At 31.5% G+C, this 144179-nt stretch overlaps 2 protein-coding genes and 2 long non-coding RNA genes across 8 annotated transcripts; 1 reads left to right on the forward strand and 3 right to left on the reverse strand.

Moving 5' to 3' along the window:
- Positions 1-6303: 6303 nt before the first annotated feature.
- Positions 6304-110551, reverse strand: LOC147801891 (uncharacterized). The gene is made up of 3 exons (XR_015430268.1): positions 110413-110551; positions 105703-105826; positions 6304-6444 (listed from the first exon to the last, which is right to left on the reverse strand). It is a non-coding gene; the product is annotated as an uncharacterized LOC147801891 (long non-coding RNA).
- LOC147801892 (uncharacterized) lies at positions 6338-7363 on the forward strand. Its single transcript, XR_015430269.1, has 2 exons — positions 6338-6475; positions 7240-7363. It is a non-coding gene; the product is annotated as an uncharacterized LOC147801892 (long non-coding RNA).
- LOC107453752 (ras-like GTP-binding protein RHO) lies at positions 26843-51413 on the reverse strand. 5 transcript variants are annotated; one of them, XM_016070684.5, is made up of 5 exons: positions 51381-51413; positions 44015-44170; positions 39072-39272; positions 31582-31764; positions 26843-29520 (listed from the first exon to the last, which is right to left on the reverse strand). In XM_016070684.5, exons 2-5 carry the CDS (start codon positions 44168-44170, stop codon positions 29482-29484), a joined length of 579 nt encoding a protein of 192 aa, XP_015926170.1. In that variant the 5' UTR covers positions 51381-51413; the 3' UTR covers positions 26843-29481. The 5 variants fall into 5 exon arrangements, with proteins under 5 accessions (XP_015926170.1, XP_071043590.1, XP_015926173.1 ...); XM_071187489.2 differs by having other exon boundaries at positions 39072-39268; positions 44011-44170; XM_016070687.4 differs by having other exon boundaries at positions 51216-51413.
- Positions 110552-139331: 28780 nt separating the features above from the next.
- On the reverse strand, positions 139332-143974 carry LOC122272227 (histone deacetylase 7-like). Its single transcript, XM_087154532.1, has 7 exons — positions 143837-143974; positions 142450-142500; positions 142278-142345; positions 141433-141590; positions 140774-140829; positions 139512-139599; positions 139332-139448 (listed from the first exon to the last, which is right to left on the reverse strand). Exons 1-7 carry the CDS (start codon positions 143917-143919, stop codon positions 139332-139334), a joined length of 621 nt encoding a protein of 206 aa, XP_087010658.1. The 5' UTR covers positions 143920-143974.
- Between the last annotated feature and the right edge of the window lie 205 nt (positions 143975-144179).

The following is a 144179-nucleotide window of genomic DNA, read 5'->3' on the forward strand; positions in this document are numbered from 1 at the left end:
TATTTCAACTAACGAGAATGAGGTAGTTACGAGGTATAAAAAAATATACCTTATTTCAACTAAAGAGAGTGAGGTATTTATTGAGGTATATGAAGTCATTTTATTTATACCTAAGCTTATTTTGAGGTTATTTAAAAATCACTTCATATCAACCAGACTGTTGAGGTAGTTTCCAAAGTATACCAGGTTGTTTTTCTTACACTTGTAACAAAAGAGGTATTTATGAGGTATAAAAAAATCAACCTTATTTCAACTAACGAGAGTGAGGTATTTATTGAGGTGTATGAAGTCATTTTATTTATACCTAAGCTTGTTTTAAGGTTGTTTAAAATACACTTCATATTAACTAGCTTAATTCCCAGAGTTCCGTGCGAGCCGGCAAATGGCGTGTGTGTTGACAATCGAAAGTGTATTCGAAATTCGGTAAGTGTGCTTGACATTTATTAATTTGGTTTTATCACTTTTAATCAAATATGCTTCGATTTTCAAACTTAAATTTTATTATTTTTGTTTTAAAGATGCCTCCTGATCTTAAATAGTTTAAGTTGGAGGTTGGAGGATATTCTTAGAAGCTATTAGTGTAGGCTTAGCAATAAGAGAGAACAATCGAAATATTTCTCGTCGCTATTTAGGGTAACGTTACTTGTGAATCGTTACAGCAGGTTATGCACAGTATATTTTATTGTTTGTAATTTATTCAAATATAACTATTCTTTTATTTTGCTTAAATGTATATGTTTCAACGTTGCAGTATGCAAGCTGATTAGTTGAGTAAAATGTTCATAATTTCTCTTATAAATAAATCATTGAAAATTGAAATATCTTTAAAATAGCAATTTTGCTTTGAAATTCTACTACAGTTCTATGCTTATCGTTTGCTCGGATATCTGTTGCAAAGTTTATATTGTTGTTTATGAGTCAAAATATGTATAATAACACTGCATTTTAAATCTGATTTTTTTTTTTAATCTGATTAACGTGCAATTTTTTTTCCTTACATATATGTATATATATATTTACAGAGCTTATCCACTGTTCCCTGATATTGCTGAGATGACCTAGGCTGTAAATAGCACATGTGCAGCAGCGATGAAGAAGTGACTAGCAAGTTACTGCTCAGCCTTCTCCTAGGAAATAGTTCTGAATGATGAAAAAAAATTTAGAGTCATTATTACTAATAGAAACGATAAGCAATTAACACTGAGTAAAAAGAACACGCTGCAAGTTTACATCTTTATTTTGATCTGGTATGTTGCCAACAAAAAAAATATACGAAAAATGAACTTAAGTAAACTATAAATGAAAAAGAGTAGCTTATAGCTTTCATGCTCGGGTATTGATTTCTATCACTCCTCCTTACCAGAGCATGAAAAACATACAAAAAAACTGCTAACTACCAAAAAAAAAACTTGGTTGACAAGGTGTAAGAAAAAAGGTAATACACCAAGATAGGTACACACAAAAAAAACATAATCAGTGGATGATACTTCTAACACAAACATACAAAAGTTAAGCTGGTGACATATCATTCTAAATGAGGAAATTTCATCATATTTAGAGATACAAATAGCTGCACTTCAAAGAGTTAAATAAAAGGGATAATATTCTATAAGAAAGGTTTAGTACAAAAGATTAAAAATGGCAGGCATTCTTGTTTTTAAAAAAACAGGTAAAAATGTACTAAAACACAAAAAAATACTGAAAGAACTTCGCTTCAAAACAATAAGCTAAAATAAACATATCACAAATGATAAAAATACATATTACAATTATTCCTTAAAACCTAAATAAGTTCTTAAATTTGTTAAAACTTTCTTAGCAACTTTCTTAGTTAAGATGTCTGCAACATTGTCCTTCGAAGGGATATGTGTAAATTCAATGGCTTTCTGTTCGACCAAATCACGAATAAAGTGATACCTGATGTCGATATGCTTACTGCGTTCCGATGTTGTCTGGTTCTTTGCGATAAACATGGCAGCTTGATTATCCACATTGATTCTTATTGGTGATGACACAAAGGTTTCCATACCCAGTTCCGACAACAAGCTTCTGACCCATAGCACTTCCTTAGTAACATGAGTCATTGCCAAATATTCTGCCTCGGCAGAAGACAAAGCAGTGCAGTTCTGTTTCTTGCTACACCAGGACACTGCAGCACCACCAAAAATGAGAACATAGCCACTAATCGACTTGCGATCAATACAGTCTGATCCCCAATCTGAATCAGAGAATATACCAATTTTTTTCCCTGTTTTGGTGAAGTTAAGTTGCAGATGTTTAGTTTGTTTAAGGTAACGAAAGATATGTTTTACACTTCGCCAGTGCAAGTCTGAATGCTTTTCGTTGAATTGACTCATGTAAGTTGCACTGAATGCTATATCAGGGCGGGTACCACAAGCAAGATACAGTAGGCTTCCTATTGCTTGTCTGTATGGTATATTGTCAGCTCCTTCCTTCATACTGCTCCATTCTGTATCACTCAATTTATGGTGTTTTACACTAGGGTCTAAAGGAGTTGCAGCTCCTTTAATTGAGCTAACTTCAAAGTTTTCCAAGATTTCCTCAATGTATGGTGATTGATCTAAGGTCAAAGACCCATCACTATTTCTTTCTATATGCATAGACAAAATTTCTTTAGCTTCACCAAGATCTCTTGCCTTGAATCTTTGTTTCACTTGGAGCTTGAAAGCACTTATATCTTCTGACATGCCCAAAATCAGCATGTCGTCAACATATATACCAAGATACAGCCTCTTGTTAGGGTGGTAATATATGCAAGGATCACTCTTGGAACGCAACAACCAATAACTTTTCAGGAATACATCAAAGCAGTTATTCCTTTCTCTCCCAGATTGCTTCAGGCCATACAAACGTCTTTGTAGATGACACACAAGGTGTTCTTTACCTTGTTCTTGGAATCCTGGGGGTTGCGTCAAATAGATATCTTCCTTCAAGGTACCATTAAGATAAGCGGCTGTGATATCCATCTGGTGGATACCCTTATGAAAATTTAAGGTATATTTAAGGTTGATTTGAGGTATTTTTGAGGTATTAAGGTTGTTTTGAGGTATATTTGAGGTATATTTAAGGTTGCAGAGAAAACAGAAATAAAAATTATACCTCGTAAAGGTTGTAATTAAGGTGTACGAGGTTGATTTATATATACTTCAGCTTGTTTTGAGGTTGTTTAAAATTCACTTCAAATCATCCAGACTGATAAGGTGATTTTTAAGGTATACCAGGTTTATTTTCTTACATTTGTAACAAAAGAGGTATTTTTGAGGTGTAAAATTTTTTACCTTATTTCAACTAAAAAGAGTGAGATATTTATTGAGGTATATGAAGTCATTTTATTTATACCTAAGCTTATTTTGAGGTTGTTTTAAATTCACTTCAAATCAACCAGACTGATAAGGTGATTTTTAAGGTATATCAAGTTGATTTTCCGATACTTGTAATAAAAGAGGTATTTTTGAGGTATAAAAAAATTGACCTTATTTCAACTAACGAGAGTGAGATATTTATTGAGGTACATGAAGTCCTTTTATTTATACCTAAGCTTATTTTGAGGTTGTTTAAAATTCACTTCATATCAACCAGACTCATGAGGCAGTTTTTAAGGTTCACCAGGTTGTTTTTTTTACACTTGTAACAAAAGAGGTATTTACGAGGTATAAAAAATATAATTTTTTTCAACTAAAGAGAGTGAGGTCTTTATTGAGATGTATGAAGTCATTTTATTTATACCTAAGGTTGTTTTAAGGTTGTTTAAAGTACACTTCATATCAACTAGCTCACTTCCCAGAGTTCCGTGCTAGCCGGCAAATGGCGTGTGTGTTTACAATCGAAAGTTTCTTTAAAATTCGGTAAGTGTGCTTGACATTTATTAATTTAGCTTTGTCACTTTTAATCAAATATGCCTCAATTTTCAAACTTAAATTTCATTATTTTTGTTTTAAAGACGCGTCCTGATCTTACATTATTTAAGTAGGAGGATATTCTTTGAGGCCATTGTTGTAGGCTTAGCAATAAGACAGATCAATCTAAATATTTCTCGTCGCTGTTTAGGGTAACGTAACTGGTGAATCGTTACAGCAGGTTACGCACAGTATATTTTATTGTTTGTAATTTATTCAAATATAACTATTCTTTTTGTTTTGCTTAAATGTATATGTTTTAACGTAGCAGTATGCAAGCTGATTGAGTAAAAGGTTCATAATTTCTCTTATAAATAAATCACTGAAAATTGAAAGTTAACAGTTTTTATATATTGCCGGTAATAAAACAAATAAACAATACTATTGTAAGGAACGAAATGCATATTTGTTGCCTTCAACAAAAATCTAACATACATATTTAACTAATAAAATAAACATATACAATAAAAATTGCAATCAGGGTAAATACATCACACAAAAATTTTAATATTTCTTCAAAAGTTGCATTTTCATAAAAATATATATTTACAAACATGAAGAAAAAAAACAATCCTGTTTTTCGAAGTAAATATTCATTTTTTTAAATTAATGTTTACTATTAACAGGTGATTCTAAGGTAGGAAACAAGTTTACCATATGAAATCAACAAATTTCATGAAAAAATATATGAGAATTCCTAATAAAATCTGAAATTTTTTTTAATAAAAATATATGTAATATGAGATAAGATTCAATCTAATTTTAGTGAACTAATTTTTTAACCCCCCTCACAAATTAATAAAGCAAACTTCAAAAATTTTCATAATCTGAAAAATATTTTGTTTTTAAACTCCAGAAATGATGAGAAATTGGAAATTCTAACATTATCGCAGAGAAAGAAAAGAATTTTTTTTATTTTTAAATGTGCAGAGTAAATAAAAATACAACGCTAATAAATAAAGAATTTTGAAAATTAAATTCTAATAACATTAAATTATGTAAGGATCACAGAAAACTATAATATCAATGAAAAAAAATCAGAACCGAATAATTTCGGTAATAATAAGTGATTGACATTAACAGCGATTACATTATATATAAGCGGGGATTACTGAACTTACATATACATTGCCTCTAGAGAGAAAAAAGTTATTCTAATTCTAGATTGTTCACCACATTAGCAAAATAAATTTTTCCAGTGTCATCGCACTGGATGGAAATACAAACAGAAGATATATTTGTCACAGGAATTAAGTTAAAGTTGCCAGAATTAGTTACTTGTGTAATATGGCTTAGTTCAACATTAAAATTAAGATTAAGAGAACGCATCTTTTCACCAGAAATCATTTCTTCAATAACACCATAATAATTCCAGCAACAGCATATTGAATTCTGACAAGTACAAGTTACTAAAATTTTTACGAAGAAATTAATGCAGCCTAGTTTAAGTTTACTTGCCCTTTTATACATAAGCTTGGTTTAGTTGAGTATCTTAAAAGTATTTGTATGTGTATCACCTATTAAATAATATCTGAAGTTAGTTAGCAAAAAGGCAACTATAGGTGAAGGAAAACTGGCATCCACTTAAAAAATTCTCATGCAAAATTCAAACTTTTTGTCCGTTTAGTCCACTAAGGCAACGCCCCGCTCTTCCGTGCCACAGGTCCTGGGTTCGATCCTTGGGCCGGGCAAGGTTGACTCAGCCTTTCATCCCTTCAGTGGGTCGATAAATGAGTACCAAGCATGCTTGGGAACTAAACACTGGGGGTTCCGCGTTCGGCTGACCACCTAACCGGAACATCTGCTCCTGCATCCCAGAGCCCAAGGTCAAGAAAACTGAAATGGGCACAGTAGACCTTGGCCCTCTATGGGCTGTCGCGTCACTGTGTTTAGTTTTATTTTAGTTTTTAGTCCGCTAAGGCAAAATCTTGAATATTATTCTAGATCAACATGATGCAGTTTAATATTTTGGAATGATTTTCAATTTATTTTTAATAAGACTCGTGAAGACTCGTAAAGAGACTAAAAGAACATGAAAACTTTTCGTATAAATAGTGTGCTCTAATAAAATAGTTTTTATCCTTAATCCACAAAGAATATTGTATAAAACAAATTTACTGAGACAGCTATTCCAAAAAAATAATTTTATTATTTCAATTAAATATTAAAATCATTTTGGTGAATCTATACTTAATCTGCTTATATTGTAGTTAAAAAAGTTTAAAAGTATTATTGACTCTGGATTTTTGTTGTCAACATTAGTAACTTATCAAAGTTATATAAATATATATTTCAATTTCCTTCAATTTCTTAAAAAAAAATCTCATCTGAAAATTTCCAAATGAAACTTGCTATGCAACTTTTATATAACTTGATTTTACTCAACTTGAACATGCAACTTTTACAGAGCTGCTCCGTAAATGGCATCCAGAATTTCAAGGTTTGAATAAGGCTGTCAATAATACGTGCTCTGCAGCTAGGAGGAAGTGGAGACTAGTAACTGGAGAGCCTTCCCCTGGGAGTAACTCTAAATATACACCAAAAAGAAAAAAAGACAAGTAAATTATTCTCCTTTGATTCAATGAAATCTTTTCACCTAAAAAATTACTGATAAAGTTTGCATGATCTTTGATTTTTGAAAACATTATTTTATAGCATTATCTTAAATTATTCTCTCAGGCAAGTAAACATATAAACTTAATGTTGCTTTTATTTTGATGGGGCATGAAAAACACAAAACATTGATGTTCTACATTCTTTTATTAAAAGATGATTGATTCTTGATCACATTAAATAAAAGGTTGAAAATGACCTTTTGTTTTTAAAAACCTTACGTGATAGACAATTATTTTCGGAATCAGCAGCATTGAGAATTGGTTTTAGTACAATTTCTTTTGCGAAATTGGACTAAAAATTTAAACAAGCAGGCCAGTGTAATTGAATTTATTCAAAATTTGCTGAGAAAAAAATTTAAATATCAACATAACAATTCATAATTAAAAATGGTCGGTTGAATTATTGGAAAATTAAGAATTTCAATAAGCGTGTTATTTCTACAGCAGTTTTTATATGCATCTTATAGAAAAATTAGCTTTTTTAAGTGATATGTTTAAACAGTCAAAATAAAGAATTGAAATATACTGGGAGGAGAGTTTTGCAGGTCATTATTATTATTCTTATTCATCTGCTGTTACTAAAGAAACCATTTATTTATTCAAAATTGAATAGAAATAATAATAAAAGGTGATTTATGCGGTGGTAAAGGTGATTGTCATTATCAATGTAAATATGACTCTCGCTAATTCAAATTTTTTATTTATAGGTTCCAATGCTCCAAATAACGTAAGCACAGCAAACTTGCAGAAGAAGCAGAGTAATTGTCAAGAATTTTGATTTCTTGAACGAAAAATTAATTTTTTTTTGTTAATAAAAGTTTTTATTTGTAAGCTGGCTAAATTATTTAAATTTGCTGTTATTTCGCTTTTACAAAAAATTAGCGCCTTTAACATCTGTTCTATATAAATGAGTTCCCACATTTTTCTGAAACAAATGTATCCTCTTTTCACGATAGTTTAATTGAAATTATTAAAATTACAGAAACATTTGAAATGTTCTTTTAAGGCTTATGAGTCAGCATACTTAACATTATTCAACTCTACATGTTAATTCAAGATTAATAAATTTTATGAACTATTTAATTGCAAATTAGCACAAGGTTCACAAACTATAAATTAAAGGCGTTAAGTGAAAATTCCTATTCTGAATTGTGTGAGGAAGAATACATTCCAATGGGTTATATTTCAAAATTAAAGGAAGATATATTCTTTGCATTGCATTTTACTTTTCTTCACACAATACATGGAAATCAGTCGAAAATTCCTTCGAAAGAAAGATTCATCCGTATTCCGCCTATGTGTTTAGAAAATAGTTTCTTAGCATCAGGATTAGCAGTGAAAATTAAGACAGACCGTAAAAAGTTAATAAGTAATTACCACCTAATGTGTAACATTAAAAACTCCATCAGAGTGATAAATACCTCTACAAGTGAAAAGATATATATTTTAGGTTTAAAATTGGCAGTCTAAGGAGAAACATTTTAATTATATTTAAATACCAGCATTAGCATAAAAAAATATAACCTGAAGGGAAAAATGGCATATTCTAGTTTGATTAAAAAAATTTCCTTTACAAGCATAAAAACCTATATTTGAGGTGAAAAATAATACACCTTACGTTAGTAAAAAATCACCTTTCCAACTATCAAAAATTACACCTGAGGTAGATTTGAAATAATCTGAAGAGTAAAATGACATGCCTCAGGTTGAAAAATATATACCTCTACAAGCATAAAATTAGATACCTGAGGTTGAAAAATAATTACCTGAGGTCGAACAACATACACCTGAGGTTGATTTATAATAACCTGAAGTGTAAAATGACACACCTTAGGTTGTTGAATAAATACTTCCACAAGTGTAAAAAAATATATTTCAAGCTGATAAGTAATAACCTAAGGTCGAACAAAATACACCTGAGGTTGATTTGAAATAACCTGAAGTGTAAAATGACACACCATACGTTGAAAAATATATATCTCTACAAGCATAAAATTAGATACCTGAGGTTGAAAAATAATTACCTGAAGTGGAACAAAATACACCTGAGGTTGATTTATAATAACCTGAAGTGTAAAATGACACACTTTAGGTTGTTGAATAAATACTTCCACAAGTGTAAATAAATATACTTCAAGCTGATAAGTAATAACCTAAGGTTGAAAATGAAACACTTTAAAGTAGTAAATATCTACCTCTCCCCAGATGTAAAATTAAACACCTCAAGTTGAAACATATATACCTCTGGAGGTATATATTAAGGTATATTTGAGGTTGGTTTTGAGGTATTCATTTGCACCCTTTTCAACCTCAACGACGTCTTTAAATAACAACCTCCTTTATACCTTTAACCCACTGACGGTTCTGCACGTAAAAAGTCGCATTTTAACATGCAGTCTTCTCTGCATAGCAAAACCGGTTTTCCCATAATAACTGATAGGGGAACAGTGTGTAGGGGAGAAACATTCTCCCAATTTTGCCCATTTCCTTAACCGCCAGTGGGTTAAAATATACCTTGTTTATACCTCATTTATACCTCGATTTTTTCATAAGGGTAGTCATATCACACTCCACAGCCATGGCCAACAGAATCCTTATGGATTTAATTTTAATCACAGGTGAGAAAGTCTCTGAGAAGTCTTTTCCAGGAACTTGTGTGAAACCTTTTGCAACCAGACGAGCCTTGAATTTTGTTCCTTCAGCATTTGATTTTTTCTTAAATACCCATTTACACCCAATGGGTTTCACATTTTCAGGTCTTGGGACCAGTTTCCAGGTTTCATTTTGACACAAATTGCTAATCTCTTCCTTCATGGCAGCTTTCCACAACTGCGCACAAGGAGACTCCATGGCTTCCTTCAGAGTATTTGGATCTTCTATGTTCTGAGTAGCAGGTAAACTATCACTGGTGACTTTGTACAGCACTGGATCACCATAATATGTCTTTGGTTTTCTTTGTCTGTTGCTTTTTCTGATCTCAGTTGTCTCAAGGGTACTTTCTTGTCCACTGACTACTGTGTTTGGATCAGCAAGTTCAGCTTCATTTGTTCTCTTACTACAACTATCATTAGGAATTGGAACTTCTTGCTCTTCACTGTTAAGATTAATGGTTATTCCAATTTCTTCTGTTGTTTGATTGACTGGTTGCCTCCTCCTGAATGGAAACATGGTTTCATCGAACTTCACATTTCTACTAAGAAAGAACTTGTTTTCTTCTATATTCCATAATTTGTAACCCTTTACACCTTCAGGGTATCCAATAAAAACACACTCCTGAGAACGCTTATCCAATTTACTTCTCAGTTGAGTTTTATCAAGCTTTGCAAATACTCTACACCCAAAAACCCTCAAGTGGTCAGTTTTAACCAGCTTCTTAGTCCATAGATTTTCTGGTATCTGTCCCTGCAAGGCTTTGGATGGACATTTGTTTCTTAAATAGCAGGCAGTGGTTATAGCGTCTGCCCACAAATCATTTGGAATGCCAGAGTCGATCAAGAGACATCTAGTCATGTCAAACAGGGTGTGATTCATTTTTTCTGCTATTCCATTTTGCTCCGGAGTTCGAGGAACAGTCAGCTGTCTCACAATTCCATTTTCAGTTAGAAAATCATCAAATGCTTGACTTAAATATTCTCCACCATTATCGCTTCGTAAGGTAGAAATCTTTAGTCCATGAAAATTTTCAACGCTGCTTTTATACTCAATGAATTTCTCATAAACTTGGTCTTTTGATTTCATTGGCTTGACGACAGTATATCTGGAAAAATCATCTATAAAGGTGACAAGGTACTTAGAACCTCCTCTGGAAGTAGGTGTAATTGGTCCAGACACATCACTATGTACCAACTGTAGTGGTCTAGAAGCTCTTTCAGATTCTTCTTTTGGAAAAGGAATTTTTTTTTCATTTTTCCCAAAACACAAGTAGAACAAATTTCACTCTCCATAGGTGCTTCTTCAGTTCTTATATGCTTTTCTTCAGATATACTACCATTCACTAGTTTCTTGACTGCATTAATATGCAAATGTCCTAGTCGTCTATGCATAAGCTCTTCATGTTTGGATATAAATGCTTTACCTGTTTGTTTTTCTTCAATTTTATAAAGTCTACCACATCTGTAAGCAGTGAGAATAGCTCTCTTTTGTTTAGGATCTTTGATAATGGCTTTTCCCCCTTCAAAAGAAACAGTCATCCCCATTTCTTCGATTCTGCCAACTGATAAGAGATTTCCTTCAAGCTAGGGAACATAAAGCACATTCGTCAAATGAATATTTTCCTTACCACACCTCATTGAGGGCTGCAAAAAAATATCACCTGACCCACAAACTTCCATTTTCTCAGCATTTGCGGTTTCAACCTTAGATCTTAATTGCAATAATTCCATGAATTTTTCTTTCTGTGAACACATGTGTTCAGTGGCACCACTGTCCAGAATCCAGATTGTTGAATCTTCAGCTTTAAAATTATTTGTTAATAAGGCAAAGTTCGTTTTTAAATCTATAGCAGTCTTGGCACTACTTTGATTTCTTTGTTGAGCTTCGTCACAATTTTTGGAGATGTGACCCCATTCTCCACAGCTAAAACACCTGACAGTTTTCTTCCAATTTGAAGCTGTTTCATTGTTTCTTTTCGTTGCCCATTTCTTCACAGTGTTTGTCTGCATCGGTCTTTTTTGAGTGTAGTTTTTTGTGTGAAGTGCACGTTTTTCCTGCTCTTCAGCAATGGGCACATTTCTATATATTCTTTTTTCTTCGACTAAGAGTCTAGACTTCACAATGGTTGTTGTCAAGTTATCTTCGTCCTTTTCTAAGTTCAGGATTAAGCTTTCATATGATTTTGGCAGGCCTATTAACATGACAAGGGCAACTTCTCTGTCGGTGAAAGCGTAACCACCACTCGACAATTTTCGGTGTATTTCAATCAATCTGGTCAAATATGATTGAATTGCTTCACCTGGCTTCAAGGAAATGTTGAAGAAATCCTTCATCAGCTGCAAAACATGCAGCAATCCAAATTTACTGTGCATATCTTTCAACACAACCCATGCGTCCCTCGCCTTGGCGCAGTCGCCGATATCATCCAAAAACGTGTCTTCTACTATCAAAAACATTAGGGTTAATGCCTCGTCATTCTTTTTTGTTTCACTTTCGGACATCTCTGTAAGGCCGTAGCCGGGTTCCACTGCCTCCCAGCATTTCTTCTGCACCATCAGTGCGCGAGCACGTATTGCCCATGCATGGTAATTCTCACCATTTAACTTCTTCAATTTGTAATCTTCCATGGTGACGATTTGTGCTATTCTTCTGCCTATCTTCTTACATCCGAATTTCTAATGTTTACTTACACAGAGCTTCGTGCTGATAACGTGATGAAAAAAAATTTAGAGTCATTATTACTAATAGAAATGATAAGCAATTAACACTGAGTAAAAAGAACACGCTGCAAGTTTACATCTTTATTTTGATCTGGTATGTTGCCAACAAAAAAAATATACGAAAAATGAACTTAAGTAAACTATAAATGAAAAAGAGTAGCTTATAGCTTTCATGCTCGGGTATTGATTTCTATCACTGAATTCATACCATAAAGAAAAAGAATCTCTCCTAATAAACTACAGCATTTATTCAATTGTTGATAACAATAGTTTGTTAGATATTTGATAATTGAAAACTAGTAACTGTACTAGCTCACTTTTATATGTTTGATCACACTGTTATTTTCACTACGTGTTATTTTTTCTCAATTTACCCAGGTTAATTATTTACTAAGCAGATTGTTATTACTTATTAAAATATTGAATAGAATTAAATTTAACCCGATTTCAAGTTTATATGACAATTTGTTTCAAGGTTATGAGCATTTTTATGCAGCTGTTTATAGTTCACTACTTCAAAAATTAGCGACTTTCGGAAATCTTAAATGTTTTAGAAATAAACCAGTATAGTTTCTTATGCAATTTTAATGCTGAGTTGAATAAAATCAATTGCAAATAAAGACTTTATTGTTAAAAGTAATATGCAATTTTTTGAATTTCATCTTATGGGATGTGTTTTTATATTTAAACAAACGTTTGTAACAACTAGCTATTAGTTTTATTCTGCTTGGTACTATAAATTATATAGGAGATATTGTACTCAACTTATTTTAAAAGTATTATTTCAAATCATTCTCTATTAGACATTTTCCTCACATAAAATTACTCACAACTTTAAAATAAATGCTCCTTATCAACTTGTAATTTGTTCTATTCGATTGAGTGTAAAAAAAGAATAAAAATTGGTACATAACTTTAAAATTTAATTTATTAGACGATTGTTGATTCTTGATTACATTTATTAAAAAATATATTAAAATAACTTTTTTTAAGAAACTCTTATGTGATTGACAATAACGGAAGTCCTTTTCAGAATCAGCGTCTAAAATTTATGAAAAGGCTATTAGTTTCATAAAGTCTGACAAAAAGTTTAAAAATATATAGACTAGGTTTATTGAGTTTAAAGATTTGTAAGAAAAGAAAGAAAGAAAATATAATTATCAAACTTGCAAGTACCATAGTGATACCAAATGTATAGAAAAATACAAAGTGTTAAAATTGCATATTAAGATTGGAATTATATCTTTGAATTTCTGTAAATGTTGTTAATGGTAGTACTGATTTCAGTGTACTTTATTTTGTGGCTGTGGTACCTGTCATGCTTTTTAGCTATGAAGATTGAATAGAAATGGCAGAAGAGTACTACTATTTATCTGAAAAAGAAAATTAACTTCATCAAGTTAATTTAAATCGTAAAAAAAAATAATTTCTAATATTTTAATAGTTTAAAACCTGCCACTATTATTGTAAATATGACTTACTTACTAATTCATTTTCTTTTTCTTTTAGGTTCCAATAATTACAAGTTTCAACAGGTAGACGGAAACAGTATTTAAAATAATTTTGTTGATTTGTAAAAGAATTAAATTTTAGTTTTAAATAAAAGTATTTGAATTTCAGCTTTCTAATTATTTAAACTTGTAGTTTTATAGCTTAAGAAATTCAAGCACATTAAACAACTATTTTCTAAAAATATGAGTTCCCATAAATAGTTTTTACTAATTGTAGAATTTGGATAAGTGTTATTTTAAGATGATTTAATTCAATCTATTAAAATTACAGAAGAATTATGCATTTAAAACCTTCTTTTATAACTTAACAAAAGAAGCAATTACTGCCGAAGGTTTAATATTTAAAACTTCAGATTGATAAATGAAGATCTCTACTAGTGAAAAAATGTAATGAAAGACATTATTCTTCATATAATATAGATAATATCTTTCTACATATATTATATTTTTTATATAGTGAGGTTAAAATTAATCAACTAGGTGAACACCTCACACTCGTAAGTACTGAAAAAACAGCCTTAGATTGAGCTACATAAGCCTGAAGTGTAAAATGTCGCATCTTTGGTTGATAAATTAATACTTCTAAAAATACAAAAATATATACTTCAGGTCACGAAATAATAACTTAAGGTGGAACATGGAACACATAACGTTAATAAAAAAATAACCTTTCCAAGTGTTGAAAATACACTTCAGGTTGATTTATAACAACCAGAAGTGTAAAACGACGCCCCACAGGTTGATAAATATATACCTCTACAAACATAAAATTATATACCTGAGGTTGAAAAATAATTACCTGAGGTAGAACAAAATACACTTGAGGTTGATTTATAACAACCAGAAGTGTTAAACGACGCACCACAGGTTGATAAATATATACCTTTACAAGCATAGAATTATATACCTGAGGTTGAAAAATAATTTCCTGAGGTAGAACAAAATACACTTGAGGTTGATTTATAACAACCTGAAGTGTAAAATGACACACCTTAGGTTGTTGAAGAAATACTTCCACAAGTGTAAAAAAATATACTTCAGGCTGATAAGTAATAACCTAAAGTTGAAAATAAAACACTTCAAAGTAGTAAATATCTACCTCTCCACAGATGTAAAATTAAACACCTCAGGTTGAAACATATATACCTCTGGAGGTACATTTAAGGTATATTTGAGGTTGATTTTGAGGTATTCATTTGCACCCTTTTCAACCTTAACGACGTATTTAAATAACAACCTCCTTTATACCTTTCAAATATACCTCGTTTATACCTCATTTATACCTCGATTTTTTCATAAGGGAAGCTAAGCGAAGATGGCTCTAGAGGGTTTAAAATTCGTCGAGAAATTTCTGTGCTACGATTTCCGATTGATTTTTACGGTCAAGCTTGAAGAAACACGCCATCCAATATTATTATTGGTGATCGAAATGGGTTAGGTGGCGTGGCATAGAGCAGCTGAACTCTTTACAAGGTCGGACTAACCATTATAATGCTTATAAGCATACTAAGCACGTGCGTAGGGCACCAGAGGTAAGGGGGCACCACAAAGCACCATTCAAAGAAAATCTTTCTACTAGAAATATTTTTTTACACATTTTAATTCGATTTTTTAGTTCTTACATGGTTTTGACTAATTTAATAATGTGTTATAATTATTTCAATCACTCGGACGCGAAAAAGAAAGTTGCGTATGAGGCCGTTCAAAAAGTACGTACACAAAAATGGAGAAATTTTAAACCCCTCCCCCCCTTCGTACATTACCGTACATTAGGTGTTACTCCCCCCCCCCTTAGAGTACGTACATTTTATTAGTCTACCCCCCTTTATTCATAAAAATTAAAATAATTATGTTTTAAATAAAATTAAATATTTACTTAAGGAGTGTGTAGGATGAAGTCAATTTAAATTTGGTGTATGTTTATAAAGTACGTACTTTGTATAATACCTCCCCCCCTCCCCATCGTACAAAACCGTACATAATAGCAAATCCCCTCCCCCCCCCCTTCGGGATGTACGTACTTTTTGAACGGCCCCTATTGACGGTATCCTATCACAAAATGACCACTGCTTTTTCCTAACAGAATACCTATATAGTCAGTGAATAGCTGAGACCTGCAATACAAAACTAGAGCTGGGAAGAAACTTCGTGTAAACAAAACAAATTGATTTTCTACACTGATGTGTCAAATCAAAGCATCCTTTTCATTTTTGAAACATCTTCGGGACCACTAAATAAAAAGATTGAAACTTTTATTGGCGATCGAAATGGACTGCAGGTGGCTTAGAGCAGAACTCTTTTCCTATGGCAACACTTCACATGCTTTCCCCATTAGCGTGTGGAAAGTCATAGAGGAAGGAAGTACGTTAGTTTCTCTCTTGATTTTCATATAGATTAAAATCTTTTAACTTGAAAAACTATATGGAACTAAAAACTACATTAAACATAGTTCTAAAGAAAAGTATCATGGAAATTTTAAAAAATATTTTTATTAAATAAAAAGGAAAAATATTAAGAAAGGGGAAAATATCGTAGTACATTCCTATACAACTGAAAAGAGGAGGAGAGGGGAGGGAGAAGGGCTAAAGGCATGAAACCGGTCTCTCCCCAGATGGCGTATTCGAGTGTTTAGCGATCGCGAATTACATTTTCCTTCTTTGTGGGAACTTCTGTTACAGAAAAGTGGGAGGGCGAATAAAACAAAGGTTCCTTGACTGGCATATTTTTTAAAACCAATTACATGATTAGGAGCTGCATCAATTTTCTCATTTTCAGCATACATTTGTTAATTGAACATTTAAAACTCAAACAGATTTTATAGTGCGACTCGGTCTTGAATATGAGTGTGTTTTGTTTTATTTCATATTCGAGGAGACTTAGCTTAATTTTAAAATATAGTCTTTTTTATCAGTTGATAATTCAACGAGACTATAAAAAGAATCCCTCAGAGATTCTTTGAAGACTTCACGATTGACGTAAAAAGTAACAATTTATTTTTATTAATTTAGTTTTAGCCTATTGAAAGATTATTGAAAATCTTGTAACAACAAAATGCGATTTTTTTTATCATGAGATAAATCACTTTAATTAATCGATTTTAAAAAGAATATTTCAAATGAAAATTACGTATACTTGTCAATGGAAAAATTTAATTAGATTCAAAATTAATGTAGAAAAAGTAGACGTATTTTATAATGTAATCTGAGTTCAATTTATTTTAGACCAAATGAATAATTTGTTTATAAGGGGAGTCAAATAGCCAAATTCGATTTACTGTGAGCAAAATAAAAAGTGAACGCTCAGAATAACTTTTAATCTAATCTAAGGATCTATTTTCGCATACTCAACTTTAATAGTTCAAAGTTTTAACCTTAAATATGAATCTTTCAAATTAATGCTGATGATATCAGACACGAAAAAATACTTTCTTAGAAAAAAATATTTTTTTAAGAAATTTTTTCGACAGTTTTGGTGTTCTCACCCTTGACACATGGGGGGAGGGTGACCGAAATCTAGAAAGTATGGTCCCAATAATTTATATAGGAGAGTGATTAAAAGTTTGGAACCCCTTATATTAATTTCACTTTTTGGTATTTTGACATTATCTCTGGAAATTGCTAAGCAAATCAAAAAGTTTTTTCACACAATTATGAAATTCCTTTTTTGTAAAATTTCCGTGATGTTTTTCTTTAGAACTATGTTTAATGCAGTTTTCAGTTCCATATAGTTTTCCAACTTAAAAGATTTTAATCTATATGAAAATCAAGAGAGAAGCTAGTGCACTTCCTCCCTCTATGACTCTCCACACGCTAATGGTGAAAGCATGCGAAGTGTTGCCATAGGTAGAGAGTTCTCCTCTACGCCACCTGCAGCCCATTTCGATCGCCAATAATTAATAACTATAAAAATTGTTTTTAAATGAAATTATATTTAGATTAACTAATTGTGTACAAAACTCTTTTGAAAATTTCTCGTGATTTAACGAGATGTGCAGAAAGAGAAATTAACATTAAAAGTATTTCGATTGCTAAACTATTTTGACCATATTTTCCAAATTGTGCCAGCTGACATCCATATTTTTAGTTTCAGAATCTGTGGAAATGAGATATATTATTTCGAAAAAAGTATGAGTCGGATTTTATTATTTATTATATCATTTAAACACCGCCTGCATTAATTAATTAACACATTTAAGATTTGACTTTTGAATCCATTAAGATTGAGTCCCAGTACGTGAAAATCCGATTATTTAATAAAAAATACTGGGGGTGTTCACTTTTTTATTTTGCGCACACCCTTTTCAGAAAAATTTTATAAATTTTCAAAATCTTTTTATTTTTTTCCTTCATGTAATAGTGCATGACTTTATAAATTTTTATAATTAAAAAAATATTGAATTTATTTGCCGTATTTTTTCCTTATTTTCATAATTAAGTTTTTAATTAAAATTCCTTAAAAAAATTCTGCATTATTTTTAAATTTAAAATATGCATTAAAACAATATTTTTAGTATAATTAAAACCAGTTTAGTATAAACTGAAAAAAAGGTTGCTCAAAGTCAGCTAGTTTAGCAAGCTGATAATTAGACCATATTTTAATAACTTTATTTGCTCATAAATTTTTAAATTACTTTAATAGTAATGCTTTCTGAAGTCCTATGTTTCGTTTAAATTAAAAGAATAGGACATTTAGTCCACCTTTGCAATACGGGAAAAATGGGACAGGTTTTTTCGAAAGAAGAAACATCAAAGATGACAACAACAAAAAGTTTAGTTAATTACCTCGTGGAACTGTTTGGAACTAATTTTCGAAAGTCATTCAAACATTGTAAAATGTCAAATGCTAAGATATAAACTATAAGTTTGTCAAGAGTATTAAATAATCCAACAAATTGAAACATTGTACTATAATTTAACACTAATTACTCTGACAAAAATGTAACAGTAAGGTAAAATTCCTATATATATTTCTGAAATAAAAATTTAAAAGTTACATTTAAAAAAAATTTTTAAACATGTTTTTCATTAAATTCTACTCTCGTTGGCCCAAAAAGTAAATTATAATGTTTGGAATGAATATGAATATTTAATTTGGGATATATTAAAACTGTCTACACATATTTTAGTTGAAAAATTAATTTCTTACTTTTGGCCAAAGATCATAGTCTTCTGGCCCACAGTGGAAAGCAGAGAAAGTGTATATGCATTATGGATGGTGTTTTCTACACTAGGGAACGCTGCAAGCTCGGGACTGCCTAAATTTCCGGGTTACTGTTTCAGTTGTATTTTAAAGCCATTTGGCATCATTGTGTTTTGAGATTCTTGCAAACAATGTATTGATTACTTATTACTTATGTTTACAATGCTAACAATACTTGTGTTTACAATACTAAAAGTGTTAACACTAACGTAAGATGGTGCACAGCTTGCAACACGAACAAACAGTAATAAACAAATGGAAAGAGGCCAAATCTAGACTGCCAAAAAAGCGAGTTATTCAAAATCTAGCAACCATGTCACCTTTTTTAATAATAAATAACAAAATAACTAAAACACATTTTCACTCCAAACTCCCCAGAATTACATAATAACATTAATATCTTATGAAAGACGGCAGATTTGAGCTCAGAAATTATCTAATTTATTTCTTTTATTGAAAACAAAATTATCCGCTTGAAAACATCGCCTATCAGAATAACATGTAGTAAGCAGCTGCAAACTTTTTAACCGGAACTAGAGTAGGTCCCGAGCTCGAGATTGTTTACATTTCTATTGAAAACACCATCCGTCAGTCTCAATAAGTGTGGTAACGTGAGTACGATGGGGTAGGAGTTAGGACAGTCTTCTTCATTCCCCCTATCAATCATCAGGGGTGTTGAATAACTTTTCGTATCGACGCAAACAAAAGACTCCCTCAAAATTTTCTGAGGAAAAGTGAACAGGAAGTTGATGGTAAAGTGCAAGTAAAAAGAACACATTTTCGCCTTTAATTTATTCTCATTTACAAAGAAAAAACTAGATTTAAAAAAAAAAAAAAATGGGATTATATTTCTTTTCAAGTCAGTATCATTTTCCGGACATTTAAGTTCGTTCCTATAAAGGGGCAATTGCACCCTCTGACCCCCTACTGGTGCCGCCCTTGTCCGAGATTGTAATTAACTGCTGGACCCTTATTCTGTCACACTATGCATAAAAACGGGGAGTTGTATTTTTATCTGCTGCAAGACAGGTGAATTTGAAACTCGAATTTCCTTTCTCTGCTCTAATTTGCAGCTGCTTAGTTTAGACATTTAAAAGAAAAAAACAGAAATATTGCAATTTGAATGATTTATCAAGTTTTTATTTTGTTTATTTTTCAAACTGACGCATTTCCAAACTTAATGCTTATCAAAAAAAATTACGATCACAATTCGACAAAACGAATATCACCATGTACCTTTTTCTCTATTTCAAATCGCCCTAAAAAAATTAACTACACATTTTGTGTAATTAAAGACACATTTTTTTATTTTGCCACTTATTTCAAATTAAAAGAGGGTAAAAACGTAATCCTCAGAGATATTACATTAGCTTCCTGAAGCAGGAGGAGCATTCACGTAGTGCGAATTCCAATTCCATTGTCTAATATGTCTGTCTTGCTTTTGACTTCAAACAGTGAGGAAGAATAGTTTGGATAAAACGAAAGCGTAGCAAAAAAGAGTGGTGGAAGGGGGGAAACTCATGACGCTATTCTTTATTTTATTCGCTAATTAGCTTAAAAAAGTCGCCGATTTTACGCAACTCATTGTAAATTAGTTTTTTATACTCATATTTCTACTAAAACAGCCGATTTAGTCGCCAATGGCAGCCCTGCTGTTTACTGCATGGGGAGTCTGCTGCCGGCAGGGATTGAACCCAGGACCTCTTGGACATAGGCCCAGTGTCCTCTGTCCTACCAACTAGGCTATCCCGGCCTATCCTCTACCAATGGTAACACATTCATAAGTTTACTATAATTTATGAATTTTAACAAGCTGTGAGCCTAAAACAAATTTAAGAAGATTAATATCAAGGGATGAGATTAGCCAAAGGGCAAAAAAGCTGAATTTCCACGATCGTAAATTTTACGCAAGCGCAACCCTTTAATAATAAATTCCAGACAGTTTAAAGTAATAAATAATGTGTTGACATACAATTGTGTACTTATCTATTATTATATAAATGATTACATTGCTACTTAACATTTAGTGAAAATAAAAATTACCAATTGAAAAAATAAAGCTGGAAATTATATTTTTCCTCAGTTCACATACGAGACAATTATTACTTGAAAAACAATCTGCTTTAGCAAATTAAAACTACTGAGAATATACATTAATATTTCATTTCTTTTAATAAATACTGTTTTGTGATTTATAGCAAATATATCAGTAATGCTACTTTTTAATTTATATTGGAGAAAAAAAACTTTAACAATGGACCAAATCATTATGTTCATATTATAGTCTAATCTAACTACAGCCCTTTGAAACATATCAATAAGAGTGAAGTAGAAATATATAGTAACTCCTTAACATACAAAAATTGCTATTTTAGTTTGAAAAATTACATGACAATCAGCAACTGTTTAGATAATTGTTTTTTATTTGATAAGAATTTTGCCTTTTATAGCATAAATAACAGCAATTATAAATAAAATTTTGATGATGAAAAAAAATTAAATTAAATCCCTTTTTAAGTGATTGCTTTTGTTTGCAATATCTTTGCAATATCTTTTGTTTGCAATATTGCTTTTGTTTGCTATATTTAGTCGTTAGTCCATCTTCAAAGATCTTGTGACAAATCCTATTCTTTCTTCTTTGCAAGCACAGAATGTAAGTTTCGAATATATTCCCTTCCAGTTTCTCTGATGTTGTAACACTTACATATACTAATAATCGTCGTTAGAAAAACAGTCACCTTTATAGTAAGAAATTAAAAAAAATAATTTACTTCTTACAGGAATCGCGATAGTTGATCTTAATATTGCGTGAATATGAATAACAATTATGGATTTTGAAATCACATAAATATGAAACTAGATATACGATTTTGAAAATGAGGAAATACAAACTGGGATATAGAATTTTTAAAACGCGTAAATACAAATCACGATTCATAATTTTTAGATCGCGTAAATACGAATCATGATGAGTAATTTTTAGATTGCATAAATAAGAATTATGATGCATAATTTTTAGAATGCGTGAATGCGAATCCCAATGCCTTATTTTAAAATCACGTATAAATACGAAAATCAATGTTTGATATTATAAACCGCATGAGCAAATCAAGACATTAATTTTAAACTTGCGTGAATACGAATCGCTGTATAAGTTTTTAAAAAGGCGTAAATACGAATCACAATATCGGATTTTTAAATCTCGTAAATAAGAATCGCAACGTACGATATTGGCGATCGAAATGGGCTGCAGGTGGCGTAGAGCAGAACTCTCTTCCTATGGCAACACTTCACATGCTTTCACCATTAGCGTGTGGAAAGTCATAGAGGAAGAAAGTACGTTAGTTTCTCTCTCGATTTTCATATAGATTAAAATCTTTTAATTTGGAAAACTATATGGAACTGAAGACTACATTAAACATAGTTCTAAGGAAAAGTATCACGAAAATTTTAAAAAATATTTTTATTAAATAAAAAGGAAAAATATTAAGAAAAGGGAAAATAGCGTAGTACATTCCTATACAACTGAAAAGAGGAGGAGAGGGAAGGGAGAAGGGCTGAAAGCATGAAACCGGTCTCTCCCCAGATGGCGTATTCGAGTGTTGCGATCACCAATTCAAATCGCGTGAATAAGAATCACAACACGCAAATATGAAAAGCTATGTTTGATATTAAAATCGTGTGAATAAGAATCGAGATATTAGCAGATTCCAGGCTTGGGACCTTTAAAAGGCTTGTCAGAAGCAGCGTCGTTTGAACTACAAAAATCGGATCTATCTGGAGGGCGGGTAAAAAATTCGGAAAATCTTATCTGCTGCGAGTAAAAGGGGAGAAAATAGCTATAACTAAAAATGAGAAAGGATTGCTAGCTATGTAGTTTGAATTTTCTGTTTCTCTTTGAAAATAGGTGAATTTTCTGAAAAAGCTGAATACTTATAAGAAAAAGTGAAATTTTTAGAAAAATCTGAATTTTTGATAAAAAAAAAACTGAAATTCAAAGGATAAAGTGAAAAAAGTGGAAATCCGCTAAAAAAGCGGAAAAATCTCATCCCTGAATATCACAGCATAAAGTGTAAGGTTAGCCAAGTTTTGAGTGTTATCTCTTATTTAGCAATATTTGAGTAAAATAGCACAGTTTGCCATTGTTTGGGTTGTATCATAGCAAACTTAGTCTTCCGAATTCATTTGTTTTTTTTTTTTCGTTAAAAGATAACATTAAGAGAATGCATTATATTGCAAACACTACAAGTATAATACTGGATGGTGCGTTTTTCAAGCCTGCTTCTGTTTTTTTTCAATACAAATAAATATTAGAAATATGGTTCTTGTGCCAAAATTGCAAGTAAATGTTTAGGGTTTAAGAGCATTTGTTGTAAGCACTTCTGTTTGCTTTCTTTTTGCAATATTAGAGTGAAAAATTTATTAAATCTATATTTGTATTTATGTTGATAAAAAAATGAGCAAATAAAGAAGTCGAGTAATTTCTCAGAAATTTGAAGAAATGCATCAGTGCAACAATATTTTAATGTCATAAAAGAATTTTTTTCTCAAAGTAAAATAAATAAAATTTAACATTACATATTATCAATTGTAAAAAAGAACTCTCAGCAAGTTTGAAATTAAGCATTAGTTGAATCAGGAAACTCAAACGACAAGCTGCGATTTAAAAAAAATGCTGTAGACTAAACTCTTATTGCATACATTGGAGAAATAAAATAACGGAGATTTTATTAGCCACACTTTTTATGCTACAAGTGAAGTTTTGATAAATCATGCATAATCATGAAAGACAAATTCAAAATTGGAAATAATACAGTTAAACCCCGCTATAGTGAACCTTCATGGGACCGAAATTTCGGTTCACTATAACTGGGAGTTCACTATATCCGTTACGCAGGCAATTTCACTAATAGTTCCCAAACTCCTCCCTTTTATTACATTATATTCATATAAATGACTGAAAAATATTATGTAGTAGCAAAAAATGTGTTATTTTTCATCACTCTTCGTCTTGCGTACAAAAAAAATTTGTAATCTTTAGCTGATGAGCAATTCTCAACATCAGATATGGAAACACTTCCCGACTTTCAGATAATTTTTCCTGAATTTCTGTTATTCCGCGTTTTGAACCTGTCTAACCTGCTATTCGAGCACATAAAAGTAGTTTCTATAGATGGTTTTAAAAATCGGTTTATGTATTTATTTTGAAGTAGAAATTTCAAAATTATTTGCAAAGAAAATGGGGGGGGGGGGGAAATAAGTCGAAGACAGAAAAAAGTTCATTATATCCAACTTCCACACTTTTTTGGTTCACTATATCCACTAAAAATAACATTATATGTGTATAGCAAGACACGGGACCGAGCATTTCGCTCACTATATCCGGGAGTTCACTATAGCGGGGTTTGACTGTATAAGCACTTAAATTTTGCGAAGTAAAAAATATGTATATAAATCTTAATTTAAAGATCTTTTTAAACCATTATTTATAATAACTTAAACTATAAAAGGGTGCGTAGCCAAATTATTCAACAAAAAATAAGCATCTTTTAAGCACTTAAAAAAATATCATAATTAGGCAGGGTAGGAAAGTTTTCGACAATTAACGGTTTTATCTTGTTTTAACCATGTCAAAAAAAAAAAAAAAACCTTTTGCCATTATTTTTGACAATTGTCAAAAATCATGAAATTATGAATCATGTAAAACGAATGGCGTTTTCCTACGCTATGGACTGACAATACGCAGAAACAGATTGCGGTTGAATTAATTGTGAAAACATTGAATATAACGAACTGTCTTTTTGCATAATTTAAAGCAAAAATAAACATAGTAAAGGAAAATCTCATTTTGAAAACGGGAAAATTAAGCACTTAAAAACACCCAATGAATAAAGCACCTATAAGAGCTTTTAAAAAACGAAAATAAGCACCTTTAAGCACTTTTTAAAAACGTTACGCACCCTGTATAAACACTCAACATACTGCAGTACTGCTAATAGCACCATCAGTTGAAGAATAAGAGAAGTATTTTTGCCCTCCGCGGATATTTTATCGCCTAATTTGTTTTTTTAAATTTTTTTTCCAACAAATATGGAGAAATTTAAGACAGGTCAACAGGAGATAGTTGTCTTCTTCTTCCTTATCCCCAAAATTAGCAGGGCTAAACTATGTCCATGAAATTCATCACCCGGAGGAAGTCGGCCACCATAAGTGTGTTATTAAGAATGTCCAGACCAAGACAGTCTAGGATATGTTGCGGGGAAGCCTGCATGTTGTGGCACCTGGGGCAGATTTTAATACTACCCTCAAAAGAAAGGGACTTAAGGTGGCCGCTGATAAGCCTGGTAAGTGCATCTCCTGGACTGGTGCTCTGGTACCAGTGATGTTTGGGGGGTACGAGCCAGGAAGCGAGGTCTTTTTTCTTTTTTGATGCCAGCTCCATGAAGGTGAGGGAATTTAGACTTATCAGATTTTCTTTCGTCCCCTCCTTAGCCAGAGTGTCGACGATGTCATTGCCCAGAACCCCAACGTGAGAAGGGATCCATTGGAGGTGGACTTCACGCAATCGTGAGAGGATTTTAATTTTTTGTAGGATTGAAGCACCTGTTTTGTCTCTCACCTTCCTCCAATGCGTTAAGTATTGTATGGAGCTGAGGCTGTCAGAGAGGATCCAGATGCTATTTTGATCCTGTAGTGTTAGAAGAGAATCCAGGGCAGTATCAATAGCAATGAGTTCACTTCTAAACACCGAGCAGAAATCAGGATTCCTTTTGGAGATGTTGAGGGAGTAATTACTTGATTTGATGTAGACACCACTGCCAGATGATGATGTGTCCGTCTTGCTTCCGTCTGTGTACACCAGTATTGATTGTTTGGGGATGGTATTAATAACCTCTAAAGCAAGTTGCTTAAGCAATTCCGGGTGTTCCAGCTTCTTGTTAACTTGTGATGAAAGGTGTTGATGGAAATAAACACCAGGTAGTCCTTCAGTTGGGTCAATAAATTGTTTATTAAGGCAATCCTCGACATTTCCAGCAAGTACGTTGTTAACTACGGCCTGGCTAAGTGGGCTGTTCTTCTTTAGTCTTTGGTTGCTGCTCCACCTTTGTAGATAATCTGCTGTTCTGTTTTGGTGTCCAAGGCTAGAGAGGGAGACTTGGCAGGTATGTCATTGCAACTACTTAATTGCACATAACTCTGTATTGTACTCCCTATCATTCAAGCAATATTGTTTGAGTACAAAAAAATATTGCAAATTGCAGCAACTAAATTATGGACAAAACCACACTCTTATAAAGAGTTGTGAAATTAACTGAATTGAAATGGTTTTTATGTCAAAAAAAATATGAGTACTTTTAAATATACTAAGTTAAAAATACTTAAATTTTTCAAATTACATCATGTGATAACACAATTAGTTCTTTTTTTTTAAATTTTAATGTATATGATTAAGACTACCTTAAAGGTGGAACAGGGATCAGTTCTTTGCAAAATATCAGATTGCATCATTTGCTTTTATTTTTAACAATTTCTCATTCTGAAATTATACTTTTATTCAATTCCTTCAAATTTTTGTTCTAAGCATTGGTTATGAGTAGACATTTTCGTTGAAAAAACATATACACTACTAAAACCTATAAGTCAAAGCATAAATAAAGTCAATAATGTGAATACCACGCATTTTATCACCACAATAAAGCACCACCAACACTTCACAAAAAGAATAAAATTTTCAAACAAGAAAAATATTATTAATTTATTGAAACCTTTGAAAGGAAACTTACAAAGGTAATATATGCGTACAGAAGACTTATTTCCACATGATCATGCAATATGCACTTCTAATTCTCAATTATGAAAAGCAACCCATTTTTTAAATATAAGGTTACACTTACGACCACCTGTGAAAAAAAAGGTTGTCCTGTCATTCTTTCTACATTAATAGAAAATTTAGGGTGTTTCATATTTATTGAGCAGTAACATGAAACAAAATAATGATTTGAATCATTTCCTCCAGCCTTAAGCTATTCATTGACTTATTGTCAATAAAAAACCGCTTTGTTTTTAAAGCGCAAAACTGTCTTGTTTTCAAAGTGATTTTCTAGGCATTTAATCAACAAAATTTTGATCACTATACTGAAATGAACAGTTCAATTCGACGTTCTAATGGAAGGGTTACAGTAATGAATCAATTTGTTAACAGTTCCTTAATTACAACACAAGCTATATTAGCAATAAAAGATGTTTATTTCATTAAAATTAGAACACAAGTCATTACAGATTTCTTTTTGAAAAGTTCATAACTTGAAATTTTTTAAAAGTAACTAAGGACATTCATTTGGAAACTAGTAACACTGAATTTCACTATTTTGGCACAAACTTAATAGACAGCACACATAATCCCTTGCAAGGTTTAGTTCCAAAATTGTATACACAATGCATTTAATTGTTATTAACAAAACATTCTGAATGTGATTTTATACATATTCCTTATAATAAAGTAATGAAGGAAGCACATAAATAAATTTTTAATCTAAATTTACTGATGACAACAATTTCATTGAGACAGATGGTGATTAAGGAAAAATAACTTTTCATAAATTAACAAAATAAAACTTTCAGTGGTAAAAAGAAAAACCCTTTTAACAGAGAACATATTTCAATGCACAATGAGAAATATAAATCAAAAATTATAGGTTGAATTAGAGTATGAATTGAATACTAAATTTTGGTTGGATGTTTTTTTTTTTAATAAAATTTTTTAACTATAGCCTAATGAAGAATTTCAGTCTGAAAATTAAAATACATTACAGAAATAGTGTGTACTGACTTTTTCTTTATTGTAAGTATTGAGTGGAATTTTCGCAACATGAAAAAATTTCCTTTGGAACATCAAACAGAAGTTTTATTAGCATTGAAGATATAAATAAAAGTGATTCTGTATTATACCACGCAAAAAACTAGAAAAAGTAATGCAGAAATTAAATATTGTCAAAATTTTTTTTGAAAGCAATGGGTAAAAATGCTTCAGCAAGTGACTAATCCTACTGGGCATTAAGGGCAAAGTTTGGTTAAATTTTTCACAGAAATAATCTAAAAACTCAAATATTTTTTCTGCTTTACTTCCTTTGCTGAAGTTTGTTTGTTAAAAGGGGGATTTCTTAAAACTTTCAGTCTGATTTTCAATTGCTTTCAAAGAGCTTGAAATAATTTCTTAAATTTAAATCTACCGAGTTAAAATGTGCATTAAAAGAAAAATAATAAAATTAATTCACATCATATGAGAAAAGATACAAAGTAGATCAATTTAATTTAGGACCAGAGAGAACATCTAAAATAAAGAAATGATACTCAACTTAAACATCTGTAAAAAGCTTCCTGACTTTACACAGGTGTGATAACTACTTTTGACCACATAAATTCGGAATTCAGATAAACTTGAAAACAGTAAAACTTCCAAGATATTTTCAGAGCGGTGATAAGTATAAAAAGAAATTATTTAAAAGTAGCTAAGCATAACTGTTATCAGTAGTAATAAGTATTAAAAAAAAAAAAAAAAAAAGAAACATTTAGAATACTTTCATATACTACTTTCTTATTCTACAGAGATTTCTAATTCAGATTATTTCTTTTATGAAGGAACATTTATATAAAGCATATTCAAAATGGTAATACAAGAAAAAAAATTAGACAAATTGTTAACAAAAATGTTTTTCAAAATAATTATTTGCATTGTATAATACAGCAGTAGTAATAGATTAATTTTCTTCATTGATTTTACAGTACACAAACTAAAAGAGTGAATTTCTTCATACATCTTTTAATCATAAAAATTTCAAAATGAAAAAAAAAAATAAAAACTTTTAGCATCATTTATTTACTTTAGATTTAGGAAAAAATATTACACACATGACTTATATTTTTAAGTTTGCTAAAAAAAGGTAGAAATATTTGAAAATTGGTCTAAGAACAGTAAATGAACAAATTCATTATTTCAATCACCCAAGTTGACAAGACAAATATTAAGATGAATTTCAAATATCATACTATAATACTTCAAAAATTGTTCGGTCGACACTTTTAAAAAGGACAAACCGTTGAAATTTTCTACAAAAGTATTGAATAATGTATCAAGCAAACTTTTTAAATACACCACATTTACACAAATGATCAGCAAAACAAATATTCAGTACTAACTTAAAAGCAAATATGCAACTTAATTAAAATTAAAACTGCAATTTTTTAAAACTAAGTTTCAATACTTCACCATCAGTATGTGCCAAAAATATGTTCAATAAGCAATAAATTTTGGCTTTAAAACAAATAACTGCATTTACTAAAAAAATCTTCATAAAGTTTGTAAAAATCATGTATTGAAAAAAGGGGCCTGCTTTACACAGTTTTTAAACATAAACATGGTTTAAAAATTAATCTGCACAAAACTAAATAATAAAACGAATAACTGAACAGTAAACTATGATGGCATGGTTTAGAAAAAAAATGAGAACAAAATCCTTTGGTAACAAGTCTTTGATACAGTACAACTCTCCCTCACAACAGCCACAGATCTTGTTCCATGAAAACACATAACAGGACCTCATTAGTTCACATTCAAGGAACAGCAACAAAAGAGGAATGGCCCCTAACTAGCTAATTTATCTTTCACATTAGTAAAACAGCTGCAGTGGAAGACTTCTGCTAGTTAATTATTTTCCCTCAAGCATGGAAAAATAATGAGAAATGACAAAAACAAATGAAGAAAGCCATAAACACAAGTTTTGATCACAAGTTCAGATTTTGCTTTAAACAGAAGAATATATGACTTCTCTCTTCTGATACTGAGGTCCTCTGCTACTGAAACTCATTCTTAGAATAAAATGCATTTAGCTTTCTTTTTCCTCTTGACCTGAAAAAAAACAGGAAATAATTTTTACACAAAATTGAACATTTAAAGAAAATTGGAGACACTAAATTGTAATCATTAAAAAAAAATAGTTTGGACATTTATTAAAAATTACAATTTATAATTAATATCTGGGCAACAGAATAACTAGACAATAGTTAAAAATTACAAAAAAAAAAAAGACAATAAACAACAATACTTTCTGAACAACCCAAGAGCGCATTAAAAATTTTGAAAAATATAGGAATCTCCAATATAAGACATTGGATGCAGAATATTTTGTAAAGAGTTTTAATAAGGGTAAGTATTTTCTTCAAAAAATCGTTACTACAGTACAGAACCCGTTATCCGGAAATCAGAAAACCAAAAAACCGGAACGAAATTCGATAAATTTTCCCGCCATTTAAAAAAAAAACATTTTTTTTTTCCTCATGAGATTTTTGGATTTTTCTTTCTTTTTTGAAAGATGTTCACCTTACCATCATTTTGGAAATAATCATTAGTGTATTACTTCATCGTTTTTTTTTCTTTTTAAGATTATTTCTAAAATTTTTTTTTTTTAGTTGGGTTTAACAATAAAAAAACGGTTTTTTGTAGCGATTCAGAAAACCGGAAAAATCAGTTATCCGGAATAGCAATGGTCCCGATCGTTCCGGATAATCGGTTCCCTACTGTACTAAAATTTTATAGCCAAATTTGTGGAGTTTTTTTTCTCAAGGGTTAATGTTTTCACTGATTTTGTCAGTTTTTTGTTACCCCACTTTACTTTATTAGAATTTTTGTTATGAATTGTTTCCTATTAACAGAAATAATTTAAATTGTATGAAAAGTAACTTTTGGAAAAAACAAAAACAAAAAAAAACAGAAGATTTTTGTTATTGATCTGAAGATTGTGAGATGAGTCCAAAATTAGGAAATCTTAAGCCAAAATCAGTTAAGTTGTTGGGTAAATCTCTCTAATATTAAAGACTGAAAGGAAAAGAGAAACATTGGGGGCAAACCAAACTTTAGGACAACATTTCTTAAAAAAAAAAAAAAAAGTCAGGACATTTTTAGAACTGTAGACATGCAATGGATTACTTTAAAGAAAGACAAACTAAAAGATGTATAATTTGCTCCATTTAAGTATAATAAAGGTATGTTTTAGCAAAAAAAATTAATTAAATATACTATTTTCAATTTCAGAATTACTTAATTGAAAAAAGTTTTAAGTTTCCAGTACATTTTTATTAATGGCGCACTGAACAACTAATTTAAGTTTGAGAAATAGAATTTTTTTTTATCTTGCCGCTGCATTAAAAAAAAAGCAAATAACTGGCATTAATTATTTAATATTTCAAATATTATACCATAACACATTACAATATTAAACTATAATACCAAAATTTACTTAAATTTGTAATCAAGTTGAAGACTTCTTAATAGTAGGATTTCAATAATCTTGAAATACAGTAAATATGCAGCTTAAGATTTGTGCAATAATAATAATAATCATCTACTGAATTTTCTCTCAATTCACCAATTAAAAATACGATATAATTACAGCATTGTTAATTGGAATTTATCATTTTAAAAATCAGATGAAAGATACTGACTTTGCGGTACCTCAAAATTAAAATCAGAGCATTTTACAAAATAAATCAGAACATTTTTTGGTGCAATACATACACACCAAATTATTTTTAAAAGGAAACAAAAGGCTAAAAAAATAATAATAATAATAATAAAATAAATACTAATCCACTGATTTGAAAATTTTGTATTGTACAGCTCCTCTAATTCTCCAAGACATAAAAAAAAAATAAAACATAGGCAGCAAATCAATGTTTTTAAAATAAAAAATTAAGTCAGGAATGAGTTTAAAAAACATTGCGATTTGGCAAAAGCGACCTGACCTTTCTTGACTTCCAACTCACATTTTCACAAAACTTAGATAACCATAATTAACAATAATGAGATAATGTTAAACAAGTGAGAACTTCACACATTTTGTTTTGAAAGACAGTGTAATTCCATCACTTACACATTTATTTATATGGAAGTGTTATTTAATAAAATATTTACCTGCAAAGCTGCTCGAGTTGCTGTTTCAAAGACATCTCGTACACCTTCCTTCGTCTTTGCTGAACACTCCAGGTAACCATAAGCATTTATTTTTTCTGCCATTGAGCGTCCTTCTTCAGGAGTCACCGGTTTTTGTTTCATTTTTGCTAATTCACATATTGTGTGCGAATCATTCCTCAAATCCTGAATAAAAGAGGTGGAAAAAATTTATACTCAACATTTCAAATGTTAATGCAGAGACATATGCTTTTATTACATTTGATAAACAATGACCATTGATTTGATGAGTTTGACAGTTACATTATAGACCTTACACAGAAAAACTGCTTAATGTAGGGGTGAACAACAGTTAGACTAGCAAAAGGCCTCAACGCCTATTTACACATGTTGATGGCAATTCCGATGGTTATTATACAAATATTAGTGTTCTAAGTACTAAATTTTTTATTATTAAACTTAATATATTTTCAGAAAATCAAATACTTTTTTAATTATTGGAATTCATTCAAAAATGAACAAACTGATATTTTTTTTAAAGAAAAGTTTCTTTTTTATCATGTCTAATTCTAGCAATAAAAGCTCAAAGAAGGAAAGTATGAAAAAATAGATAAATACATATTTTGAAGAAAATTTATAGGATTTAAACAAAATCATTATACCAAATACTTTTCAATATTTATTTGGTATTATACTTCAGATATTATTTTTACTTCTTGAATTATTAGAGATGTTATAAATTTTGAATAGAATTTTTTTTTCACATTTTCCTAAAAAAGTCACCCAAGCTACAAAAAATTTAAAACAAAATTACAAATAGTGAGCAGTTTAAAAATTCCTGTTTTCCTCCTTTTCTTGAATTTCTCATGGTGCAATAACACTGTATCAAAATATAGAAATTTTAAATACCATGTGGAAATGAACGGCACTAACTGCTGAAAAATTAATAGAAAATAGCTTGGATTTATGATGAAATGCGCAAAGAATAAATTACACCAAATGTTAAAGTGATTATTTAAAACTGCGAGTCGTAATATCATAGTTAAAATAACAGGATTGTGAAAAATCACGTGGAAAAAAATCGCAACAAAAAAATTAATAAATTGCTTATATTTACAATGAAATTAGCATGAATAAAGGTTGTCAATAAGTAATTATTTAAATGCATAATTTATAATTTGCGTGTCAATAAAAACTGAATTTTGAAAATCATGTGGAAAAGTATACAAATAACCGAAGTCTGATTCAATCTGAGTGTTTGAATTTGTATTTAATGAAATTAAATAATTATTCAAACCTGTGTTTGCGGAGTCAGTAGGGAAAAATAGACTCAGACTCCCTCATATATATGTAAACATATACAGTGAAATCTCCAGGAAAGACCACCTCTGCGTAGCGACCTCCTTTATTTACGACCACTTTCAGGAGGCAATGAATATTTTCCATAGACTTTGTGTTGAAGAAAACCTTTAGGAGAGACCAGCAAAACCTCTCCCAACGACTGGGCAAACCTCCGCACCAAATGTGGAAAAGGTAAAATAAGGAAACACGAAAAAATATCAAAATAAAAAATATTAACAAAACAAATAAGTAGATTCAAATGTATTCAAAATATCTGCAAGTGGCTCGTATTTAGAGAGGTTTTTTTGACAACCTCATGTTACACATTATGGACAGTCAGAGGTCACTAAAGACGATGCAATAAATTAATTTAGTTTTAAGAGTTAAATTAAAAAGTAATTTTAGAAAAAACTAAGCATCTGAAACAAACAAAGCTCCCCTTTTATAAAGTTAACTAATTTGCATGATATAAAATTACATGCAAATTTAAACAAAAAACATAATTGCTTATTTATTTAAAATAGTTCTATCATAATTGGTAAACTTGTTTTTATACATAATTATAGCAGTAGGGGACATTTTTATTAAAAGATCCGGTTTTTATGATGCCAAAATAAGTCGCATTTCTACACCAAGAGAATGACACTGAGTAAAATTAACATTGTTTCCAAAAAACCATGTACCTTTGATAACATTTTGAAGTCAATGGAGGTTACTTGTAAGAATAACTGACCAACCTCTATTTAAGACAATTCTATTGTGGAACAGAGTGGTTATTCCTGAGAAGATTCACTATATATGAGAGTCTTACATGGAAGTTTAGATTCATGGAACATGGAGTCTTACATGAGAATGTTACAGATTATTATTATTTTTTTTAAATAAACAAAGTAACAGATGCTACAGAAAAAAATTTATGACATAGCAAATTATTTATATAAAATAGCAAATATTATGAAATGGAAAAATGGCAGTCGTAATTTCTAAGAAACACTTTAGCTTCAGCAAGATCTTCCTTGATAGAGGACTGTAGATCAGATTTGATTCACTTCAAAGCTGAGAATAGTCTTTCTGCACTCATTTGAGTAGAAGAAAGAACTGTTACTATAAGAATGACTTCTTTTAACTTTTCACATCATAATAAATATTAAAAATATAGATTACAAAAAAAATTTAAAACGCAGCATGGAATTAGTGCAAATCAACTGTGTCAAAAAGTAATTACTCAAATGTGCAATTCGAATTTCTTCACAATATCAGAGCTTATATAAACACAAGAACGTCAATAGCAATAATTGTGAAAAAATTCAATGAAAAAACAATGGTATAGTCGGGCCAAAAAGTGACTAATAAATATATGAATTTTTAAAATTCCTAGCATTTGTAGTCGATAAAATGATTTAATCACTGCATGAATGCTATGGTATGGTGGAGATTACTTACAATAGTATTCACGCTAAACGAGCTAATCGAAAAGCAATTGCTCAAATGTGAAATTCAAATTTGGTGTGTAGTAATAATATCGAAATTTTAAAATTCACCAGAAAATCAATTGCACGCCAAAAAGGAAAAAAAAGGATTGAAACACGGATTTACGACATCGAGCACTATGAAAAGCGATCGATGAAATGCGCAATTATAAATTTCCATGTGGTAAGATCACAGTAAAAATTTATTCAATCTATTTGTAGACAAATAAAAAAGGGGGCGAATATATCACATAGATTAAATAATTCTTGTGTTACAAATTGGAATTAGTGAAGTAAAACTGTTACAAAATATTAATTTGAAAAAAAAAAAAAATGTTTTTCACCAAGTAAATTTTTAAATGTTTGCCGTTTTGGTGCCTCATAGAGGAAGTCTATGGAAATTTTGATGGAATATAAATTGATTTGCAGATATCCACCAATTAATAATTTATATGATAAGACCACCGATTTGCGGAAGTCCATGGATCGACAGTCTTCAGATTCACGGAATCCCGCGAATTAACAGAAGAATTCCATGCTTAATTTAATAAAGTTTTTCAACGGGAAAATTTTTTTTCATCAACATTTTTACCTAATAAAATAATAGCAAATATTAAGCAAAACACATTTTTGGTTCTAGTTAAAATGTAAAATATCAAAATATCTCAATCAAGTGTCAAGACAGTTTCTTTTAACTAAAAAGTTAAAATATTAGAAGTTAAAATATCAGAAAGGGCCTATTTCTTTTTTTCATATTAAAATATTTAAACACGACAAAATTTTTCTACTTTTCAGTCCATAAGTGATTTCACAGTCTGAAATGAACTGATTAAAAATTAAAAAATATTCTTTCTAGTCTAGCTATGATCAGAAAATAACTATTAGATGTGATAATTTGGCTTCTAACTAATATTCTAAATTAGGGATCAGAATTTTCAATGCTTAGAAAAAAAAGCTTCTCTAAAACATTTCAACAGTGATAAGTGCATAACTTTGATATTTTCCCATGCTGACATTCTTCTATTCATGCTGAAAGAAATTTTATAAATATCAAAATGAAAACAAATTATTTCAAGTCACTACATAATCATAAGTAGAGTGATAAATCAGTGCATCGCGAAATATCGATTTAACACATATATCGGCTGGCTGGTATAATGACTTTCGTTACAGGCAATGCATCAGAAATCTGATTTAAGCAACTTGTATAAGATAACACTCGAGGTTAAACGGTATAACCATTTAACATGCGAGGATGTTGATAGCGTCTAGCTTAAAGTGACCACATTTTCATTGAGACAAAGCGGGACAAATGGGATGAAATGAGAATTACAATTTAGCTATATATATTTTATTGTATACTTGTACAAAAATGCATTTATTATTAATTATTGGTAACTATAAAAATATTTGTAAAAAATAATAATTTGAACATCATGATTTTTAAACAAATGAAATTTTTTATTTATAAAAAAATTATGATTTTCTTTTACAGTCATATTTTTTATCTGAGTGAATACTTTGCAACAGATTCGGATCATTTATTAAAATGTCGAGAAATATTTGACATGAATTGGTCAAATTATATTTTACACTTAAAATAGATTTTTAAAGTTCAACTGCGTTTTTTCAGTTGTGCATATTTTATAGATACTAGAAAAAACACGTTCTGTTGCTACATTTGTTCCTGGAAGAGAGAGCGCAAATTCTAAAATTTTCAAAATATTTTAAGAAGGAATATTATTTTGTTTAAAATGAAGGAATAACTCCGTCCATTTTTTGTCTGTTTCTAAGTTTGCAGATAATCAACATTTAATTTTTTCATCTGTAACATATCTTTTTACCAATGACACCTCATCAAAAAGATTATTTTCGCAAATATTATTTTTCGGAAAATGGTTACTAATATATTAAAGATTTTTCCACATATTCCCATAAAATCTCCTTTTTTAATGTCACCCAATGAAAATTTTTAATATCTTAGAACTGAACTGTCCATTCTTCAAGATATTCCAAGTGTTTATTATAAAACATGTTTCAGAAAATCAGGTCGTTTAATGGCACCTTGTTCTTCCAACCTAGTGATGTCTTTTTGAATAATTAAAGGAATGTAATCGATATCAATTCTTTCTCGTAATTTTGTTTTAAATTATTGATTCCATTTCACACTTCTGTAATTGAAATTTTGTCCCCTTCAATAATTTTCACAGCATTGTGAAATAATGTAGTTTGGTTGTGGATGAACTGAAGCCAAATTTGTGATGTGTCATTTTCAAAAAAGAGCTGCAATATTCGTGGACATTTATCTTGTGATAAAATATTTTTTGTCGTAAACTGTTTATATATATTTTGTGTCGTATACTGTTTTGATCGATTGCGACGTAGAATCCATTGATCTGAAACTTTGATTTTCAGATCAAGGTTTATGGTGTGGAAAGCAAATAGCCCTTCCGCTAATGCTAGCTGCTTTTCCGTGTTGCCAAAGCTAGCATTGCGAAAAAACTGTTCCATTTTAGACGAGGAAGCGGCATTAAAAAATCTTTTGTGCCTCTTTGTAGCTAGATGTTTAGTAATATCGTTTTTTCCACCATGTGAGACCAAAAATTCAGCATTGCATTTATCATACCGTACCATATAGTCCAGTTTCGTTTTTTTAATAAATGGAAATTCTCTGCATAGCTCTTCATTAAATTTGCACTCTCTTTTTTACTCATCTTTTATTCTGTGGGTAAATACTAGAAATAAATAAAAAATTTACTACAAAGGCTAAAAAAGAGTATTAAATTTTACCTTATGGAACGTTACGTTGTGGCGACTGTTGCTCTACCACTACCTTCGTCAACCAAATAATGAGTCAAACTGAACGTCAAATTGAAAACAACAAACTGCACTTATCTGAATTAAGCCGAGACATAATGACAATGATCGAACACCACCGAGAAAATCTAACTCGATACAGTGCCTAATTTAGTTTACTCTGCATGCATTTTATGTTTTTTTTTAAATGTATTTATTTCTTTATATTCACCATAATACTTAATGAATAATAGGTAATCTATTTTTACAGTACAGTTAAAATAAGAAATGCAGATATTTTCTAAAAAGCGGGACATTTTTAAAAATCGGCGGGACAGTTCACCAAAAATTGGGACGTGTGGTCACTTTAGTCTAGCTATGAAGACGACGTTAGTTTTGTGATGTTGAATGACGAATTGAATCAGAACTATCGGCTTCATGAGAGGGTCAGAGTTGAAATAAAGAAAGCTATGCACAGTTTCCTTAAGCATCATTTTTTTTCTTTGGGATTTTACGTTTCTTGAAGATTTTACGTTTCTTGAAGATTATTTTCAGTGAGCGATCGTCTCGTTGTGCAATATTTTTTCTTGTCGGGATTTACCGATTCTTGTCAATTATTTTTAGTAGACCTACTATTAATTTGCGATCGATGCAATCTTAAATTTTAGTTCTGAACTCAATCTATTAATGAAAAGAAAATATAAATAAAAAAAAGCTTCTGCATTGATTTTTTAGAATTATTTTTCATTTTATGCGATACAATTTAAAAAGGGTATTTTTTTTGTATGTAACTTTGCTTTATTTAATGCACTTAAGCATAACAATTTGATTATTTTTAAACCAATAAATCTTCAGCCGTTTTAAATTGTAAAAAAATTAAAACAAAGCCAATATTTATTTAATTTGCTTTTGAAAAAATTTGGCTGTTAATTATAAATTTTTTTTTTTTAAACTAAATAAAAAGCTAAGCTACGTTTTTGCACTTTTTAACTATATTACTTATAGTATTTTTTTCTTCTTAAAATTCTTTCAATGCTTGCTTGTTTCATAATTTGTTAGATAGTCAGTATCATTTTTAAACAAATAAATCTTTAGTCAATTTTATTTTCAAAAAAGAAAATAACAAAAAACGAATTTATTTTTACATTTACTAAGTATAGAACTTACCATTAGTTAATACAACTTTATTTTAAATAAATAAATTAAAGAAGTACTAACGATGTTTCAAAAGTACCGTTTTTTTCAACAAATAATTAAAAAAATGTTTCACTATAGTGAACATTTCTTTGGTTTGTTTTTCACTTTCGTTTTTTTCTTTCTTTTAATTTTTAATGCATATGTAAAATATTTTCTTACAGTTTTATTATTATTTTTAAAATAATAAATTTTAAGTCATTTTTAAATTAAAAAAAAATTAAAATTAAGCTTGGGTTTGTTTTTACTTTCATCAAAACATCTATATCATTTTAATGGAAAAAATGAAGCAATGCTGTTGATGTTATGGAAGCATTTTTTTAGAAATAACACTTTCTTTCGTTATAGATTTATTCCTTTTATTTACTTTTGATTGATTTAAAGATTTCTGATAGATAATTTTGGAACGTATGTTAAAGCGTGATACATCGCTTTATCTCGATGTCTAACACACGATGTATCACGATATTAAATTTCCTACATTGCCCAGTCCTTAATCATAAGTAATTCTGCAATAATTTGTTCGCATTTTGATATTTAATTTTTTTTTTCAGCATTTGAAACTTTATGCTGACGCACAAAATTGTTCATTATAATACACATAATTAAACATTTTTTTATATCCAGTGGAAATTTATAACACAATGCAATGATGCCAAATAAATTCATGTAAGAAGCTAAAACTGTAGATACCTTTTTGTTTCCAACAAGAATAATGGGCACATTTGGACAAAAATGTCTAACTTCAGGAGTCCATTTCTCAGGAATATTTTCTAAAGAATCTGGTGAATCTATGCTAAAGCACATCAGAATTACATCAGTATCTGGATAAGACAATGGCCTTAATCGGTCATAATCTTCTTGACCAGCTGTATCCCAAAGAGCAAGTTCTACCTGTAAGCATTAGATAAAACTAATTTTGCACAAAGAATGAAATTTAAAAACTGGTAGTCAATGAAAAATTTACATGATGAACAGGAATTTATAAATTCAGGATACACACACAAAAAAAAACTTTGGATACTTGAATGATGAAAATCTTAATTTTTAATATTACCTTTTTTGGGTGGGGAGAAAAATGCTAAACATTATTAAAAACAAAAATTATTGCAATTGATACTTATAAATCAGGATATTACATGCATCAGGATTTTATTCTATTTAATTTATTTCAACTACATAAAAAAGGGGGAGGAACAAATATACTGCATTGATTCTTTTATTACAAATGAAAATTAGCAACAAAATCCCCATTTGCAAATGGTGTCATTGTCTTAAGTGGATCAAATATTAACCTAATCACATAATATAAGTTTTAAAAAAGAATGGGGAAATAAAAATACATCTTTAAGGACTTTTTTAAATGCTCGAAAGTTTGAAATGACTTTTTATAATATCAATTTTACACACATGTTTTTGCCACAGCAATTTGAATCTTTCTAAAGCCAATAAATTAAAATTTCCCTCTGACTCTCCTACTTTTGGAAGTTAAGAACTTGTAAAAAAAAAAAAAGTATGCTTACCAACCTTTTTTCCCCCTGTCAGTTAATACCATAATTTCGCGCATTTTTATCGAATTTTTTAAATTTTCAATTTATGGAAATAAACGATTTTTGAAAGAATTAAAAATATTTTAAGATAGCAAAAATGGAACACTCTTTGTATTTTACCAAAATATTTTAATCTCAATATCACATAATATTAATATTATAAGAAAATCCAGTAATTTAGAATAATTTATGATACATCGGCAAAGTAAAAATAAAACGCCACATTTAGCTAAAAGTTCTGTAATAGTCTCTTCTGGTTCTGCTTCACTCGTTAAATGTCTATAAACTTCAACAAGCTTTTTCGGGACCAAAACTGTTTTGCAGTTTGGACTAAACAAATCCACATGTAGAAAACCTGCATTCAATAGCTGCTGAGCTTGCTGGACAACCAGCTAACTGAACCACAAAATGGGCAAATCATTCTGTATTCTATACCACACTTTCATTAAATAATGAGTGTGGATACACACTTGATCTTTTAGTCTGAAACACAGAACTAGAATCAGTCATTCAGCATTCTTCTTAGAAACCCAATCCTCTGCCCCTTTCCTCCTGTATTTAGAAAGTCTTTTTCCATTGTATTTCGGATTCAGCATATTAGCTAATAATTCGAAAGGAGTAAGGGCTTGATTACACTTCTTTTCAATTATTTTTTCATAAGTACTTAAGATTCTCATTGTCTGGCAGGTTAAAGTTCTGATTCTATGTCACTTTTCGAATTAAAAGTTGTGTGTGACAGATAAATAACAATTAAAGGCCATCTAATTTTTTGTATGTTAATAATGGTCAAACCTAAATTGTAAAAAATGAAAAAAGAAAAGCTACTGGTTTGGGAAGAATATTGGGTGTTTTTCTGATAGGATCACCTAACTATATTTTAAAATATATATAAGACAGAGTTTAAGTAAAATAAAATAAATTAATTGAAAAACATTTTGGCTATATCTCATCTAATAAAAATGAAATGAAGTGGTGAAAAAATTTAATTTGTTTGTTAACCTTTTTAAAATAAAACTTATCGTCCAATATTAACACTGTATGCTATTATAGATTCAGAAATAAAACTATATACTATGTAATAAAATTGTATACTAACATAATACAGCAGGGAACCGATTATCCGGAACGATCGAGACCATCGCTATTCCGGATAACTGATTTTTCCGGTTTTCTGAATCACTACAAAAAGCCGTTTTTATGGTTAAACCCAACTAAAAAAAAATTTTTTTTTTTTGGAAATAACCTTAAAAAGAAGAAAAAACGATGGAGTAATACACTAATGATTATTTCCAAAATGATGGTAAGGTAAACATCTTTCAAAAAAGAAAGAAAAATCCTAAAATCTTATGAGGAAAAATTTTTTTTTGTTTTTTTTTTTTTTAAAAAAAAATGGTGGGAAAATTTATCGAATTTCGTTCCGGTTTTATGGTTTTCTGATTTCCGGATAACGGGTTCTGTACTGTATATATATATATACCAAAAAAATTAAACCCTATAAAACCTAACTGGGTCGGGCTTTCTTTTTTTAAAAAAAAAAAAAAAAAAAAAACAAACCCTGCTTTATATATTTAATGAGCATAATATTTTATGACATACAAATATATAAACATTAAAATCTATTTTTTTTTAGGCTTTAGCAGTCGCAAACACTTTTATAGAATATTCAATTCAATAATATTAATAATATAATATTCTCTTCAAAACCAGTTGTTTTTGCAATTTGCACATTAGGTATTGTTATAATTTGCATTCAATATGTCGTCATTTTGGTAAAACTATTTCGAAAATGAAGGAAAAAAACAATTTTGCAATGAGTGCAGTCATTATTTAAATACAGTAAAACTTTTGTAAGTTGACCACTAGTGGTGCATTGTTTTAGTGGTCAACTTATAGAGGGGGCGGGTCATTGTTTACTTTGTTTCCTATATCATGTTGCTATATATTTAAATTTATTTTTACTTGACTTAAATTTTATTTAGCAAATAGCTAAATGAATATCTTAAGAAATGTGTTTAAACCTGAATGAACTTAACCCAACTAACTTTTTAAAAAAAATAATTTCATAAAATATCAGAACACGAAAACATGTAATTTGAAAAGTTTAACAAAATTATTTGAACACTTTAAAATTTATTCTGTTATTACTACACTTACAAACCTATTTGTTACAAAAATTATCCCTCATTGCTGTTTGGACCTGCAGTTTAGACTTTACATCAGCCCAATGTTTTGAATATAAGAAATGGTCAAAAGCTGACCCCCTACAGTTTCCCCAGATGGTCAACTCTCAAAAGGGTTTAGATTAGCTTTTTACACTATTTCACCAAACAAGTGAAATTTGAACATACATTGCAAAATGAAAGAAAATTTTCTGAATTTTTTTTTTCTGGTCAACTTATGAGGGTTTTAGAATAGAATTTCATAATACTCCTAGACAAAATTGACTTATTTCAGTGGTCAACAGAAGAGACAGGTGGTCAAGTTACAAAGGTTTTGCTTCTTTATATTATGTAGGAAAATTTTCATTCTTGATATTTGAGGTCATTTTTTGCAGGTGTCCAACTTACAAAGGTGGTCAACTTTGCAGGTTTCACAGTACTATATTTAGTGAAAATTCCTGATAATGAAAAGTTTTTTCTATATTTTTTAAACCTCCGTTTTTCTCAGGGATTTTCCGGTTTTTACAAGAAATTCAGAAAAAAACACACGCCTTTTCCGAACATTTTAAGGATTTTTTTTAATTCCCTGAGTTTTCTCAGTTGCGTATCAAACCTGGTTATACCTTTTTTTTTTGGGTTTATTAGACATTTTAAAATAATACAAAAGGTTCTTATTGAAGTTCATTATCTCAAATAGATAATTCAGTGGTTTTGGTTTGTTACAAAAAAGGTATACGAGTTTTATAAGAATAACAAGATTTTAATAAATAACAATAACATTACATTTGAATATCCTTGAAATAATTTTCATATAAAGGTTAAAGTTTTAGGTAAAACAATTTACAATAGTAAATCGAATCCAATGTTCAGAATTAAAAGTTTGTTTTATTTTGCAGGTGCAACAAACACCATCTGTAGATTTTACTGACTATCAAATGGTTTTCCTTCAGTTTTAAAAAGGAATCAATTATAAACTATGAAATCACTGACATAGAGGAAAGTTTTAAAGGCCGTGTGCAAACTATGCAGGAGTCCTCTGATTTGCACACCTATAAGAAAAAAAAACTTGAGAAAATACTTTGGTGACCTGAGATTCGACAAAAGTTTGAGGCTTAGGGCTAAAGCATAGGAAGTGAATGGTCTGCAGATAATAAATACTCATAAGATTCAAAAGACAGGGTTGCCACTCAAACCTGGAAAAAAAATTCCATGTGTTTTCCCTGTACATGTTATACGCATTATATTAAGAGGAAACAACAATTACTGTGCTCTTGTGTGAGCTATATTGGACTTACTATTTATTAGTTTCAATTGCTGGAAAAACAGCTGAAGATACTTAAAATAATACTATAGTAAATGAAATAGTTTAGAATAGCTGAAATATCATGGTTAAATATCCCATAGATTACGCTTTGAGTGGTCACAATTTTTTAAATGATCAAAATAAAAAAAACAAAATTCCCTGTATTTTCCCAGTTTGTAAAGAAAAATTCAAAATTCCCTGCATTTTCCCTGTTATTTTAGGTGATTTTTAAATTCCCTGTATTTTCCAGGTTTTCCCTGTAGAGTGGCAACCCTGAAAGAACTAGCAAATTTAAAGAAACCAAGAGAAATTAAAACTTATGAGAATGTAGTTATATGGGACAATAATCCTGGTGTGTAGTAATACAGAGGAATCAGAAATAAAACAGGTTATAGCTTCAAGGAACATATCAGGGGAGCAACGTAAAATCAGATGAAGAATCAAAGATATTGTTCAAAGTAAACACATGTAATATAACTCATAAAACGTCAGTAGTTATTAGTGCGACAAAAGTGTTAAGAACAATAAATAAAATTTTCCATTTGTCAACATCATGAAATTTCGAGATCACAAAATTTTTAGCGCCAGTCTTGAAGAGTAAATTTAAGTAGAATTTTTACTTGCCTGTTTGCCATCAACTTCAATGTCTGCTACATAGTTTTCAAATACAGTGGGAACATAGACTTCTGGAAATTGGTCTTTACTAAATACTATTAAGAGGCAAGTCTTACCACAGGCACCATCTCCAACAATGACAAGTTTTTTACGAATGGAAGCCATCTAAAATAAAATAAAAACTAACTTTGGTGGAAAAAACTTAAGAACTTAAAAAACAATATTGACTATTTGTATCACTTTAAGGTTGATTTATATATTTCACACAAGTTATTCATATGCAAATCCTTGCAATAGAAATCGATGTACAAACTGTTCCACGCCTGCACTGTTTAAACACAAAATATCCCGTATGGTAGGGATGCACAACCTGCAGCCCATGGATCACATGTGGCCCACCGACTATTGATGCGCCACCCGTGGGAGCTTCTGAACACAATGAATTTTTTTTTTAGAAAATTAAAATTTAATCGCACATTTGTTTAATATGATATTACAATACACGAATTTCGAATTACTAGTAATTTTTGATTTCGGATTAAAGTCTTACGAAGTTTTGATCGTTTTTTTTTTGGCATTTATAATTACCAATTTCTATGTGGTTTTTAAGTTTCCGATACATTTGTTACGATTTGTGAGTTTTAAATCGCGCATCTAGTTTATAATTTCTTGATATTCTTTATTTGTATCGATTTCATCATAAATTTACATTTTTTAAAGGCAGTCATTAACGGCTTTACCATGTGATCCAGTACTTTTATTACAAGCTTCAAAACACACATTTAAATAATAACATTTTGACATGCTTCGCTTTTGCTCATTTAACCATAAATCCAAGTGACATTTAGAAAATTTTATGGCATTTGTAACTGCTAATTTCCATGCAGTTTATAAATTCCCGAACATTTATTACGACTCGCAAGTTATAGATCGTGAACTAACTGATAACTTTTAGGTATACTTTATTTGTGCTGATTTCATCAGGAAGTTCTTAGTGGTTTTCCCACCTGATTTTGAAAATCCTATAATTTCACTACGATGTTATTACATCACAAATTTCAAATCGCCCATTTAAATAATCACTTTTTTTACCTGCACTGTTTTTTCCAATATCATAATCCAAGCAACATATAGATTTTATTTTGGCATTTATAACTACCAATATCCACTTGGTTGGTTAATTAATTCCCAAAACATTTATTACGACATTAGTCATAAATAGCGTATCTAGTTTATCACATGTGCTTTAATCGTGCCAATTTAATTTTTTTTAAAACAAAGTTATTGCAGTGTTTCTGAAAATCTCATAGTTTTATTACAATGTTATTACAACAAGCAAATTTCAAATTACATTTATGACTCGTGTGAGTGATAAATCACATATTTAATTTATCACTTTTTGCAGAACATAATTTGTGCCGATTGCAATGTAAATCCAAGTTGTTTTTCAATAACTTTTACTACAGTTTTTGCGAAATTCCCGTAGTTTTAGACATTTTCAATAATTACTTATCGACACGCTTTACTCATGCTAATTTTACAGTTATTTAATAATTTTTAAAAAAAAAAAATATTGCGATGCTTTTCTTTGTGATTCTTACAATCCCGTTACTTTAACTATGCTGTTAATATGACACACGAATTTCTAATCGCAAATCAAAATAATCACCAATTGATACAATTTATTTGTACATACATTACATATTTCGCCATTAATATAAGTTATTTTTTCATCGCTCCTGTAGGTGGCAAAAAAGGTACAGCAACATGGTATTCAGAATCCCGATATTAAAATACAATTTTATTGAGCAAAATTCAAGAACTTGAGAAAAACGAGAGTTCTTAAACTGCTTACTGTTTGCAATTTAATTTGTCTTGTATTGTTTATTTGTTTGTAAGTTTTTTTTAAAGAAAACATTAAAGAGAACAGAAATAATATCTGAAAATTAATAGTAAATAAATATAGAATTTTTTTTCGGTACTATAATGGATTCGTTTTAATTTTTGGTTTTTGTTCAAACATTATAAATTTTCTTTAATAAAAAAATTTAATTCGAATTTATATTACTCTATAAAATGAGCATAGATATATTTTTTGCACTTTCATTCTGTAAGCTCAACAGTTTTATTTTTCTTTGAATGGAATTTATATCCCTTTCCCAGATTCTTGCATTTTCTCAACATGTTTATATCAAAACATAATATTTGAAGTAAAATATTAGGATACTAAACAAAATTTTCAACATTTCCAAGCATCACTTTGTTTGGCATATTACATTACTGAAGAATGTCAAGATTGATTACTTTCATTCATAAAATCTTGCTTTGAGAAACACATGTACACATAAAAAGAAAGCCTCATAAAATAAACTTTTCTTATCATTTTTGTTTTCAATATTTCAGAGCTCATTCTAGGCAGGGTAAACAGGGCGCAGCACCCTGCTGCCCTTTTAGTCAAAAGAATCCACCCTGTTGCCCCTGAAGTAAATTAGTGCCCTGATGTAATAGACTCCATACCCTTTTTGCCCTTTCTTTCCTCAACCCTTCTTTATTTTTTCCCCAAACTCTACAATGGATTTCTTAAACTTTTGTTATTTTCAACTCTTTTTATTTAGTTTGTCATTGTTGTCAATACATAGATTTATATGGGAAAGGAAAAATAGCCATCACACCCCCTTGTTGCACTTGTCTTTGAAAGTTTGCAGTTACTTCACTATCATAATTATTATTAATCATTTTAATTATTAAATCATAACTACAGACACTTAAAAACATACATTTACTATTTTATTAACATATACATGCATTTTAAATAAATTACTAAGCTAATTAGCTCATTAACTCGATATATATATTAATTTATTAATAAAAATTAGTAATTAATATGATTGCTTTGCTACTTTTAGAAAAGTAAAAAAATATATAATTGACAATGCTTTTTAATAGAACGTGTAAAGCCCATAGAAAGAAATTATTGCCTTTTTAGAATAATAATGCCCTTTTTTTAAACTTTTGCACCCTGCCCTTTTTTCTTCCTAGAATGAGCACTGCAATATTTTACACAGAAATGAGACATGAAAAAGCCTGGGAAATCCTTTTAGAGTTTCCTTGCAACATTGCAATAACCTTTTGTTATCATTATCCTCAATGACAGGCTTCCATTGACAGAATCTTCTCGAATTTTGGACTCATCCATACTAAACTCTAGTCACTTGCTATCGTATGCTTCGGTACCGTGACCCCGACTACTGAACATGTAAGTTTGTTTTTAATTAAGTTTTGCTTAATATGCTTTTTCAACTGAATAAAAGCTTTTAACTTGACGAAATAGCAGTAATTCTTGACTTAGAAAGTGCTTACTTATTAGTACTTACAAGTTTTGAAAGTTTATTTTAGCTTATTTCTAATATTTAAGAAATGCCAAATTTTAAATTATTCTTTTTAGTTCTTGAATTTATTAATAGTTCCGAGCTTTTTTGTTTGTTTATTTCTAACAATTAAGAAGTGCAAAATTTTGAATCATTTGCAAAACAAGCTATAATGATAAAAGTAAGTATCACTATTTTTAATAAGCATATTACAATATTACTGTATGAATGTATATCCTTCTATAACAGCGTTTCCCAAACTTATGACTTTTATGTACCCTTTCTAAATTTTTCGTAACGCTGTGTACCACTAATAAAAAAAAATTTATGTAGTTTTTACTATAAAAAAATTGCCCGAAAGTTAAAAATCACAACTGGCTATTGACCCTACTGATTATTAACTGCTAACTCTGCAAAAAAGAGCCAAATTAGAAAAATACGTAATCGTAAATTTTCATGGCCAGCTTTGTTTCCAGGTAAAATTTTTTTAAAATTTTCGTTTGTTGCAAGATATTTCGCAGAAGAACCCGTACCCCCACTAAACTGTTCCCGTACCCCTGGGGGTACGCGTACCACACTTTGGGAAACACTGTTCTATACATGTATATAGTTGCATACATGTATATAGTTGCAAAATCAATAGCAATCATTTACAACATTCATTTATAAGGGCAATTATGTGAAAATAATATATTGTCCGCTATATGCCATAAATATAAGAAAACAGTAGGTTTTTGACAGTTTTTACCCGTAAAAAAAAAAGGTTTTTACCACTGTCCTGTCAAAAACCAGTTTTTGACGGCAAAAACACAACCCTATTGTTAATATATAAGTGTATTAATTTTAAATAGTAAGAGTCATGTTAAAAAGTATTGGCCATACAGAGTTGTAAACAAGTATCTCAATAGTTTTTAATTAAGGAAAATAGTTCCTTCAAAATTAATGTTTGTTTCTTTTCCTCTCTCAACCCCTGCTTCTTATAATGTTTTAAAGTTAAAGTAAATTCCCTACTATATGTTGAATCTTAATTTCCACTGAACGGGTTTTGTTTCAATTTTAATAATTTTTAACTCTATAAACTTTCTTTAAATCAAGTATTTAACTTGAATTTATTTTAATAACTAAAATATTTATTTATTAATAAATTTAATTCTATGAACTAATTTTTTAATATCAAAATTTATGTTCAAATCGACTTTCATATTATGTAATATGATAGAAAAAAAACATGAATTTTTTTTTATGCAAACATATTACAAAGTTAACTGACAAAAAGAATTTAGTGCCTAGAACAATGATGTTTCGATAACAATTACTACCTACCAGGGCCGGATTAACCTATAGGCACACTAGGCACGTGCCTAGGGCCTACGAAAAACTTGGGAGAAAAAAATTTGTTGACATAAATAATTTAGCTTTAAAAACAACAAGTGTATTTTGCCCAAAATTATGAAGATACAAATAAAAATATAATATTTTTCAGTAATAAATTATTTTGCAGAATCTTATGATCTAATATATTACTTTTTTGCGATTTTTGGATTCAACGAAATCTTGTATTATGCTGTCGAATTCCAAACTACGCAAAATGTCGTATTCAATAGACATAAGTGCGAGCGATGCCAAACGATCTTGATTCATTGTTGAACGCAAATAATTTGTTATAAATTTTAATCTGGAGAAAGATCTTTCTCCTTCTGCATTTGATCCAAGAATCGACAAATATATTCTTAATGCAATGTGAACGTTAGGATAAGTATTCACAAGCTTTTCTTTAATTTGAGCCTTCAACATTTCCTGTGCAGATTTATGTTCATATAAATTAGAAAATAGTAAAAATTCATCTAAAAAGTTTTTCTCTAAATCGGATGAGTAAATTTTCACCAAATTTTGCGCTTTTAGTTTAATTTCAGATTCTGACAAATTTTTGTGTAATTTCCTTGTAATTCGGGTTCGATAAAACATCGATTAATGACACTTTTTGGTCGATCCAGAAAACTGGGAAATTCAGACATCCGGGATAGCGATGGTCCCGAGCATCCCAGATAATTGGTTCTCTACTGTATAAATATTTCTTGTAATTAATCTCACTATCAATTTCACTGTTTTCTTTGCTGGTTTGTTGTTGTATTGTTGACGTGAAGTGTTTACATAGTTATCGATCAAACTAATCATAATGGTATTATCGATATCAACTGCAATATCGGCAGTATGTTGGTATTACAGATAAAGTTCAGTAAACAAATTCGTAAATTAAAATTCATATTAATAAAAATGCAAAAAAAAAAATATGCAAGAAAATTTTAGCATATATTTTGAAAAGAGGGGAGGAGTGGGGGAAGAAGGGGAGGGCCCAAAAACGGCTATGCCTAGGGCCTACGAAAGGTATAATCCGGCTCTGCTACCTACAATTGCTGTCAACATGTTTGTCTAAATATTATGGCATGCGGCCCTCCATTGATCAATCTGCTGTGCATGTGGCCCTTCAGTCAAAAAGGTTGAGCACCCCTACATTAGTTTAAAAAATGATTATCAAGTATTTCTCGACAAATAAGAAAAAACTAGCTAGTATAGAAGTGTTTCCATAATTTTGTTCAACCACTGTATATATCAGATATATTAAATTTTAAAAAAGCCTATCATGAATAGATCCTTTTAAGGAATAAATTACTTTTTCTCTGGAAGGGGAATAATGATTCGGATACAAATGTTTCTATTAAAATTACGATGCATCACTACTTATTGTATACGTATTAAACATATAAATTCTTACAATAAATTATAAATATTTAGAAGTATTATACAACTTTCATGACTTTATCGGCAAACATTAGTTTTCAACACTATCATACTTTTACGCATTAAACATGGGTGTAGAGCAATTTAGTTGATATAATGAATATAAATTAAATAGTTCAAACAGTCAGTGAATTTTAAATATTTTATAATATGCACATAGAGTAACATCCTTTCTATTTTGAGCTTATGAACTGAGGCATTCATTGATGCCTAACAGAGCCCAAAGTATTAATCATTTGATATTATGAAACTGTACCAAATAAAACATGGTAAATAGTAGATGAAAATATTGTAGAATACTTAAAAAAAATCAGGAAATTGTCTTCTTTAAAAAAAATTTTTTTTTTAATGTAGAGTTAAACAAAATATTAGATTGTCCCAAAATGCACAATTTATTAGATCAAAATGCACAATTTATTAGACAGTGTTCACAAATATATAAAAAAAAGTTCAAATCCTTAAAACCTCTCCCAGGTTAGACATATCAATTTATACATTGAAATGCCTCAAGATCATAACTTTCAATTGAAAACAATTACATAGTAGAATTGAAATATTTTTTTGAAACCAAAAGTTGACTATTCAATAACAAATTTACTTAGCTATTTAGACTCTAAGTCAATACAATAACAAAACAGTTGCAATTTAAAACTGCTTAGAGAAGAATAATGAATAAAACATGTAAACATAAATAGTAACTTAAAAGTAGTTACAAGCATTTTAAGTCAAACAATAATTAAAACAATGAACAAAAACCACTGATTTTTAGGTTTAATTTTCAGGTATTTATTTTAAATATTTAGCACAAATAATGCATGTATAACTGATTCCTGTAGATGATGAAATTTAAAAACCAATATCTCGAAGTTATTGCTAATTAATAATTAAGTATTGATTGACTTACGAAGTTTTTGTATTCGGGGCCAGATTAAATTCAAAATAGAAAGTTAATAATGAGAAACAAACAAACGATACGAACTTGGATTACGCTCAGTATCCAAATAAAAACAAAGAACCGACAAGACAGCTGAACAGTTACATACGTTTCTTTCGTATCTAGGGTTACGAATATGCAGTCATCAAACACAGTAGTTGAAACGAAATTGAAAATATATTACAACTTAGCACAAACCAGGAATTTAAAATCCTTTTTATTTCGTATCCTTAAACACAAAATAAACAAACTATTAATATAAAATTTGACTTACTTCTATTTCAGAATGACCACACCTCTATTATGCATCTGGGAATGGTCGCGCAATCACTTAGGAATGCATACTGTGACGTCACATATCAAGTTTTAAATTTTTATTTTGATTTAATTTCAAATATTACGAAATAAACAATTTATAACCGATCAAATAACTTTTAGAAAGGGTATAGATATAATTTAGGAGAATACTTTAAAGTATTTACAATACTATAAACTCGAAATTGTAGCCAAGATGTAATGTTTTCAATGGCAACGACAGGAATGAGCAGGTAAATAGTAACCCGCTAAAAAAGAAGTAAAATGTTTCTTCGTCTTTTGGCAACAACCAAATTAATTGCATGGGTTACTTTAGTTCGGCTTTTTTTCCGTGATTGGCAGATTTCTCCATACAGCTAAGATAAATTAAACTATACCAGCAGTTCCTAAATGGTGTTCCGCTGACCCCTAGAGTTCCATGGAAAGGTCATAGGGGCTCCGTGAATTGGGACTTTTTTTAACCAGTAATAATTTTTGTATCCAACCAATTATCCATTATTTATTTGAAGAGATTAGTGGAAGAACCGGTTAACCCTTACGAAAATGTAAGGTATATTTGAGGTATTTTTGAGATATTGAGGTTGTTTTGAGGTATATTTAAGGTTGCTGAGAAAACAGCAGTAAAAATTATACCTCGCAAAGGTTGTAATTAAGGTATACGAGGTTTGTTTTATATACACTTCAGCTCATTTTGAGGTTGTTTAAAATTCACTTCAAATCAACCAGACTGATGAGGTGATTTTCAAGGTATACAAGTTGTTTTCTGATACTTATAACGAAATACGTATTTATGAGGTATAAAAATTTTTACCTTGTTTCAACTAAGTAGAGTGAGGTATTTATTGAGGTACATGAAGTCACATTTTATTTATACCTAAGCTTATTTTGAGGTTGTTTTAAATTCACTTCAAATCAACCAGACTGATGAGGTAATTTCTAAGGCATACCAGGTTATTTTTCTGATATTTGTAACAAGAGGTATTTATGAGGTATTAAAAAATTAACCTTATTTCAGCGAACGAGAGTGAGGTATTTACGAAGTATCAAAAAATATACCTTATTTTAAACAAAAAAGAGTGAGGTATTTATTGAGGCCTATGAAGTCATTTTATTTATACCTAAAATTATTTTGAGGTTGTTTTAAATTCATTTCATATCAACCAAATTGATGAGGTGAATTCTAAGGTATACAACGTTATTTTTTTGATACTTGTAACAAAAGAGGTATTTATGAGGTATAAAAAAATTACCTTATTTCAACTAAAGAGATTGAGGTATTTATTGAGGTGTATGAAGTCATTTCATATCAACCAGACTGATAAAGTGATTTCTAAAGTAGACCAGGTTGATTTTCTGATGCTTGTAACGAAAGAGGTATTTATGAGGTGTAAAAATTTCACGTTATTTCAACGAGTGTGTGAACGAGTATTTATTGAGGTGAATGAAGTCACACACAAACACACACACACTCGCTCACACACTCGTTCACACAATCGCTCACACACTCGCTCTCACACTTGCTCAAACACTCGCTCTGTTGCGATACAGCTAGCGCCATCTGAGGAAAATATTTTCAACTACCATTATTATTATTATTATTCTATAACTTTTCTGGAAACCGCCAACGGCGGATGTAAAATTTTTTACTCTTTGTTATTAAAAGTTTTGTTTTGTTATTAAGCCCTTGTGTGCTTGTCTCATTTGTTATTTTACAATGAGTGTATAATATGCCATTTTTCCCTGTCTCGAATATAATTAAATCGGGTAGATTTTATCGGATAACCCCATCTTTTATATTTAAAAATAGTATTGTTAAATAACTGGCGCCCGAACAGGGACCCGATATTTGATATATTAATTTCGAGACTGAATTTTTCTGAACTGTGCTAATATGGAACTAATTCAATTAAAAGCGAAAAGAAAAGGACTAAGAACTTCTTTTTCGCTATGTGTGAAAAATATTGAAGACGTGCTCAATGTTGCTGAATTGGATACTAAGGAAAGTAATATAAAAACGCTTTCGATTTACGAGCTACAATTGAAGGACAAATTTGAGCGGTTGGCAAACTGCCAAGAGGAAGTTTCTAATTGTATTCTTCTCTTGGAAAATGCCGACACAGAATATGAGTCGGACTTCGAAAAAGCGGAGGAATATCGTGACAAATATCACGAAATTTGTTCCATATTAACTGAACATTTAAGTAAAACAGATGTAGTTCAAAGAAAATATAAACTCCCACAGATTGAGCTACGTAAATTTAGTGGTGAATTAAAAGATTTCTTAGGCTTTTGGAGCCAATATGAAAAAATTCATTCCGACGAAACTTTGTCGAAAGAGGATAAGTTTCAGTATTTGTTGTCGTCTTTAGAGCCGCAGTCAAAAGCGGCCCGGGTTGTCGGCAGCTTCCCTGCAACGGCTAAGAACTACGATAAAGCCATTGAACAGTTAAAAGAGCGTTTCGGACGGACAGATTTACTGGTGCAAGTTTATGTCCGGGACTTATTATCACTTGTAATGAAAAATGCTATATCTGGTCGATCCAAAACTGATTTACCTGCATTGTACGATGAATTGGAAAGAAAGATACGGGCCTTGGAAAGCCTAGGGCGTACACAGAGCAATTACGGAGATTTTCTAATGCCACTAGTAGAATCTTCTTTGCCGGAGACTGTTTTGATTGCATACGAAAGAAGTCGTTCTTCTGACCAAGGGGAAAGATCTTTGCAAAAATTAATGAACTTTTTACAGCAAGAGGTGAAGGGTGAGGAGCTTGTCGTCCTCGCTCGGGCTGGATTTGGAACCTCTACTAAGAAGAAAGAGCCTGTTGTAGAGAAAATGGATTTATCTACCACAGCTGCATTGGTAAGCACTACGCCTGATAATACAGGTAAGATCAATTTTATCTGTCTCTTTTGCGGGAAAAAGCACCTTTCCCAAGATTGCTATTTTGCTCGAAAGCTAAGTTTAGAAGAAAGGAGAAAGGTAATTTACAACAAAAAAGCTTGCGTCTCCTGTCTTAAATTGGGACATACTGCTCGTACATGTAGGATGAAGATTAGATGCATTATTTGTAATAAAAATCATTTTATTTTGATGTGTCCTGATCGAGAAATGAAGAACAATGAACCTAAAACTGAGGAAGTGTCATCTTTAGCCAATAGTAGTGACCCTGCTTATGATTTTAAAACTGTTTTTCTTATGACTCTGATAGTAAAAGTTAAAAATAAGAAAAGTGAGTGTAATATACGGGCCATTTTAGATACTGGCTCGCAGCGCTCATATTTGAGTACTAAAATTGTTAAAAAATTGTGTTTGAAACCCAAGGGTAAACAAACACTTATTCATGGTTTATTTGGAGGTAACGAAACCAAACCTAAAGACCATGAGTGGTTCATGATTAAAGTTTATAATTTGGAAAACACTTTTTGTTTTAAACTAGAAGTCCTCTCTGAAGAAAAAATTTGTGGTTTTGTTCCTCGAGCTAACGATTCTGTTACGCTAAAAGAATTGCAACAAAGAAACATAGATATTCACGATGTTAATTTTAATGATTCTGAAATAGATCTGCTTCTTGGAGCAGACATTACCTCTAAATTGTTTACTGGTAAATCAATAGCATTAAAATCAGGTTTAATGGTTGTTCAGACAAAACTTGGTAATACTCTTACTGGTAAAATAAATAATGTTTATGCAGATATAAATAATGGTAAATCAATATCTGTTGATTCCAATTGTATCCTATGTGATAATGTATGTGTATTGCATTCAGTAACTTTAAATGTAAATAAGCTTTGGGATCTCGATGTAATAGGTATTAGAGACCCATATGATAATTCTAAACAGAGATTAATGTTTTCGGAAGCTATTGAGCAGTATAAAGATAACTTAACTATTCTTCCGAATGGAAGATATGAACTTTTACTTCCATTTAAAAGTGAAACTACTTTGCTTGATAACAAACAGTTAACTTTAAAGCGTCACTTGAATATGTGTAAACGCTCTTTAGCAAATGGTTATTTGAATGATTATATCAATGTTTTTAAAAACTGGCAGGAGATAAATATTATAGAAAAGGTTCCTGAAAGTGAAATTAATGAACCTTGCCATTATTTGCCCCATCGTCCTGTCATCAAACAATCTAGCGAGACATTTAAATTGCGTCCAGTATTTGATGCCTCAGCCAAACAGTGCAATCAACCATCTTTAAATGACTGTTTGGTCAAAGGCCCAAATTTGATCGAATTGATTCCTGATATTATTGACAGGTTTAGATTATTTCCAATAGGTCTTTCTTCTGATATAGAAAAAGCCTTTTTGCAGTTAAGCATATCCCCACAGCACCGAGATTTTTTACGATTTTTCTTTCCATCTGAGACAGGTGATCCCATTGCTTATAGACACTGTAGAGTTGTGTTTGGTGTGACCACGAGTCCCTTTTTACTAATGGCTTCTTTAAGTCATCTCCTGGAGAACGCTTCCGATGAATTTTCCGATGTTGTTCCCAAGCTCCGACATGCTTTTTACGTCGACAATTGCGTCACGGGAGTTAACACTGTCACAGAATTAGAAAACTTTATTATTAAGACTCAAAAATTAATGAAAACAGCTTGTTTTAATTTGCGAGGTTGGGAAGGTAATATAGCAAATCCTCTTTTATCCAAGTCTTCTGGTGATACTTCCTTACTGGGTATTAAGTGGAATTTGGATCGAGATACTTTACGATGCAACTTTACTAATGATTTAGATCGTAACGAAACATTTACAAAAAGAACTGTATTATCGTATGTGCAGCGGTTTTTCGATCCTATTAACGAAGGTACAAACTGCGGCGGAATTTGTTACTGGAGAAATTATGTATTATTTGTAAGTGAATACGGAATCGGGCATTCGTACACAGAGTTCGTGAGTTCGATCCCAGGCCGGCCGAAGACTCCCCGTGTGGTGACTGATGCACTTTAAATCTATCGGGTTGCAAAGTCCTCCATGTTCCTATAACACATCTCTACCCCTGGAGCTACTGATCCAGGAGTTCCCTCTTCTTCTGGATTGATGCAAAATGACAAGGCTCTGGAGTTGAACATTTGTAGTCGTGAAGGGACCGGGTTTCAATCCCAGCGATGGCTGGTCCATACGAATTCCGCATACAGCTCGCAACGACCACAGTGTTGACGTGAAATATCCTCAGTGGTAGACGGATTATGTGTGGGAGTTCCCTTGTTGTCAGGCTAACCGTGGGATGTTTTCATGGTTTTCCTCCCCATCTAACGCAAGTGCGGATTAGTTCATTGAAAAAGTCTCCCAAAAAGGCGAATTTCTCCCAATCTTCTGGATTGGGTTTAAAGTAACAATGCTACGGAGTTGAACATCAGCAGTCGCAAACCCGAAAAATTAGGTTCAACGACGGGTATAGAATAAAATAAAATAAAATTTTTGTGAACTGCGTTAACTGATTTTCTATGCTCTTTCCTTCCTTTAATTCGATTTCTCTTTATGCTACGAATTTGTTCGATTTAAGAATTAGTGTGTATTCGAAAAATAATGCTTTTTGCTGCATTCGAGTCTCGTTTAGATCAGGAGTTTCCAACTCACATGAGGCCGCAATTAAAAACACCAGTCAAATGGCGGGCCGCTACTTTATCAAAATTTTACATAGGTTTCTTTCTATGTTTGAAGGAACATTAAATATTACTGTCGGAATTTCATCAAGTTGTACAAAACTAAAATATTTAGATATTGATTTTGAGACTTCTTTTGATAAGGATTCCACCTATATCGTACATGCTTACAATCGTTTTCGTTTCTTTTTCGCTTAAAATGCTTATTTACCACTCCTTGCGACTTTTCTAAATGAAAGTTCTAAAAGTACATCGATTGAGGACATTCGATACATTTCGAACGCATTCTTGTCTTCGCCTCGTTTAAATACAGTCAGACTTCTATTTGACGAAATTCCATTTAGCGAATTTCTCTAATTTTGGGTTTAGTTTTTTTTTTTTGAGGAACCAAGAACATTTTGGAAATTTATTCGTGAAATAGCGACTTCCAAATAGCGAAATGAATTTTCTATTGAACGAACGTTTCCTTGAGCTCTAATTTCTCTATTTCCCAAAATATTTTAGAACATTTTAAACTCTTTAACGCATTTTATGGACGTAGTGACCTCTTACTGATTTTCGAAGTCATTTCACTTTTAGAGAAAGCAGTAAAAGCCCTTTCCCTTTTTGTTTGCATTTCAAACGAAAAACTCATACAGAATTAAGGGATTTTATCCGTAGCAATTAAACTTAAGAACGCATGTGATAATATAGGTTTAAAATTACTTTAATAATAAATGCAGCTACAATTTTATGCATAAATTTAGCTTTTTTTAGTTGAAAAATGTATGTAGCATGATAGTGTGACACTTTATAATCTTTTGCCCTGTTCTTGCTGTCCATGCAGATTTCCTTCATGATTAAGATTTATAAAATAAATAGTAGATACTAGTTCACAATATGAAGGAGTATCCATTGCTATTTTAATTATGTCTAGTGTTTATGAATTTGCAACCTGTTTTGTGTTGTTTAAGTATTTCAAAAGGGGATTTCCTATTTAACGAATTTTCCATACAACAAACTTATTATCAGGATTTAGCGTCTTCGTTAAATGGAGGTCCAACTGTTTGCTGCTCCTGAAGTCTTTTTGTTTTCTTGTAAGCAAAGGGAAAGTGATCTAAGTATATGCGTAGAACAATAATGGCAATTCTTATTAATTGTTTCACCATAGTAACAGTAATTGAATATTCGGTAACAAGTTCCCTCCCTACCAAACACGCATTGAATTGATCAAATCGTATGAAGGCCACACAGATTAAATGATGGCAGCAAAAAAAGGCCGATATACATCAAAGAAACCGGCTCTATTATAAGGCGTTCCTAATCGTCATCATATATTAATCCAAAAGTAGCACATTTCCTGTAACACTTCAAAAGTGCTTTTGAGGTTTCGCCGATTATTTCTAGAATTACTAAAAATCAAATGGGAGATAGAAGTTCTTTCAATGTTTAAGAAGTAAACAATCTTTCCGATCCACAGTGGGCCAGCAGCCAAGATTTCGTGGCCAAAATTAGTATTCGATAAAATTTGCTTCAAAATTTAGTTTTTTTTTTTATTTAGGGGTTTTTATCTGCAGGTAAATTGAATTTATAGTTAAAATTTTGAAATACACTAAAAATAACCCAAAAACAAAACAAAATGGCTGCTGAAATATGGCGAACAAAAAATAAAAATATGATATAATTAAATATTTATTTATTTATTAATTTTTTTTAATGACGGACAATTGGAACTATTGTCCATTGGCCACAGAAAGTGCCAGAACTGCTAACTCTTTTCGTTACCCAGTGGGCACCCGCGGCGAAGCCACGGTGGTGGAGCAGCGTCGCCCACGTCACACAACCAGAACTCGTTTATAGGGCGGGTAACACTCACACACAAAGGAAAAAGGACATAGAACACAGATAGAGAGAAAGAAGCATCCATGCCTTGTCCGGGATTCGAACCCAGAACCTTTCTGATGCAAGGATAGTTCCCTGCCCCCTACACAGGCCGGTCGGCACATAATTAAATATAGCAATGAAAATATAATAATTTTCGTCATTTCATAATAAAAATGAAAAGCAAATTATATTTCCGAAGTAATATTACAAAATAACGCGAATAAATTACAAAATAGCGCTAAAACATGAAAAAAAAAAACACACAATTTTTGTTTTTCGGTATATTGAGCCCACCTTTGCCATACGGGCAAAATGGGGGCAGGTTTTTTCGAAAGACGAAACATCAGAGAAGACAACAAAAAAAAAGTTTAGCTAATTGCCTCGTGGAACTTTTTCTGGAACTGTTTTTAAAGTGAAAACAGTTTAAAAATATTGCTAAGTCTAAATTGCCTCAAAATATTTCCAAGTTCAAACAAAATCAGAATATTTCAAAATTCAAACACCAAAAAAATTATTCAATGTAAAAAAAAAAAGAAATAAAACTTCATAATTTAAAAATAATTTATCAACTTCATAACTTATTATCCCACAAAATATAAGGATAAAACCCAAAACGCTTAAAAATTGAGAGATTAAATCTTCGAATGAATGTTCATTAATAAACAATTGAAAATGGGATTGTAAGGTGATATATTTTTTTGTTGTTGGTAAAATTAAAAGGATACTCGTACATGTGCTTTATTTGCTTACCTTTATTGGCTAAAATAATCACATTAGAGAATGAGCTACCTTAATCTAATTTCTAATCCTTTTCTCTTTGCTTTGCAGTGACTATTTTTTTACCCCCCTTTGTCAAAATTCAAACGAAACAAAACGTGTCAGTTTGTCGTTTCAAATTACATAATCACTTTCATTTTCCGTCCGAACCAAACGACGGTACCCTGGCTGGAAAAGGGGGGAAAAACACAACTTTTTAAAATTGAATTAGTATAAGGTGTTTGGCAACAAAGGTCCGAAGCCTCGTTTATTGGCTTTATCAGAAATTAATTTTCCCCCGAAAACACATGGCTTCGTTGCAGAAATAAACAACCGCAAAAGGAAATTTCTTTTGCGGTGTAAGGTTATTATTTCATTAAGGTATGCGTGTGTTCGGATAAAAGAAACATTAGGTCATACTCATTACAGTTTAGTTCATAAAGTTCGTTTATTACATTTAATGAGAATTGAAAAGCGACTGCGCGTAGGAAAATTCAACAGTAGGGTTGTAAATTTAATTCACGTTGTGTTTATGTTCATAAAAATGCACTTTTAATTACATAAGGCAGACAATTACATAAAGTTAAGACGTTTTTTTTTGTTGTAAAAAAAAATTAGTATGATTACAGTCGACTCTCGCCTCGCTGCATAGCTTCGATCCTGGTTTTGTGGGCCCAATTTGGACTGTCAAATGCTATTCAGTCCCAAATTGTTAGACATTCTATGCAAAATATCAGGTGATACAGCTTTATTATTTTTACGCTGCTGAAACCGGTTTGCACTTGTTTATGTTCGTGTATCAATTGGCTTAACATTGTAATGCAATGCTTTAAAAATAAATACAAATAGGAGGTTTATAAAAGAATAAAATCCCATTGCATGTATGTTTAAATATAAGGCACACAAACTCGTGCCAAAACATTCAATTATTAAAACATTATAGTGCGTAAAATAATTTGGTTTAATTAATAATAATGTACTAATATAATATAATAAATATTACATATATAACGTCTAATTTATTCAATTATAGAATTTATATTATAGATCATCTCATTTAACTCTTATTGATAGACTAACGTAAACAAGGTTTCAGTGGCTTAACAACAATAAAGCTGTATAGACCTGATGGAATCTTATAGTGCGTCTAATAATGTTGCTAAGGAATGAACATTGAATCGGGATTATATTTGAATAAACAAGTTTTCCAGTTGTGTTCCTGAATGCGACTTAATATGAAAAGTGGTTATCACTTCGGGCCGTTATCAGTTAGTGGCTATCATTCATCTGTTATTGTTGGCACACAACTACTACTGTGATTTAATATAGTTTTTGCTTCAATGAAAACAAGGAGAAAAAATAATTTAAATAACAGAAAAAACTGTGTAGTACGTAAATGCAATTCTTCTGATGCGCGTTTCTTCCTTTTCTGTTCAATTATTTAACCAACAAAAGTTCTTTTGTTCTCTCTGTGTATTCCGCGGGACTTGAATTAATCATAATATCACCCTTTTTACCTTATTTCCTGGGGCGGCTCCGAAGAGGGCTGTCACAGAGATGGGGCTTTTAGTGGCCATGAAAGCCTCGCTTCGGGTCAGGCCAGGGGCAATTCGATTATGTTGTACTTAAGAGCGGCCGGGGCACACTGTGGCGGCAAAAGTCATTAATCGTCTTACCGCGTATTTTCTCGGCAGTTGGCAGTCTCTTCACGTGTTGATTAAAGTTTCAGATGTGTTTCTCTCGTTCTATTCTCGAATAAAATCTCCCCCCCCCCCCGACTTCATCTCGCTCTGCAAATGTGTTTAAAAGTGAGAAAAGTAATGTTTGTGGCTTTTTATTTCTTTTTCAAAGTTTCGTGAAGGGCATTATTTAAGGAAAACGGAATTATGTAGAATTTAACTCATATTCTTAGGCGACACACTTTTTTTTCTTTTTAATATATTTAGTATTCTATAGATCAGTGATTCTCAACCACTGTGCCGCGGCACTTTTGTGTGCCGCCAAACATTAGAAATGATAGAATAAAAATTATAATGCTTTTTTTTAATTCTGAGAAAATAACTATGCCAGTATTATACACAGTATCATAATTAAAACTGTTGTTCTGTGTTCTGTGTTACTGTTTGTTCTGTGACGTACGTCGCAGAAGAAACGAAGTCCTGCAGAACAATTTGAATCTTGAATAAAATTCTCTTTAGCTTTGACCACTTGCTGTTTCCCAGGAATAATGTTGCTTTAGAAGAGGAACATTTGACACCCTGTACAAATTTCAGAACATTTATCAGTAATCTCCCTTTATTTTAATGTTCTGATCTTCATATCATAGGCATTTTAATACTAAATTTATCCTCGTCATTAACAAAATTTTTTACTTCAAAAGTGATTGAAAAAGTAACAAATCAAGAATGTTTGCCTGGCTTTAAAAAATAATGTAGTGTATCTGTGTATTATCCTGTATTTTAATAAATGAAAATATAGTATTTGAATGCAAAGTTGACTTTTTTTAGCTGTGAAATGCTTGCAGAACATTTGAAAATATTCTGCCTATATATATATATATTATATATATATATATTATATATATATATATATATATATATATATATATATATACTTTTTATAATTTTCATAATTTTTCCACGCTTTAACCGCATGAACATCTTTGCCGGCGATTGTCTTGTCTCTGACAATCTTAAAATAAGATGGAAGTGTTTAAATTGTATATGACGCACAATTTCAAAAAATGTTGTAAGAGCAAAAGCATTAAAGTAAGCTATGCAATTAATAAAGAAATTAACAAAGGGTAACTAAAAAAACAAACATATAAAAAACAAATTAGCGAAGGATAACTAACAAAAATTAAGCTAGCAATTAATAATTAGCAAAAAACACTAGTTAACAAGAAATCACAAAAAAATAACAATTAATAACCATAGAAAACAAGTTAACAATAAATAACTAGCAAAAAAAAAAATAATAACTCTTACTGACTTATAAAAAAATGGGTCCAAAGAAAGAATGAATCCCTCAATAAATGTTCTTCTGTAATACATATTATTTTATTTCACATTCAAAATTATGATCACAAACTATTTAACACAGTGTAGGTCATTAACCAACTTTTAATCGAATTTTTTTCAATGTGTGCCGTCAAATTTCGAAATCATTAAAAGTGTGCCGCAACAACAAAAAAAAGGTTGAGAATCACTGCTGCAGATTGATAGGAAAAAGGTAGTCAATCTTACCTTGTAAAGGCGATGAGTACAAAAATAAAGTATGACGTCACTGCCGGTGCAAGAAAAAAACTCTTTATTGGACGTATCAGCAGCAGTATTTGCATATCTTTCAAGACGATAATGTTTAAAACGTTTGCCGTGCATATTCTGCTTTAAATTGTGCACAATATACTGCTGTTGATATATTCAATAAAGTGTTTTTTTCTTGCACCGACAGTGACGTCATACTTTATTTTTCGTATTTTTCTCGTGAACTATGGACCGTACAGGACCGCTTCTTTGGACAGATTTTATGTACTCCCAACGAGGAATCTTGCCGTGCAGAGTTTATGCGGTCGTTTCGGGACACCCTGTATTTTTTACATAGAATGGCATAGTGCGTCTGATAGTAAGGTCAAAGAACCGAACAAGTTATGTATCACTGAATGATGAATTAAGTTGTTTACAATGATAGTGGATATTTTAATATAGTAAATAAATATAGTTTTGTTTCCACGAGTTTATAGGTAATACTTTTATATTTAAACATACATATAATAGATTTTTATTCAAGAGATTTTTAATATACATCCTATTTGTATTTATTTTTGACGTATTGCCTGACAATGTTAACCCATGGATACAGGAGCTTAAACGTCCGAGTAAAAAGAATACAGCTGTATAAAGTATCACCTGTTAATTATGTTTTTTTTTTATACATAGAATCGTATAGTGCGTGTCTAATAAGAAGGCCAAGGAACTGAACAAGTTATGCGTAACACGAATGGTGAATTAAGTTGTTTACTATGATTAAGTGGATATTTTAAATACAATAAATAAATGTGTTGTTGGTTGAGGAGGGAGAGCTAAAGAGAAGTAGTTTAAACTTTTGATGCGATTATTGAAATGAAGTCGGATCAGAAGGAGGAAAAAGATGACTCGGATTTCTCATCAGCTTATGAGGGGGAGGGATTGTTTGAGGATCCATCCCCTTCCATCATTTAAAACATCGCATAACATCCTCCCGTGGTTACAGTTACTTGTTTCTCTTTATCCCCCCAGTTTAAATCCACCTCATACGCAGGGGCTGATCCTCTTTCCCCCCCCCGTCCTTTTTCCCGGGGAAATTATGGCTCGCAGATTGTTAATGGTCTGAAATCTATCCCGCCTGCTCCCGAGAAAAGATGAAGTGGACCGCTTTTTATTGTTACGAGTTTTCGGGAGAGAGCAACAATGGATGGCTTCCATCTTTGGCCACAGCACTTCCCCGCGTGGGTTTATCTAAGAATGCAGAAGCCTGGTTCTGTAGGGCACTTATTCCATGTTCGATTCCCGTCTCCCGAAGAATCCCCGTGTAGTAAATAGTGACTGATACCCGTTAGATCTGTCTAATCACAAAGTCCTCTATGTTCCCATAACAAATCAATACCTCTGGGGGTGGGCTGGGATAGCCTGGTCGGTAGGGAGCTGGGCCCATGTCCGATAGGTCGTGGGTTCGAACCCCACCGGCCGAAGACGCTCCATGTAAGTAAATGGCGACTGATGCACGTTGAAATTCTGACAAGTCGCAAAAGTCCTCCATGTTCCGATAACAAATCAATACCTCTGGGAGTACTGAATTGGAGATCGATCGTTTTCTGATTCAGGTCGAAATGACGATCTGTGGATGAATGAATGGATGTATGAATGGGTTCGCCCTATAAACGGGAGCGACGTATGGTGTGGCAGAAGTCGAATTCTGGGCCATAGATGGCTTCACTAAATAACAAGAATCACACACTCTGCCTTAAATTTGCTCGGTTTCAACCAGAAGGCTTGCCCGTGTGGCAAATGGCATTGAAACCAACCAACAAGAATGCAGAAGCCTGATGGGTAGGGTACTTGACCCATGTTCAAGAGGTCGTGGGTTCGATCCCGGCTGCCCAAAGACTCCCTGTGTAGTAAAACGTTGACTGAAGCTCGTTACATCTTTAGAGTCTCAAAGCCCTCCATGTTCCCATAACAAATCAATACCTCAGGGGGTACTGATCCAGGAGTTTCCTTGTCTTCTGGATTGGGTTCAAAATGTCAAGGCTCCGGAGTTGAACATTGGTAGTCGTAAACCCATAAAATTGGGTCGGGTGTTCAACGACGGTTATAAAATAAAATAAGAATGCAGAAAAAGTAAAGCACGCCCTCGGAGGCTTTGAGGCATGTCGGGAGTCAACATTGTGCAATGACCACCTATATGCTTCCCAGATCCCTTCATCTGGGTAGACCAGTGTTTCCCAAAGTGCGGTACGCGTACCCCCAGGGGTACGGGAACAGTTTAGAGGGGGTAAGCGTTCTTATGCAAAATATCTTGCAGCAAACGAAAATTTCAAAATTTTTTAAAAACAGATCTAGTCATGAAAATTTACGTTTACTTATTTTTCTATTGGCTATTTTTTGCAGAGTTAGCAGTTAATAAGCCGACCGGCCTGTGTAGGGGTTAGGGAACTGCCCTTGCATCAGAAAGGTTCTGGGTTCGATTCCCGGGCAAGGCATGGATGTTCTTTTCTTCTTTGTACTATCTGTCCTTCCTGTGGGAGCAACGTTGGCCCATCTAATAGGGTGCCCTGAAAGAGTGGTCAACAAATCTGCCCTTTGGATGCCCGTATGACGTAAGTCATTCTCCAGGTGGGCATTGGAAGGAAAAAAAAACAGTTAATAATGAGTGATGTCAACAGAAAGTTGTGATTTTTAACTTTTGTGCAATTTTTTTTTAACAGTAAAAAATACATTCATTTTTTTTATTAGTGGTTCACAACGTAACGAACAATTTAGAAAGGGTACACAAAAGTCATAAGTTTGGGAAACACTGTGGTAGACTATAAGCCACCATAGTATCCAGATCTTGACCCAGACTAAAAATACCAAAAGTGCCATAATCAGTGCATTCTGTGGGGTGAATTGGATGAGTGATCCCACATATGATTCGAACCGTTCTCTTGCTTATAGAGCGAATCATGTAAATATTTCAGCGCGCCTAATAATGTGGCCAAAATGGAGGGGTGAAAACGGACTACAGTACACTCTCGATTATCCGGTTTGCGGATTATCCGTGCTCATTCCGGAGTCACACAAAAAAATATAAAGAGAAACATTTTCAAGATTAAAAGAAATTTGATTCATGAAGTTATAACACTACCAAATTTTCGGAAAGCAATATTCGTTATTGGATTGCAATATATGGAACATCAGCAGAATGGTCAAAGGTAAAATCGTCTAGATTATCACGATCTTGGAGAAAGATGATACCGCTTGATGAACAATCCTCTTCAGATGTTCGAGAAAAATATGATAACAGTATTCTCGAACAAGCAAAAGAAATCTAAGGTTTCGAAATTCTTGATGAAGAAAATTTAGAAGATTGGTTTCAAAGTGATGCATGACTTCCAGTATTTGACTGATGAAGAGACATCGTTATGTTGTTAAATCAAATAGTGATGATAGTAACTGATGTTGTAAATGAATGAAATACAATTTCTCATTCTGTGGAAATTTCATTAGATTATATGGGAGGTTGTTGTTGGTGTTAATTTATGCCGCACTAGAGCTGCACCATGGGCTATTGGCGACGGTCTGGGAAACATCCCTGAGGATGATCCAAAGACATGCCATCACATTTTTGATCCTCTGCAGAGGGGATGGCACCCCCGTTTCGGTAGCCCGACGACCTGCACGCGAAGTCGAGCACTTTACGGTAGCACAGTTTAACGAGGACCCATATCGCACACCCTCGGTTCCTACGCAGACTGATCCAAGTGGTCACCCATCCGCACACTGACCGCAGCCAGTGATGCTTGACTTCGGTGATCTGCTGGGAGCCGTGTCTTAACGATCAGTCCACTGCGGGACAGATTATATTTGAGGATTACTGCAGTTCGTAAAATATGTGTATCGATATATGGCGCATTACACATTTTTTAATAAGGAAAATTCCTAATTTGATGTTATGCATGCAAATGACAGTAATTTTTATATTTTTTGTATTGATATTGATTTTTTCTTTAATAAAAGGAGTTCCGTGCTTTTTGATTGTCCGTGTGACCTGTCCCGGTGATTAACCCGGATAATCGGGAGGGCACTGTATTTTACCAGAAAATCGGCGTATCCAAAAATGGCGTCCGGGAGGGGGAGCATGTCTGGTAGAAGTCAATCCACCCTCATACAGTTAAGAAGGCATAATAATACTTACGCACTCTCTGAGTCGATGGTAAGAATAATGGATGCAATTTGAATACTGTCCGTAATAATACATAGATGCAAAAATTTTCCCATTCTTCTCTCCGAAAATAATTCTTTTTTTTTTCTTTCCCGAAGAGATTACTGGCAACATTTGAAAAGGAGCATGAAAACACCGACTCTCCGTTGTGTGTGTGTGTGATACAACAATGTGGTTTTTATGGGCTTGAGTAGAAATAAATATTCCGAACAGATTCTTTATCCATTTCCGGGGAATGTGTTTTTTTCTTTTCTTCTTGAAGTTGTGTTTGACACGTTTGAAATTTTACTGCGAAACGGAATTGATTTATGGGGGCGGTCGTGATGCAGGAGCTGCCCAAAAGGATTTGGAATAGTTTCTTTCTCAAGCCCACTTGCGGGGCTAAAACAAAGTCTGATTGCTCCCCACCTTTTTTAATGACTTCTTCTTATTTTTTTTTTTTTGAAATTTTTTCAACTTTGGAAAAAAACTGCTTTCTTTGGGAGTTCCCGCTATTTTCCAGTATAAAGTGAAATTTTTAACACATTCTATGAAAGCCCTATTGCAGGGATGGAGGACCAATGGCACAAGACACAATATTCTGGGCATGCCACCTATCACAAAGTTCACTATGAAGCATATTAGCAATTAAATTAAAATTCACAAAAACAAGCAAAAAAAATAAAGATAGTGCGTGGAGTCCGTAAAACTTCGTAATGTGGAAATGAAAATAGGAAGGGGTAGAAATTGATTTTTAGTGAAATCATATTGTTTCTTTTAGACAAACTTTATTAACATTGCTTACAATTCACAATTGATCGCATCTCTTAACTATCATTTTCGAGTGGAGAAATATCCAAATCTATAACATTTACAATAGGATTATGATAACTAAAGTAAGATACGAAATGTTTGAGTTCCATTTTTTCAACATTTCTTGCAAAAACTGCATCAATGGTAGTTACCCCTGTTGGATCATTCCTACCATTTATCATTTCCAATTTGTCTTTAAGGAAGGTTAATAATGTTTCAGGTAACGAGAAATTCACATTAAAATCTCCTGCAAGGATCACAGGCCGCTCGTTGCCATGGTAGCGTTAAACGTTTAACGCAACCTTGTTGAAAGTCGCATTAGAAGTTTCACTTCAAAAAATTAACAATTTAATGCCAAAAAAAAACAATAACTGTAAAAAAACAAGCTAACAATAAATAACTAGCAAAAAAACATTAACAGTTTTGCTTAAACTAGCATCTTACAACCTAATATAAGTCATTTGTCTTCTAATCTGCAACAACAGAAGTCACACTAATGTTACTTTAGGTTGAATTACACGCATAACTGAGACATAGCAAAATGTTTTTTTCCCATCTATACATCTATATGCATAATAATAAACGCGGCTGTGTGTGTGTCTGTAATCACAATATATCGCCCCAGAAGCCTCGCCCAGGCACGAAACTCGGCACATAATTGTGTTTTGACATAATGAAGAAGTATTTTTTTTCTTTTTCAAAAATTTGGATTAGTTTTTTAGTTAGCAGTCATTTTGTAAGAAAATCTATGCTTTTTCGTCTTCAAAGAGCCATATTCAAAAAACTATTAAAAAATGCATATACTTTTCTCCACTCTTATAAATGTATGCTAATGCGAACCTTACAATTGAAATATTAATTTTCGACAACTTAAACTAATAATATACGAAGGAATTAATAATTTCGCATACGGTTCGCATTAGTTAACATTTATCAAAGTGGAGAAAAGTGGCGAACTTTTGTATTAAAAATGTGGCAACATATTCGATACGTAAATAGAACGCTTCGCTTTGATATATTTGTCGCTGTTCATAATTGTTATAATAAGTTTTTTTTCTTCTTTCCGCGCTCTATTTTTTTTTCTTAAGCGAAGACGATAATTTTTGTAGCGATATAGAAATAGAAATTGATACCATAAAAATTTATATAGAAATAGAAATTCGAAAGCAACTTTTGCATGCCTTTGCAATTTCTGAGGCCTTTTTTTAAAAAAAAAAAAAAAAAAAAAAACAAGTCTCCACCTGATAGTTATATTATAGGTTAGGTTACCATAGCAAAGTTACATCTTCAAACATCCTCAAGAGCTATAACACATCTGCAGCAGAACTGGATATGAAGACAAAATTGCAGGACAGGAACACTTTAATTGTCCACTAATCTTCAGATTTCCTGCTATATCTTAAAAAACTTTATTTGTGAAAGCCTTTAGCGTAGCGGACAGCTGGCCGCCTTAGGCGGCTAGTAGTAAATAAAGAGTTTTGAGTTGATAGAATTTAGTATTATTATTTTCCCAATAATCAAGAAGTCAAAATTATTTGACGGCACGTTTATGATCTCATTAAACAATTTTTTTAAAAAATGGCACGTTGGTGCATACAACTTCGCCACCCCTGCCCTATAGTTTACTATATAGGGTGATCTGGTTTGAATCCCAGCAATGGCTGGTCCATACGAATTCCGCATCCAGCTCGCACCGACCACAGTGCTGACGTAAAATATTCTCAGTGGTAGACGGATCATAGGTTAGAGTTTCTTTGTCATCAGGCTAACCGTGGGAAGGGTTCTCGTGATTTTCCTCTCCATGTAAGGCAAATTTCAACCACTACTTGATCCCTTGTCTTCCGGATTGGGTTCAGATAGACAAGGCTACGGCGTTGAGCATTAGCAGTCGTAAACAGGAAAAATTGGGTCGGCCGTTCAACGACCGTTATAAAATAAAATAAAATTTATGTTAACTGCGGATTTTCTCTCCTCTTACATTCCATTAATTCGTTTTCTCTTTATGCTGCAAGTATCTTTGATGTAAGAATTTGTTCGAAAATAATGCTTTATGCTGAGTTCTTCTAGGACACTTTCATGTTTGAAGGAACATTAAATATTACTGTCAGATTGTTGCCAAGTTGTACAAAACAAAAGTGTTGAATTACAAATTAAAATAAGAAGCAGATTTTTAAAAATATTTAATTGCATATTAAAAAGATTCGGGCTACAATAACTTTAACGTGCACCTATGTATTAAACAATTAATGTGCAACAGATATCTAATGGTTAAGATATAAAACTTTAAAAAGGTTGGTACTAAAACTTACAAGTAGCGCACAAAATGTTCAATGAGAAAACTGAGATTTGTCTGCTGCAACCACCAGAGAATAGATATTTACATTTTTAATTTAAAATTTGCAAATGTGTGTGTCAATATTTTCGTCCAAAATGAGTGGTTTCAAAAAGTTGAAATCGGAGAATTTCTGCGAGAAAATTTCAGATACACACATACTAAATTATATTCACAAAATACAAAAAGAAAATGAAATAAAAAAGAGCAACATGCATGATTATTTTTGTATTTGAATAAATATTTTCTAGGATGCAAAACCTGAGAAATAAATTTTTTTGCACAGTTGATATGTAAAATTTCACAGAAACGAAGAAATTAAGTTTTTATTAACGAGAAAAGTATTTCAAACCCATATAGATTTTTTACACGAAAATTGTCGGCAAAAAAATGACTAATATATTTTAGTTCGCGGGCCAAAGAAAAAGTCTTCGCGGGCCGCCAGTTGGACACCATTGATATAGGGGAAGCCCGGGCAAGACGGGACATCGCTTTTTCTTATCACGGTATCACGGTAACGACATCTAAAGTACGTTTTCAGAAACAAAATATTGTTGTTCTCAAGTTTTCTCGTCAGTTCACAAGGTGTTACCGAAATGCAAGCATTGTTTTGTTTTTCTTACAACGTGTTAAAATATTTTTCCAGGTTTGCCTGCTGTTATTATTTGTTTAATAGACTGCAATAAATTTTTCAAATTTCACTGTAGTTTTGTTATTGTACAAACATAATGAGTAGTGAAGATTAAAATTTATTTGTTTAAACAAATTTGCAGATAATTTTTAAAAAAAATATTACTATCCGGGCAAGATGGACTGGACAAGATGGGACAGACAAAGTAGAATAAAAGTGTGAAACAAAAACTAAACTCTCCGGATTTGGCAAAAAGAATAAAAAATAAAGTAATATTAACAAAAAATGTATATGTAAACTAGCAAATATAACTTACCGTTACTAAAGACAGGATTCAATGTTCAGATTGCTTGGAATAGGCTCATGAAGCGTGCAGTGCTTATCCCGGTTTTGGCCGCTTTTTATGCAATAACTGTGATGTTTAGGAACGTTTTTTTGTTGATTATTCTTTTATTCTGGCATTAACTTCTGTGATTTTTGAAGTATAATTATGTGTTCCATCTTGCCGGGTAGCCCGGGCAAGATGAGGCAATGTTATATTTTTGTTTATGTTAAGTTATTATAATTGAAATTTATTATTTATTTATTTTCTGTATGAGATATGTTTTCAATATAAAAGATATAAAATTGTTCTAGTTTACTATTTTTTAAACCAAGTTTCCTTAATCTGTCCATCTTGCCTGGGCTTCCAAGGGGTATGCAATGTGATCTTATGGATTACTATGCATGTATATATATATAATAGTGTGTTGAATAGCGTTAAAATGAAGAAATTCGAAGTCAATATTCTGTATTAACACATAGTCCGATATCTTACCTTAATATTGACATTTAATATTTATATTGGACCACGTATTATATTACCAGATACTAGTGCACATGCCCAGCTAAAATCCTGAATGAATGAAATTTTAACGGACAATGCAATTGGATCCTATCGCTAGTGTGACGTCATCAGCTAAAACGTCATTATGGACCTTAGTGACCACTTGACCGAAGTGACAATACTTTTTCAAAAAGATTTAAAAAAATAATTTTTAATCCTTTTAAGATGAAAGGTTTGAAGCTGTAATATTTTTGCTTTATAAAAAAAAGGGTTTTCGTACAAGCATTTTCACGACCATAATAACAAAATTCCGGTACAAGGTTGACGTGCTTTCTGGGGTAGCATTTCAGTAGTGGGTGTCAGATTTAAATCATTCAAACCTGGTTTCATAGTACCAGTAAGTACAGATTTTTATTTTTAAATTGAAGTTTATGACATTTTCATTTAAAGGATGAAGCTTTTTGAATTTGTGAACAAAAACGATGTGACCCATGTATTTATTAATAGTTGGCAGTAAAATACACCAGTATTAAAATTTATGAAGGTCTTCTATGATACCGTTCATTGCGAACTGACGGATATTATTTCTTTAATGATCGCTTTCCTTCGTCACTTAAAACATGAGCTGATAGTATTTCATTCTCAGATTTAACTTGTTAATGACATGTAAAGTGGTTGTTAATTTGTAAACTGCTTAAAAGATCTAAATTAACGCTCTCGTTTGTGAGTTATTAACTACGGTGTTTCTCCGCACATTAAATTTGATACTCCAGAATTACTATAATTAAAATAGGATAAATAGTTTCCCAAGCAAACTACGTGTCAACATTTTAGATGAAATGTTGAGATTTTAATTAAATTGTATGACTTTAATAAATTTGAAGGGAAAAAAGCTCTTAAACTTTGTAATTTAAAGTCTCAAGCATTATTAGGTCGATATCGTTCGCTAAAAAGAATTTTTGGAAACACAGTAACCCACAATTTTGAGTTGAATAAATTGGCAAAAAAAACTCTCTCGCTGTCAGCTAGACGATAATGAGAGAGAGAGAGTTCAAAAAATACATCACCGGCCGTCTTAACAACGATCAGAGAAATGCCCCATTAACAAACATAATTTTTAAATCCAGATATGAACATTTCACACAAAATAAAGCAATTTTGAAATATTCTTTTCAATCAGTATCCAAGCAGTATGGACTCATTTTTTTAGAGTATTAGAAACTAGAGAACAAATTTAATTATGTTGATTCGCCTTCCAATGAGGTGAACCGGGGTTCGATCCCGGCGATGGCTGGTCGATACGAATTCCGCATCCGGCTTGCACCGACCACAGTGCTGATGTGAAATATCCTCAGAGGTAGCCGGATCATGGGTTAGAATCCCCTTAAATATCATGTTAAGTAGAAAAATTAATACCATTGACTGGACCCGTTCCTAGGCGGGAGTAGAGCTAGACTAGTGGCCAAATCCTGGGCTACATGATTAAGGGTTTTTCAAAACCTAGGTACATGCTCAGGGTTTGGAGGAAAGAAAAAAAAAGTCCCCTTATCGTCAGGCTAACCGTGAAAGGTTCTTGAGGTCTTCTTCTCCATGTAACGCAAATGCGGGTTAGTTCCATCAAAAAGTCCTCCACGAAGGCAAATTTCTTCCAATACTTGATCCAGGAGTTCCCTTGTCTTCCGGATTGGGCTCAAAATGACAAGGCTACGGAGTTGAACATTAGTAGTCGTACACCCAAAAATTGGGTCGGCTGTTCAACGACGGTTATAAAATACGGGTTTTTAAAGTTACATAACTTTAAAAAAAAATATAATGGAACCCATTTCTAAATCTCTCTCCTTTCTTGAAAAATAGGGGCCAAGAAAATGTAGGGGTCAAGGAACTGGTTTTTCTTCGAAAAGATTCTGGGTTCGATTCCCGGGTAAGGCATGGATGTTCTTTCATTCTCTGTCCTTACTGTGGGAACAACTTTGGTCCTCTTAATAGGTTGCACCTGAAAGAGTGCCCTGTAAAATGCCTGAATGGGCTAACACAGGTGGGCATTGAAAATAATAATAAAAGAGAAAAGGTGGAAAAAAATATTTATGAAAAAATGTGTTGTATTTAATTTGGTTTCAAATCCTGATAGGATTATAATTTGGCTCGTGTGTTCAAACTTATCGGTATAATTTTTATACCTTTTATTATTTAAATTGGTCTGGATTATTCGTTGCAGGAACTTTAGAGCTTGCTGAAAATACCCATTTAAAAATGTCTACTCCCTATTTCCTCTATAGATTTGTCTGTTGAAACTAATACTTGAAAAAAAGAAAAACTATCTTATATTCATACGAAACATTTCAGTTTTTTCTTACTCTTTTATCTGCGTAGGGACCGAGGGTGTGCGGTATGGGTCCTCGTTAAACTGCTCCACTGTAAAGTACTCGACTTCGCTCGAAAGTCGTCGGGATACCGAAGCGGGGGTGCCATCTCCTCCGCAGAGAATCAAAATTGCGATGGCATGTCTTCGAATCATCCTTCAGGAATGTTTCCCAGACCGTCGCCAATAGTGCCATTGTGCAGCTCTAGTGCGACGTAAATGAACTTCAACAACAATCTTACTCTCTCAATATCTGCTATTTTCAATTTTCAATATAACACATTCATTTTAACGCATTTATTTCCTTTTATGCGCCTGTTTGCTTTCTTTTCGACCACCCCGAGGTGCCATTCGAACATTTTGTCTCACTTAGTTGACCGTTCACTTCATCTTTTATACAGGGTGAAAGATGACCTTTTTTTACCTATGATGAAAATGCTCCCATAGATTGACGAAAGTGTTCCAATACACTGCACGCAAAATAAACACTGCGCATAAAGTCACAGAAACACGTGAGCGCGGGACGCTAAATGAAACCGGTTTGCACTCGTTTACGTTCGTGTATCAATGGGTCAACATTTAGTAATACCGTCCGATCGACTTTGGTAAAATGATTCAACGCTGTACAGCAGATTCAGTCATTTAAATCTACAACAAATCCAATTCCTACATTTTGCCTCTTTTGTTTCTGTGTAAATAAAAAAAAATTTTCATAAAAAGAAAACAGTTAAAGTCACTGTAACCCATGGGGAGAGAGTGGGTGCGTGTGTGATAGAGGTTTTGTTGGAACCAATAATCGAGATTAAAGTATTCAATTAATTCTTTTTGGATTGACATTAGGTGCAACTCTCCCACAATGGCCAAAAAAAGCTTAGAAAATATTATTGCAATTTTCTACATCTCATTATTTTTTTGATTCATATAACCGTCGTTGAACAGCCGATCCAATTTTATGGGTTTACGACTACAAATGTTCAACTCCGTAGCCTTGCCCAATCCAGAAGACAAGGGAACTCCTGGATCGAGTATTGGGAGAAATTTGCCTTTGTGGAGGACTTTTTGATGGACCTAACCCGCATTTGCTTTACATGAAGAGGAAGACCACGAGAACTTTCCACGGTTAGCCTGACGACAAGGGGACTCTCACCCATGATCCGTCTACCACTGAGGATATTTCGCGTCAGCACTGTGGTCGGTGCAAGCCGAATGCGGAATTCGTATCGACTGGGATTCGAACCCGGTGAGCCTCATTGGTAGGCGAACGCTGTATCCAGTGAGCTATCGTGGCTCAACCCAGAGGTACTGATATGTTATGGGAAAATGGAAAACTTGGCGACTCGACCGATTTAACGTGCATCAGTCACCATTTACTGCACGGATAGTTTTCGGCCGGCGGGGATCGAACTCTTGGACATGGGCCCAGTGCCCTACCAACCCGGGCTATCATGGCCTTATTTATGTGAATTCAGATTTTCACTATTAACCTACAAGAGAACGAAAAAAAAGACTGTTAAATGCAGAAGACGATAAGAGAACATTGTCATTTTTACGACCCAACATAAATAAAATGATCAAAAAACATAATGTTAAGAATATTTTTAATTAGAAATTTGAATTCTAACTTGTAATTCATTCCTTTATTAACATGTTTTGTAGCACATATAATTTAGTTTTGCATTCAAAATTGTTACCATAAACTATTTTACAAACAATTTGAGTGCTGTCAAATTTCGATCTCATTTAAAGTATGTCGCGACAAAGAAAAGGTTTAAAAATCACTGTTCTAGTTCGTTCACCATGAGTTGGCACTTGGCTCCACCTCCTCGGACGCAGAGTTCATTTCAGCGCGGGAGTAAGAGCAGAAACATCTCCGCGCTCGAAATTGAGACAACCCTTAATGTGCGCCAAACGCAAACAGTGAAATTTCTTTTCAGTCCACTTACATCGAATTTATCTGCTATTATACCTTTCGTTTCTCTAGCCCAAAGTGTGGTACGCGTACCCCTAGGGGTACGAGAACAGTTTAGCGGGGGTACGCATTCTAACGCGAAATATCTTGTAACAAACAAAATTTTCAGAATTTTTAATTTAAAAACCAAGCTAGCCATGAAAATTTACGGTTACGTATTTTTCCAATGTCTATTTCTTGCAGAGTTAATAATTAGTGGTGTCAACAGCCAGTAGTGATTCTTAACTTTTGTGCAATTTTTTTTATAGTAAAAAATACATTCATTTTTTTTTGAATGGGTACACAAAAGTCATAAATTTGGGAAACACTGCAGCCAAATAAATATATTTTAAGTTTAAAAGCTACTGTTTTCCCACCAAAATGTCTCAAAAATGACACTCAAAAGACATGTCAAATTTATGAAATATTTAATGTTAAAAAAAAAATGCACATAAGGATTGCGAAATAAGTATTTAAGTCATACGATTGTCAAATAGCAACCTTGTTCAGGATTGTTCACATCCTTCTCCCAAAAATGACGAAATAGTATCGTCGGATACCACGTGATGAAGGCGGGTGCCAACTCCTTTTGAACGAACTACAGTCGGACCTCTATTTAACGAAGTCACTAAATCCCGATAACAAGTTCATTATATTGAAAATTCGTTAAATAGATAATCATCTTTCGAAATACTTAAACGTTACAAAACAGGATTCAAATTCATAAGCACTAGACATAATTAAAAATAGTAATGGATGCACCTTTATATTGTAAAGTAGTCTCTACTATTTATTTTATAAATCTTAGCCATAAAAGAAATCTGCATGGAAAGCAAGAATCGAGCAAAACATTATCCAGTGTTACACAATCATGCTACATACATTTTAAACTAGAAAAAGCTAAATTTATGCATAAAATTATAGCTGCATTTATTACTAAAGTAATTTTAAACCTACATTGCCCTATGCGTTTTAAAGTTTAATTGCTACTGATAAAATCCGTTCATTTTGTCGTTTATGTTAGAGTTTTTTGCTTCAAATGCAAACAAAAAGAGAAAGTGATTTTACTGCTTTCCTTAAAAGTTAAGTGGCTTCGAAATTAATTCAATTTAAGGTTATTTCCCCCCATAAAATGCGTTAACAAGTTTGAAAAGTTCCGAAATATTTAGGGAAAGTGGATCTCAAAGAAAAGTTCGTAAAATAGGAAATTCACTTCGCTATTTGTAAGTTACTTTACGCAGAAATTACCCGAATATATTTTTGGTTCCTCGAAAAAATTCGAGTTTTAAAATTTATAACTACATACTGATAAAGCTGCTAAGAATTAAATCCTTCAGAATGGGGTAATATTTTTATAAGCAGTTCTAGTTTTCCTTTGAGCTTTTCTATTGGAAATTTTCATGTCAATTAAGTTTTCGCCAGTTTTATTACACCAAATAAAGTCGGACCTCTATTTAACGAAGTCGCTAAATCCCGATAATAAGTTCCTTATATAGAAAATTACCTTTTGAACACAAAACAGGTTTTCAATTCATAAACACTAGACATAATTAGAATAGCAATGGATACAACTTTATCTCGTAAACTAGTATTTACTATTTATTTTATAAATCTTAACCATAAAATAAATCTGTATGGAGCAAAACATTATCCAGTGTTACACTATCGCGCAACATACATTTTTAACTAAAAGAAGCTAAATTTAAGCATAAAATTAAAGGTGCATTTATTATAAAAGTAATTTTAAACATACATTACCACATGTGTTCCTAAAATCCGTCAATTTTGTTTTTAGTTTGAAATGCAAACAGAAAATTTTGAAAGGAATTTCACCGCTTTATCTGAAAGTGGCTTCGAAAATCAATTCGGGGTCATATCTCCCATGAAATGCTTTAACAAGTTTGAAATATTTTAGGAATTGAAAGTGGATCAAGGAAAAGTTCGTTAAATAGAAAATTCACTTCGCTATTTGGAAGTTATTTTACGAAGAAATTTCCAAAATGTTCTTGGTTCCTCGAATAAAAAAAATCGCAAAATAGAGAGATTCGCAATAATGGAAGTCCGTTAAATAGAAGTCCGACTGTATTCAACAAAACTCAGGAAATTTTGTTTTCAAAAATATCCGATGAGAACAGAAGGCAAATATTTCTTTGTGAATGCTCATAGAGCTAAAGATCCTTCATTAAAAGCTTAAATTTGGTTACGGCTTACATAGTAACTAAATACCCCATGATTTAATCTAACAAACATGTGCTTCCAGCCATTGTGTTGGTGGGGAAGTAATTAAAAATTTAAAATGCCTAACAAATTTAGCAGAATTTCGCCTCAAAACATTTTTCTTCCTGAAATTTAAAGTCTTTATTATATAGAATATAAAAATTAAGAACCCTTAACAATCATGTTTAGATAAGTCAAAAATCAATCTAGTCACTTTTAAAACCTTACTGAAGACTACACAAAACTCAAAAACTGCAAAGATGACAGAACGAAATTTTTTAAAACATTAAAAAAAAAAAAAATCAAGGTTAGACAAGTTTCTTTAAGCAAGTATAGTCTTGAAAAAAATTCAGCTTTTAAATTCTTAACATGATTTTTTTGAAATTTTATTATTTATGCCCGACGGCATTAGTTTTCATGCAATTTTAGATTTTAAGAAAATTAAAATCTGAAATTTCTTTAATTACATGAGCATAGCATAAGTGCTGGTTAACTCCTTCAAAAGTAAACTCTTTTAAACAAAATTTAAAATCTTAAGTTTATGGAATGTCGAAAAATTATACCCCGATGCTTTTTAAATGAAATCGAAACCTAGACACTTTAAGAACAAGGATGGAACGAATTTTTAGGTTACAATTCAGAACTGCGTGCAAGAGAATAAAACACGAGCAAAACTAAATTTAAAAAATACATACCTCGTTATTCAGTCTTCAGACTACAACAGATAACTTTAGTACGGATAGATTCGGAATCAGGCAAAAGCAACAAAGCAATTAAGGCTAGGTAAAAAGCTAGGGGATGAGAGTATCCTCGGCTCACACACTTCGGGATGACAATATGAGCCATTTTACACAGGAAAAAAGTAAGTAGATCGAAGAATTAAGATATCGCCCTGAATAAGTTGTTCTAATAAGATTTTCACTAAGTAGGTGCCGATCATAATGACTTAAACTTGAGACCTCAATTATGTTTCATAAGTGACAAATAATCATGCTTATTGATAGCTAATTCACTCTTTTGAACCATTACGAGTAAAAAATTGAAAATCCTATCATTGAGACAAGGCACTTAATTTTTCGCATATTACAAAATTGAAACAGATATTTCAGAAATAGACTTCTAGCCAAATACGATCGCTAGCTATGGAGTTCCTCGTCAACATTGAAGACCCCGTTGACCTCATTCTAATCTTAAAAATTAATTTATCGGAGTTCAATTATGTTCCCTTATTGGAAAATCTTAACGCAACATCTTAGTAAAATGCTAGTCTACCAAAAAGAACAGAAACAAAATTTACAAGCAAAACACATTTATTTAGATCTTAAATTACAAAACAAATAAAGTTCAAATTGCAAGCAGCATAAAATTTTACAAAATTGCACCTTTTACAAAAGTGTACCTAGCAATTTGAATCAATATCAGACTAAATGAAATATCAAAACATTTACAACCACTTCAAATTTCATGGAAAAACTTGAAATAGCAAACACATTTACAGCAGTATTTCAACATACTCATGATCAATATACCAGCTTTGGCTGTTCTAGTTTATACACTTGCACATTTTAAAAGAATAATATTCAAACTTCTAAAAGACCAAGACTTTTACTCTTTTTTAAAAAAAAAATAATTCCATTAAATTGCATATTACACCTTTAAATTGCATAACAAGAATTAGCTATAGTCAACAATGTACAAAATTGACAAGATCGTAAGGAAGTTGAACAAGCGTTAAACAATAGAAATTTCTTTGTTTATTACTAATGTATAAATTTCTCAAGTCCTTTGAGATTTACTTAAAATACATATGAGAAATGACATGATCTAAACACATAAAGCTTTTAGCCTTCCTGGAGGACTTTGTTTAAGATAACCCGCATTTGCGTTACATGAGAGGAAAACCAGGAAAACCACCCACGGTTAGCTAGACGGTATGAAATTCTTACTCACGATCCGTCTACCACTGAGGATATTTTAAGTTAACACTTTGGTTTGTGCAAGCCTCGTATCAACCAGCCATCGATGGGATTTGAAATTGAGTCATCTGATTATGAGGCAAGTGACCTATTGCTTAGTCACAGAAAGTTTACAGAACTTCGTCGACAACACATAATCTGGAGACTTAACATTCAGTGCGACTTTGAAATGCTTCAAAGAGCAGAGGAAAATAAAGTTAATCGTCTCACCCACAACTTAGCAAAAAAGTAATTGACACGTTCTTTTGTGCTGGTAACATTTTTCCATCCATTCACTCGTTTCCACTTCAAATCATTCGATTCTTTCTCGAAACCCTTCATTCTGTGTGGTCATAGCATCTCAAAACTTGCACATCAGCCACAAATCAGGAATACAGACAATCCTGAAAAATACAAAAGACAAAAACAGTACCTTGGCACAAAATAGTATAAATTAAGCAACCTAATCCAATGAAGTAGAAAAAAATATTTACAAATCAATATTTTAAATAAATTATGTCATTGAACAAATTGAAGGATATACCTTCTGTAATACGTTTATCCTATCATAGCCCAGTATACAATACAAATATAATTTAGAGTTACATATCATAGATTAGAGTTTGTACAGTTACAAAAGTTCAAACATTTGCTTTTCATGTATTAAAAGCTTCCAAATATTGGTGCAAAGACTTATTTGAACTTGCCGATAAAAAATTATCTATATATATAAATTAAAATATATTCAGCGAGAAAGAAAATAGATCAGTTGGTATATCTATAATGAATTTAAAAGAAGGCAAATTGAAAAATTTTAACTATGAGATGAGTACTTTTAATAAAATCCATTCACAAAATCAATAGAATTTACTAAGTCAATATGGATAACTAAGAGGTAAATAAACACACTGAAACCTTACTTCAGTAATTCAAATTGGAAAAGCGCACAAGGCAGCTGAAACCAAATTTGTATTGTATAAAATTGAAATAAGACCAAAAAAATCTTAATTAAAAATAATTAAAAATAAATTATAAATGCGTGTTTGCAAAACAGTTCTTCATCAGGGGACAAACTGCCTGCAAACACACAGGAACCTTTCTGTTAGTGGATTTAAATAAAAACTAACAGTTACTGTTAGTTTTGGTTAAGTTTTAGTTTTGTTAGTTTCGGTTAACAAAACTGTTAGTTTTGGTTAAATCCACTAACAGAAAGGCTCCTGTGTGTTTGCAAGCAGTGTGTCCCCTGATGAAGTACTGTTCTGCCAACATACATTTTTATTTTCATTTTCATTTGTAATTATTAAGAATTTGTCTTATTTCTACTTTTAATAATATTAATATTCATGCGCGATTTGGAATTCTAATCCAAAATTCAGTTTTATTTCCAACCGTTTGTACGAACGTATCGTAGAATATAATTCGCCTTTCATATTTTCCCCACAAATTAGGATTTCTAGGAAAGAAATATTTTAAAACAGATTTAAGTAAAAAGCTTCAAGAAATTAGATGCAGATGTTTTAATTTTATTATTCCGAATGAACGTTAAAATTTTTATCCCCTATAAGTTATTTTTACAGACACCTTTAAAATAAACAAATTAAATAAAACTAACGTAACGCTACAACTCGTTATAACAATGAGCAGTAGAATTTTTATCATTTTAAGCAAATTAAGCCTAGATATGAAAAACTAAAATATTTATTAAATACTTGAAATTTAAAGAAATTTGAAAGTTCATTAAAGTTTTAAATGACGTTTATTTTAAAATTGAATGACGCATTTAAAGTTTTTTTTTTAAAGATTATGTACAACTTCAGAAATTAAATCATTTTGAAAAGAGGTTTTCAAAACTCTGGATCCAAAGTGAAGTTGGCCCCTTTTCAAAATATTTAAACTCTGCAGAATCCCTATAGAATTAGTTTTTAAAAACCTGATGTAAGAAAGAATGCAAACATTTCTTATATTAATACAAATTTATCCGTATGAAATAGTCAGAAATTTAATAACTTCTACAAATGATAGATGGGGGTTAACTAGTTTTCTAGGAAAAAAATTCACGCAATTGTTTGTTTTTTTAAAATTATTCCTAAACGGTACAATTTCGTATTGTGCAAACACTACACTTAAAAAACGTTGATCTTAATTCTACTCACAGCTACCGAAGCTTTCACCGTTACAGTTATAAACAATTGTTATTCTTGCATTTAAAAATATTGACTCTTAAAACATAGAGGCCCTGGCGTTGACAAATTTCGTAAAATTTAATATTGCGTTTAATAGCGTTATTCTTTTTAAAATTCTCTATTATATTGCATTCCTTTAACAAGAATTAGTTCCAGTCAGTATGACAACAATGTACAAAATTGATAAGACCGTAAAGAGGTTGAACTAGCGTAAAAGAACAAAGTCGTTTCTGAGTTTCACTAATATCTCTAAACTTATAAAATAATTCTCTAAGAATTTGAGAACTTTATAGTTACATATGAGAAATAATGTGATCTAATAGTTTAAAACTAGCCTTCCTGGAGGACTTTGTTTAAACTAACCCGCATTTGCGTTACATGAGAGGGAAACCAGGAAAACCACCCACGGTTAGCTAGACGGTATGGGTCGCGATCAGTCAACCACTGAAGATATTTTACGTCAGCACTGTGGTCAGTGCAAGCCTCGTATCGACCAGCCATGGATGGGATTTAAAATTGAGTCATCTCATTGGGAGGCAAGTGTCGTATTCCAGTGTCAATAGCACGTGTCTCATTCCCAGAAAATTTACGAAACTTCATCGACAACACATAATCTCTAGACTTCACATTCAGTGCGACTTTCATTTGAGTTTTAAAAATAGCTTCCTCGTCTCACCCACTAGCTTAGCAAAAAGTAATTGACACGTACTTTGTGCTGGTAACATTTTTCCATCCAATCACTCATTTACTCTTCAATCATTCGATTCTTTCTCGAAACCCTTCATCCTGTGTGGTCACAGCACCTCAACACTTGCACATCAGCCACCAATCAAGAATACAGACAATCCTGAAAAATACAAAAGACAAAAACAGTACCTTGGCACAAAACAGGATAAATTAAACAATCTAATCCAATAAGGGAGAGAAAGAAACAAATATTTAAGAACAAACATTAGTAAGTTTTTGAACAATATGAAGAGTATACCTGCTGTAATACATTTGTACTTCCAAACATCAATGAAAATTTAATTTAGAGTTTCCCATCATAGATTAGAGATCATACAGTTGCAAATGTTCAAACATTTTATTTTTCACATACTAAAATCTTCAAAATAAATATATATATATTAGTGGCAAGATTTATTTGAACTTTCAAGCAACATTCTAGAGAGTAGAGTCGCAATAGCCTTGTAGTGTATATCTACCACTACAAAAATATAATTCCAAAACACTAGTACGTAAGAAGTGTTAACTCAATTCTATTGTGGGATACCATTTCATAGATGAATGTTTACATTGTTTATAACTTCTCTCCGCATAGCCTAAAGCTTTACTAAAACAAAACATTTAAAGATACTTAATTGAATATTTCATTTTAAAAATGTATTGAACTTTAAAAGTTTGAACTTTATACCCGATTTAGGTATTTTCGATGTTTACAGTATTCAAGATACTTAGTATTTTTCCCGCTTTACAATAAAATATCTATGTTGGAATTGTTTATTTTAAATGTCTACATTGTCACTCACATTTGAATGTTTGTCAAATACAGAAGAGTTATTCAATTAAATTTTAATGAAACGAATAGGAAAGAAATAAGAGTAAATTGATATTTAATGACAACTGGTTTTTCAATTTGTTTAGGGTCATTTTAAAAGATACGGATATAATTTCATAAAATCTACTGAAAATAAAAGATCATACAGACTATTAAGAAATACATACAGTTAAAAGCTAGAAATTTTTCATTTCTATGAGTAATATCATTACAAGCAAATGACTTTTAACATATTAAAAATGAAAGTTAGAAATATCTTACTAATTTAAAAATATGAAGTGCTTTCCTAGTTTAAGTAGTGTTTAAACAAAAATTAGCTTATGCCTGCTTACTTATTTTCTTTTTCTCACAGAACTGAACGATTTTGATGACTAAATGGCTATAGGTTAATGGTTAACATCAAAAAGTAAAATTTTATAAATTTGTTACATGCCAACAAAAATTTTATCCCTTTTATTTGACGAACATTTATTTTTAAAAACTCCGTTAAAGTAGTGAGAACTATTTATGTCGATTCTAGGCAAACTAAAATTTTTCATTAAATCAAATAATTTAACTTTTCAGCGAAATTTAAGAGCTTCAGTATCACCTTGAATAGTTAATAAAATTTCGCTCTACAGTTCTTTGTAGACTACTATTTAAGAATCGTTCGTTTAGATTCTACTCTTCTGGTCAGGGCATTCGATTCTTGTAAATCCTCGGTACAAGGTACCAATCTTAATTTCAGCCTGCTTCTTATTCGAGTCAATATCGGCATCAAAATTTTGAATGTTAAGGACTATCGGCAAATGTCTCCAGAAAATTCTATACAGAATGTACAGCTCATTTTAGGTGTTTCCTTGTACCATTACACTTAGACTTCTGAAAACTATTCCGACAAATAGCTATTATATTGTCAAGCAATTTTAACATTGCTCGGTTTTCTGAACCCTATGTGAAAGCAGGTTAATAAAATTTTCAAATATTCTTCGCAAGTATTTCATTCTGATATTAAGCCAGATTTTCAAATTGAAATTTTGGTATCAAAATTGTTATTTGTTGAGACAGAGCTCACGCCTTTAAAAGCTAATCATGAAAACGAAATTAAAGTTTAACTCAAACTTTAAACGGCGCCCGTAAAAATTTTCATAATTATCCCATTTTATTCCTTAACGAATCTTACTTAGAAGTAATGTTTTTCTATATCTGGAAAATATCGTAGATGAAATTAGATAATTCAGAGCACTATGAACGTCAGTACTCTACAATGCTAGTAAAGAGCTGGGTGGCTTTTCAGGGCACGGACCTGCAACCTTTTGTTACAGTCCAGGACCTTACTCTTGACCACCTCAGCCTTTTAAAAGTTAATTTAACGAGAGCGAGAAAAACTTAGTAGCTAATTTAACAGTTAGATTTCGCTGTAAGCACAAGGGTTCTTCAGAGACTTCAGGTCACGGAAATGCGATTTACCATCACAATCCAGGTCCACCCAGTTCTTATGACACCCCTGCCCTTACTGCACCGTAGTCCGAAAAACGAAAAATTCCCAAACGGTTGGACGAGTGAAGTTCGAAGAGGTAGCAGAACGGCCGTGTACCACTACCAATTCGGATTTCACACACGTTCAGTGCCGTCTATTGGAATTTTTCGTTTCATAATACGTTTTTGTAACACAATGACATTTGCCTGACATATATTTTTCTTTTCGTGAATATCTAACGAAAGACCAAAAACTCTTTGTAGACGTTCATAGTGCTCAACATCCTCTATGATTACAAAATTAAATGAGAGCTTTCTGCTAATTTAGTTATTAATGAGCCCTTCTATTATTTAACACAAAGATATAGGCAAAATCTGCCAACTGTTTAGAGCCAGCGTGACTAAGAATTTTTCCCGTGAAACAAAAATAGAAATAAAACGACGCGTTGTTTATTATTGTTGTCTTAATGAATTTAGAAGTTTTATGCAATCAAAGTCAGTACAAAGAAGCAACAAAGGAGAACTGTGCTCACATTTGTCTCAGAAACCCGAACTATGTCACAATCACATGAAAATATCTTCGAGAGAAAAGTTTTGAGAAGGATTCTGTTTGCTACGAAAAAACTAACTGGAGACAGGAAAACAATGAGCTGTACAGAGAAGCAAAAATTTGAGAAAGAGACTACATTGAAGTAAACGACAACAAATTTGATTGACAAATCTACTGACCTATCTTTCCTACTAACCGGACTCCCATTTTAAACAAACTAGAACCAGAGGCAGATTCAATTTGACTGCATGAATGGAGGTTTTGAAACAGCAAAAGTGAATATCTGGAACATGCTGGCTAAGAAGAGGGTAGAAATGAGAAAAGATTCTTAATGCCTCGACTCTCTAAGGACTGCTGAATCATTAAACAATAAATGCCGCCGAATTTCACTTAATATGTCACCCTTCAAAGAGAAGACTAGATACCCAAGTATAGCATTGAAAAGTGTATATTAGTGGTTATTTAGAAGTCAGAAACTGAAATTAGTAAAGTGAGTTTAAACATGTTGTAGAGTTGATTTAAAAAAAAAATGGACTATACTAGGCTCAAAATTGCAGAAATAAAATATCAACTTTGCAAGATTTTAAACAAGGTTAATTATTAGATCGCTCTGTTGATGGAGAATAGAAATAACATTCAGATCTAGATTATCAGACTGTTATCTAAGAAAACTAAATTAAATATTCTAAACTTATCTTTAGCAATGAATCAAATAAAATTTCATATTCATGTGAATTTCAAAATATAGTAAAATAGACAAGTTTGATATTACTAGTTGCTTCAAACGCGAATGATATTTCTAACTTCATTTAAAATAATTTAACTAATTGTTTTACTTACGACACATTCATACTTATTAGAAAAATAATAAATTTGTTAATATTTGCTTAATAAGTGGTATAATTAACATTGATAGTTGGATGTACAATACCCAATACAAATTTTGATGAATTAGTATTAAATTTTTAAATGACACACCTGCTCCATTTAAGGTAATTAAAAGATGCTTTAATAGACAGATTAATTCTTTCCGTCTGCTCCATTACATTTCGGATTTTTGGGAGTAGTAAGGGCCAAATGAATACCAAGAGCTTTATTTACACAATGAAAAACTTCAAAATTGAACTGCGTTCCCAAATCTAATAACACCATAGCAGGTTTACCATTATTAGCAATATAATCAATTAAATGTTGAAAAACAGCCTCAGCCGTTAAACTGTTCAACGGGAATAATTTTACAATTTGAGAGAAGTGATCTAAAATAGTGAATACATATCCACAGTTTTTGATGGAGCCAACAATATCAAATGATATAAACTCATTGGGTACCTTAGGAATAGGTAAAGATTTAAAAGGAGGCTGGGGTATACCATAATTTTTGGTGCGTAGACATACATCACAAGAAAGAACAAAATTTTTAGTGTCTGTATCCATGTTTTCCTATTTATTAGTCTCATAGGTCTTTTTTCAGACCATGATGAGTAATGTGAGCAATCTTTAGTACCTTGGCTTCTAAACTTTGAGGTACCACAATAAATTGAGATAAATTTTCATGATTGCAAACACGCATTAATAACTTAGTATCTGAATCAATAATAAAATTTGTAGCTTTCTTAGCATTAATTAATGAAGGTGAGTTAATCATATCAACAATTTCTGAAATATTTGGATCCTTTTGTTGTTCATTAAAGAATGTAGTTACAGAAATTTCATTTTGAGGGTCAGTGTTTTCAATAGAATTTAAAATTTGGTCATCAACATTAGCATCGATAAAAGGTAAAATTAACTCATTTTCTGACTTCTACTAAAGTAATCGGCTAATTAATTCTTTGGACCAGCTATATATTTTACTTCATATGTGAATTCTGACAGCTGTAGAAGCCAACGAGTTATAATATCAGCAGGGGACGTTACCTTTTTATAATGAATCAAAGGTTTGGAATCAGTGAGGATAGTGTTGGCATATAAACTTTTTATATGTCATATAGTGTTTAAATGCCATTACTGATCTATAAATAGCATAAAGTTCAAATTTTACGGGGGGACAATTACGTTATGATTGGGATAAACCATTACTAAAGATAGATATGGGTTTTAGTTGACCATTAAATCATTGCATTAAAGCACCTGAAATAGAACCACTGGCATCAGTATTAAGGATGAACTGCTTATCCCATTGGTGAAAATGTACAAAAGGCTCAGAGAGAAATATATTTTGTAACTGATTAAAGGCATTTTGATGCTCCTCTCTCCACTGAAATTTTGAGTTTTTAAGGGTTACTTGAATTAGCATATTGGTGAGTTGAGCATAATTAGGAATCAGGTGGCGGTAAAAACCACAAACACCAAGAAACTTTTGAACATGTTGAGAAGTTTTAGGGGGCTTAAATTGAGTTATCTTTGCAATATTAATATTGATAGGTTTAATGATATTGCGAAAAATAACGTCTAACGAAATACGTCAAACGAAAAATTCCTAGAAAAAGTTATGGAATTACTTTTTAAAGTTCTGTAGTTTTTAACCTACATATATCGTAATGATTTCAAAACAGACTACTTCAGAATAGGATGAGTGACGTAGTGTGGGTATCCCGAGTCTGATTGGTTGTTAAAAACGTGGCACTTGTTTACGTTAGCAACTGTTCTTTGCATTCTATTTAGAGTAAGCCAATCTTGTCAAGTATAAATTCACTAAAGTGATACATTCTATTATCCTTCACAAAGATTATATCAAAATAATTTCAGTTCCTTCCGGAAATATTTCTTAACACAAAGACAGGTATGAAGCCATAGAGAACATAATTTATGCATCGAAGTTGCCAGGTTCACAAAACAAAAATTTATCACGTTTTACAACAAAGTACATAAATAATAAAACTAAGAAATTATATTACCACAAATTCGATGTGCCATACGAGGCTGAAATTAATTAACCTTACATTACTTAACATTAACTTATGGGGGTAAATTTAGCTCAACTTGAAACGTTCAACATTACAGAATGAAGACATTCCTTAATGAAAACGTTAACTTAATGAACATTCCTAAACGAATCCAAATCACCGCAGAGTTTTGATACGATATACCTTCAAGTACAGAAAAAAACTATTTCACCATTGACGCTATTAATATAGTCTTCTCACTTTATCAGTGATGACTACTTACACGCGTGGACAGATTCATAACACAAAAATTATTCTAATTTCTATAAGGCATAACACTTAACTAATGCAATGAGCTGCAGCAAACTGCTTAAGCAAGCTAATCTGAATAGTTTCGCTACGCTAAGAGGTTAAATTTTCTTTGAGAAACCTGTACATAAGAAATAACCTTTTCTTTCAGAAACATACGTGAAATAACCTTTTCTTTGAGAAACATGCACATACGTGAAATAACCTTTCTTTGAGAAACATGCACATACGTGAAATAACCTTTCTTTGAGAAACATGCACATACGTGAAATAACCTTTCTTTGAGAAACATGCACATACGTGAAATAACCTTTCTTTGAGAAACATGCACATACGTGAAATAACCTTTCTTTGAGAAACATGCACATACGTGAAATAACCTTTCTTTGAGAAACATGCACATGTGTGAAATAACCTTTCTTTGAGAAACATGCACATGTGTGAAATAACCTTTCTTTCAGAAACATGCACATGTGTGAAATAACCTTTTCTTTCAGAAACATGTACATGTGTGAAATAACCTTTTCTTTCAGAAACATGCACATGTGTGAAATAACCTTTTCTTTCAGAAACATGCACATGTGTGAAATAACCTTTTCTTTCAGAAACATGCACATGTGTGAAATAACCTTTTCTTTCAGAAACATGCACATGTGTGAAATAACCTTTTCTTTCAGAAACATGCACATGTGTGAAATAACCTTTTCTTTCAGAAACCTGTACAAATGATTCCATCACTTGGTCATGTGTACAATTTACTTGAAGAAAATTTAGAGTTAAATACCTCATGAAAGACATTATTTACAACCATTTTAAAATATTTACAGTTGTATTACAAAAAGTTGGTGAAACCCCAAAAATGTTATGTTACACTCTGCTTTTGATCTTAAGTAGATGACACCAGCTTTTCTGTTGAGTAAGACAAAAGGTTTATAAAAGGTAATAAGCTATGATACACATAATCAATAAGCGTATCTTTACTTAACAATTTAAACAGTTTTCAATGCATAGTATCAGTTCCTAAAATAAAGTTTTGTAAGAGGTACTAAAAAGCACAGATGAAAAATTAGAATTTGATTTACCAGTATAGAAGCTATCAGATATTATACAAATAAAATTTACATATCTGAAAATTGATATACTAATTACGCAAGTAAAAATACATTTTTACAGACTTGAGTTTAATTTTGTGGAAGTTTAGCAGCATAGAAGAAAACAGATTCACGCAACGTCATACTGGATTGCAAACAAGTGATAATATCCTAAAAATTCCAAAATTGGTGTTTTCAGCAGCAAAAACACAGATGTTGTATAAAGTGGTTTTACAACGGCTTATCCATTTAGGATTTCAGAAGTAGCACATAGTCATAAAGTTTTTTTTTGAAAGTAGACGTTTCATAGCTTATAAATCAAGATTTTAGACAATTAAATTTTCAATCATAATCAATGGATATTTTCTTTCTGTACCATAGAACACAGAAAAGTAATCAACTTTAAGAAAGAAAATTTGCAACCTCTAAGATTTACATTTAACAGATCTAATTTCATAAAATTCCTGATAGAAGGACGCAAGTCATTTCTAATTTAAATGGGAATAAATATTATAGTCTACTAATAATGTTTACGGCTATTAATTTTCAGCTCCGTTGACTTGGTAATTTCGAACCCAATCCAGAAGACAAGGTAACTCCCGGATCAAGCATAATGAGAAATTTGCCTTCATGGAGGGTTTTTTGGAGGAAGGAACTAACCCCCATTTGCTTTACATGGAAATTACAATTACGAAAACCTTCAACGGTTGGCCTGATGGAACGGGAACTCTAACCCATGATCCGTCTACCACTTGAGTATATGTCATGTCAGTCCTGGGTCGGACCGAACCGGGTGCGGAATTCGAATCAGACAGCTATCACTGGGACCAAACTAGGGTCACCTCGTTAGGAGGCGAGCGCTTTATTCTTTGAGGCGCAAAGGCTCTGGTTATGATAAATAGTGAAAAATGACACAGAGTTAACGTTAGTTTGGTTATCCCAAAATACTCCCTTAAAAATTTCAAATTAAATACAGAATGCGGCAGATACCTAGATCTGGCGCTCTTAACATCTCCCGTGAGTCCCCTGAACTTTAATTGCGAATCCCCACTTCTAAATGTTTGGAAAATTTAAGGAGCAAAGTTTCCGAATGATCATTTAGAAATTTTATTAGCTTTTATTTAAAGGGCCCTGGTCAGCTTAATATTAAGACACACAGCTCCAGGTGAAATTTGAGCATCCCAGGTGTTCGGAAAGTACTTATAACTTCAATTGCCAATAATTCTCATTCAGAGACAAAAGCTATGAAAATTTAGACTGTTCTAGTCGAAAAAAAAAACTTTGAAACTTCCATTATCATGCAATGTAGTAAAATCATGCACTCCACATATTTTAGAAACTTGGTAAAAATGCAGATTAAAGATGAATTCTTTCGTTAAATGAGGGCGAACCTGACTGCATTTTCATCTGTTACGGAACTAAAAGGTATCAGTGCTCTAACTAATTAAAACGGATTTGTAGGCGTAAAAATGTAATAAAATGGCTTTGAGAGAATATTACTGAGATAATTTTTTCAATTTTATACACTTTGAATGCTCAAAGTTTGTCTTAAGAAATGTTTCAGGAAACCAATTTCAGAGAGAGAGAGAGGGTTTCTATTAATTTCTTGAAACTTTGAATAGGATTTAGATTATAGTTTCTACTTTGTGACTGTTATTTACAACAGTAGCGAGAAAGCATTGAATGATAATTATGAACAATTTCGTGCAACTTCGCTACTGATTAAACAAACAGTGGTATTTAGGGAAAATTTCTTTTAATATTTTTATATTTACATAAACCACTTGAAGATTTGAAACAAATGCAAAAGGTGAAAATTTTATAGTTAAAGAAGGTAATAAAAATTTAATTTTTACAGTTATGTTCGTTTCTGGTTCTTTTAGTTTAATCTAGTTACAACAGTTATGTTCCTTTACTATAATTATTCTATATTCCATACGTTTCGTTACACGGAATCATATTTAAACGTTATAAAATACATTTAATTACAAGTTTTAAAACTAAATATGAAAATAAATTTCTGTCGAATTTAAATGTCGTATTTAAAGATTTTTCACAGGGGATTTAATTGTAAAAAGTTGTTAAACGACAATGTTTGGTCACCGCAGGAAACTAGTAGACCCACGAATAGGATTTGTTTACGGCAATCTTTTGATAAATACGGCTTTAACGGGTATTTGACGTCTCCTACGTAACAATATCAGGCAGGGGAACCAGCCACCACAAAGAAGCAATGTGCATTCAATGCCCAATTCTTCAACCCTACTGATGCACTAAAGCCTGTTTGATTGGCATAACAAGTTAAACCCGTAGTAAAAATTTAATAATTTTCTTTAAGATAAAGTACATAGATTCATGGAATTTAACCACTGTAACAGAACGTCTGTCTAGAACAAATTATCCTAGACAAGCTTATTATTTTAAGCCTGTTCTCTGTTAACCGTTTGAGTGCGGTGAAGCTTGTTATGTGCCGAAAATGAGAAGACACTGTTTTGGTTAGAATAGGTTGGTCAGTAGTTGGTTGGTAGTAGTTAGCAGTTTGTGGTAGTTGGTTAGTAGTGTTGTGCGCATTTCATTCCGCACTATTAGCATATATATAAGAAAACTCTTCAGCACCCAAACGGTTAAAGTACTATTTCTTAAATTAAAATTTTTGCATTTAAAATTTTAAAAAATTCTGCTTTTGATATATATTTCTACAGTTTTTTATTGTGAATATTACTTAATTATTAAAACTTTCTCATTCAAATTTGCAAATATATTACATAAAATATGAATACACTATTCGAACATAAATATTTTTAATATTTAAAACTGAATAAAAGCTCTCAACTTTAAGAAACTTAAAAATCAAACAAATGACGGTACTTAAAATTTAATATCATTAAAAATTTTGCAGACATCGAAATTTAACGCTCTAAGCCATAGGTCACCAAACTTTTTTGATCATCGACCCCTACATAATTTTTCGAAATCTCCATCGACCCCCATAAAAAGTAATTTTCTGTTAATTAAAACAAAACTCTATTAGATACTGTGTTTGGACACTTATGTAATGATTTTAAACATTTATTAAAGTAATAGTACATTGTGTAACAATAGTTTTATGAAAAATATATTAATGTTGAAATTTAAATACTTTAATATTTATTAAATACTAATAAGTAATTATGAATAAGTAGAAATAATAAGTAAAGTAACTGCAGATATATTGCTTCTTAATCGATGAGATGGGTGTGTCTGGTGTTCGCTATATTGAGTTCAAAATTGGTCAATTTTAATCTTAAATCCCCTCGAAACACCACATTTAATTTATTTCTGTTCTTAGTTAAGATTGAATTTACGTGACTGAAACCGGCTTCAACCATATAGGAACTTAGAAATGTTAGCATAAATGGCTGAGCTATTTCGTAAAGTTTTACATATTTTCGCATTATATTTATATTTGTCCAAAATTTGCTTATTGTTAAATTTTCAAAAAGCGTCTTTGCTTCAAGATCCGATAATAATTCAGCAAGCTCATCTTGCAGGTTGATGTTCACGTTTGCAATTTGAGCAGAAAATAGCGCAATAATCCAATCAGGGATGTCAATGTTTTCCAAACTACAAAGCGCAGTTTAAAATCGTCGCTCAATTTTTGAAGATGATCTGCATATATTTCCAAGTCTTCTTTTATTCCGTCTGTCGCAGATTTGAGAAATACTGATAATCCTTACGTATCAATGAAGATCTAAATAAATTTAATTTTACTTGGAAGCCTAACAGTATTGTTCAAGCTTCGATAATTGTTAAATTCTTTCCTTGCAGCTTTGTTTGGACATCATTAAAATTTCCAAATAAGTCCGCTAAATAAAAAGTATGGTTCTTATTGTTTTGGAGTTCATCACTCAGAACAGGGTTTATTTCGCTGAGAAATTCGGTCGCGGAGTCAAATAACTCAAAGAGCCTTTGCAAGCATACACCTCTAGACAACCATCTAACTTCGGTGTGCAGAAGTAATTGGTTAAATAACTCTTCGTTCTGTTCACAAAGTTTGGAAAATATTCTTGATTTAAGAGGTTGGGCTTCAATTTGATTAATACACTTAATTCAAAACTGTAAAGCTTTAGGTACCTCTGGACTCACATAATTTTGCTACTAAGTTGTTCCTTTGCAACACACAATGAATAGTACATATACCGGGCACTTTTTCTTTGAGAAATGTAGCAAAACCTCGGTAACGCCCTATCATATAGCAGGTGCCCCATCTGTGGCCACCGCTATTATATTTTCAAGCGGAATATCATATTTATTAATTTATTTAAATATTCTTGTAAGCATCTAAAAATTGTCTCTCCTTCTCCATCAGTTTCAAAATATTTAGCAAATAAAAATTCATCAATGACTTGTCCTTTAATTTTACTGAAATATCTAACGTACATCATAATAGCAGAAACGCCAAAAACAGATTCATCAAGTTGAATAGAGAACTTGCAATTTTAAATACGTAAATACTTGTTTCATCGCAATAAATATACGTTTATTAATTTATGTTCTATAAAGAAACTGATATTAAGTCAATTATAAAAAAATTCACAAATTTCACAAACTCAACTAAGTATGTGTGATTTGCGTATTAAAAACTTTTTTCTTCGACCCCCAATCTACCCTTCCGATTCGTATCGACCCCCATTCGACCCCTTGGTTCAGATCGACCCCTGCTTTTGTCAAATAGACCCCTGGGGGTCTATATAGCCCACTTTGGCGACCTCTGCTCTAAGCACTATGAACGTTCAAGTTGCAAATAAACACTTAAAGCAATAGGGTCTTTTTCAGCCGACTACCGCTACCAGTTCGTAAACGCTCAGCCGTTCCGGAACTCTCCATTTCTCGCCTATTTACCAGTATTATCGAGGTACTCTTGTTTCTATTAATTCTTCTGAGTCTTTCATTAGAACTGGTGAAAACTTACTGATGAACGTTCATAGTGTCTTGTTACTTTTGCAAAAATCTTGCATTACGATGATCTGAAGTATCCCTCGTGAAATATAAGAGTTACGTTTACAAAATTTTACTCTCTCCACGCTTTTCCTCTTCGTTTCCATGGTTTCAGGAAATTTTGCTTTCTTACTTCGGCTATACGTTTCAGCAGGAAATTTAAATATACTGCCGTGGGAAAAGTATATTTCCCGAAACTATGGTAACTGAGTGGGAAGTGGGGGGAGGAACTGAAGTGGGGGGAGGGGGTCGTATAACTTTAGAGGACCGTTTCGTCTACAAAGAGTATAGAAAGCTTTTATTTTCTCTCATCGCGTTAAAATTTAAATTAGATGCCAGTAATATAGATTGCAGATTAGTTTGATACTAAAATCTCCAATTTGGAAGAAATTTTGTTGCGCATGAAAGCTTCGCTTATAAAGCTATAAAAATATCAGAAATATTGATCTTATATCGAAAGTAATTCTGATTTCAAAGTATATGAAGAAACTTTAAAAGAACTATTGTTCAAAAGTGTTTAAACCTTCTTAATGTAATCTCCAGACTAATTTTACAATATTGCGAAATCCGATAAAACTGAGATTTAACATTCTGAAACGGAAAAGAAAACTGCCTTAATACTTTGCCACGAGAAAAGGATTTTGAAATTTAAAACGAATTCAGAGAAAACTAGAATTATGTTAAATTAATTGTTTTACTTTAGTGTTTATTAAATTTTATCAATTTAAATCAATTTGGCTCCGTGAATAAAGAATTAACCTGAAACTAATTAGTTATAGTATTGACAGTAATCTTGAAGAATCTAAGGATAACCATGGGGAGGAAGATATCATAAACGATAAATGGAACTCTTTGAAGGAAACAATCGACGATCAAGACTGGTAACGAGGTTGTTGGAAAAGCTAAGAAAACTAAAAGGAAAGATTGGTTTGATTGTGAATGCTACATGATAACAGAAAAAAAGAATGAAGCATATAAAAAGATGCTGAATAAGAGAAATGCTGAGATCAAATACAAAGAGGCAAGAAGGGAGGAGAAGAAAATTCATAAAACAAAAGGCATTTCTCGAGGATCTTTTAAAAAATGTTGAACATTTAAGGGAATCTAATGAAAGCAGAGCTTTCTTTCGGGAAATAAACCTAGGACGAAAGGAATTTAAACCCAGAACTACCTCATGTCGTGACAAGTATGGAGCAATCTTGACTAGCAAAATGCAAGTATTGGAGAGATGGAATGAGCATTTTTATGAACTACTGAATGGAGTTAGTGATAAACATGAACCACCTACAGAAGACATTGAAATTTATAACCAACATATTGTGGAACCGCCAACATTAGAAGAAGTCGATGACGGAATAAAAAAGCTAAAGGACAATAAAGCACCAGGCCCCGACGAAATCCCATCAGAATTTCTAAAAAATGGGGGAACAAGTGTCACGAAGAAAATATATGATCTGGTACGAGCTATATGGGAGCAAGAATTAATCCCTGAAGAGTGGAAAACCAGCATGACCTGTGTGATACATAAGAAAGGAGATATACTGGATTGCTCAAACTACAGAGGAATTAGCTTGCTCTGTACAAGTTATAAAATATTTTCTAACATCCTTTTCAAAAGACTCTCCCCACTTGTCGACAATATAATTGGAGATTATCAGTCCGGATTCAGGAAGGGGCGATCCACCTCAGAGCAAATTTTCAACATCCGGCAAATTTTGGAGAAGACAATAGAATTTGGTATTGACACGCACCATCTATTTATTGATTTTAAAACAGCTTACGATAGTGTTAGCCGAAAAACTCTATTATCAGCCCTAAGAGAATTTAATATACCGGAGAAACTAGTGAAGTTGATTAGCTTGACACTAAGTGAAACCAAAATCATGGTCAAGATACAGAATAGTCTTTCCCATCCAATAGAAATTAGAAATGGTGTACGACAGGGAGATGCCTTGGCATGTCTTCTCTTTAATCTAGCATTAGAAAAAATAGTAAGGGACTCAAACATCAACACCCGAGGAAATATCTTCAACAAATCAGTTCAAATATTGGCTTTTGCTGATGATTTAGATATTATCGCTAGAACGCAGACAGCACTAACACAATCCTTTTTATGTCTGGAGAAGGAAGCCATTAAGATGGGATTAAGAATCAATGAAATTAAAACTAAATATATGCCCTGCACAAAGGCTGGCTATAAAGAAACACAGTTTGAAATTGGAGCATACAAATTCGAAGCCGTTGATAGCTTCACCTCTTTGGGGTCTGAGATTAACAACAAAAATGACACTACACAAGAAATACACACGAGAATCACGATGGCCAATAAGTATTTTTATGGCCTAAGAAAATATCTTAAGTCAAGCCTAATAAAAAGAAAAACAAAAGTGTTACTCTATAAATGTCTTATACGATCAGTGCTTACATACGCATGTGAGACCTGGACAATGACCCGTGGAGATGAAAATATGATAGCTAGTTTTGAGAGAAAAATACTGCGAAGCATTTTTGGTGGAATAAGTAAAAACGGTACCTGGTTTAGAAGATCAAATACGGAACTCTACAAAGCATATAAAGAACCTGATGTCATTAAATTTATCAAAATTCAAAGGATTAAATGGGCAGGCCACATTATAAGAATGGAGGATAGCAGGACAACCAAAAAAGTTCTGTGCCAGGCCAACAGGTACAAGAAAAAGAGGACGACCAAACCTAAGATTTTTAGACTGCCTTGAAAAGGACCTACAAATTTTAAAGATAATTAACTTGAGAACCTTGGCTAAGGGAAGAATGTCTTGGCATAGGCCTGTTGAGAAGGCCAAGGCCCATCCTGGGCTGTCGTGCCAATGAGAAGAAGAATTAGTTATAGAAATCTTTAGTATTTAATATATTTTTGTTATACATCATTATTTGATCAACCTTTACAACATTTTGATGAAGATTGTCATCTCATGGTTTTTCTATATATTATGTCGTAAGAAAGAAACTAAATTTTAAACAAAGTCACCGAGTCACTATTGTATTTTTTCCTTAATTTATTCTTTACATGAAAGTGTTTGAAATGAAAACTTATTTTTAGGGTTATATAATTAAAGTGATAAGGCATTCACTGGTGGATTAGCCGTATTTATCATAATTTTTGGATATTAATCCAGCTTTAACCTTTTACAAGGCCTGAGAAAACTTCATAAATTTTTAAATGTCGATAGAAAGCCATTTTTGTACTAATTATCTGTGTGACTAGATGCCGATACCTTTAAAAAATACAAATATTAAGTGCTTTTAGATAAATGTGAATAGCAGTAAAGGTAAACGCGGGGTCAAAAAAGGGAGGCTAACTGTAAAGAACTACTTTACTAGTGCGTTAGGTATTGATTTGGACCTTACCCACTTAAATTATTAGTACATGAACACAGATTTTAATCATCTAACAAATTTTAATCATTTATACACAAAAGTTCGCATTTAATTTAAATTCTTCACATTAAATAAATTTTTAAGATCACCTAACCCACAGAAAATTGTTTATCAATCAAAATAACTTAAGAAATATGCAAGATTTTAGAAATTAATCACAATTTGAAAATTATTTTAACAAAATTGCTATTAAAGATTTCGCTATTAAGGTTAGAGAGCTTTCCTCAGTAGAGAGAAAAGAAATTAAAATTTAATCGAAAGATCATAAAATTCGCTATACGCTCGCTTAGCAGGCAAACAAAGTATTGGAGATTCCCTTTTCTTAAAATTTTATTATTTAATATTAATCTAAATATGCATTGTGGTTGAGAAAAAGTGAGGAAATTGTAAAAATCAGTTACTTAAAATATAAATATTTTAATTTAAATATTTATATTTTAAGTAACTATCACCAAACCTCATAGTATTAGTATTTTTAAAATTGGACAATTGTATCTTCATTGCTTAAATATTACATATATATTTCTTTGATTTACCCTAAATCTTTTCATTTTATAACTCTGCAAAGAAATTTGTTGCTTTATAACTTTTTAACCTCATTTTTACTTGATCCTTTATTTTTTTTACAGTACTGTCTAGACCAGGGGTCGGCAACCTGTGGCTCGCGGTAAAGTTACGACTCTCCAGTTCCATACGAAAAAATTAGAAATTTATTATCAAAACTCAGTAAGAAAGTCAGAAGTTGACATATGGAATGCTGACGATCTTCGGATCAACATAATATAATAAAAAGTAAAATTAGAAGTCAACATAGAAGTAAGAATCCAGAGTCGGGCTTGAAACAGCAAGTTATTAACAGCAGTTTTGATTAAACTTTCAAAAGGCATGCAAAGTCAATGCTCCTATTAATGTAACTATCTATATTTGTGTTTTTATATGAATAAATACTATTCCGTATTTAAAGCCATTAATTTTAAATCAAAAATCAAATATATATAAGCAAATACTAAAATATTAAATCGAAAATTCTTAGTGACTCTTTAAAAACTGGAAAATTTTGTAAATTGCAACTTTTGGCTCTTCTATCTCATTAGGTTGCCGACCCCTGGTCTAGACTAGTTACATACTTACTAGGAGAGTTTTAAAAATAAATTTCTAAAATAAAAGTAGATCAACGATTTAAGTTAACTACAAAAGCGTTTCTGGCTTTACGAAATAAATTATGCCTGCAGATTAGACATTTTTACAGTGTTTTTTAATGTCTTGTATGCTTAAATCTGTTGCCCCAAAAGTAAGCATTCAAAACATTCCATAATTTCTAATGCCATAGTATAGCTAGATGATAAAAGTAGGACTAGTTATGTATTCAGTTATTGAAGAGTGTCTCGTAATTCTAGAACAATGTGGAACTATTGTCAAATAGTTTGTCAAACGAAAATTCGGGTCAATCAAAATCTCATTGAAAGCCTAGAATATTCAAATTTCAAGTGGAGCTGCAAGCGCTTAATTAAAAGAGAACTAACGACAATTCTAAACTAGCTTCTAAGTTAAACTAACGACAATTCAGTTATCTTCGAATATTTGAAATATATTGGCCATGTTTGCTACCTTACAGATTTGTTTATTCAAAAACGTAGTTAATAACCTGTTCTTCAATTATTAATTTTGATCCATTCGAACGAGAGATTAAGGAATCTAATCAATTTCGAAACTTGCTGAATCCACCACTTCATAGTGTATTTGCAAAAGACCAGTTTAAAAGCAGTGATGATTGAATTCTAAAGATGACTTCTATAGTAACAAGCAAAAACCAGGGAAAGATACTTTGTTACGGTGATCGAAATATCAGCTCAGGGGATAGAGCGTTAGCCTTCTAATGAAGTGAATTGGGTTCGAATCCCAACGATGGCTGCTTGATACGAATTCCGCACCCGGTTTGCACAGACCTCAGTGCTGACATGAAATATCGTCAGTGGTAGACGGATAATGGGTTAAAGTGCTCTCAGCCGTTAGGCTCACTGTGAGGCGATTTTTCTTAATGTCAACTTCCGGGCACCTCCACTCGCCGCGGTTTTATTAAACAACTGTTTCATAGCCTTATCTAGCAACCCTCACTGAGAGGCAACCCTATGATCGTCTCAATACAGCACTCTCAAAAATTTTAAACGAATCTTCGCGCTCATGGATATTTTTAAAAGTTGCTTGTTGAATTAAGTGAAGATTTTATCCTCGTTTAAGACTGGAAAAATTCAAATGAGAAAAAATACTTCGTCCTTCTATAAAGAAAGAGGTAGAAAAATCTGCCGAAATATCGTATAACGACACTACACAAACACAATTATTTCAGTTAATTACAAATATTTCGGTTAAAATTAATTTTCAAATCTAAACTATTCCTGTAAATTAAATTAAAATTTGGAGTAATAAAATATTTATATCTTCAGAATAATCAATTTCTTTTGAATACCTTAATTAAGTTAAAGAATTACCTCCTATATAAATCACATTATTAAGTGTATTAATTAAAAGGAAGAAATGAATAAATTAAGGTATAAAGCTAACACCAACATCATTACACATACAAAAGGAAAATGCTTGAAACTCATAAATTGTGCAGTTACTTAAAGGTTTTAAAAACTAAACAATAAGGTACAAAATCCTGTTGCATTATTAAATATTATGGCCACATGCTTCATAAAGACACCATAAATTATTTGAAATAAATTTATAAAAATTATTAAATGCTATATCCTACTCACAGAAGAGGGGAAAAATTCAGATAAGCAAACTTAAACTTTTTGAACCAGATAAGAATTATAAACCAAGTTTAAAATTAAGAAACTAAGAAATAAAAAGGTGCTTCAGAAAGACCGATTATATAGAGAATGACAATACATAAAAACTTATGAAGCAGCTAAATTTATTCACACCTCATCATCACTCATGGGCAATTCCACGAAAGTGTCAACTTTTAAGTGAATTTTTTTTTATGAATTGCATATTTTAATTTTAAAAATATGTTCAAAAATAGCCAAAGTCTACATATTACTGTTTAATTTTTGATAATTTTAAGTTTTTTGAATCTGGCAGCATTCTAAAGTAATCACATGGCTGACAAGTTAATTTTTCACATTTGTGCTCAAATTGTTTTCTTGAAAAATACTTATAAAATAAAAGAAATGTATCTTTCTTTTGCTATATTTTGATAAAAATATGCATATAGTACAAAATTTAAACATTTAAAACATAGCCTTCAAGTCATTTTAAGTTTAATATATTAAATAAAAGTAACTTTTTTTTGTGTCATTCCGTCACATGTTTTAGTATATTTTTTTAAATAGCAACTGCGTTTTTGAATGAAAATGTGTATGTTTTGGAATATAAAGCAGATGTGGCATAAGAATCAATGAGAAATTATAAAATTCTATGCATTTGATTATTAACTTCCAATAATTAGCGTGACGGAATGACACATCTTCGGCGATGGAATGACAAAACGAGTCCTTGAGAAGCTTAGTCAAAAACTAGGGAATTATTTTTTTTCAATTAACCTAATGGCTAAAACAGCTGTTGAAAGAAAGATAAAATGTTGAAAAAGACCAAGATCCCCATGATATGATAAAGAAAAAAAAACAGAAAGAAAGGCAGAGAAGAAAGCTTCCGCGACAAAAGTTGGACTTAAAAAAACTCAGAAGTGTAAACGCTGTTGTGCAGAGATTGTGTAAACAAAGAAAAAATTAAATTCTACCATTCTCTTCACATACAAATAATTTAAATTCCCTATACAAATTCCTGCAGAGTCTTGGTAAAGCCATAAAAAAAATTGTACACTCACAATAAAAAAAATTGTACACTCACTTCCAAAATTACCAATAGAGGTAAAAAAATTAATTCAGTCTTTATGTGAGAAGTATTTAACATCGAACTCAAAAGAAACTAAGTGAGAAAAGTAATGTTGATGAGCTGTTCAATTTGGTTAAAAAAATTTTACTGTCACGATGATGTTAGTTACAAGCCCCCAAGTATGAAGGATTCATTCATAATACAAACTCTGACAGAGTAACGAAGAGTGCAGATGCAATATATACTTATGGCCTTAAAAGAGGCTTTTCATAAAGAAGCATATATTGATGTAAAGTGTGTCTTATCTCATTTTTGTTCTTATTCTCATTTTTGTTAAGTGTATTTCATTAATACTTCACAGCACATGCACCTATAAATACCATGTAATTGTGATGTTGCTCTAAAAGGCCAAACAAGATGTTGGCTGCTGTAAAACTGCACATAATATGTAAAAGAATTTTATGATTTCATAAAGTCGAAGCAACAAATCATTGAAGTTTTGTTTTTGTCCAGCTATTCTATTTAAGAGAGGGCAAAAGAGAATGACTTCAGCTAGACACTTGCTACATTAGCATTGCCAGGAACAAGAGACCTGCACTAGATGCTCATGTAGTTGAGAAGCGAATCAAAATTGGAATGCTTTCTAATTTTAACCAGAACCAAGTGTATGATTTGAAAAGCCACTGTTTTGAAGAGGAAATGGAAAATATGATTGAGGAGTATGCTGTCGGCTCTTTAATCATTGTCCCATACTGCGAAAAAAAAAAGGCACATTTATATGCAGCGCAAATTACTTTGATAAACAAAGACGATTTAGATGTTAAAGTATTTAAAGAACATGGGACAAAAATTGATATTTATGCATAAATTTCCTGAGAACGAAGATAAGATGTGACATTGGCAAGTTAGATATAAAACCTCTTCTAAAGCAACCCAATTTTCAAATTGTTGAAATTTTAACTGATTCTTACGTAAATATTAATTCTGTTTATCTGTTACATTCTGTTTATCATTTACATATTAATAAAACATTTTTTAAATGAAGACTTTCTTCCACTAAACTTTTTGTCATTCCGTCACGGTCATTCCGTCACAGCAAATGGATGTTAATAACTGCTAGCCAACCTGAGGTTAATTTTCCAAATTCAAAATTTACATTGCTTACACATTATACTAAAAGTAAAAAATAGTTCAGGAAAATAATAGTTGCAAAATTCACAGAAACTACCAGTTCTAAGCGGCATGCCGAAAGCTTGGTTGCCAAAATGTCATTCCGTCACACAAGTAAAAAGTTCATAAAATTAAAAATAAAAAAAATACAAAATTCTTTTTTGTTTTGTTTATGAATCACATTATACCAATAATAATGATATGCATGAGAAAAAATCCTGTTTATTTGAAATTAGATGCATAGAAACTTCAATTAATTGTCTTCATGCAAGTCAAAATGTCATTCCGTCACATATGGAATTGCTCTCATGCGTTTTTTAAATCGTATATTCCGAGAGAAACATGCGTGAAGTAGTGTTCGAAGATTTTCGCGAGAAAATGTGAGACCAAACTTTGCGAATTTCAAAATACGGCAACAATCTATAGTCACAGGTTTTGTAATTTGTGGCCAATATATTGTTAAGTAATCAAATTGGCACAATATAGTAAGTCGGTCCTTACCGGAGTTTACCTTAAGCTACATTTTAAACTTGCAAAGTCGATACCCAACATCGTAAAAAAAAATCACTCGAAAAATCTATTTTCGACCATTGTATATTAAATGATAAAAAATCATAAATTTAAATCATATCTGAAATGTCTAAAGAGAATTTTCATAAATCACTAAAAATAGGGAGATTTGTATTAGGGAGGCATCAAAACAGAAATTTTAGCCTCCAATCCAAAATATTTCAGACAGTTTTGGAGAGACGTACGGGAACTAAATCTTTGGTTTAACATTACAGACTTATAAATTAAACTTCAGGTGATTGAGTTTCCTTGACATTTAAAAAAAAATCTGTTTTCAGCTTAGAGCTCTGTTTAGTTAAAATAGTTAATTGCCCGTCTTTTAACTACTTTATCCTTTGTCAGGAAAATGAATGTGGAATTACGTAACCGAAACTTAGCTTTCCATGACAATTCGGTACTTGCACATCACGATCACGGATACGCACACATGTGACCTTTCACACCAGCGGCAGCTGAGCATTAAAACGCAAAATGGCGTATTAAAGCTGATCACAGTTTCTCCGAATCAATTCGAATGTCAATTAACGTAGAGTTAGTTAAATGCAGTGCAGTATCGATCATTGAATTCGTTGAAACACAATTTTTTCTAGTCTACGTCTTTTACCTAACTTAGATTTATTATTTGTTTGTGCATTTTACCGCTACCCATTTTTGTTTTGTCTCATTTGAAGTTTTGACGCATTATCAGTTTATGTTCTTCATGGCTTCGTGCCTGCCTTTGTGTTGAGTCTCCGTGTAATTATATACACAGAAAGACTTTAAATATTTATGAAATCTTTGTGAAAAATTTAGAATGCGTTACTTAAGAGAAATAATCCTTCGTGGGCTTGGCTTATTCTGAATAGAATGGAAAGAACAGTTTGTGACGGAAACAAATCTCACGCTTAAATAACAATCAGGATAAAGATACCCACACTACGCCACTTCGTGAAAATATGTATTAAACATTTTATTAAACAAGTTTAAGTTTATAACTTTAAAATTTTAAAACTTTCTTTGAAGGAAACGAGATTGCAGACACTATGGCTAAAACTGGTGCTTGCGAGGCCTCTGTCATCGGCACCTCTCACCTTTTTGGAAATCTTCTCAAAAATAAAACACAAAAACAAGACCACTTGGAATGTCCCCCCAAAGCACCCATCAGCATCAAGAGGAGGAGCATCAGTGTTCCAGACCTGGAGGCTACCTGGCCCAAGGTTTTAATAGACAGGAACAACTTTTTTAACTTTTGACAGGAACAAGGTTTTAATAGACAGGAATTTGTACCAACTGTTCTTCAGACCAGAGGCTTCGCCTCACCACATCCTCGATTGCCTGGGGCTCACCAAACAGGATTTAGCAGATGATCCATTGACGGTGGTTGATTTTTTGAGGGCTTATAACGTCATGGACCTGGTCCAGCACTGCTGGCCAATGGGGGCATGCAACAACAACAAATTTATAACTAAATAATGTAAATATGTGTATAATAATTCTTAATAAAAGAAATTTTTAACAAATAAGTAAAATATTTTGACCTGTTTTAGTGAAGCTTTCAACTAATCCGGTACCATCAGTTCTATCTGGAACGCCGCCGGGATTGGTTGACTCCAACTAACTCGTTCACCGGATTCCAACTAACTACAGATTCCTCTAGAATGCCTATTGAAATTGACAAAAATGTCATCAGTATAGAAAGCTTAAACTAAATTAAATATACACTGTTTACAGTATAGGGAACTCTAACAATCAATGTAGAACAATCAATAAAGTATAAAATGTAAAGTTAAGGGTTTTACACTCTTTCAACATACACAGGATCAGTAGTGCTGAACAGAGCTTATTAAGAGCCTTGATTAAAACTTCAAAATTAGCTGCCAGTGCATTTTTACAAAATTTAATCTAAAACCAAGTGTAGCATAATTACGGGTCAATTCAGGAGAAAATTCATTCCATTATGTGATATTATCGAATGATAATATCGTTAAAACTTACAGCAAAAATGCTGTCACCCTGAATAACTTTCGTTCTAATGATAACATTTTTACGAACTAAGTGTCAAACTGAATGGTTCCTGGGGGTGACCTCAAATGGGTTAGAGCTAACTATTTAGAAATCAGGTAAAAAATGTACTTTCTCTGAATAAATAGTTTTAAATATTTGGAATCCTGACCCTTTAAATCGGGGGGGGGGGGTCGACAACATATCGAAAACATTGGGTGGCAATCAAGATTTATATATGGCGAAAGTTTAGAATAATGCAAATAATCTAACTATAGAAAAACAATAAAAAACAACCATAAGGAAACTGCAGGAATATAATGACAAGATTGCTAAAAATAGTGTGTCTCTTGCTAAGCTACGAAGAGAACTTTTGGATCTAGTTTCTGGGCAATGAAAACAGTTTAATTTTTCATCCTTTAAAAATAAAGTTTTAATCTATTAATTAATTACTTATGATTTTTCAAGATTTTAAAATTTGAACATTGAACTACTATCTTACTTTTTTTAAAGTTGTTTTAACGTTATTTGTATGAAAAATTTGCACTAAAACTAAATTTACATTAGTTATTATAAATTTATGAAGAGTTGTAGGGCTATTTGCTTTATTAAAATTATTTTGTTATATTTATAATCACCACAACATTCAATATTTAATTACCAATAAGAGTTTGAAATCTTTGAAAAATTGAAATTTGTCAAAAGATGGCGTCAATGCCCTGAGGTCTCCAGTAGAGTAAAGTTTACTTTTTCGTTGAATTTTGTAGTTTTAGATTATTTCGAGATTTGCTAATTTCAGTTTTACTAGTTTTAATTGTTGAATTAGAGAAAATAATGTGATCCCCACTACCCTTAAATATTTCCAGCATTTATGTAAACAAATTCTTTCATATGCACTTTTTTTTATAAAAAATTATTAGGAGATGGTCGCAGAAATTACAGGTGAAAAAAATAGTTTAGCAACAATATTTAGAAATTATTGCTGTTTGTAGGAACTATTCTTCACACCGCCTTATATAAGGTAAAAATATTAAAAGAAATTACCTGAAACTAAATGCATAGGTGGTAGATAATTTCAAGTTTTTCCGAGTTGAATTAACAGTATAGATTTTCTATCATTAAATCAGTGACCTTCATTGGTTAAGTAATCTGTGGTTTAATTTATGAAACACTATAAATAGAATAAAAATGTTTGAATTTCTTCCTATAGGGTTTAAGTGGATACCTTTTAAAGTCTGACGATATGCATGAAATGACCCCTAGTCAAAGGAATCAATGTTAAATAGTTGCAAAGCCAATTGATTCGTTAGCCAATTGAATCTGTTAGAAAAATAATTTTTGAGATGAAGATTCTAAAAATAGCACTGTTTTGGAATTTTTGCAATTTTTTGGTAGGCGCTTAAAAAAACAAGGTATATCGAGCATTTTCCTGATATAGCAATATATTAATAATAATTCTGACAATCAATTATGAATTTTACTATAAAACAAATTAAAGTACCAAAACAATTGAATAGTATATTAATGAAAAAATATACGTGATAGCATAAAGAATAATATTTTGAGAGATGTTAAATAGTTGGGGAAATAATTTCGGGAAACAGGAGCAAACGGGTAATTAACAAAATTTTAAAATTAAGACGAATTATAAGATGTTTAGAAATTTTAAGAAGCTTAAAAACGTTTATTTTATAATTATAATGCGAATACGTAGTATATATATTGAAGAAATTGATAAACACATTAGTTCAAACTTTTGTATAAGTTTGTTTCAATAATTGATAAAATTTCAATAATATACAAACTGGAAAATAAAATATAAAAGCTGATGTATTATCAAATTCTATCAGAAACATGTTCGCAAAATTATTTTTTAAAAAATAAATTTTTCCGGATTCTACCAAATACAAACAGTTGAAACTTTTGATGAAAAATTTATACCTCATAATTCAAAATTTTTTCATACACAATTTCATTAGATAAAAATTATTTTTTCTTCATGAAATTATCTTTGAATAAATGAGTTTCATAAGTAGGTGCAATTCTTTTTTTGAATTGCTTAATTTAAAATATGTCTGAAAACGCAAAAAGTGAAATTAACATTAAAGGCTCCAAACTTTGGATCAATCTATGGGACTTCCCAAACTATGGGAACCCTTCTTCCCAGATTGACGCTACCCCCTATATTTTGAAATTTAAAAAATTTATGTTCATTCAGAAAAGTGAGATTTTGTGTCTAATTTCGTAACTTAACAGTTAGAACTAAATTTGCATATTTTTCAGTCACTCTGCACGATTAAGAACTTCCCACATTTCAAACATTCATTAAAAAAAAAGAAATATTATTCCTTCCTAATATTTCCCTTTTATGTATTTTTTATGAACTAGTAACAATCTAGAGTTATAGGTTTTATAATTTGTGGCCAATATATAGTTAAGTAATCAACGAATTGGCTCTATATAGTATGAAGTTTAAGTCAGTTCTTACCGGAGTTTGCCTTAAGCAAACTTGTGACAAGGGACTTTCAAAGAAGCAAAAATTTGTCAAAAAATCGATATTTTACATTTTATATTTTTGAAATCTAGGCATTTAACTGAAAATTTAAAAAAAGAAAATTCTGGAATAAGAGCAAAATTGATGAAGTTATGGCCATTTCAGTTTTGACCAAGCCCCTTTGTTTACCTTTTTTGTCTGCAGATAACTGTTAAAATTAGTTTCGTTTAAAATTAGTTGAATATTTTCTTATTTTTGAAAAAAAATAAAGTACATAGTTAAACTAGTTCATTAGACAATATTTATAGGTATTTATATTAAAAAACAAGAAATATTTGTTCAGAAGTAAAATTTTTAATGAAATAGTAGTAAAAGTCATTTTTCTCAAAATGCCGTTTTTGACAAATTTACAATTTTCAAACTGTTCCAGCGTAATGAATTTTCATTCTATTAACCTGAGAATTTAATGCTATATATTTATGAATATCATTAACATTTTGTTGGAAAAGTTCTGAATTAAGTGAATAGTATTTTTTTATACATGATATTTTATAGTTTTATGATGATTTTTTCCTAAAAATGTAGGTTTTTCACTGTTTCTTTAATGTTATTTGTTTCTATAATAAAAAATAAAAAAAGCACTCCCAAAAACTTTTTCAATATTACCTAATATGCAATATTTTAAAAGAATTTTGTAATTTTGACAAAATTTCAGACGCGAGGAGTAATATAAAAAAAAAACATAAAAAATTCAAATTTTTAAATTTATTAAATTTGGAAATATTTTTTTGAAATTCTGTATAAAAATTGTTTTTAACAATATAAATGTATTCTGAAAATTTCAAGCAAATCCCTTGATAATTTCAACAAAAAAAATTTGAGTCCCTTGTCGCCTTAAACTTGCTAAGTCGATACGTGAAAAATATCACTCGAAAAATCGATTTTCAAATTTAGACTATTTTACATAGATTAAATGATAAAAAGCATAAATTAAAACATAAGAATTTGCAATACATTTGACCATATTAGAGTTATTTTGCTTTTTTATTACAAAAACTAGTTTTTGTGAGTCTTGTGTAGTGTTTCCCAAAACCAAATATTTGCATCGAAGTGAAAATTGAAATAGTTCCATGCGCTGTAATTTTGAGGACTATTCCAAGAAACATTTTTACACACTCTTTAGATCAATAAAAGAAACTTTTAGAGAAAAATTTAAAATAGGGTGTCACAACATATTTTGTAGTCATTTCAATAATTTAAAACGCTCATAAAATGCACAACTTTTATGTTTGTTTTTACCTTTGAACTTGCAATTCGTGAACTTTTGAATTAAATTATCGTGAATGAAAAAGTTTAATAAAATATATAGCAATCAATTCAATTACGCATTAATCTAAAATTGCATTTAATATTGATTTTTTTTTAATAGCGTGAAACAAAATATAATACTTCAGTAAATCTAATTTATGAAATATTTTACGGAAATTTCATTAAGATTTAGTCCGCCCGTTTAATTAAAAAAATCTTATCAGTTTTAATTACAACGCATGAAAAGTTTTCTGCGAAATTAATTAATTCTATTGAAATTATTTTATTTTTGAGCGATTAGAATTCGCGGCAGACGAAGCACTCTAATAAGACATAAAATAACATTTAAAAATCTACGACTGCAGATTTAAAAAAAATATATATATTGAATTAAAGTTCAAGCATAATTATCAAGAAGCAAGATACGAAGTGGTATTAGACTTACCAAGTGAAACTTCGTGTAACGCGACGAATTTGTATCACGTCGAGAGTCACTTATGAAACAACAACACTGCATTTCAATAAACAGATGCACTTCTCATCAACGTTAAACAGAATGAACGAGAAAATGATGCACTTTTATAGAACGATAACAACACGTGAGAACGCGTCGATCCGCTCGTTTTTGTTCATATCCGAATTCACAAACATTAAGCTAGTTTCGTCAAGTGTGGAGATGGCTGGTTCGAGTCCTACTTTTGCCTGCATGTATTCTTCGTGATATCCTTCTTCAAATTGTAAGGTTTATAAGCCTAAATTGAGCAAACATGCCTGCACATGTATGTCATTTCCATAGAGCAATAAAGTGCCGCCGTGGGTGAATCTGTCGCTAAATGATCTGAAGCGTGGAGAGTTCGAATACTGTCGTAACCTTATCACCGTGCTTTCCTTTCTTCGATTTGAGGTGGGTCATTGATTATAGCACACACACGTAAATAAAAAGATTTTATGTGGTCAAGAGATCGGGATATAGCTTGACTGGTAGGGCGTTGAGCGCATGTCTAAGAGGTCGAGGGTTCGATTTTCACCGAACGAAGAACCCGTGTGTACAACTGGTTACTGGTGCATGCTTACCGTGGGTTACTGGTGCATGCTAAACCTGTAGGAATCACAGAGTCCTCCAAGTTCCCATAATAAGCCGATACCCCTGGGAGTATTGGATCTGATATTGAATGTGTTCTTGTTCAGGTCGAAATTATAATCTGCGGATGGATGGATGATGTGTGAATGTGCCTTCCCCGTAAATGTGAAAGTGTGCGAATGTTACCTCCCTGTAAATGTGATATGACGTATGTATGTTGTCTTTGGATCATCCTCAGGGTTGTTTCCCAGACAGTCACCAATAGCCCATTGAGCAGCTCTAGTGCTACTTGAAAAAGGACAAGTAACAGTACCAGTTATGTGGTTTGATGCACCGGAGTTTTTAACTTTTGCTATAAATCTGCAGCATGGAAGTATCGAGGATTTGAATCCAATCATATCATTAGATGTTTTTGATACTTTCTATAGTGATGCCCATCTGTAACTTCCGTTGCCCATATTTTATTACATATTGACACGAACTTCAAAGCAGTGAGCCCACAAGGCGTAATTTTGATACTATTATGCCTCAGTGGCCAAGTGTGAAGAATTTCTATGTTAGGTGACTAGTGTTAACGTTTCCTTAGAACTACACTGTCGCGCAGTGGACTAAAGTAAAGACACGGTTCCCTGCAGAACGACAAAGTCAAGCATCTCTGAGTGTGGTCAGTATGCGAGTGGGTGACCACTTTGATCAGCGTGCTGAGGGACTGAGGGTTCGCGGTATCGGTCCTCGTTAAACTGTTCCAACATAAAGTGCTTGACTTCGCTCACAAGTTGTCTAGCTACCAAAACAGGGACGCCATCTCCTCTGCGGCGGATCAAACTTGAGATGACATGTCTTCGGATCATCCTCAGTGATGTTTCCCAGACTGTCGCCAATAGCTCATTGTGCAGCTCTATAGCGATGTAAATGAAGTACCTAGCAACCTGATCGGGGAACACCAGAACACGCACAAAGGACTTATTAACGTTTGGGGAACGCATGGGATAAAATAAATATTAAACTATTAAACATTAAACGTTATAACTAATTAACTGAATAAGAAATAAAATAATCTGGAAATGCAAGAAGAAGTTTTTTGTTTCGAATAATATTTCATTTAAATTTCACAAAATTAAATTTCACAAGAATTGACAGAAACTTCCCTCTTCAGCAGCAAAGCTGACGAAGACATAATGAAGAGGGATAGGAAATTTTTTTTATTAACAATAATTCTCAATATGTTTTCCAAGTAGATTGTTGCAGTTCGTTTACGTCGCACTGGAACTGCACAATGGGCTATTAGCGACGGTCTGGGTTCGGTGGTAAATGTAATTTAATCTCACCGGTTATTTCAGAATTGGAAACGCAAATTTGGGAGTTAGAGAAGCGTGCTACGAAAAATGAGTGATAATCAAGGCTATCATATCTAGTTGTGACTGTGTGGTCACGACAAGGAATTGTTCTTATCACTAATGAATCCGAAACTATTGTTAACAACCCATTGGCATAGTTGTATTTTACTTTATAACCTTCGTTGAGCAGCCGATGTAGTTTTTTGGATTCACGACTACTAATTTTCAACTCCATAAATTAGTAATTTTTAACCAAACCCAGAAGACGAGGAAACTCAAGGATCAAGCATAAGAGAAAATTTGTCTTCGTAGAGGACGTTTTGATAGAACTAACCTGCATTGGCATGGAGAAAAAAACCACGAAATCCTCCTTCAGTTAGCCTGACGGCAAGGGGGCTCTAACCCATGATCGGTCTACCACTGAGGATCATTGTGGTTCGTGCAATCGCATCGTTGAGCGTATCGACCAGCCTCTCTGGGACTTGAACCAGGTTCACCTCATTGGAAGGCGAACGCTCTATCTCCTGAGTCACCATGACTCCATTGCACTGATTCATATAAAATTAAATCTATTATTGTCAATGTAGCCGAACGCCGAGTATTCAAACATTACCCCCACGGGAAGAAGATCGCCCAGCCTGGCATTGTAACCACCACTAAAATGCCGTAAAGCTAGCAAGTATTAAAAAAAACAAGGTATAAAGATTGATAACCATAATAGAGATGGTAGCAAGTTTGTGTCCCGAAGTCACTGAATAACATCAGTCATGACGATCTAGAAGCATAAAAATCACTTATGAGCTTTTTTATTGTGGTTAATATAAACCCTAATGTCTGTTTTTTGGGTCCCGCAGTGGAATGATCGTAAAGACACGGTCTCCTATATTGACTGTGATCAGTAAGGGGGTGGGTGACAACTTTGATCAAACCGCGTAGGGACAGAGGGTGCGTGATAACAGTTCCCGTTAAGCAGTACTACCGTAAAGTTGACTACAGCACGCGCAGGTCGTCGGGCTACCAAAGCAGGAGGGCCATCCCGTCTGCAGAGGTTCAAAATTGCGATGGCAGGCCTCCGGATCATCCTCGGGGATGTTTCCCAGACCGCCGCCAATAGCTCATTGTGCAGCTCTAGTCTGACGTAAATAAATTGTTTTTGACGTATGCCTGTTTAGGCAGAGGGGTTGCGATTGTTCTTGTTCTCCAGTGGCGCCATCTATGGCCAAGAATTCGACTTCTGCCACACCATACGTCGCTCCCGTTTATAGGGCGGAACCATTCATACATTCATTCATTCATCCACAGATCGTAATTTTGGCCTAAATCAGAGAACGATCGATCTCCAATCCAGTACCCCCAGTGGTATTGATTTGTAATGGGAACATAGAGGACTTTTGCGACTCGACAGATTAAACGTGCATCAGTCACTACACGGGGTGTCTTCGGCCGGCGGGGTTCGAACCCACGAACTCTCGGACATGGGTCCAGCCCCCTACCGACCTGGTTATCACTGCCCTTGCTAGTATTGTCTTCAGATTATCATTGAGGATTTTCAAACAATCTCTGTTTGTAAAACCTAACTTAACTTAATTATAGAGACTTTTGTTTTTCTTTATAAACTCGAAATTCTCTAAGACTTTAATGTCTCAAAGCTACTTTTTATTTATCATATCAAAAGAAAGCCACATTTACTTTTCAGTTCGGAGTGTTTATAGCTTTCATTAGTTTTTTTTTCTCATTAAATTAAAAAGGCCGATATTCTTATTTATCTCTGTCTTTATTGCGTCTTCAAATATGTCGTTTCCATTTTTTTTCCTGACAGAATGAAAAATGATAACAAATTTCCACCCGAATGATTTGGGAGATTTTCACGCTAGAAAGAAAAAAATTATTTTATGCCGTTTTGTAACCTTTTAGAAATAATTGAGAAAATAGTTTGAAAACATTTTTTTTTCTTCTTTTATTTCTTTGAACTCAAAAGCGAACGCAAATTTAGTCCGATTTGTTTACCTTAATTGTTCTCTTCGAATAATGACGTAGAAGACAAAATATTCGAGATTTAATACTACTCCGGTTACTCGAATCTGTACATTAAATGATCATAAAACATGCCATATTCAATTTAAATTGAATAAGGAAATTTCAAAAAGATAAAATGATATGAAATTATTTAAAATTTTGTCATAAGCATTTGCTGGTCTTCGAAATCAGAAATAAAGGCTCTCTCTGTAACCATTCTCTCAACTTTCGAGTGTTTCAATGAGATGGCAATATCTGTTGAAAGATTAGACAGCGCCACTGGTGTAGAGCTGAGTTTAAATACCTTCATACTGTTTCGAGGCAACAGAAAAACTAATTGCAACTCTGTTCCATTCAAAGATCCAAGCTGCATCTATTGTGGCACGCCTACAATGGTTCTGCTATGCCCGAGTTTACTGGGAATAATAAATATTTGCAATCTATACATTGCATCTATACATTTATCTATACAGATCTATACAATCTATACATATCTATACATATATATACATATCTATACAATCTATACATATCTATACCTACCCCCGGGTTCGAATCCCAGTCGACACGAATTCCGCATCCGGCCACAGTGCCGACGCGAAATATTCTCAGTGGTAGACGGATCATGAGTTAGGGTCCCCTTGCCGTGAGGCTACCCGTGGGAGTTTCTCGTGATCTTCCTCTCCATGTAACTGGAAAAGATAATCGGTCGCTACGGTGCATACCACAGTGGTTAAGCATCCACTGGAAGATTACTCTTTTGTTCTAATGTTCTAAAAAGTCCCGCAGTGGACTGATTGTTAAGACACATTTCCCAGCAGATCACCGAAGTCAAGCATCACTGGCAGCAGTCAGTGTGCGGTTAGGTGACTACTTGGATAAGCCTGCGTAGGGACCGAGGGTGTGCGGTATGGCCCGTCGTTAAACTGTTCTACCGTAAAGTGCTCGCATGCAGGTCGTCGGGCAACCGAAGCGGGGTGCTATCCCTTCTGCAGAGAATCAAAATTGTGATGGCATGTCTTCGGATCATCCTCAGGGGTGTTTCCCAGACAGTCGCCAATAGCCCATCGTGCAGCTCTAGTGCGACGTAAATTAACTATAACTATAAATAACTAATGTTCTAAATGAGCTGATTTAACATACTAATGTTTTCATCTGGAAAATTCTTTCTTCGTAAGCTAATTGCGTGAGTTGCATCCTGGGAATTTGAGACTAAAGCAACTTTTTCAAATAGTCACCAGTTCCTTCAATGCAAAAAAAAAGGTGCAATGCAGATCTATTTCCTGGCAGACAAAATTCTGGTGGTGGAGTACTGTAGTGCATCTACCATTACAAAAATACAATTCCAATTCACTAGTATAAATGTTAACTGGATTTTATGATGAGATACCTTTTTATAGATGAAGGTTGACTTTGCCGATAGCAACTATAACCACATGGGTGATATCTAGATGGGATGTGATCACGCCTACCTTGACAGAAACTTTGATTTGAGCACCCCTACTGAGATGGATGGTCCACACTGAACAGTTAACTTGCTATTTGTGACTGCGATATTATATGCCTCCTCGCGTTGTTGCTACTCAGTCTCGATCACACACAAAGTATACACTCGACTGTTAATGACAGCACGAGAGCAATCACAAACGTGAACTTAATACAGTTCTCGCGATCAGCACTCAGAAAGTTTGGTGATCTTAAAACAGCTTTCCCGGCTTCTCTCAAAACAGCAATAAATCAACGAGTGGTATCTTATTCATCGATTTCTACTTAACATGATATTTTAAAAAAAAGTGTATCTACCACTATAAATATACAATTCCAATTCCCTAGAAGGTTAAACCAACCAGTGAAGGAACACTACCCAGCGAAGGAACATTTCATATATATTAATTAAAAATAAGAATTTGAAAGTTTTTTTTAGATTGATTGGTAACAATAGCTTACTGCCAAACAATAGGAAGTCAACTAGTAATGTTTTGGATTACCTGGTCAAATAGACTTCTCTGGAAAAAATTTTGAATTTCTTATAATCTCTGCAACACCTTGTTTCTTTGAAAAAATTATAAGGTGAGTGTTTGTATTTAAATGTTTGAAGTGGAATTAATTGCATGTAATAGTTTTATTTTTCTCACTGTGAAAAAGAGAATTCAAAATATAGTTATTGAAGTTACGTTTTATTTTTTTTTAAGCATCGTAGCATAATAAAGTACTGAGATAAGGGGGTGTTTACTCACTGGATCAGCAAACGATGAAAAACCAGTGAAGGAACAAGTGTTCCTTTACTGGGTTTTTTTCTAAGTTAATGGAAATAAAAGATACAATTTATATTTCTTGTACCTTTAGTGATGTTCTGCATCAAAAGTATGTTAAAAATACGAAAAACAACTTCTAACCAGTGAGGGAACAGGCATGTTCCTTTACTGGGCATAGATTTCCCAGTGAATGAACAGTGTGTGTTAATATGTTGACGCTTTAATTTTCGATTCATAATTACATAAAAAAAGTTAACATTTTCCAAGTATTTATATGTTATAATTTCAAGAATAGGCTTGTTTTTAAATATATTGTAATGGCTTATAAATTCAAAAAGAGCATTAAAAAATAACCAAAATTAAGTGTTCCTTCACTGGTAAGAGCTGTTCCTTCACTTGGTCTTCTTACTACTTGTTATTTGAACCTTCAAAACTTTAAAATAATATTATGTAAGTTCTCTACAATTTTTTTTACATAATTTGCAATTAGTAGCAAGTATGTTGACACTGTCGTTTAACTACGAATTTTGAAATTAATATGATTTTTTAAAAGGCGAGCGAAGCTTAAGTGGTTAGTTTACCCTATATAAGGCATGTTAATTCGATACAATGGTACCTTTTCATAGATGAAGGTTGACGATAACAACTCTCTCCACAGCTTTTGACGAGGAGATGAATTTCCAAATGAGCATAGGTTAGTTTAAGTGTGGTGTAAAACCACTCAGTAGAGAGGACAGATAATCATCGCCGGGACAGTGTGATGGTCAATCTAAGGCACGCCTGTCATACAAAACATGAATTCCTTTTTATAATTCTCTCACAATTGATTTGGCGATATTTCTTGTAAGCAGTATTCCAAAATGCCCGCCGCCTCCCAATAACGGGATCAATATTTGACACGTTAATTCGCATCCACGAAATATATCTGCCTTTGCGAGAAATTTGCTCAATTTCCATACAAATAGTTTTCAATTGACTTTTCTCCCCCTCTGCTCTCTTGGGGGATTTGTTCTAAATTGCCTCTCCCTGATATCATGCCCCCCCCACCCCCTCGTTTTAGTCATCTTTTGGTTGGAATGGAGGGTGATTTGTATTCGATTATTTTCTTATTACCCTCCGCCTCTACCAACCCCAATATCTTTTTATCGTCTGCCGTGAAAGGGATGTACTCGAACGGCTGGCTACTCGAGAGTTAAAAGAATCGTAAAGCACCGCACTGGAAACGTTTTCGCTGTGCGCAAAAGAAAAAATGGACGTTGACGTAGTGTTTGTTCGAATGATTCGAAATGTGGATTTTCAGCGGGAAAAAGAGCGCCGCGGATAGGAGGAAATAAAATAGCGCAGATGATTTTTAAAGTACAAAAACGCACTTTTCACACAAGAACGCATTTTTCATGAATAAATGCACCTTTTTTTTTAACCGCTCCCTTGATTATCCCGAATTAACTCTGGTATGTATAGATTTTATAATCGTCGTTGAACAGCCGACCCAATTTTATGGGTTTACGACTACTAATGTTCAACTCCGTAGCCTTGTCATTTTAAACCCAATCCAGAAGACAAGGGAACTCCTGGATCAAGTATTGGGAGAAATTTACCTTCGTGGAAGACTTTTTAGTGGAGCTAACCAGCATTTGCGTTTCTTGGAGAGGAAGACCACGAGAATCTCCCACGGTTAGCCAGACGGAAAGGGCACTCTAACCCATGATCCGTCTACCACTGAGAATATTTCACGTCAGCACTGTGGTCGGTTATAACCGGATGCGGGACTTGTATCGACTGTGACTCGAACCCGGTTTGCCGCATTGGAAGGCGAACGCTCTACTACCATCGCGGCTCGTATGTATAGATTGCAAATATTTATTGTCCCGAGTATACTCGGGCATAGCAGAATTCGTCAATACGTTTTGGTTTATCATGTTTTTATTCGGCCGGAAGCAAAACCAAAAAATAATAATAATAATCAGCTGAGATTGGAACTTTGTCAATATTTGTTTGGGAGTTTTGCTATTTGTAGGACTGCAGACGTGTTTTGTGCAATTGTATAGACCGGGGGTGACCAACCTGCGGCTCTTTGAAGGATTATTTGTGGCTCGCGAGTCCCATGCGGCTCTTTGAGGGATTGTGGCTCTCGATAAATGTACCCGAGTTCCCTTTTCATTTTTGTGCTGTTATATTTTAAAAAATTATTATCGTTCCGTATGTTCCGAATTTTGGAAATTTGTACCAGAATCGAAGTATCCTGAATTAAAAAAGGTTGCTTGTAGAATTATTTATGTATTCGGAACAACGTACTTATGTGAATCATTGTATTCCACCTTAAAATTCGTGAAACACCGATTAGTCTTAACTAACCAGCATCTCAAAGAATTACTGAGAAGTGCCGTCTCACCCATTATTCACCAAAGAGAATTATCAAGAGAAGTAAAATAAATGTGTTTAATTTTTAATATTTAAATTGAATACACATATTTTGTACTTTTATTTATATGTTTTCAATAAATATAATTTCTGTAAAGAAAAAATTTAATACCTTTTTTACATACCTTTTAAATACGTATTTAATTGCGGCTCTCGAAAAATTTCAAATTTTGAAAAATGGCTCGACTATGAAGAAGCTTGGCCACCCCTGGTATAGACGATGATAGAAAAAAATGGCGTTCGCAAGTGAAAGTGAAAGTAATGCGTATGATTTTTCAGATGATGAAGATGTGAAGATATACAAAGACTCATATTCAACTGTTTTCATTGGCCCGATATCATTTGGGAATTTAGTAAACTGATGTTAAATTAAATATTTTTCACGCATAAAAAAATTAAAATTTCAACTTAGAACTTGTGTATTGTGTTTTATTTTAGTTCCCTGTTTTGATTAAAGAAATAAAAAAAAAATTGTTGATTTTATGATTTTTTTTTCTTCTTCAAAATAATTGGTAAAGAAAGCGGTTAAGTAGGAAAAAGAGGACTATGGATAGCAGGAAATAAAATAGCGCAGATGATATTTTAAAATACAAAATTGGATACAAAAACGTATTTTTCATGACTAAATGCACCTCTTTTTTTAAAAAAAAAGGATTCGAATTTTTAACTCTCAAATATGAGATAAAGGGATGAGGTGCTTTTATCTTTTCATAGACAGGGTCGATAACTACTCACTCCCCCCGCAATGTTATTAATTTATTCATTTTCTTAATCTGACAGGAATATCTTTGATGGCTCAGTTTAGAACATTTTTTCGGTTCAACGCGACTTTTTTTTTGTACTCTAACTCAATCCCCCCTTGCGATCGCTTCAATAAGGCTAAGAATAAACATCAAAAGTTCCTCTTTAAAGAGATAAAATATACACTGTAAAAAAACTCGGTAAATCTTTAACCGGTATTTGGTGCAAAGTTTCTCATTATCCGAAAGTTCAGTTAGAAAGAAGATCATTTTATTTTTTAGCTACACCCTAAATTGTGAAGTAGGATCGAGGAATATTTCGCAACTGACTGCACCAAAATTTGGTAAGAGACGTAAATCTTTGACTGTAAACTGAACGACATTTGCTTACGACGTATGTATCAGGACGACTCATATAGCATGTTGGTTCAATTATCATTTAGGTAGGTAAATGCTTTATTTGCATTCATTAGAATTCATTTCTTTTTATGCTGAATTTTTAAATTGGATTGGTAGAATAAGATGGTTAGAGGAATGTTATAAAATAAACCACACTTCCGGCAAATAGTTTTGTTGAGGTACATAGCAAACCTGGCTTGCATTAAAAATACCTAATAATGGTGAAACGTTCAACTGCTTACATACATACAGTCGGACCTCTATTTAACGCAGACGATAAGTCCCGATAATAAGTTCGTTATAAGGAAAATTCGTAAAATAGAAAATTCCCTTTTGAAAAACACAAAACAGATTTCAAATTCATAAACACAAGACATAATTAAAACAGCAATGGATACACTTTTATCTTGTAAACTAGTATCTACTATTTATTTTATATATCCAGGGGTGATTGTGAGCTTAAGTCAAAATTCCGGAAAATTTCTTGAGTAAAAAAAATAAAGTTTAAATCGAAAAAAATTTAAACAAGGTTTTTTTCTTTTTCTCAATATTTCTTAGTTTACTTAAAATATATTTAAAATTTTACACATACCTATGATAACCTGGAGAAGTAATTGAAATTTTCAAATATATCTTTCTTGAGTTTATGATTATAATGACTATTTACTGATAAAAAATGAATATTAATCTTGAATATAAGCTTATAAAGTATCGGGTTCTCCCTTACAAACAAATAAAATAAACTGTGTTTTTAAGTTCCACCTTTGAAAATTTGATTTCTGGAAACTTTAGTGATCATTGATTTTTTGAAACGTCTGAACCTTTGATCTCCGGAAACTTCCGGATCACGGTTAGCGAAAAATCCGGAGCACAATCAGCCCTGATATATCTTAACCATAAATGGAATCCGTATGGAAAGCAAGAATTGATTAAAACATTATCCAGTGTTACACTATCATGCTACATACATCTTCAACTGAAAAAACCTAACTTTATCGATAAAATTATATCTTCATTTATGATAAAAGTAATTTTAAACATGCATTACCACATGAGTTTAATTGCTACTGATACACAATTACGTTCATTTTGTCTGAGTTTTTCATTTGAGATGCAAACAAAAAGGGATGCTTTCTCAAAAATCGTGTGGCTTCAACAATCATATGGAGTTATAATGTTAAGATGGAATGTGTTGTAGGAGGGTGCATGGTATTGACAAATTGATGCTGAAATCAGGGGATGATGAATATAACTCTAGAAAATGAAAACCAGATCATATAAAGCTTTTATTTAATACATTTTTGCAGAGCTCGAGATACAAAATATAAATATTTTTATCCATAGGACTTTTAGTTAGCTATGCGAAGATAGCCCCCGAAAATGAGGAAAATAAAAAATTCAAACTGCATTCGTTTGACCATTTTTTGACCACAAATGACCACCCTTTAAATTTTTTTGACCACCCTTATTTTGGACATAATCCTGAAAATTAAATTCGGGGGCTAACTTCGCATTTTCACGCCAAATGAATAAAAATCAAATTTTTATATTGTATTCGTTTGACCACTTTTTGACCACAAATGACCACCCTTTAATTTTTTTTGACCACCCTTATTTTGGACACAATCCCAAGAATTAAATTCGGAGGCTAACTTCGCATTTTTTCGAAAAATATATAAAAATCCAATTTTTATATTGTATTCGTTTGACCACTTTTTGACCACAAATGACCACCCTTTAAATTTTTTTGACCACCCTTATTTTGGACATAATCCTGAAAATTAAATTCGGGGGCTAACTTCGCATTTTCACGCCAAATGAATAAAAATAAAATTTTTATATTGTATTCGTTTGACCACTTTTTGACCACAAATGACCACCCTTTAATTTTTTTTGACCACCCTTATTTTGGACACAATCCCAAAAATTAAATTCGGAGGCTAACTTCGCATTTTTTCGAAAAATCTTTAAAAATCCAATTTCTGTATTGTATTCGTTTGACCACTTTTTGACCACAAATGACCACCCCTTAATTTTTTTTGACCACCCTTATTTTGGACATAATCCTGAAAATTAAATTCGGGGGCTAACTTCGCATTTTCACGCCAAATGAATAAAAATCAAATTTTTATATTGTATTCGTTTGACCACTTTTTGACCACAAATGACCATCCTTTAATTTTTTTTGACCACCCTTATTTTGGACACAATCCCAAAAATTAAATTCGGAGGCTAACTTCGCATTTTTTCGAAAAATATATAAAAATCCAATTTTTATATTGTATTCGTTTGACCACTTTTTGACCACAAATGACCACCCTTTAAATTTTTTTGACCACCCTTATTTTGGACATAATCCTAAAAATTAAATTCGGAGGCTAACTTCGCATTTTTTCGAAAAATATATAAAAATCCAATTTTTATATTGTATTCGTTTGACCACTTTTTGACCACAAATGACCACCCTTTAATTTTTTTTGACCACCCTTATTTTGGACATAATCTTAAAAATTAAATTCGGGGGCTAACTTCGCATTTTTTCAAAAAATTGATAAAAATCCAATTTTTATATTGTTTTTGTTTGACCACTTTTTGACCACAAATGACCACCCTTTAATTTTTTTTGACCTCCCTTATTTTGGACACAATCCCAAAAATTAAATTCGGAGGCTAACTTCGCATTTTTTCAAAAAATAGATAAAAATCCAATTTTTATATTGTTTTTGTTTGACCACCTTTTGACCACAAATGACCACCCTTTAATTTTTTTTGACCACCCTTATTTTGGACATATTCCTAAAAATTAAATTCGGGGGCTAACTTCGCATTTTCATGAAAATAAATAAAAATCAAATTTTTATATTGTATTCGTTTGTCCACTTTTTGACCACAAATGACCACCCTTTAATTTTTTTTGACCACCCTTATTTTGGACACAATCCCAAAAATTAAATTCGGGGGCTAACTTCGCATTTTTTCGAAAAATATATAAAAATCCAATTTTTATATTGTACTCGTTTGACCACAAATGACCACCCTTTAATTTTTTTTGACCACCCTTATTTTGGCATATTCCTAAAGATAAAACTGGCGTGAAGTTAGTCCTCAAAATTCAGGAAAATAACAAATTTCAACTGCACTCGTTCAACTCGTTCAACTGCACAACATTTTTGACTACAAATGACGACCTTGAAGTTTTTCCGACAATTCTTATTTCAGTCTTTCTTTTAGCGATATCAATATAATATATTTTAATTATAGCTGACATCTAAACGTAGTAATGATCAAAAACTTTTTCTTGCAATATAAAAATTTTAAAAATAAATTCCAAAATGACTATGTACTTCAAATGCAATGATTATAATCCATAAAAACGAGGAATGCTAAAAACTATATGTATTAGTTTTGTTCACATTAATCGTATCTTTATTTTCTGCAATGTTATTTTAAAATTGTTTTACAAGTAGAAAAATAAAAGTTTAATAAGATGTAGTAAATCTAAAACATTTCTAAAACAATTATTAAGTAGTTATACTGTTTAAAAACATTTTTCTCAATAATGATATATAAAATTTAACATATTTCCTCTATAAAAGAGTAGAAATAGTTTCATAGCAATCACTCTTTCAAACATAGCTCAATAATTTCATCATAAGGAATTTCAATCAAAGTATAATCTTTCTTCAAAATTCCACAGTGAGGACACATGCCAGTTTCGATTGCTGATGGAGTTACTTTAAACAACTGATTTATAATTGATCCAATATTAATTGCGCAGTTTAAAATACTGCAGTTATCGCTATTTATTATATTCATTAAAATTAGAGCTCTATCTTTGTAGAAATTTCTTGTAAAACCAGCTGTTGCATAATTTTTTATGAATGAAAATATTTGTTCATCATTATTGATATCATTTAATTTTAAAAAATAATGCCTGTTATCCATGTAAGCTGTAGACATTATTTCCACTATGGAATCAAATGCACATGTATTTCGAATTTCCATTAATCTTGTCCCAATATATAGAGCAGACTGAATGTTACCATTCCTTATAATAGAATTTTGTTTTTTTCTGATGGGTCGATTATGTATGAAAGATATTTCTGGACAAGGTGTTAGGTATTTCCCTCTTTTTTTATTATTTTGCTTTAGTGAAATTTTTAAGTTTTCTTCATCTGCATTCGTATTATTGGAATGGCCACATTTTTCTAAAACGGTTTTTTCGCAATAAGTATCCAATAGTTGAAGCTTATTTCAAAAACTTAAAAACAACTGTCTTAGATGGATATGGCAGTATACTTCGAGCTGACAAATTTTTTGTAAAGCATATGAGTTCTATTCAATCAGCATGTGTATACAACAGAGCAATAAATAATACCCAAAGAAAAAGAAATATTACTACAATAAAGGATGAAACAGACTTTTCAAGTAATAAACGTCCGAAACGAGAAAAAATTTTTGATAAAGAAATTATAATTAACTCAAAAGAAGGACAAACAGCATCAAATGAATTGGATTCGAATAAAAAAAAATATTATTTTTGATAACGTGGATAATGATAACACGAATAAGCAAGAAGTTTTACCTAAAGCGTGTCATAATACAGAAAATTATGAGTTATATAATTTGAATAAAGAGAAAACTGCAAAAACAAGTACGACCTGGGAAGCTTTTGATGATAATTTTGGCTATCTGTCCGCAGAAGAGAATTGGAGAAACAAAAATAAGACAAATGAAATCAATAAACTAGAAAAATTATTGGATACTTATTGCGAAAAAACCGTTTTAGAAAAATGTGGCCATTCCAATAATACGAATGCAGATGAAGAAAACTTAAAAATTTCACTAAAGCAAAATAATAAAAAAAGAGGGAAATACCTAACACCTTGTCCGAAACTCAGAAAAGGTGGAATTGCTAAAGGAATTGCTTCGTTAAAGAGTTGGGGACCAAACGGAGAATCATTCTTTTGATGGTGGCAGACATAGGAAGAAAAGCCCGTACTTTTCGGATCTGCTTCTTCTGATGCATCCAGGTTTAGCATCAAAAACAATGTCCAACATTCCCAATAGTGAGAAAGAGGAAAGAAATGAAGACTCATCAGAAATGCCAATTTCCTCGGAGGAAAAAAAAAAGAAAGCAGGAGATGGACACTTTTGAAAGGGCGGTATAAGAACTCTTAAAAGCGAAAAAAGAAATGGAAGACAAAGGCTATCACCTGTCTTTAATATCTAGCCTCAAAAGACTTAGGCATAGAGAGAAAATAAAAGTAAAAGCTGAAATTTTAAACGTATATAATAGCATATCTTCGGATGTAGGAAGTAGTCTCTTCTCATTGACATCTTCCAGATCTATCTCACCTACACTTTCTCGCCTAATTTGATTATTCCCTCATCTTCTGCACCGAACCCTTTTACTTCTGGTAACACCTTTTTCTGTTCTACAAATGTTCCCATTTTTTCAATGAATCATCATTATCAATTACGCGACAGCCCAGAGTGGGCCTTGGCCTTCTCAATAAGTTTTTTCCAGACTAACCTTTTTCCTGCTAGTGATTTCCAGTTTAAGTTTTTAAGACCAAAAAGTATTTTTCTAGGTCGTCCGTCTCAAATTCGGCCTGTCTCTTTTTTACATGCCAACTGGTCTGACATTAAAAGCTCTTTTTGTGGTACGGTCTTCGGCCATTTTGATAATGTGGCTTGCCCATTTTAATCTTTGTCCTTTAATAATGTCAGGTTTATTATATGAGTGATAAAACTCCAGATTTGATCTTCTAAGTCACATACCATTTTTTTTTACTTCCTCCAAAAATACTTCTTAAGACCTTTCTCTCAGAAGTAGCCAACATAGCTTCATCTGTACAAGATATGGTTCAGGTTTCACAAGCATATGTTGAAATTGCGTTTTGTTTTAGTTAAATTTTATCACCTTAAGAATAAAATTCATTTTAATTTTGCGAAAGCACTCTATTACTCCTGGTTTTATTCTTTAATTAATTATGGTGCAATAATATATGGCGGTGAATGTAAAACTAATTTACTTCCCTTAATCTCAGTTCAGAATAAATGCTTCAAGATTATTAATTCTCTAAATATAAATAATTCAAGTGTAACTACTACCAATATATACACAAGAATTAACCTATTACCATTTCGCCATAATGTATTTTTTCGTATTTTACTCTTATTTACATAACAATAAATTAATATGCAAATTAAAAACTAATGTGTCTGAAAGGAGACCATCTGAAATGTATGAGATTCCCCTCTTTAGAAAAGAAATTTCACGAAAATAGTTTTTTTACTTAGCACCTAAATTATATAATAAATTACCATTTCAGTTGCAAAACATCAAAATATATTCTTCTTTTAAGTGTACTTTATTTCAATTTGTGATGAACATTGACGATTTACATCTCTATTTTTCACTTTAAAGGAAGCATTTGATTTTTTATACTAGTCTTGTGCCAATCCAAATGAATTTCTTATGTTACCTTTGTTTTTTTTTTTTTTTTTTTTTTTTTTTTTTTTTTTTTTTAATATAGTTTTATGCATTATTATTTTTTTTGTTTTCTATTATTACAGTGTTCAACAATATATGACGTCTTATGATGAGCAAAATAATTTATGATTGTAATACCCCCTTTTTTCTCTTTTTTCTTTTTTTTTTTTTTTTTTTTTTCTTTTTTTAAATTTCTATTTTAAATTTATTGTATTACTTTTCTTTGTCGCCTGGACAGCATTTTCCTCTTGACGACGAATATATACTCTTTGTATTTATGTGTTTTTGTTCTCAATAAAGTTATATTTGTTTGTTTGTTTAAAATTGATTATAAAAGAAATTTATGTAATAAAACCTTTATTTTTCTATGAACTACATTAGATTTTATGTATTTTTGAATTTCATTAAAACATTTATTGGCTATATAAATTGGTAATTCTTCTTTATTTCTATTGTAATCCTCCTTCATCTTATGAAAATAACCCCTTCCTCAGCTTTTATCTAAGCCCCATCTATTTTTCATAATCGCTATTAATTTTTATTTAATAATTATAAAAAATTAATTTTTTCGTAATATACCTATCAATATACATATTGAGTTTTTTTCTTAATTTTAATTGTTAACTTTTTTTTAACTAACTCAGTGGCGCGACAGCCCATTAAGAGGGCCAAGGCCGACTGTGCCCATCTCAGTTTTCTTGACCTTTGGGCTCTGGGGTGCAGGAGCATATGTTCCGGTCAGGTGGTCAGCCGAACGCAGAACCCCCAGTGTTAGTTCCCAAGCATGCTTGGTACTCATTTTATCGACCCACTGAAGGGATGAAAGGCTGAGTCGGCCTTGCCCGGCCCAAGGATCGAACCAAGGACCTGTGGCACGACAGCGCGAAGCGCTACCGCTCAGCCACCGGGCCTCAGCCACCGGGCTTTTTTTTATTCAGCATTTAATTTTGATTTGTTACACATTCTGCAATATTTATACCATTTTTGCATTCCTCAGACTTTTAATTACGTTTTATTTTTTAATAATACTTTAAAAAAATCTTTTAATAATACTTTATTTTATAATAGTTTTTTTTATCATATTTTATTATTATTCAATTTTTATGAATGAGAAAAAAAGTATGAGTATAATTTCAACAGTTCTAACAGTCAAAAATAAAAACAATTTCAATAGAGTAACGTTCTGAAAAGCGTAAAATGAAGAGGATGATGATGATCATCACTTGGAGAAAAAAAAACTTGGGCATGGAAGAGAGAAAATCAAAGTTAAAGCCAAAATTTTAAATGTAATTTATAATAATGCATCTTGATGTAGGAAGTGTTTCTTCCCTCTCTCAATTATCAACTCCCTTCTCATTTCATCTACATCTTTCATATTCACCTCAAATATTATATATTTTTTTAAGAATGGGATAATTTATTACATGAGTGTTTTAAGTCTGCTTTTTGCAATTTTATTTATTCTATTTTTAATGAAATAATATGGGATTTTTAAAGTAGTTATTTTGTGCTAATTAGCATTTTCATAATTTGGTATTTTTAACAAATATTTTTTTTCAGAATTAAAAGTGTTAATTTTTTAATATTGAAATTTTAAATAGTGCTGATAGAGGAAGTTGGATGAAAGTTTTATGTGTTTTCTTTTTTATTTATTTGTGTGAATTTATTTAAAGTTTTTTTCAAAGTTCGTGATTTTTTTTTTAAAAATCAGATTTTTTTTTTATTTAAATCAGATTTTTTTTTATTTCTATTCAAACACATTGTAAGAACTTTAATTTATGATTAAAAATACTTTATAAATGTTTAATCAAAATTAAATTAATATTAAAACAATATTATAACAATATTTTAGAACCTCTAACTTACTAATATAATTTTTCATTATAATACATAGCTTTGAATGCATAGCAACCATTTTGAAACAAATGCATAATTGAAATTTGAAGACTAGATGAAATAAAGAATTTAATGAAAGGGCCTATCTAGGTTTTTCTGAGAGGTATTTATTTTGTGAAAATTTAGACATAATTTGTGAAAATTAAAAATAATATTAAAAAATCAGCATAAAAATGGATTTATTTGTTTCTTGTGAAACACAAAAATAAAATGAAAAAAAAAAGTATTTTGTGAAACTATTACCCTAAGCAGTAGCAAATTTGGCTTGGGCAGTTAACTATTAAAGTTTCAATTAGCAAACCATAATTTTAATTTAAAATTGTGTTTTTTTTCTCTTGATTTTTAATATGACAAAATAAATGTAACAGATTGTATTTATAAATGTAGTCATTCATCAAAAAATAAATAAATATTTAATCTATATATTTTTGTATTAAAATATTCATATTTAATTCTATATCAAAATAGATCAGCTAAAAAAAAATTTTAAAAAATCTATGCACTCATTGGAATTTTTTTTCCCAAATTTCTTTATAGAAAATCCGATAATGTCAAATATACTGTAAACATATAATGAGAAAAAATACCAGTTACCAGTTAATAACTCTACTGCTTCAAATAGACTTTGAAAGGGAAGAATATCTGAATTCATTACCCTTTTTTTTTTCTTTCTATTTTTGGCATATTAGGGCAATTTCTTTTTAACATAACCTTAAGCTTTAGAAGTATACATTTTCTACCAATAAAATATGATGTAGATTTTAATTCCATGCTGTTTCAATCAAAAGGTAGAATTTTACTTAAGATTATTTGAAAGTTTTTTTTTTCTTCGAAATTCATGTCTCAGCTATGCAAGTCTATATTAAGACAGCATTAAATGTGTACTTTAATCTGTGCTTTTAATCCCAAGAATCAAAAGATTTTTAAAAATGTAATTTTTAAATGTGTTGGAATTTAACACACACCAAGAAAGAAAATAATTTCGTTAACTAAAATTAATTAACACAGCAATTTATTTAAAATAAATTTTATAACTAATAAAACAAAATAATAAAAGTATCAATAATTTAAAACACTGTTTTTTAACTTTTAAAATCAATATATATATTTTAAAAAAATCAGTTGAATTGAATCAATGATTTTTTTCAAAAAATCATTTGATTTAAATCAATGAACCCTGGTTTTTATGGCTACCAAAATGAACCATGGGATCCAAAATAAAACAAAAAAAAATATCTCATCTTGTCTGTTTTCTTGTAAATATTGAAAAGGTAAATAAATTAAATAAAATATGCATAAAAATTATTCTGACTACAATTATTATAATTTACCATTTCTTCAAAATATGAATACTAGCTCTGTCAATCAACTAAATAATTTTGTTTTTCCTTTTTTAAGCGCAACACATTCTATTTTTAAAACCTATAAGTTTAACATGATGAGGAAAACGCTAGACTTAAAACTGCTTTAATATTCTTGAATTTTCCACTTTTCTTTCTTTCTTTTTTTTGCAATTTAGAGTTTTATAAATATATTTATTTTAATCATAATTTCTACTGTAATCAATGTTTTAGATAGTTATTCTATTTTTTTTTTAATGTATCTTTCATCTCAGAAATTCAGATCAATTCAATTTCATAGTAAAAAAAAAAATTTTTTTTTTTTATTTAGCAGAAAGTTCTTTGACTTATATTTCTTTAAAAGTTCGGCTACAATTTAAAATGTTAAAATATATCCCTAAAACTTAATCTCATTTGTGATTGTTTTAACGTCGTAGGAATACATGACATAATATTATGCTTTTATAAATTTTATGTCTCATCAAAAATTTTAACAGACAAAATGTTCTTTTCAAAATAAAACTATATATTTAAGACACTATACCTATTAGATTTAAGTAACTTTACTTTTACTTTAATGTATTTAAAGAAATAACTTCTGCATATTTTTCAATTGAGAGTATTCACAAAGGGGACATACGTGATAAATGTGATACATGATACTTTATATATATAATACTTTATATGTTTTCATTTTTACATATTTAGTATTGTTATAAATAATGTATCGATCTACAGTCTCTCAGCAAAATGCTTTAATAAGTTAAAAATATCAACAAAATTCATTATTTACTGAACTGGTAAATAAAATGAACTTTAGCGGCCAACCAGTTATATTTAATTTTTGTAAGCCCGCATGAAAGATTTTTTAATATTGAGAGCCATGTTTAAGTCAAAAATATTATTTATTTACAGAGCTCAAAAAAAAAAAAAAAAAGGAGTACCCTGAATATTTTTTGATCTAATGATCGGATCTTTTAAGTTCTAAAACTGAATCTTAATGGTTCGAGGGGGGGGGTCTCATATATGACAATTAATTAGATCAGACTATATTTTAGGCAACGAAATAAAACACAAAAACTGTCACTCTGAATATATCTTTTTTATTCGACCTCCAAATTATATAGGGTAGCCAAAATTTGGAAATATGTTGGATTTTAAAAAAACGACTTTTTTAAAATTCAATTTCTCAAATACTCTTCGTCCAATTTTGTTCAAATTTTACATTTTGCGATGTAAAATTATGTTCCTTAAAATGATGGCGAAAATTGTACTTGGCAAAATTTGTTTGACTCTAATTGAATAATATAAAAAAACAATAAATATATACTGAAATATACTTTTTTTGCATGATATTAACTTTAGATAAACTAATTTTTTAACTGCGTGCATTTTTTTTTCATTTAGCTTAAAAAGTTTTCGAGTTATGGCGAAATGCACAATAAATAAAATTAACATAAAGGGATTTAAACTTAGAATCGCTCACTTACCAAACTATGGGGACCATGTTTCCTAGATTGCAGCTACTCCCTTAATTTTTGGATTCGGATTCATCTGAAAAAGATCTATTTGTTTAGAAAAAAATACTTTTTTGTGTCGGATTTCGTAACTTTAAATATCGTATGAACTAATTAATTAGCATATTTTAAATAACTACTTTGAACCTGTAAGATTCAGTTCTAGAACGTGAAGATCCGATCAAAAGTTATTCTGGGTGGTCTGTTTATTAATTTGTTTGGTGCTCTGTATATATTTAAATATTTTAAAACAATTTTGCATTAAATATATTGCAATTTTGTTAAAAATTATTTCAATAAACGAAAAATTGTCGTTGACTGTAGTAACACATTATGAATTTATAACCTCATTCACTTGCCCATAAATAAAGTCACTATTGTTAATATACTTACTCGTTTTTAATAAGCTTATTCACTGATCCACCCCTTGTTTGTTGAATGGAAATGATCCTATCTGGAAAATGCAAAAATTAAATGAAATTGTGCTTTTTCTGCTGTAAAATTATTAAAACTTTTATGACAAGAACTCTAATTATAAAGAAAGTTAACCTAACAATATTTAATTTTTTTTATATTTCATTTTGTACCCGTCGTTGATTAGTCGACCCAAATTTTGAGTTTACGGTTACTCAACTCCGTAGCCTTCTAATTTTGAACCCAATCAATAAGACAATGGAACTCCTGGATCAAGTATGGGTAGAAATTTGCCTTCACCTAGGACTTTTCAATGGAACTAACCTGCATTTGCGTTACATGGAGAGGAAGAACACGAGAACCTCCCACGGTTAGCCTGACCGCAAGGGGACTCTAACTCGTGATACGTCTACCACAGAGGATATTTCACGTCAGCACTGTGGTCGGTGCAAGCCGGATACGGAATTCGTATCGACCAGCCATCGCCGAGATCGAACCCCAGTTCACCTCATTGGAAGGCGAACGCTCTATCCCCTGAGCCACCACGGCATTATATTAACAATATATACATAATATTTCACACAAATAATTTTTTAAAATGAAAAAATTCATAATTTCGAAAATATTAAATCTAGATCTCGCTTGTCGTCCCCTTAAACTGTCGATCACTCGCTCCTTTCTGCGGCCTTGATTAAGATTAAAAACGTCTATCGCCACTGAAAAACGATGGCTGGCGATAGACGCCACTTTCGAAAGTACTGAGCTCTACGTTTTTTGTTTCAGGTCTCAGAAAAATAAAATCATTTCCTATTGACCCCACATTTTTAATGCATTTTAATTTGTTTGTTTTAAATGTATATGAGGCACTTATGAAAAACTGCTATTATTTTAATCTGTGCGACTTTAATAAACTTAAGTCAGAGTAATTTATCTTAGATTGCTTACCAATTAAAGTTAATAGACGCTGCAAATTTGAAACGGAAGTTTGATCAATAAAATTTTTTTGTATACCGACTCTCTTCTACTATTTTAATTCAATTAGTTAATTATGACGTCAAAGTAGACAATAAAAAAATCCGTTGATTTTATTTACAACCAAAATAATAAAATCGCTCTTAAAACATAACTTTATAAAATTATCCTTCTCATCGTCAGCCATATTTCGCACTTTTATTCATCTCATCTCTAAATTTATTCAGCTGTTACTTGTCTGCTGTGTTAAATTAGAACTCTAAATGATGCCTGATTTAGAAAGGAGATGCCCGGTATACTCTACAATGATGATTTTTAAGATTAAGGGCTACTCACTAATGTTTTTCTCTTCAATAATGTTTTTTTTTTTTTTTTTTTTTTTTTTTAGTTAAGTGCCACTGAGATTGGTATACAATATAACCAATATTGATTTTTTCAAGGTTAAGTGTCTTTGGTATCCACAATACTGACCGTTGACGTGAAAGGTTGCGTTTGTGACCTTGAATCCCTTCACCGCGATGTAGTGGTCCCTTATAACGTGCAACATATATCTGCGAATGGAAAATCCCATCATACCTTATTATAAGATTTTCCATTTGCTTATCCCTCGTTTTGTGAAATCAGGCTGTTGGAATCCGCAATGGAATCATATTGGGCGCTGGGCCCATATCCAAGAGGTCGTGGGTTCGATCCTCGCCGGCCGAAGACTCCCCGTGTAGTAAATGGTGACTGGTGCACGTTAAATCTGTCGAGTCTCAAAGTCCTCCATGTTCCCACAACAAATCAATACCTCTGGGGGTACTGATCCAGGAGTTTCCTTGTCTTCTGGATTGGTTCAAAATTACAAGGCTACGGAGTTGAACGTTAGTAGTCGTAAACCCATGAAATTGGGTCGGCTGTTAAACGACGGTTATAAAATAAAATAAAATGGAATCATATTAAAGCAGGCTTTTCCAAGCCACTTTAGTAAATCCTATATTTTACCGGTAAAAACATAAGATTTACTTGACTTTAGGCTTTTACTGTTACATGGTAATTCTTGGTATGTAGGGTAACCCTTTAGACACGCTTAATTAGCAATTATATATTCGAGATTTTTTTCTTAGCATTTCTCAATAGGTTTTCATATTCGCATATTTTTAATTGAAATTACGACTCAAGAATTTCAAATTATAGAGTAATCATATTCTGCAATACTCAGTAAATGCACATCGTTTAATAATCGTTTTTTTTCTTCCGTTCAATTCCCCTATTTTTTTAGTCATAAGATTCTAATATATGTTATTGCGGTACGAGATTACAAAATTTAATTATCATTTTTTGATGCATCTCGCGATGGTTTCATTGAAAATTCACGTTGGTTTCCGTAAGTTTACTGAGCTTTTAGTTATTGTCTTTCGGCCATTTGCCCAAGGCTTTTTTTCGGATTGTGATATTTTTATTCGAATTTGATAATTAGATTTGACGATACTCTATAGTTTGGAATCAATATATTTTTTTAAATAGTCATATTTTTGTAAAGTATGTCTTTTTTTTCTTCAGAAAATGTAACTCTTTAGCTTTTTTTCCCAGTAGAAATAGTAACTACACTTGCCTCACCTCGATCTTAGAAGTAATTATTCGTATATCTGTTGATAGTTAAGGACCTGTAACTCTTATTTATCAGAAAATTTAAAGGCGAGAACTTGAAATCAAAAAAGGGAAAAGGTAAGAAATGTCATGAAATAATAAGTATTTCAAATCACAAAATTAAATAATAAATCCATGACCTTCTTATTTAAAAAAAAACACTAGCTGAAATAAAAACTAGAACAGGGAGCGAAAAGAGAAGATTAACTCAGAAGAGATGGTTTAATTATACTTTGAATGGATTTCTCAATTTTTGTCTGATAAATTAAGCAAAGATTTTGTGGGCGTTACCTAACGTTTAAAACTTAACGTTAAAAACTTTACCTAAAACTGGCAAATGTCTGAAAGGAAAATTCAAACTTTTGGTTTGCCTTGCTTGAAAATAAGCTTAGTCTTTTTCCGCCATATTTTTTTCAGGTTGAGTAACAATTAAGAAACAAAAAGACAAATTATTAGATTTAAAGACAAATTTATATCACGTGTTTTCTAAACCAAATATAAGCTAAAAGTCTTTTTAGCCATATTTTATTTTGTAATGGGAGGCATGCTTCAGCTTTTCACTTATTTTGGATACTTATACTTATTTTGGTTGCAACCTTTTTTGGAGAATGGACTACTAATTTTTTTATGGGTTAACGTTTGAAGGATAAATTTGAGTTTTTGGTTTGTAGGTTAAAAATTAGCTAAAATTTTTTTCAAACATTACTTTTTTTTAGAGGGTAAGGTAAGATTTCCTAAATATGGAATAACACATAAATGCAGAATTGAAACTTATGAATTTTTGGTTAAAATTTTGCTAACTTGCTTCGGCATTGTAAAGATAAAATGGGCTAATGATTTCCATGTATTAATGATTTCCATGTATCGTGGGCACATAAGTTTTTTAATATGAACAAAACTTGAAGGCAATATTAACCCTTTTTTGTTACGGTAACCTGCTCTGCTGAAGTACCACCAAATAGTACAACACACGAAGAAATGTGCATGTTACGATTCGTATTACACTATACTTTTATACCTAACTAATATTTCACTCTTAAATATGATAAATAGAAATTTGTTAAATATTACGTCCTAAGCCGCAATGGCTCAGGGCTAGAGCGTTCGCCTTTCAATCAGGTGAACCGGGTTCAAATTCCGACAATGGCTAGTCGATACGAATTCAGATCCCGGCTTGCACCGAAAACAGTGCTGACGTAAAATGTGCTCAGTGGTAGACGGATCATAGGTTAGAGTTCCCTTACCGTCAGGCTTACCGTGGAAGGTTCTCGTGATCTTCTTCTCCGTTTAGCGCAATTGCACGTTAGTTCCATCAGAAAGTCCTCCAGGAGGGCAACTTTCTCCTTATACTTAATCCAGGAGTTCCTTCGTCTTCTGGATTGGGTTCAAAATTGCAAGGCTACGTAGTTGAACATCAGTAGTCATAAACCCAAAAATCGGGTCGGCTGTTCAATGACGGTTATTAAAAAAATAAAAAAAATATTATGGCATTTCAAATTTAAGGAACTAAAAAAATATATATATATAAAACTGTAAGGAAAAGTGAAGGGGGGAGACGCCGGATATCCCCGATTGTGTGAAAATCGGTTCTGTTTTCTAGTGGACAAATTCTGAATTACACTTTAATAGTAAAAAAAGAATGACCTACCATATTGGCGAATTCAATTTACAAACAAAAGCAATTTAATAATATTGGATCCAATCAGCCTGTGATTCAGATTTTTCCTGTTATAGGGATTTTTTTAAAAAAAATATTTCCCTGAACATAGGGATAATTCAGTAAACGTTAAATAAAAACGAGAGTCTTCCCTAAAAATCCAGTAGGGTTTGCATCTATGTGTGTTGGGAAAAAAATGGACCACTTTGAATAACTTTTGACATAATGATCGGATCTTCACGTTCTAGGACCCAAACATAATTGTTAGAGAAGGTGACCTCGAATATACTAATCACAGCAGACAATATTTTAAGTTACGAAATCAGACATAAAAACGCGTTTTCTCCATATAAACATACCTTTTTTTTTATTGGAATTAAATCGGGTTTTTGACACCTAAAATAAAAATGTTTTTATTATTTTTATTTTTAGTAAATATTTATTATTTTATTAAATGATAGTTGAAAAGATTCTGAAGTGTTAGATACATAATTTCTTACGCTATTTCAAAAGTACGTAATTTTGCAAAGCAAAATACAAAATTTAAAAGAAATTGATAAAATAGTTCTTGAGAAATCGAAATAGTTCAAAAGAAGGCGAATATTTATAATTTGATTTCTCAGGAACTATTCAGCCGATTTCGCTCAAATGTTTTGCCATGTAAAATTACAAACTTTAAAATGACGTAAAAATTGTATACCTTACAATTCAATTTCCGACTATTAATAAATAAAATTTAAAAATAAAATAACAAAAATTTACTAACATTTATTTTTTACATGGAATTATCCTTGAAAAAACGATTATTATATTGGTGAGCAAATTTTTTTTTTATTCACTTAAAAAGTTTTTGAGCCATGCAAAATATATAAAAAGTAAAATTAACATTAAGGGATCCAAACTTTGGATCGCTCTCCTGACCAAACTATCAGGACCATATTTCCTGGATTGTGGCTACAATCAGGGCCGCCTTCTTTCGAGGCAGCCCAGCTACAATCCGAATCCGTTGAAAAAAGGTATTTTATCTCAGAGAAAGTGCATTTTTATGTCTGATTTTTTAACTTAAAATATCGTCTGCAATAATTAATTAGCATATTAGAGATCACCCCCCTCAAATCATTAAATCAACTCAAAAAGTCAATTTGGCGAAAATGTCATTTCATGATGAACCATCATCATTCATTAGCCCGCAAAAAAGCTTTTTTGAAAGTGTCCCCGTAGGAGCAAACATTGCATGATAAAATCTTAAATTTCGTTGCAAAATATTAGTTACTTTTTAGAGTTGAGAAAAAGCTATTATAGCCGTAATTTTTATTTTGGTTGCAATTTTTTTCCCGGTTAACGAGTTTTTTAAGGTTAATAATCATCTACAAGGGTTCAACGTTTCGAGGCAAAACTCAAAGTTTAAATTTCTAGGTCAAATATTAGCTAACACTTGACATAAAATTGTTAGTAACAATTTTCTGATAGTTTAATGTAAGGATTAACGATGCATTAAAACGGATATAAATATGGAGTCAAAATTCAAACTTTTGGTTTTTATTGTTAGAAATTATATAGAACTTGTGCTTTTCAGGAAAATTTTTTCGTTTCTTAGGGATGCAATTTTTTTCTGATGATTTAACGTAGAAGTACCAACAAACTACTCACGAAAGTAGTAAAGTGGCAGGCAGACCCATATAAATATTAAAATTTTAAAATTTGAGATAGTTTTTCCTATTTAAAAAATCCCTTGTCAGTGATGCCAACTGCTCCGGACACGTCAAAATAATTTTAAAAAAAGGTAAATAATTACAAAGTTAATTTTGCAAATATTTTACTATTTTTGATTGCTTTTTAAATGGTATAGCATGACATAAGTACTATAACTTGGTGAATTATATAAGCCTGCGAATTATTTATAAATAGTGGTGGATAAAAATCTACTAAATTGAATTTATTAAACCAAGAATCACAATTGATAAACTACCACTTTAAAATATATATTTGCTGTCCGGAGCAAGTTGGCATCTCTGCCTTGTACAAGAGTTAAATACAAGAATTAAATCTGAAATACATCTAGCTTAAAATTTCGTATAGCATACAATTTTATTCAAACATTTATATTAAAATGAAATGAGATGTATTTTTCACTAATTCAAAAATAACGAAAGAAAAGTTAACTATTTTGATGCACTGTGAAATCGAATTCAGAAACTAACGTTTTCGTTTTTTTTTAAACACACTGTACTTCTGTTCAAGCTGTAAATAAATTACGGCTCCAAACTACTTGCAACTAGAACTGTCTACAGGTTTTAAAATGAGTGAATAATGTAAAAATAAACTTCAAAAAATGCACTGAACTAGCAGAAGCATCTAAAAATGCGAAACATGGCTCGTGATGGCTCAGGGGATAGAGCGTTCGCCTTCCAATGAGATAAACCGGGTTGGAACCCAGCGATGGTAGGTCGATACAAGTTTCGGCTCCAGCTTGCGCCAACCACAGTGCCGACTTAAAATATTCTCAGTGGTCGATCGTGTCTGGCTAACCGTGGGAGGTTTTTGTGGCTTTCCTCGCCATGTAATGCAAATGCGGGTTAGTTCCCTCAAAATGTCCTCTACGAAGGCAAATTTCGCTCAATACTTGATTTCGATCAATACTTCGCTCAATATATCCAATATCCAATGCAATAATCGTGGTAAAAATGTCATTAATAACATTACTTGTCGAAAGAGTCATGGAAGCTCAAGGGGATAGAGAGTTCGCCTTCCAATGAGGTGAACCGCTTCCGAATCCCAGTGATGGCTGGTTGATACGAACTCCGGCCACAGTGCTGAAGTGAAAAATCATCAGTGGTAGACGAATCATGGGTTTGAGACCCCTACCCGTTAAGTCAACGTGGGAGGTGTTCATGGTTTTCCTCTCCATGTAACGCAAATGCGGGTTAGTTCTATCAAAAAGTCCTCCGCGACGACACATTTCATCCAATACTTGATCCAGAAGTTCCCTTGGCTTCCGGATTGGATTCAAAACTTGAAGGCTACGGAATTGAACATCAGTAGTCGCAAACGCAAATTTGGGTCGGCTGTTCAACGACGGTTATAAAGTAAAATAAAAATGTAAAGAAAAATGAAAAAAATGCTGATCTCATCAAAATTCGGGCTTTACTCATATGTTATGTAAACTCATATGTTATAAAAACCAATAAAGTTTATCGCTGAATGATGAGCAGCTTGAATAAACTGTCAATAATTTCAGATTCCCAAAAGTGGACATAAATAGATGTGGTCGCTACATAGAGGTGATCTTTCCTGGATGTTTCACTTTTCTTGTTAAAATAAGCACAACAAAGATATTTTTCTGAAACATTAGTTTAACAAACATATCTTACCCAATCAAGAATGAGTATCTTCTCAAGCTTCAGCTTTTCTCCAAGCTGTTTCGCTGCAATTGCTACAGAATTAAAGAAGCAGAAACCCCTGTAATATTAAAGAATGTTGGTGTAAAAATTTAATCTTAGTTTATAGAGAAGATTCATTCTGCTTTAATAATATAGAAATATATTAAAAATTTTGAAGGGCAATATAAATGAAAATGTTTTAATTACTATTATTTATTTAATTTTTAAAAATGCTATAACTAGGCTATAGCTTTTTAAAAAATGCTTTAGCTTTGTGAAAGAAAATATTAAAACAATTTCCACAAATATATCCTAGACAATTTTGAATATATTTAAATTTAGTAAAACATTGAAAATAGATTGATAAACTAATTAAAATATTGTAATACATTTTTGAACTTTTTATGAGGGCATTAATCAGTTTTGCTAAATTTAAAAATAATTTTTGTAGTTACATACTGGATAAAAAAAGTGCAAGAAACAAAACATGATGAACTCTCAAAACTATTTACAAAGTAAAGTATTTCAAGATTAATATAAGCTATTTTTAAAAAGTCCACCAGTATCTAGAATTTGTTGACAATTACTATATTACTAGTTGAAGTCATAGTCTTGTATGAAATTGCCTTTTTTTTACTTCCTAGAAGGCTTGAGAAACATTTCTGTAAAAAATTCTTTTCATGAAACAATCCCCCTGTTTTTCCTGTCTTAAATAGAAGTCTCCATGTGAAAATGAGAATTGCTCTCTTACCCTAATCCCCCTAATTAATTTATTCCCACTTAAATTCAAATTATATTCCCTTTATAATTTTAATTTATGAATTATCCCTTTATTTTAATAGCATTTTTTTAAAGTTAGAAACCAAACCCTTGATTTTTCATGCATGGCATAACTTTTTTTTTATCACTCTGATACTTTTCTCTCTCTCTGGTACTCTTTCTGATACTTTCATGAATTTAAGCCGATAATTTTAAAATAATTATAAATATTAAAGGTTATTTTATTGTATAGAAAATATGTAACACGATAAATTATCTTTGTTAGTGTGATGACTGTAATATTGCTACAGGTTAATTAGATATCTGCATGCAAATGAGTAATGCAATTGATTTTGGTTAAAGATAAATGCAATTTATTTCTGTTAAAATATATCTTTATTGTAATTTATATATTGTTATATGATATATTTATACGCTATTATTATACGATATGCATATATATTTCAATAAAAAGCATTCAAAGAAAAACTTACATTGCTTGTTGATGTTCCGCATGATGTCCAGGAGGACGGACGATAGCAAAACCATTCTACAAATAAATAAAATAATTTATTGAAAAAAAAGTAGACTGTTTGTAGATTTATGTACAAATCTTGTAAAAAAGACTAAACAAAAAATATACTTGGAAAAAACATATTGATCTTCGAAGCTTCTTATATAAATTATTTTAAAATATCAAAATAAGTATTTCATTTAAAAAGTGCTGTTACTGTTAAATCTGTTACTTTATTTTCCCAAGCTGTTTTAACCAACGGTTTGGTGCTTTTTCCCTTTATTTAAAATATGTAATGATGAAATTATTTGTGTTACTGCATTTTATTGCTAAAGTCTTCAACTCCTCAGTAAGTTTTGTCCTTTAGTGACTTAAAGTATCCCTAAAAACTTTAGTTTTGGAAAAAAGTAATATTTGAAGGAAAACGAATTTAAATATGCAAAGAAACAATGTAAGAAAAACAAAATTATTCTTATAGAAGTAATGAACAAATTAATTAGTTGATTTAAAAGATGTAGCAAAGCAAAACATTTTCTCAAGGTTATTTATATAGTAGCATTTTTCTGTATGATGATTGATAATAAGCTTATCATTGTATTGCATAACTATCAAGCATTAAAATATAGATATTAATAATACCTCTATTTCATCTGTTGCTACTTTCATGGAAAATTCAACAACACATCCAGCAGCCATTCTTGCAGCACTTGCTGTGTGTAGATCATTCCAGATTGTGTCAGAATCTACACCAATGCCACCACAAGGCAACATCACAAAATTCTTCATTGGAAGATCAGCTGCAATTGATTAAATATTAAACTTTTATTTTTAATTACTATTATCATTAAATTATAAACTTAGAAAAGTCATTTGAAGTAAAAGAAAAGTTTCAAATTACATTAAAATTAGATTTTAAACATTTTTTTAAAAATTTCCATTTTAAATTAAAAGAGTTACAAACAATAATTTCAATTAAATAAAATAATTATATTATTCAGTTTCTTAAATTAAAAATCTTTAATTTTATACCTATTTTAAACAGAGAAATGTATTTCCATGCAGTTAGAGGTTAAGTAGTTCTTTATTAAAAAAAGAAAAGATTTATATTTTAAACTCATATAGTTTGCCGATACAGAATGTTATTAGAGAAGTAAAACAGTGCTTAAATAATTAGGTTCCAACTTCATGATTTTCTTTCATTCAATTTTTTATCTTGTTAAGTTAATTAAAATTAAATATGAACAAGAAATTGCTTGAGACAGACAAAAGAATTGGATGATTTGGTTCTTTTCATTTTAAAATTTAAACTTAATGTACATCTCGGTGAAATTTAAAAACTGTTAAAAAAAAGTATTTACAACAATAAACTGTTTAGTTTCACCATATATTGTAATCTAGTTTTAATATAGCGTAAAAAATTTTTTCAACCTTTGCATGAATGAATAATCATAAAACTGTTATCAAAACAAAAACCATTTTAATACCTAATTTGCTGGCATCAAGTTTCGGTCGAATCAAAGGATTGGCCCCAAATAAGAGAGTATATGATTCACTAAACAAGCAAATAAAGAGAAAATGTAATATTTCAATAAACTGTAAATTTAGGATTTAATATAAGTTATAAAAATGCACATTAAAAGTTTTTTCAAAGCATACCTATGACAAGACTGGATTTCTTCTAGGTGTTGCTTTCCTGGATCTGACTCTCTGGAAAGAATAAAGCAAAGTTATCATTTAAAAGTTTTTAAACATTGAGAATGAATATGAATTTATTTTATAACATAAAATATTTCCAATTAGAATATATGTCATTAAGTATTACAGAAATTTAATTACATGTAATTGCCTATATTTTGCCTACTTTCATAAATTTACAATGTGATTGAATTTTTTTAATATAAGCTTGTTAAACTTATAACCTCTGTAGTTCTAATGATCTTTCATTCCAGTCTTCTTTAAATCATAATAACATCCTTTTTTGAAATAATTAAAAATTTATATGATTACATACCTCAACAATTCTATTTCATTTAGGCAAACTAAAATTTTATTTATAAATGACTGGTTATTGCAGTAATTTAATAATTAGCTTATAATTAAAAGAAATTAACATTACAGTTTATGTATCATATAGCGAGATATAAGATTTTAGAGATATAAAAATAACATATTTTAAAATATAGCTATCAAATTTCGTTCAAGAATGCTTTAGTATATTTTTCATCGGAGTTGCTAAAAAGCTGAAGCTCTTCAGCATCTTGCAAAAGTGAAACTGTTTTCAGAAGCATTAAAAAAAAATATATATTAAAAAAAATTAATAATTACATTTCCCCCTCCCAAAAATGGCATACATTTGTTAATATTTTTCTATTTATTAAGTTAATACTTTTCTATTTATTTCTATATACTATAAGGATTCTTTTATAAGGATTCTTTTGAGGAATTAAAATATGGTTAACTGTAATAATTAGAATGCAATACAAAATATCCAAATACAAAACTCTTCAATAAAGGCAATTTTTTAAATATGACCAGTATTTTGTTCATGGGAGTCTATTTTTTATGACACTCAGTCTATTTGAGTTCTATCACGGAACATTTTGTCTTTCTTAATATATTACCTCCTAATATTTGTGGATTCTCCTTAGGTAAGACTTTTCTTATATTTTTATCTACACTAGAATTTTCTCTTGAGCTAATTTGATTGATTAGATATCCAATGAGTTTACTTTTGTATTTTTGGCAATGATAAGATTTGTTTAGTATAGACAAAGGCTATTAAAAACACCAAATGAAAATAAATGCAAATATTGTGAACATGACAAAAAATTAAGTTGAGATCTTTTGACTATTTTGAGCCATGGGATTTGGTTATCTGTATTTGTTGCACCATTTAATTTTACATCGAATCATTAAATAATTGTATAATTATGAAAATGTGGCATTGTAAGATTATGAAAATGTTAATGGACAAAAATAAAAATTATGTATTTATTTGTTTTATATAAATGAGATTTCTTTAATATTCGAAATTGCCTCTTACCTCGCATCTATTAAGAAGACTGGTTTCCTGTAACCTTGCCCATATACTTTGTAGGCGACCACCATGTTCAGGATGATAAGCATTGTTACCACAAACACATTGATGTTTTAACATTAAACTGTCGTACACAACACCTGTTAAAAAGTTAAATTTAGTATTTTTTTTAAAAAAAAACAGAGCTCAAACTATTAAACAATAAGGGGTCGCAAATAAATACTTAAATGATTAAAAACAAATTTGTAATCAAATCATTTACAAAGTCAATCAGAATGAAGGAGGGATTAAAATCATCAAAAGCCAGTTTAAATAGAGTTACTGGAATGTACTTACCCTTCATTAATAA

This window comes from Parasteatoda tepidariorum, chromosome 11, assembly GCF_982258835.1.
Source record: "Parasteatoda tepidariorum strain Cologne lab strain chromosome 11, Ptep-v5.0, whole genome shotgun sequence".
NCBI classification, from domain to species: domain Eukaryota; kingdom Metazoa; phylum Arthropoda; class Arachnida; order Araneae; family Theridiidae; genus Parasteatoda; species Parasteatoda tepidariorum.

Coding starts and splice junctions, on each gene's coding strand:
- LOC122272227 (XM_087154532.1), bottom strand. CDS start 143,919: ATGCTTATCATCCTGAACATGGTGGTCGCCTACAAAGTATATGGGCAA. Junction 142,501..143,836: donor GTCTTCTTAATAGATGCGAG/GTAAGAGGCAAT, acceptor TATTCTTTCCAG/AGAGTCAGATCCAGGAAAGC. Junction 141,591..142,277: donor ACTTGATGCCAGCAAATTAG/GTATTAAAATGG, acceptor AATCAATTGCAG/CTGATCTTCCAATGAAGAAT.
- LOC107453752 (XM_016070684.5), bottom strand. CDS start 44,170: ATGGCTTCCATTCGTAAAAAACTTGTCATTGTTGGAGATGGTGCCTGT. Junction 39,273..44,014: donor TTGAAGTTGATGGCAAACAG/GCAAGTAAAAAT, acceptor TAATGCTTACAG/GTAGAACTTGCTCTTTGGGA. Junction 29,521..31,581: donor CAACTCGAGCAGCTTTGCAG/GTAAATATTTTA, acceptor GTTTTTTTTCAG/GTCAAGAGGAAAAAGAAAGC.